Source organism: Gordionus sp. m RMFG-2023, chromosome 2 (assembly GCF_954871325.1).
Source record: "Gordionus sp. m RMFG-2023 chromosome 2, tfGorSpeb1-WG-v2, whole genome shotgun sequence".
Lineage (NCBI taxonomy): Eukaryota > Metazoa > Nematomorpha > Gordioida > Chordodea > Parachordodidae > Gordionus > Gordionus sp. m RMFG-2023.
Window position 1 is genome coordinate 8,304,718 of NC_088776.1, and position 144,179 is coordinate 8,448,896.

General features: G+C 26.9%; 6 protein-coding genes across 10 annotated transcripts; 3 read left to right on the plus strand and 3 right to left on the minus strand.

Moving 5' to 3' along the window:
• The first annotated feature begins 7,203 nt into the window (after positions 1–7,203).
• LOC135924049 (uncharacterized protein PF3D7_1120600-like) lies at positions 7,204–12,807 on the plus strand. The gene is made up of 4 exons (XM_065459097.1): positions 7,204–7,357; positions 7,747–7,859; positions 9,338–9,914; positions 10,313–12,807. The coding sequence occupies exons 1-4, from the start codon at positions 7,204–7,206 to the stop codon at positions 12,805–12,807; spliced, it is 3,339 nt and encodes a 1,112-aa protein (XP_065315169.1).
• A 13,235-nt stretch (positions 12,808–26,042) lies between these two features.
• Positions 26,043–34,504, plus strand: LOC135925015 (protein transport protein Sec61 subunit alpha). Its single transcript, XM_065460150.1, has 13 exons — positions 26,043–26,098; positions 26,187–26,254; positions 26,302–26,367; positions 26,408–26,486; positions 26,585–26,716; positions 26,759–26,868; positions 27,028–27,181; positions 28,478–28,638; positions 29,891–30,031; positions 30,861–30,917; positions 32,428–32,619; positions 33,035–33,182; positions 34,023–34,504. Exons 1-13 carry the CDS (start codon positions 26,092–26,094, stop codon positions 34,136–34,138), a joined length of 1,431 nt encoding a protein of 476 aa, XP_065316222.1. The 5' UTR covers positions 26,043–26,091; the 3' UTR covers positions 34,139–34,504.
• A 712-nt stretch (positions 34,505–35,216) lies between these two features.
• LOC135925476 (suppressor of tumorigenicity 7 protein homolog) lies at positions 35,217–66,256 on the minus strand. 2 transcript variants are annotated; one of them, XM_065460818.1, is made up of 16 exons: positions 66,154–66,256; positions 66,029–66,111; positions 52,478–52,685; positions 50,728–50,871; positions 49,297–49,467; positions 48,614–48,692; positions 47,837–47,891; positions 47,258–47,387; positions 46,815–46,912; positions 46,442–46,556; positions 45,157–45,229; positions 44,906–45,008; positions 38,658–38,808; positions 38,292–38,384; positions 35,808–35,947; positions 35,217–35,448 (listed from the first exon to the last, which is right to left on the minus strand). In XM_065460818.1, exons 1-16 carry the CDS (start codon positions 66,185–66,187, stop codon positions 35,353–35,355), a joined length of 1,773 nt encoding a protein of 590 aa, XP_065316890.1. In that variant the 5' UTR covers positions 66,188–66,256; the 3' UTR covers positions 35,217–35,352. The 2 variants fall into 2 exon arrangements, with proteins under 2 accessions (XP_065316890.1, XP_065316889.1); XM_065460817.1 differs by having other exon boundaries at positions 52,472–52,685.
• A 10,299-nt stretch (positions 66,257–76,555) lies between these two features.
• On the plus strand, positions 76,556–82,118 carry LOC135924626 (transcription factor E2F4-like). The gene is made up of 10 exons (XM_065459716.1): positions 76,556–76,676; positions 76,717–76,851; positions 76,898–77,007; positions 77,054–77,215; positions 77,328–77,439; positions 77,878–78,197; positions 79,219–79,318; positions 80,085–80,271; positions 81,324–81,365; positions 81,532–82,118. Exons 2-10 carry the CDS (start codon positions 76,720–76,722, stop codon positions 81,642–81,644), a joined length of 1,278 nt encoding a protein of 425 aa, XP_065315788.1. The 5' UTR covers positions 76,556–76,676; positions 76,717–76,719; the 3' UTR covers positions 81,645–82,118.
• A 216-nt stretch (positions 82,119–82,334) lies between these two features.
• Positions 82,335–97,967, minus strand: LOC135923546 (probable aminopeptidase NPEPL1). 2 transcript variants are annotated; one of them, XM_065458350.1, is made up of 13 exons: positions 97,818–97,967; positions 93,448–93,653; positions 90,457–90,884; positions 89,803–90,050; positions 89,241–89,322; positions 88,746–88,888; positions 88,524–88,601; positions 87,904–88,004; positions 86,750–86,804; positions 84,747–84,868; positions 83,171–83,294; positions 82,963–83,079; positions 82,335–82,806 (listed from the first exon to the last, which is right to left on the minus strand). In XM_065458350.1, the coding sequence occupies exons 1-13, from the start codon at positions 97,965–97,967 to the stop codon at positions 82,393–82,395; spliced, it is 2,268 nt and encodes a 755-aa protein (XP_065314422.1). In that variant the 3' UTR covers positions 82,335–82,392. The 2 variants fall into 2 exon arrangements, with proteins under 2 accessions (XP_065314422.1, XP_065314423.1); XM_065458351.1 differs by having other exon boundaries at positions 82,337–82,806; positions 90,475–90,884.
• A 27,104-nt stretch (positions 97,968–125,071) lies between these two features.
• LOC135923482 (N-sulphoglucosamine sulphohydrolase-like) lies at positions 125,072–131,577 on the minus strand. 3 transcript variants are annotated; one of them, XM_065458256.1, is made up of 8 exons: positions 131,440–131,577; positions 131,270–131,402; positions 131,084–131,217; positions 130,628–130,784; positions 128,477–128,781; positions 126,515–127,130; positions 126,004–126,108; positions 125,072–125,638 (listed from the first exon to the last, which is right to left on the minus strand). In XM_065458256.1, exons 1-8 carry the CDS (start codon positions 131,504–131,506, stop codon positions 125,341–125,343), a joined length of 1,815 nt encoding a protein of 604 aa, XP_065314328.1. In that variant the 5' UTR covers positions 131,507–131,577; the 3' UTR covers positions 125,072–125,340. The 3 variants fall into 3 exon arrangements, with proteins under 3 accessions (XP_065314328.1, XP_065314330.1, XP_065314329.1); XM_065458258.1 differs by having other exon boundaries at positions 125,073–125,638; positions 131,274–131,360; positions 131,440–131,456; XM_065458257.1 differs by lacking the exon at positions 131,440–131,577 and having other exon boundaries at positions 125,073–125,638; positions 131,274–131,393.
• Positions 131,578–144,179: the final 12,602 nt, after the last annotated feature.

A 144,179-nucleotide genomic window follows, 5' to 3' on the forward strand; every position in this document is an offset into this window, starting at 1 on the left:
CCTCCCTCCTATCCAAATTGTTCATATTCTTAATTTTTTAAAGAGGTTTAATTTTACTTAAACTATATAAGGATTTAGATGTTTTTTATAGGGGTTAATTCAGCCGGAAATTAGCCCTTTCAAATGAGTGAACCAGGATTGCTTTCACTCCTATACTATTAGTTTTTTGTAGTTTTATATCATTTAGAAGGACTTTACAAGACGGGGGGTACGTCTGTAAATTTATTTAATCTATTTATATATTATTCTCTGATGGGCTTAGCCCCCATACCGCCTTATGGCCACCTTCTGGCGGCTTTTGCCCGGCAACCTGGTTTATATCTCTGATATATATTTTCATGTATAATAATTACAAAATACATACAATCGTAATTAAAATAATATCTAACATAAATTTTACTAATTTTTAGGCTCATTATTTATAAAAAAATCCTAACTAACCACAAATATCCAAAAAATGGAAAAATTTTGCTTTTTTCGAAATTAAAATGAGATTAATTTAAAAAGCATAATTATTTGTATACCTAAAAGTCAGTACAAAATAATATATTATAGTTTAACAACCCAACGTATTCTGTATATTATGTTAATTTTGATGTGTAGCATCATCTAATACAATAATATTTTATTAAATAATAGAAAGAATATATACTTTATTTTTATATAATATAATATCTTAAGATTTTGAACCATTTTGTTTTTGAAGACGAAATGAAGATAATTATAATAATAAAATTATTTTACCAAACGTAAAATAATATTTATTAAGAATACGCAATAAAATTTAGCAATTGCTATTTAATGGTTTTGGGGGCTACTTATTTAAAATTTCTTTGTTAATTTAAAAAAATAAATGCTAATCCATTTTTCAAAATTAGTGTTAATTTTTATACCACCTGGCTTATAGTAAAACAACTCACTTCTCTATCAGATCCTCTTTATATCCTAGTTATATAAAAATAGAAAAACGTAATCTCTTCCAATAATAAACAAAATGCCCATTGAAGAAATATTATTTCAATATTGGAAGTCGGTGATAGTATTGTGGAATAAAATAATTTAACACTATAGATTGTGAAAACATTATCCATTTTTTTTTATAATATTATTAGTTTCCAAGATAGAACTGGTAAAAAATAATTATTTCCACAGTTAGAGTCTGCAAAAATGAATTAAAATAATTTCTTCACGATCCATCATTGATTCACAATATACAGCATAAATATCCATTAATCCAATCCAAAAAATATTTATTCTTTATCATATGTTTCCAAATATAATTAAGAGACTAAACAGGAGACGAAAATGATGTTTTATTAAATAAATTAGTCCTTTTATCGAATGCTTAAAATAATAATCGTTGAGTATTATTAAATTGTAAAATACAATAAAATATAAATAAACTAGTTTCAGTCATTACTTTATTAAACTGCTTTTTATATTTTCCAACTTTACAGAGAAGTTCAAATAAAATATTTATCGCATTTTTCGATTTTCATTTATTCTTATTTTTAATTATGTAAAAACTATTACATTTTCTAAATTAAGGTAACATAACCTTTAACCTTTTTTGAGGTAACGAAAATAGGTAAACGTTTATATTTCTTCCTATAATAAAGTTAACCGTTAATTTTGTCAAGTAGCTTAGTCGTGGTTGTGTTTGAAGAATCTCTTAATCACATATTAACTCATTACTGTTTATCCTTTTTTATTTCATTTTCGCTTACCTTTATTACAAATTATATCATTAGTATTTTCATTTAACCCGACTATTAAATATTTGTAAATAGGCGAATAAAGAGAATGAATGTCGTAATATGTCACTGAATACATTTTCCAATTGTGAAATTTTCTTTAAGGGCTTTTCAGAAATACCTTTGATATTTATTTCTTAAATATTTCCGATAAAAATATTGTATTATAAGCTCTGTTAGTCAACTAACATACGACTAACTAATAGTTTTAGTCAAAAGAACTCGACTAATTAACAACCCCTAGATTATATGAATAAATACTTCAACAATTTAGGGGTCGATCGGATTTGTGGCATTAATCTTTGCATTTGTCGTGATGTTGGTTATTATTCATTATTTTTGGGGGATTATTAAGTTGTTAATAAATATTTTGTTTCAATCAAATATTAGTCAAATAGTTTTTTTTATGATGTAATTAATTTTTGTATTCGGAATTGAAGTTATTAAAATAGTTTTTGTTATTATATTAATAATTCGGCTAATAATGCTTTTGTATTTTATTGAATATGATTTTTTTTTAATTTGCAAACGTTCGAAGACAAGAAAAAATATTTTTATGTTATAATTTCATTTTAGTTTGATACAAATTTTGTAAAGGGAAATAATATATAAAGAGACAAAAAATTATAATCGTGATCGTTTATTTATATATATTAAATTAATAAAGTTTTTAGTCAATTATCAATTCTATTGTATCACATCTTAAGTAATTCATTCAATACTGTACTATACTACTTTCAAAAGCATTCATCCCTGTTATTTGACTTATTGTATTTTTTTTAACATTTCGTTTTCTACCCAGATGCTATTTGGCAGCTTCAAATCAGGAATATTTTTGTTTAAATTTGCAGCCATTTTTATAGCTTTTTTTTTGAATGTTTGTGATGGTTTGAAAACTTGAAATCTTTTATTCCGATCTGATACAATATCTAATTTTTTAGGTTGAGGATCTAATGAGTTTTAAAAGTTATAATATAGGATCGAATGAATTACTATCAACAATTAAGTAATTAAGTAAATAATCGAATGGATTACTTAAGATGATACAAATGAATTAATAATTGACTTATTTAATTTAATGTATATATATTTTTTAAAAAACGATCATTATTATTATTTTTTGTCTCTTTCTATTTTCCTTTACAAAATTTGCATCAAACTAAAATTAAATTATATCATAAAAATGTTTTTCCTTGTCCGCGAACGAGTGCAAATTTTAAAAATAATCATAAAATACAAAAATTCTATTAGGCGAATTATTTACATAATAACAAATATTATAATAATAATTTCAATTCCGAATGCAAAAATTAATTACATCATAAATAAAACCATTTGGCTAATATTTGAATAAAACAAAAATATTTAATAACAACATAATCTAAATTTAAAAAAAATAATAATGAATAACCAACGTCATGACAATGAGAACTGCCATATCATCTTAAAAATTTCCTAGAGTTGGTTAACGTTTTAAATTTGTACAAATTCTCAATCAAAGATTTGGCAACTGATGAGGTCCTCAAACTCAAGGTGGGGTAAGGGTAGGCATTTAAAAGGGGTAGACTGAATGGTAAAATAAAATTACGCCCTATTTGTAGATTAAAGACAATTACTGGTAAAAGGATCCTAATTTTTTAATTAATATTTAATTCCTATTCAAAAATAACACTTTGATACAAGTCTAAATTTACAATTTATACACGCTCTTGGCGCTAAGTATTTAGATTACGGTTAGAACAACTAGTTGATTATCACCAACTAATTTATATTTTTTATTCCTAACCTGAATTGTCTGAAAGAGTTTTAATAAGAATATTGTTGGGAGGTAATAAATGGTGGCTCATTGGGATTACAATGGTATCATTGGTTGACCAATATCGCGGCTAATTGGTTCTAATTTTTCTTAGGGGAGTAGGGGTAAATTTTGGAGGGGGAGGGTTTACCTCCAATAAATTCTTAATGTAGACGCTACAAACGATCCTTGTATTGTGAGGGTCTAATAATAATAAAATATATATGGATAGGTTGATAAAAATAAAGGTGAAAAAAAACTTATGCGATCCTTTTTCAATAACGTTCTAAATAATGCGTTACTTTGGTAACACATTGTATTTTAAGAAAGTAACGTACACATATTGATATTAATAACGTAAAATGCAACATCGTTACTGTTTGAGTAATGTATCCACATTATGATGGTGGATAGACAATTGATTTCCCGTTTTCTTAAAAATCAAACATTAGACAGATTCTGTGGAACATTTTTTTTAGACAATAAAAATCCTCCCATATAAATAATATGTCATAAAAGATATTAATAGGATTGGATCTTGTAATATAATTAATCATAAGTAATTTAAAAGGGTTATTATTATAATATTTTCCCTTTTGTTGGGCAAGAAATTATGGATAAAATATATGTGAACAAAACAAATTATTTAAAATAAAATAATATGAACAAGTCTGGCCGTATCGATCGTTTAAAGTATTAAGCTTTTTTTTATGATGATTTAATATATAAATAAAATACATAAAAATATATTATAAATACCAAAGCACGCGAATATATTTTAAGCTTTAATGAACATCCAAATTCATTTAAAATTATATTCTATTATATATATAAAAAACAGCATAAAAATTTGCATTTTTTATAAATATTTAAATTTTTAGTTGGTTAAGTTTTTTTTTGTAAAAGCGAAAACAAGAAAAATATATATCTTCGCTTAAAATCAAATCTTTTGCGATGTGCGTTTTATTAAGAAAAGTTCATATTTTATTTATTAAAACAGCTTAAATTAAGACAATAGCGGTATCGATACGATAAAGTTCGTCTTATCCTTATCTTTTCCATTTCTGCTTTCATTTCATTGTAAACTTAACATATATAAAAATTTTTATATGATTACAATTCCGTTCAACATAAAGGCATATCCTGAAATCCTCTAGTGTCGTTAAGGAAGGAGGGGGAGGAGGGGATCAACCCTTTGCCCCTCTACTTTCCCCTCATCCCAAAAACTAAGATGAGCACTTCCCGCTAAAATTTATTCATTTTTAGATATGGATTTCTTTGTTTCGACCAATTTTAGTTAGAAATGCGCTCCTTTTTGGTCAATTTTGGAATTATGATTTACCTCAGGTTTAAAAAAAAAGTTAAAGACGCCAAATCTTTATCATATTATTTCTAGGATGTGTATATATATTTCCTAAGAGTTTAAAATTTATCTTTGATAAAAAATAATTTTATATATATCTAACAAATTTTAATATAGAAAGTTTTTTTTTCTATTCCGAAAACCCATATTGAAATCTTCTAAAATAAAGGGGGGGGGGATAATACGCTATCGATTGTGCCTCTTTTGAAAACTAGACTGATTATAAGTCGATTTTTAGGAGTTTAAATTTATTAACTATCAATAAAATAAAAATATCATTCTAAAAATAACCAAAAAATCTCATGTTTTTTTTAGTGCTTTTGCTCTTATTTATTCAATTTATTTAGTAAAGTAACATTTCAAACTAATAAAGTTTCAAATTTAAAGTAATTTCAAACCTGGTATATTTTAAAATGGTGCTCACAAATTTTAAAATGATATTATTTTACTTTTATAAGCTAAAATGGTATATTTCTTCTATGAATATATTAAAATTTAATTAATTTTTTTTTTAAAACCTTTCTCGCTTATTTTTAGATCTTAAATTAAATTCAATATTATATTGTATAATTTTTTAACATAATATTAAATATTGATTGGATTAGATTAGATTAGATTAATTCATATATTAATGATATTTTTTGTCATGTAAATATTTTTACCTATGCGGAAAATTTTTTTTTTAACAAAAAAAAATGATAAAAATTGGAAGCTTATTTAGAAGATTTATCGATTTTCCACTGTTGGAGAAATTAAATTATCGCACGAATTTTATTTATAGGGAAAAATAGATATTTTTAACAATTTTATTTCAATAAAAAGACCGATTTTATTAAAGTGCATGACCCGACAGCGAGTATCCTTAAACTATGTATGTAATTAAAATAAATAATTTATATCATAATTTTAAGAAAAATGTGAAATTTGATATTATCAAATTTTTTTGAGTGTCACTCATAGGCATAGCAAAAGAGAGGGAGGGGGGTTCGTAAGAATGTCCCCACCCTTTCAAAAATTTAGCTGTTCTCATAAATATAATTTTGAACTTAAAAAAAATTACCACTATACATAATATAACATAAACAATAATTTGAAAGAAGAATAAGTAAATGATAATAATTTTTTAAAATATTATAATTAAAAAAAAATTTATATTATTTTTATAAAAATATAACACAGTCAAAGCAGAGACCTTCATGAGTCCTACCGGTCTATACCTGGCCCATGGGATTGGTATGACCTAATATATTTTATAGTGCACCAGGTTTTCGCAAAATTTTTTCAATGGGCTTGGGCCGAGCATGGGTTTAAAATAATATTAAAATTTTTAAGAAAAAAAAATTTTTTTTTTCTTCTAATAATTAATTTCGGTATTGAAAACTAAAAGATTGCTTAAATACACTGAAATATTGTTTATTTTCATTAAATAAAAATAAATTAAGATTTTGGATATGGGCTCGGACCGGGCTTGATATGTTATGGGCCCAGATAGGCCTTGAGAATCTTTGTAATTGATAAATATGGGCTGGGCTTTGCCTAAATCAAAAAATAAAGACTTACGAAGGTCTCCGAGCCAAAGGCAGACAATAATTGGACCTAAAAGTAGTATTATTAAATGGCACGATTCTTAAAAAGGGCCCGATTAAGATTTTAAATAAAATAATTTTATAAGCCTGGAGTTTTCGCTGGATAGATGGAAGGGTTTGTACCTCTATTTGCCAAATCTCAAGGCTTACATAATATTATTTTGCCTACTTAATCGGACCGTTTTTTGATTAGCAACACTACCTTATAAAATTTATGGGAAAAAAACTACCTATGCTTCCACCCGCCTTTACTGGCTACGTTTATTATGCTATAACAATAATAGAGAAATTTACATCAAATGGGTTGCAAATGCTAAATGTAGATCGGGGGTATTATTATATTTCAAAAAACTGAATATATAATTTAAAGAAAATTAAATTTTCATTAGATTTTCCATAATATTATAATAAAATAATAAGTATATAAAAAATTTATTGATTTATTTTAATAGTCTTTTTTTTGGACTGTATGATCATCATTTCTAGTTCTTTTTTAAAATATTATTATTAAATATAGTATTATAAGTAAAGGTATATATTTTTTTTAATATAAATTTCATTTAAAATTTAAATTCATATAAAACGAAATTTATTCAATTTTTAGTTATTATAAGTTGCATTTGAATCTTTTTCTTCTTAATCATAAATACAAAATTTTAAAAAATAAAAAAAAACCGTATAAATATAGCAATTTTTCAATATTAAATGGTAACTCAAGTTGACACCATGAGCGCTTACAAAATTTCGCATTCGATCTCAGATAATAACTTAAGTGGAAAAAGTGAAGATATTTCATTCAAATATAATTTAACAGATCATATCGACTGCCATCAACAAAATTCGCTGTCTTATAATATAAGTAATAAGTTAAATGATGCCTTGGTTAAAATTTAAGAGGTCATTTTTTTCTTGAATAAATCATCTAAAATAAGAAGGATAGCCTAATTCAAATTAATTCTCATCTAAGATAATATTATATTATTACTTTTATGTGAAAACCTGACGGCATACTTCAAAATTAAAATTTTGACTGTTTATATATAATATCTTTGTGTTTGATAATTTTCAAAAAAAACTAACTTTAAGACAAAAGATAAGTTTTAAAAAAAATTTACATCGTTTTCTCATTAATTTGAAAACATCTCTTCTCATTATTCCAGGAATTGTATTTTTTTAATATTTCTTTAATCATCATTTTCACTTACCTACAATTACTAAATATATTTATATTATTTGATAAATAAAAAGCTTTCAACAATGATGAGCGGAAGAATAAGCAATTACTTTATAAATACCAAAGTTTGGAAGATATAAGGAATGCCGATTTTTTCACCTTCCTCAGTCAAAGGATATCAAGACACGTAAATTAACATATACTATATATATGGATATGTAAGGGATATCTGGACACGTTGTGTAGAGGGGTAGGTTAATCAATTCAATTATATTGTAAGCTTAATTTATAAGAAAAGTCTAATATAGATAATTATATTATACATGATTGGTTAAAAAAGATTTACTATTTTAATACAGAAGAAAATGTGTTACAATATGCCAAAAGTAACAAATAGTAATTTTAAACTGTGTCGTTTAGAAATATAAAGGCTTATAAAATCTTAATAAATAAAATTAAGGAATGTTTAAACCCTATTTTTTAATCTGACAATTTTCAGAATCTAAAACATGAATTAATATGATTCTGAATGATATTTATAAAGTTACATGGTTGGTCATAGGATAGTTTGTCTTATTAATTATTGCATAATTTTTTATTTTGATAGAAATGAAAATAAATATTTATTTTTAATATATTTTACTTTAAATAATATTTTGTTTTAATTTTTCTTTATAAAAATTTCTTAAAATGTATAAATTCAATTTAATTTTACATATTTATTGTTTATTATGATATTATCAAATACTTTAAGGTCTCTAGTATTTTAACAATTTCAAAATGAATATGCAGCAAAAAGTAAAAATTTATAACATAAAATTTGAAAATATGAATATAAATATGTACTATTGTCTAAGCCCCGAGATTATGTTAATAGATGTTCAAACCGTTGTGCTACCTATGAGCCAAATCTTAAGGCTTGCATAATAATTTCCTAATAAAATATTGAGTTAGCCGTTTTTAAAAATCGGCTCAATCACATGGGGAAAATAATTAATACTATTTGTTATAAAAAAATCTTTTTTTTTGAATTATGGTTTAGTTCTCCCGCTTTTTCTTTGAATGAATCTGGCAAACCTGATCCTAACACCCATTCCTAGCCACCTCTACCCCAAAAATTAATAAAATTAGTTATTGCGAAGAATGATTTTTTGTTATAAAATAAATAATTAGTATAAAATTACTGAATTTATTTTTCAGGAAAAGCATTTAATAACTAAATACATTGTGTAAAATTAATATTCACTAATATTATGTAAAGGCTAGGTGGGCCCAAAGTTGATATTAGTGAACGTCTGTTCTATAACCCCTCCCCCGCCCTCCCATTCGAAATATCCTGGTTATTATGTACTATAATTACAAAGCTATGCAACCACTAGCAAAACAACTATCTATTTAATACGATTAACAAGCATGGTCAGTGAAACATGTTAAATTTTTTTTAAATGAAGGATAGTGGCTGCCTAATTATAATTAGTAATTTTATATTATTAAGAAAAATCAATATAGTTTCAATAGAAATTTCAGTTATTGAATATTATCGATTTTTGGACAAAATTGCGCAGTATATTTATAAATTATTAATTTTTTCGTCTCAAAAATGTTACTAGATAATTCATTTAATTTATATTACTCAATATAACATTGTAAATTATTGAATTCAAGGCATCTATCGAAAATAATTATCAGGATACTGGAAATAGTGCTCAAAATATGGATTATCATGGAACGCTGCGCTATCAAAGTAATAATGATTGCCAAAATGAAGAATCAAACAGATTATCTTTGACTGACTTAAATGATCAACGTATTCTCACTGATTCTTTTACAGACTCCACTTTTATGTTCAGCCCTAGCCACAGACCATTATTCCTCTCGTCCAATAACGAAAATATGAGTTCAAAATATTTTGATAACCATTTCGATCATGTGAGCGGTAACTTATTAGAACACGACGATCTATTCGACAAGGAAAGACTGCTCGTATCACCCCAAGTTTCAACGATTTACGAAGAGAGTGAATTTTCATTTAAAGATGGACAGGGTCACTCGACTCCAGTGAGTGTCGTAACATTAGGACCTGGGACCCCACTTATACACGACAATACGGCGATTGAAATTGAATCGGAATCAAAAATATCGTCGAACTATGATTTAGGGTCCGATATTATCTCCAGAGATCGATATTGTCCCTCGCAAAGCGATAATAAAACAGTGACTACTAACTCTGATTCGGAAATGGGTAATGCATCTTAGCCCGTGTCCTAGAGCGACTTAATACTTAATAGCCGATATTTAGGCGTCTTTTAATGATCGGCTAAATAGTCAAAAAAGAAAAAGAAAATTTTTTTAAAAAAAAGAGGGAAAAAAGAAGAAAGATTAAAATAAACCAAACAAAAAAACGAAAATAAAATACGAATAATCGCGATTTCATTAAATATTTAAGCCAAAATAGGGTATCCTAGATTATATGCATTTTAGCCCCTACTAAAAAGCAACTAAATATCAAAATTAAGCGGAAATAGGACACGGCCTTTGATTTTTTTTTTATAGCATCTGAAAATTTAAGGCAAAAATATTATATGCATTTATAAATTAGCTCAATTACATGCTTATACATTTTTATATATTTTTAAAAAGATGAATCCATCCACGAGAACGATTCAAATTCTCAGTCGACATCGAGGGAGAAATGGAGTGACGATGAAGCAAAATGTAAATCGGTCGATACAACGGTAACACCTGATTTTGTTAGAAACGAAATTGCAAAGGAATATAAATGCAAAGCTATAAATATATCAATGCCCAATGATGCTCACGATAAGGTGTCAATTTATCCTGAAAAGACGCAAAACTCAACTAACGACGACGTTTATGATAATAAAAATAACGAACATTTAATCACTACCGAAGTTGCTTCTATCGAATTAAATCCTGATAATGATGAAAAACCACCAGTTCCTAAAAATAACAAAGAAATCTCTCCCGAATCGAAAATATTTATAGATCCAAAAGAAATAAAAACCGAGAAACTCCTTAACAAATCAATTCAAAAACTACCAAACGAACCCAATACTATTGATATACCAAAGAATCAATCAATTAGTCCTAAAACAGAAAAGAAGGATAAGAAAAAGCCTACCATTCGCACAAAAAGTGCTAGCCGGGATTTTAAAAGTCACTCGTCACATGAAAAAAATACGTCAATTAATAATATAAATGACTCGAAGAAGAAAACAACCTTGGTACCTAAAAATGGGAAAAACGATATTTCATCAAGGACAAAGGCAAAGCCTAAGAGAGATCATGATAATATCAATAAGACCCCAAAAATCGAATTCAGGACAACATTTCAAGACGAGAAACCATTTAAATTATCAGAGAGAAGTAAAATCCGTGATAAAATTAGCACTAAACCTCTTGATAAGATTTCGCTAAAACCGCTCCAGGCTAGCAATATAACAGCTTCCCGTATTCGACCATCGAATAGTTTTCATGATTACAAGAAATACCGAGACACTAAAAGAAACCTGGATAGTAACAAAGTGCCATGGAACACTTCTAATTTAATCCGGGATGATTCTCATGTTACAACAATTTATAAACCAAATTACGATTCCAGCAATTTGAAAGAGGTGTATAATAAATATGTAAAAACTCTATCGCTGTTCGATATAAAGCAGAAAATGACGACCGATCATTTAAACTTAAATTATCTACCAGAATGTATAGCGGTAAAATTGCAGACAGATAACCCCCCGGAGATTATAAAAAGGATGAATAATGTAACGAAAGATATTAGACAAGATAAAGAGTCTAAAAAATTAGAAAATGCTAAAGAAGAGGTTTATTTGGTAAATAATAATACAAATCAGTCGGAAAACAAGAATTATACAGAGAACCAAGAAGTTGATTTGCAGGAAGATAATAAACAAGCAGATGAGATTAAGGGCGATTTGCAGGACAGTTCTATAAATTGGAAAAATTCTGATATAACTGGACAAAATAATACCAAATTTAATCAATCTTTTTCAAGGTCATACAATGAAAAAATTCTGGAAACAAATCTGGATAATGATATACAAATATCTAAAAATGTTTCAGATAACAATTTGTCCAAATTAAATGATGAAAGCATGAATGATTCCACGGAATATAAAAGATCATACAAATTGTATTCCCCATTAGAAATGTGTCATTACAAATCGTTCAAAGATAAAATTACCAAGGATCACATCATAAGCTTGTTCAGAAAAATGAGCAATAATGTGTTCAAGAAATCCCCGGAAGAAGAAAGCTTAAAACTAAACAAATCATATGTGGGAGGAGACTCAGAGTCTCCAGATAATTTGGGACATGATCATATACCCACAAAAAAAAGTAGTTTACAATCAGAAAGCAAAAATCGTCAACATCAAAGCACAATTATTCAAAACATATTTGAAACTTGTAAGGGTAGAGCAAATGTTACAAACGATAATGTTATAGATAACGTAGATAATAATGATAACTTAGACAAGAGTCAATACAAAATGGCTTATGGACAGAAGAAACCTATAAAATCATGCGTTAGCGATGATAAAAATATTTGGGCGAATTTAAAAAACAAAATAATGTTAGATCATTTAACGGACTACGGCAATAAAGGGAATATGAATGATTACACCACTGAATATTTGAGAGAATATAAACCTTCTTATGAACATAAAACATACGTAGATACCTTAAAATCTAGTAAAACAGAGGGCCAAGATGTCTCCGATAAACAGAACACCCTCAAGCAAGATACTTCGTATAAACCATCTCTAAATTGTAAGTTGATTAAAGCTAGAAATAACATGGATCATATCAATTCTAATTTTTCTAATTATAAAATTAGTGGTTACTATACTGAATATAATAGATCTTTCAGTAATCCAAGATTAAATAAATTTGAGAAAGTCCCCACCCATACCATGTTGTCATATCATCAAATCAAACAAAATTCTCTTTTGGACCATATAAAATTGATGTATTGCTGCGACGATCAGGATAAATTGAATCCTGTTACATCAAATGGAACATTGATTTCTAGTATTTCGAAATCGGAAAACAATATAAATGATTATAAAAGAAGTTGCTATTTAAGACGTTAACTTAATTCGGTTCTTATAAATTTGATAGTTTTTTTTTTTATATATTATAATCTCTTTAAAATTCTATCTGAGTCTGTTTGATTGCTTGATGATAAATAGATTCGATCCTTTCAATAGAAATAAAGTACCTTTGAATACTCAAAACTGGTTATAATTCAATTCATGATTAAAAAAAATCATTATTATTTGCCTCTTCGAACAAGTTATTAATAGTATAAAATACTTATTGAAATGTAAATTTTAAATTTTTAATAAATTTGAAATAATTATTTTTTGTGTCTTTTAATAATTAATTAAGTGCATTTATTTATGTTTCACACTAGAAAGTAGACGACGGCGATAAAGCATCAATTGCTTTTAATATAATGTGGAGTTATTTTGCAATTCTTTTATTCTTTAAATCGAGAGTTACATAATATATTTAGTTATAGCACTTGATATAGAAAATTTAGGCTTGCCAAATGACAGAAAATTAAAGCCTGTTTAAAATTTATTTATATCCTTCTAAAGAAAATTCACGGTTTTGACAGTGATATTCGTTTGATTAAAGTATAGTAACCTCATAATATTAATATAAAAATGATCCATTTGCAACCTGCTAACAAAACCTATTTATACTAATTCAATTATCTGTAAATTGACTTAAAATTAAATTAACCATTAAAATAAAGTTTAATATCTACTAATAAATTAGAATCTTTTGTCAATTATTTCTGTCTTTAATCTAAAAATATATTTATTTTTACTTCACCCTATCCCCTAGGCAACTTTTACTTCCTATCTCCATCAATAAATAAGAGGCAAATGGCTTCTATTTCCTTCTCATGTGTGGGATGCTGGGCCAGTGGATAAAATTAATGCCGTGACAAAATTTCATGACATGCCGGGCTTGATTTAGCTATTTCCAGAGATGCCACTAAATCATGGCTCTTATAAAATTAATATTTAAACATGTATATTATTTTTTTCTGCTTGTAAAAAATATAAAAGTTGAGCTAATCTTATATGATTTTATTGTCCGTAATGAAGAAATGGTTTTCGGATTTCTGTTTGTGCTTATTGCTAGTTTTGCTAAAACCCTCTATTTAGCCATTTTTGCAAAAGAGATCAATTACTATTTAGCCAAACAAATCTTATCTAAGCCTGAAACTTAACTAGATTGGAGCCAAACATTTCGCCCATATTTTGGGGACATCTCCAAAAATAGACAGCAATTGTGGTTATTGTAGCGTCACATAAGGAGGAGAGCGAAGAGGCTTGAGCCCCCTGAAAAAATTTAGAAGCGTCTTAAATTCAAGGTTTTTAACAACATTACTAGTGTTGTTAAGTAAAAAATAACTGTAACTACTGTAACTAGTTATATTTTTATCAATGTAACTTCCAAAAGTAATTAGTTACTTTTAAAAATATGTATGTATAAATCTAAATAAAGGAAGATAATGATTAAGATATTGACTACATTTCAATAGAAGATATAATGTCTTCCTCTAGGCTAACCAATTATAAAATAAATAACTTCGACTACCTTCCCAGGCATCGAAGGTGTTCCTGTCACACATAACTTAGTGGCAACACAAGATGCCAATAAAATACTTTTAAACAATGAGGATTATAGGAAAGTGTATAAGGTTGCTATATCTAAATGTCAACGTTTGGGGAATACACAAAACAAATCTGGGCCATCAGCTGAGCAAATTAAAAAGAGATTACATTCTCAGCTGACATATCCCATTGTAACAAGATGGGGTTCTTTTTATACATCTTTATCTAAAATATCATCACTTATAAATGAAATGCCTTTATATTTCGATTTATTATGTGATGAATTAGAATTGTGTAGATTTACATCACAAAATCGTGATTTTATTTAAGAATATTGCAGTGTAAATTTAAATTAATGTCTTATAAATAATTTACAATTAAAAAAATTAGATTATGCAAGCAGTGGCTAAAGCTATTGATATACTAGAAGGTAAAAAATATATGTATCTAGGTTATTTTACCCCAACAATAACACAGATACTTATCTATCTGGAAGGTGTTCAAGAATTAAAATATTGTCAACCTTTAGCTAGTATTAAAAAAAGGCAACTTAAATTGAATAATTATTTAGAAATTAATAATACAATGATATAGGTTTCATGATCTTTATGATAATGATAACATAATTGCTGCTTCATCCACTATTTAAAACTGATTGGCCTTGGATAAGGCAAGAAAAGAATAGATCAAAAAGATGGAAATTTTAAATTTAATAAATACTTTAATACCTCGTGGTGAATCTAACATAAATGGCTCAGCTCATGTTCGCAACAAACATCATTAGATGTAGTTGGATTTTTTGATTTAAAGCGTCAAAATATTATTGATAATGATAAATTTATTGGAAATTTTATTAAATCCAATAACAGCACATTATCTTTATATGACGATTTTCCAAATTTAAAAATACTCTTTATTAAATATAATGTTGTTATTACATCAAGTGCTCCTGTAGAGCGTTTATTCAGTCTAGGGAAGCTCATCTTTGGAGAGAAACGAGTGCGTCTCCTAGATAAAAACTTTGATATCCAATTGTTGTTAAAAGCAAATAAACATTTATTAAACTCAAATTTTTATGAAAAATAAATATGTTTTTTATTCAAAGCAAATATATAGGATATTTTTATTCGATGTAAATATAAATATTCTATTATCCGATATTTTTTTTCGGTTTACTTATTTCGTTATATAAATAAATTGTATATATTTTTTAAACAAATGATTATAATTTGTATATAATAATTTTTTTATATTAAATATGCGTTCAGTAAATAAATGCGTTATATAAATGATATATAAAGTAACTTATAATGTAACTAGTTACTTTTGAAAAATAACTGTAACTATAGTTACATTAAATATAACTAGTAACTGCAACTAGTTATATTTTTGCCAATGTAACTAGTTGTGATGAAATCAATTTTTATTATAAATTTAACAACTTTTTACCTTTTGTACCGCAGTATATATATATTTTACAAAACAAACAATTAATCGTCGTACACAATTAATAATATATATATTTAAAATTCATCATATATTTAATTGCCTTTGAGGCTAATTGTTTCTATTACATCTATTCTCTCCTTTTTTGGGCTCTCGATTTGAAACGGTATAAATTGTTTTCTTATCCGTTTTGGATAACGGCTGCTTGTACTTTCGTTCTCTACCACCGTTTGCTCATTACTGTCGATTTTCATCTTATCATTTATGATGGTCTCTTTGTTTATTGAGTCTTGTATTGGGTCAATGTCTTTGGTCACCAAAATTCGTGTATAGGATCAATGTCTTTAGTCATTGAGTTTTGTATGGGCTCATTTTCATTCATTTGTGGTGTAGTTTGCATCGTTTCTTCTTCTCTTCCCTCCTCTCTATTTTTTAATTCTGAGTTGTCGAACCTATGTTTTAACTGATTAATATGTCTTCTCCATACCCCTAATTTAGTTTCAACTAAAAACGTCATTGGTCCTGTTCTTTTAACGATGATACCTGGTATCCAATTATCTTTTTTAAAATCCTTTGCATATATTTTTTCATTTATATTAAAAAAACCTGGTAACTGAGGTATATATGGATGAGGATAAACTGGTTTTATTAATTGTAAAGGTCCTATGGGTTGAAATTTAAGCATAATTGAACTTGGTGATTGTTTTGTGGTTATTTGTGGCGTATTTCGAAATTAAACAAAAAATCTTGTATTTTATTATAATCATTATGTTTTTTTAAAAATTTTTTAAAAGTTTCTACTAATCGCTCCGCTTCTCCGTTGGTTCTAGGGTGGTATGGGGCACTATATACATTTTTAATTGATAATTGTTTGCAAAATAAACTAAATTCTCTACTTCGAAATGGGGGGCCATTATCCGTAACAATCGTATTGGGGTAACCGAAAATAGCAAAAAGTCTTAACAACAATTTTCTTACTTCAGTAAAATTATTCGTCGTCATTTTTTGTATTTCAGGCCATTTACTAAAACTATCTATTATTACTAGGTATATATCTCCGTTAATTGGTCCGGCAAAATCTAAATGAATTCTTCCCCATGGTTTATTTGCGGAGGGCCATTTCCCTATGATCGTTTTATTGCCAGGATTATTTTGTTGACATAATTCACAATTCTTACCGTGTAATTCGATATCTTCGTTAATATTCGGCCACCAAACGTTCTCTTGTGCCAATAATTTTGTTTTAGTATAACCCTGATGCCCCATATGTAAAAAAGACAAAATATTTACTTGTAATTTTTTTGGAATTATGGTTCTTAAGCCCCATAATATACACCCTGCCTACATCGTGAGTTCATTTCGGCGCTGGAAAAACGGTTTAAGATTTTCCTCTATCATCTTTGGCCATCCAGTTGTAAGGTAACGTGAAACCTTTGATAATACCGGGTCATTTCTTGTGTGTGCTTATATATCTAACGCTGAAATAAATTGTGGAGCATCCGATACTATTAAATTAATATCTAACTCTTCCCAAGCAGATGGTTTACCGTCAATTGGAAACCGGGAAAGCATATCCGCATTACTATTTTTTTTCGTCCCTCGAAGTTGCAATTCATAATCATAATTTGCTAGTAGTAATTAGTGTTGTTAAACGGCTCGTTTTGAGCCGATTTTTAAAAACGGCTAACTCAATATTTCACCCAGAATAATATAACTTAAGCCTGAGGATTTTGCTTGTAGAAGGAACCAAGGTTAGGACATCTATTAGAGAAATCTCAAGGCTTAGGCTATATTTTTCAGGCTAAAATATTGAGTTAGCCGTTCTTAAAAATCGGCTCAAAATGAGTCGTTTAACAACACTAGTAGTAATGACCATCTTACTAATCTTGATGACATATCTGTTATTCTTTTATGTGGATTAAGTAACGATATTAGGGGTTTATGGTCAGTAATGATAATGAAATGTCTGCCAATTAAATATTGTTAAAATTTAATTAATCCAAATATAATTGCTAAAGCCTCACGCTCTATCTGACTGTAATTTCGTTCGGCAGCATTTAATGTTCGAGACGCGTATCCAATTGGTTTTTCCTCGTTATTAATGATATGAGATATAACTGATCCTATTCCATGTTGAGACGCATCAGCAGCTAGAATTATCGGTTTTTCCGGATTATAATGTGTTAAAATTGGTGCTTCTGATATTAATTTTTAAATTTATTAATCACAATTGTTTCATTATTTGTCCATTTCCATGGCACATCTTTCCTTAAAAGCCTATATAATGGAGCGGCAATAGTCGAAAAATTGTTTATAAATTTTTGATAATAATTTATTATACCGATAAAAGCTTGTAATTCTTTGACGTTTTTTGGTAATGGTGCGTCTAAAATTGCATTGACATTCTTATTTGTTGTCGTAATTCCCTCTTCGCTAACGGTATGACCTAAGAATTCAATCTTTTCTTTAAAAAAATCACATTTTTTTAGATTTAATTTCATACCGTTTATTTCTAACGTCTGTAATACATTTATCAAATTTTTCTTATGACTCTCAATTGATTCCCCCGTAATTATTATATCGTCCAAATATACCGCTACTCCAGGTAATCCGTTTAATAATGAATCCATTGCTTGTTGAAAAATCGCTGGCGCTGAGGCTACCCCAAACTGAAGTCGTGTGAAACGATACAATCCACTAGTGATTACTAACAGCTTTTTTGCCTCCTCATCTAGCTCTATTTGAAAATACGCTTCGGATAAATCTAATACTGTATATTTACACCCATTACCTAGTGTGGCTAATAATTCATTAATTCTGGGTAAAGGATATTTATCTATCAAAATATTTGCATTAACCGTTTGTCTGAAATCACCGCAAATTCGTAAAGATCCATCTTTCTTCAATACGGGTACAATCGGAGAAGCCATATTCGAGTATTTTAGTCTTTCTAAAACTCTCATGGATTCCAGTCGTTGTAATTCCGTTTCGAGTTTTGCCTTCCACGCAAATGGTATCGGTCTACTTTTCATACATTGAAACTGTGGTTTAGATTTTACCGCTAAACTGGCCTTAAAACCTCTTAGTAAACCTAATTTTTTAGTGAATAATAAGGAAAATTTATGTACAATATTATCCTCCCAAACCTCATTAACTATATTACATTGATTTATTTTTATTAATTTTAATTTGTTTATTAGGTTCTACCTATCAAGTTAATCCCATTGTTTACAATAATAAATTCATGATATATAACTTTACTCATATAATTAACGGGTAATATACACTTACCTTTAAAATAATATCCGTTTTTGTTACTGGTATTTTTAAACGGTAAACGTCTTCTATATTCAAAATGGAGACTGCCGATCCTGTGTCAATTAAAAATTTAATATAAATTTTATCTATCAATAATTTCACCTCAAATTTTTCTCGAGACTCCTCTGGAAATTCCCAATCCTCAAAACTTTCTCGCTCATTTTCTGGAACATCTATCGTTCGAATATATTCTTTTTTTCCACGATTCCTTCTGCATACTTTTTGTAAATGTCCTTTTATCCCACAATTATGGCAGATGGCATTCAAATTAGGGCACTTAGGTTTTATGTGATCTCCTAATCCGCAACAATAGCACATAATTTTTGGTACTGGTTTGTACTTGTCATACTGTTCCCTTGTTACTGTTTTTGAGATTTTATTTATCTCCTTCCCTGCAGATAATTTTTCATACGACATCATTTCTGTAGTCTCCATTGCGGTCTGTATTGCACTTTCCCATGTCAAGTCCTGCGTGTTAATTAATTTCATTAATATTTTTCCATTATTAATTCCTGACACTAATTTGTCCCACAATACTGTATTATACATATCTTTAAATTCACACGTCTTTGCCTTTATCTTTAATTTATTAATATACTCTACGATGGTTTCATCTTTTTCTTGTTCCATTTTAAAAAAATAATATCTTTCTAATAGGAAGTTTGTCTTCTTCATATAATAATTTTTTAAAAGTTTAATTATGTCATCATATGATATTTCCTCTAATGTCTTTGGCAAACACAAATTAAATAATTTAGAATAAACCTCTAATCCAATATTCGCTAATAAAAATGATTTTTTATCTTCTATTTTTGCGATTTTAAATATGAATTCCATTTTTGATAAATAAACTTCCATATTGCATTCCTTTAAATTATATATCTCCATTTGAAACGACTGCGCCATTGTGATGAAATCAATTATTATAAATTTAACAACTTTTTACCTTTTGTACCGCAGTATATATATATTTTACAAAACAAACCATTAATCGTCGTACACAATTATTAATATATATATTTAAAATTCATCATATATTTAATTGCCTTTGAGGCTAATTGTTTCTATTACACTAGTAACTGTAACTAGTAACTGTAACTAGTTATGTTTCAAAAGTAACTTTAACAACACTAAACATTACTTATTAAAATGAAATACTTCCTGGCACATCTTGGATGATTAAAATTCTGAAATTGTTAGGCTTTCAGATATCTCTAAATAAAATAAATTCTTTTATATAAATATTTGCATTTTGGATATTCTGTAGGACAAGGTTAGGCACCTTACTCTAAGAATATAATGGTTAACGTTACGTCACCTCTATTCAAGGAAAAATTAAAATGGTTATGTTTTTCTCTTACATTAAAAAGGTTAACGGTTACGTTAGCATTATTCATGTAATTTTTTATCATTCATTTTGCTGGAAGTTATATATATTTAAAATAAAATTTATAAATTATATAAACATGCTAGTTTATTTAAAATTTTTATTAATTAATATAGTAACTGTAGGAATTGTGTTAAATCCTCGTTCATATTTTATTTTAATCATAATTACATTTTATTTTATTATAAATTATATTTTATTTTTAATCATAATTTACATTTTATTTTCAATGATAAATTACATTTTTTATCACTTTCAACAAAAACAATTTCTCTTTATATATCTTATAATTGTGTGAAATACAAATTAAAAATGTAACGTTAAAATAATATAAAAAAATGTTAATATAAAATTTTCACCTATTAAATTTAAATACAAAGTTAATAAAAAAAATGTCACATTAAAATGATATATAAAAAAATGTTAATATAAAATTTTGACAGTAAGGCATAATCTCAATTATTCAACATTCCACCCTCTAAAGAAATTCGGCTTATGATTTCCTTGGATAAGTTGAGTGGTAACGCCATTAAGGTTCATGATCGCCACTAAATACGCCACCCATGTTCATGGTGCGGTCTTCTTTTCAAACCTAACGATGGCTTGGTAAAGTAAAGGCAGCCCTTAGCTAACCTTGCGAACAGATCATTTGTGCATGGCATGGGGCATCTAGATTCCTCTCAAGGTTTATGTTGTCCTTCAACCACCCACCCAATTTCTGAGTCATCATATCAATCTTGGCACACGGAATTCTCCTTGAAGTTATGATCTTAGGCACAGCATCGGGCTTCAAGTGAACTTTCTCTTGTTTGACTATTTTGAGTTTGTAGGAGTAAGTTGATTCGACGTCTTTTTTTGTTGTCGAGATTACCTTCTCGAGGTCATTCTCTATGTTACCCACTAAGAACGTTTTTAATATGTTGTTGAAGGCGTGGAGCCACATACGCACTAGCAGGGGGATCTTGTCACAATCCACCACTATGGCCTCCAGCGTTTGTGAGTTACCTTCATACTTAACGTTCACATTGGCAAGACCTAATATCTTGATGGCGTTGCCGTCATAACCAGTGAGTTTCATATCCGTCTTACGTATCGTGGTTATGCCTAGAGTGTTAGCTGTCAACTTCGGAAGTATAGTGTACCTCTTACCGGTGTCAACTTGCATCATAGTGGGTATGTTGTTAATGCTCACCGTTACGTTGTATGCGTTATATCTGGTATCGTTAACCCCCAGATTGCACACTTCCAAATTCTACAGATTATATTCTTTAAGGTCTGTGTTTGAGTCGTCGCCATCATCGATTACTTCGATGTTAATAGCAGGGTTCGTATTCAATTGATAATCACGATCTTTTTAATCAGAAGATCTGTTGTAAGTATTGTTGTCGTTTTGTACTGGTTGGGCCTCGACGAATATTACGGGAAACCTTTAATATTTTGAGGGTTGTGACTTTGCTGACCACGACGGGAATAGTTGGTTCGGATATCACTTCTATAGCAGTCATTACGTCGATCAGAGCTTTGATGATGGTCACAATGATAGTCGTGGCGATTGCCATGGACGTTTTACCCGCTATTGTTGTATCGATCGTTGTAGTAGTTATCGTTGCGATTATCGAAACGGTTGAGGTTATAGTGACAATTATCGTAGCTTTGATCAAAACGATTGTCGTGGAAGTTGCTGTGCCGCCCTTCGAATCGTTTGTCGTGGCCGTTATCGTAGCATATCTTGTAACGTTCATCAAATCGTTTGTCGTGGCAATAGTCGCAGCGTACATAGTAACGTTCATCAAAATGCTGTCCGGGGCGATTGTCATTGATGAATTGGGTTAATTATTACCATGTGCGTGAGAGTCCTGAATGGGTTTTGTTATTACGTAACTATTTTTGACTCTGCCCATGTGATTAACCTCTTGTATTCCAGGTAATTCATTCAAATGAAATAATTACATCACGCCCTTGATGTCACTTGGCTGAGTGATGTCTTCCTCTAGACCTTGATTGTAAATATCTTCTATAGTCAAAGAGCTCCTGACCGCTTTCCTGACATCTTGGATTTCGAAGCAACTCTCACTTTCTCAATAATGCGTTGAATGCCATTGAATTTGCATTCTTTATTGAGTCGTGTTACACGTTTGAAAGCCGAGAACGTCTCCTCCATGCCTTGAGAGTCAGCATAAAATAATGACAGTTTGGCATTCTCAGTCTTAGATGGATGTTGTAGCTTGAATTTGCCAAGCAGGGCAATAGGGTCCTGTAAGTCTGCCTCAGTGCAAATCGCTCCAATGTTATTGAATTCGTCACAAGACTTCGGAGAAACAAAGCGGCCTTTTCTCCGTTGGAGATCTTGCTGGTGTCAGAGAAATTCTGCAAACTCCCTATGTAGGCGCTGTCATCGCTACTAAATTTGGGGAAATCCAGCTTGACGAATTCAGTCATATATGTGGAATTGTTCAAAGCATCCATCGTAAGAGAATTATAATCGATAAAGGCTTAAAATAGAATAGATATTCATTCCAAAAACAAGATCGAATTTTGATATAATACTTACGCAAAGTTCGGTCGTAATTTGGCCTCCATGTATGAATAGTGTTAAATCCTCGTTTATATTTTATTTAATCATAATTACATTTTATTTTAATCATAATTACATTTTATTTTATTATAAATTATATTTTATTTTTAATCATAATTTACATTTTATTTTCAATGATAATTTACATTTTATTTTCAATGATAAATTACATTTTTTATCACTTTCAACAAAAACAACTTCTCTTTAGATATCAAACAATAAAAAAATAACTAATTGTGTGAAATAGAAATTGATATTAAAAAAAATGTAAAGTTAAAATGATATAAAAAAATGTTAATATAAAATTTTCACCGATTAAATTTAAATACAAGGTGAATAAAAAAAAATGTCACATTAAAATGATATATAAAAAAATGTTAATATAAAATTTTGACCGAAAGGCATAATCTCAATCAGGGGCGTCGCTAACCTTTACAATCTCAGGTTTTATATTAATATATTATACTTTTTAAAATTAGTTAACTCTGAACAATTATTCTGATTTTCATATTATGTCATTTATTATATTATGCATACAAAATAAACTGGTATATAAAAAACCACATAATGCAATAATATTATTCTTAGCAACTTACATTGACAAAAGGTTATCAAACTAGTATAACTCTCTGTTACCATTTTAGATAATGTTTTATACAATAAGCTTATAAGGAAAAATTTTATAGGCCTCTACCAAATCAACAATTTTTGAAGAAAAGAGTATAAACGACCAATCCAAATCATAAAACTATATAGTGGTTAGAGCTTCCTTTTAGATGACATAATGGAAGCTAGATAAGTAATCGAGAAAATTATCGTGAGATATTAAATTTCTAAAAGATTATCTCCCATTTTAAATGATATATAAACGACTATACAATTGACCATTTTGTTTATCTAAAATATGAAATCATATTCTCTCAGCCGTTGTTGTAATAATCTTAAATTACATAGCAACACAAATAATATACACTGGTTAATTTGCAGTAATAGCCATGACACTCACGATTAAACTTATATCAGAATTTATTATGATGGATAAATTGATAAAATAAAAACACTAAAAATTTTGAAAGAAATAATTATGCAAATATATTGCAGCCTGGAGTTATTTACACACAGCAATGCCATATTAGAAATGAAACATTTTCTAACTATAAAATAAGGACCAGAATGATATAATGAAACAACTAAGATTTTATATATTGTCGATATTATATCTTATAATAAAAGTAGTTTGTAATAATATCAAAAATATACTTGTATTAAAAATTTAATTCAAACCTGTTTTTCGAAAAACAAAAAATAGAAAAGAGTAGAAAAGATATCAAATTTAATACATCTATTGCTAGATGAATAATAAAATGTCTAATTTTAAAATTATTTATAAAGAATAGATGGCGTTAAATACTTGAATGCATATTGTTACTATATTTATTATCAAAACCATTTATTAGTAAAATTTATTATAATATTAACTGTAATATATTATATAGTTGTCAAATACCTCTATAAAAGTGGCATTTTATCTAATATTTTATAACCAACTGTATATAATATAGGATTTAAACTATATCTCTATTTATTTACTTTTATAAAGTAATCTCTTATACTTATTTGGATCTTGAAAATATTTTTAGGAATAGGTATGATAATTAAATTTAAAAATAAATATACCGTTGATCAGTCATTTTAAACTCGGCTAATTACAATATTAAATTTGTTAATTATGAAATAATATATGATTATATTTATTTAATTAGGGTTATATAATAATTTAAATAATAAAAGTCAATTAAACTTAAACTGTTAAAGCTAAATTAATATTTAGTGAGTTATTGATATTATATTTATAATACAGAATTTGATTGCAAGCTGACATAGTGAAAATATAATTTATATGTATTAATCTAATCTAATAATTAAAATAGTATTCATTTAATAAAAATTTAAATAGTCTTATTAATTTCTAAATAATAACAAATCTATATATTACTTAATGGAATTATAAAAGAAATCTTTTAGGTAGCTATCATAAAATTCATTTTTAGTTCAAGGGGATATTAAGGAGCCATTAAAAAAAAAATTTTTGCTTCAGGGGGCTCTTCAAATTAGGGGGCTCGAGCCCCTGCGCCCTCCCCCCTAGTGACGCCACTGATCTCAATTATTCAACAGTAACAATGAAATATAATAATTTAAAGCATTTGATAAAGATCAATTTTTCAAATATAATATCATTTAATCTGCTTTTGTTTGGTTTATTAATAAAATTAGCCAAAGAAAAAGTTGCTTTACGTTACATAAGGCAACGCTATTCGTAACTTTTGATAACCCTGCTTTCCATATTAAGGAAAATAAAAATATAAATATTGCTCTGCTTTATCTGAGCCATTGATTATGCCCAAAATTTCAAAAGAGCAACCTGAGGTTATAACTATAAGTAATAAGGCTGTTTCACTTTAATTTACGAATTCTTTATTCAGAATAATCAAAAGAATTATCTATATTATCTAAAATACATATTATATATACTATTATATTAAATTATTATATAATTTATTTTAGACAACTTCTTTTATTATTATTATAATTGTATATATCGATTAAAATGGATTATTTAAACAAACATAAATTAATAATAAAAGTATATATATATATATAAATTACATGAAAAATAACTGATTAAAGCAAACTTAAATAAATAGGTCATATACAATTACGACAGTAGGATGTTAAGTTCAATTTTTTAAGCTTCTTTAAAAAATCAATATTTAAATGAGGAAAAGGTGATGATAGAGACTAAAAAATTTGAAAGAATTACTAAAGATAATCCCTATCCTTTTTATACACTTTCCATTGCAATTTCCATTACATGAGGAAAATATAAATTCGATATAAAATGGTATTTTTCTAGAGGATAATATTATTTTCCAAAATATTATTATACTTTTTTTTTTAAAAAAAAGCTTACACGTTTCGTTACATACACAAAATATATGTAATATAAAATTTCATTATGACGAGTAAGCCCAAAATTTTTTATAAATTATAATAAATACCCACTTATATATATATTTTATTATTATTAAACTTGTCTTTTTTATATTTTAGTTAAGTTTTTAGAAATAATTAAACCCTTTTGTGGGATTTTACCTGAAATTTCTAAACCAGAAAGAAAAGTATTTGATTAATTTTTCCAATTATATATATATAATTCCTTTCTTAGATACAATTTAGAGAAAAAGTGTTATGGACTGCTATAACCTTATTTATTTTTTTAGTTTGTTGCCAAGTAAATTTTTTTCTTTAAGAAAGTTATTCTTATTTATTAGATCCCTCTTTTTGGTATCATGTCGTCTGACAGTGCTGATCCTTTTTATTGGATAAGAGTAATTTTGGCTTCAAATAGGGGTAAAATTATATATATAATTTATAAAAATTTGAGAAAAAATAAATGTTCAAATTTTAGAGCATATATTCATTACTTTATTTATTTTTTTAACCATTAGGGACATTAATGGAATTAGGTATTTCACCTATTGTTACATCTGGTTTGATTATGCAGCTTTTAGCTGGAGCTAAAATTATTGAAGTAGGAGACACTCCAAAAGATCGAGCATTATTTAATGGAGCTCAAAAACGTACATTATAAATTTTTTTTAAAGTTTAATTATATTAAATAGTTTTTGGTATTATCATCACAATTGGTCAAGCTATAGTTTATGTTATGACTGGTATGTATGGTGATCCTGCTGAGATAGGTGCTGGCATATGTTTGCTCATCATAATACAAGTATTTTTTTTAAAAAAACTAAATTCATATTTGATAAAAAATTAATTTATTTCCTTATAAATACAAATAATTTATGCTGTATATTAAACTATTATATAAAACAAATTATTCGCATTTATATTCATTTTCAGTATTATTTTTTTATTTATATTTAAAAAGCTATTTGTTGCTGGGTTAATTGTCCTTCTCTTAGATGAGCTTTTACAAAAAGGATATGGTCTGGGCTCTGGTATCTCCTTATTTATTGCAACAAATATCTGTGAAACCATTGTTTGGAAGGCCTTCAGTCCTGCTACAGTTAACACAGGAAGAGGTATATATTTATTACATATGTTAGCCTCAATGTGTTTTTTCAGTCAATGTGTTTTTTCAGTCAATGTGTTATTTTTTCACCTTTAATTCATTCTGAAAGGGGGAGGGGGGTTAAATTTTGAATTGATCATGCTGGAAATGTATTCTTACAACACATAGAAATTCTACTTATGATTTTTAGAAAATTTTGCCATAAACTTTTAACCTTAATATAATTTATATTAGTTTTTCTATAGATTTATTTATTTAAATTATAAAAAAGACTATTCTGATCCATAAATTTTTCACCGATATTATATTATTAGTATAATTTTTATATTAATTTTTATTTACCATCTATATTTGAACCAATGCCATAAAAAAAATCAATATTTACTAATCAGGAGAACCAACTAACTTTAAATGTATAGTTTTTTATTCTCCAAAAATTAATGATCTAAATAATTAGGACTCTATGTAGTATTGTTAAATGGCTCAGCCAATTTTTGAAAAAAAAATCAAAATTTTTACTAAATATTAATACCCAAGCTCTAAATTTTGCTATCATTTTTTGAACAAAATTTCTAAGTTTGAATAATTTATTTTTGGCTAAAATCTTCAGTTAACTCCTTTTAATAATCTGTTAAATCAAGTTCAATAATACTACAAGAATGAGATTTGTTAGATATAAATCTCTTTTTTGTTGCAGATAATATAACAAAAAATAACATTTAATTTTCAACTTTTCTCTATTTTTTATAATAAATTTAACTCATTTTTATTATTATGAATAAAATTTCATAATTATATATTACAATAACCAAAATCTATTAAAATATTGGATCAGATATTTAATATCAGCACAGTCCTATATAAATGACTCAAAAGTTAAATGCCAAAGTTTCTGAAATTCACAGGATAAGTAATTCTAAACATACTCAAATACATTTTAATAAAATCTGATTTATGTAATTAAAAAAAAACTCACTCAAAAAATGATTTACAGTTGAAAATATAAACATATGGATACTTATATAAATATATGATTAGTTCAATTTGAGGTGATCATTATCCATGTTCTTGATATTGTTAATAAAAGAGAATTTAACTAGAATTTTTTTTAGAGATTTGTACATTTATTCAAATAAATTACATTTAATATAATTTTCAATAAGAATTGTTTTATTTAGCTTGACACATACTTTCCATATCAATTCTTTATTTTGTTAACCTTATTAATTAGAAACTCATTAAGAATATATTTTAAGGTGATTAGATGCTCTTATGTATTAATGATCCTTGATAATATATTATACAGGAACCGAATTTGAGGGAGCCCTTATAGCCTTATTTCATCTCTTAGCCACTCGTAGTGACAAGGTTAGAGCCCTGAGGGAAGCTTTTTACAGACAAAACCTACCCAACCTCATGAATTTATTAGCTACCGTTTTGGTGTTTGCCATTGTAATTTACTTTCAAGTAACAGCCTAACAATTTGGAATTTTATGGTTATTTAATTTTTAGGGCTTTTTAAAAATGGAGTCTTAAATTATATGTGGCGATTATTTCAATTATACGCATATAGCTTTAATTACTTAACATTTTTTGATATGATTAATTTAGAAAAGTTTGCCATTTACGGATGGCCCTTTTTAAAAATATTAAATTTTATCAGCTTTTCTATATTTAGGATATATAGAATTTTAATTTCTAAGCTATTTTGCTCAAAATTGAACGTAGGACAATACTATGCCAATCAACTTATGATATATCAATCAGAGATACATTTATTTAACTTTTTTGCTGATACCACCAAATAGAACTAATTCCTGGCACATAAAAAAAAATCACTGATCATTCACAATAACTTATCATATTTTATTTAAATTAATCATTCTTTTTGATATCTGCAGAGGTCAAAATAGGATTCACCTAGATTTGGAAAAAAAAAATTATTTTCAAGCCCAGCTTGTAATGTTGTCCGATATTTTTTAGTCAAAGGCGTGAGTTTATTAATAATCATTTATGGGGCCTTTACCCCTATATCACCCTCGCCCCATTTCCGGCCCTTCGGCCGGATTTATTAGTATAGTATATTCTTCTATATTATTTATTTTATATTTTATATGCATTAAGATTTTTTAGAAAATATCAGATTCAACGAATAATTTTATTGATTTAAATAATTTTAATACATTTTACGGATTGTTTTAAAAGAAAAGGCATAAATTTTACCCGCCTTTACGTTTTTTAAGTCCATCCTGGATGAGTCATGTTTCCATACCCTTTTTTGACCAAATTCTGACCAACAGATCTCTAATTTTTTACAATATATAATAAAAGAATTTATAAAAATTATAATGAATAACGTCAATGATGAAATAATTATGAATTTGAGATTTTTCTTTCTCTTTGGATTTTGATAAGATTTTTTTTTAGAAAATTTATAGCCAGGAAAATATATTAAAATTTTTCATTAACAAAAGAATTTACTTAATAAAATCATTAGAAAATAATTAAATATCAATCGGAAACGGAAGCACAAAAGGGAAAACTTTTTATTATATACTGATAAATATTATTTTTCGTGCAAAATTAGTTTAAACTAAAATAATTTGTTTGGCATCGACAAAAATTAAAAGTATCTATTGTTAATATAAGCCCCATACTCGATATAGGTATAACTTATATTAATTTCGTTGCAGATGAATCACATATTTATTTATATTAGGGATTCAGAGTCGATCTTCCCATCAAATCGGCTAGATACAGAGGCCAATACAGTTCATACCCTATCAAACTATTTTATACCTCTAACATACCCATCATTTTGCAGAGCGCCTTAGTTTCGAATCTTTACGTGATATCTCAGGTACAAATTTTAAAACGCATGCCGTAAGTTTAAAAAAAAATAATATAATTACAATATAACTCGCCCTTAATAATTCTTAAAGAGCCGAGTTTTTAAAACGTTATAAGCGGAAAACATTTGAACTATATATATTCGGACTTACTGCAGAAGCGTGTAGTGTCATTGCAATTTGAAAGTGAATTTATGGCAAAACGCTAACACTTCAATTTGTAAGCACTATAAAATTCCTGGGACCGCTAATCAAAATGCCAAAAACTGAAGTTATGAATTGGATGGAAGATTACAAATATAGTTGGGTAATCGCTTAGCCTAGGCGATTTTTTTGGCTAAGGCTAAGCCGATTTTTATAATAATTTAATATGGGTAACAAGTTTCATATTCGTCATTATAAAACTTTTCAATGTTTTTAATGGAAAAAAAGTAGGTAATAATTTTTTAAGTTTCCCTTAGTGAACAATAATAATATAATTTAAGGGTGACAATGCCATATTCGACATTAGCCAAAAAAAATCGTCTATTACCCAACTTTAGTTATAAATGAGTTATGGTTATACTTTAATCAACCTTTACGTTTATTGATATAAGAATTAGAAATTAGAGTAAATAATAGTGTTGTTAAAATGACTGAATAGATTTTAAAAAACGGCCTGATTACGATTTTAACCAAAATAGTATTATGTAAGCTTGGAGATTTTGCACTGTTTGGACTTATTTGCCAAATTTCATAGTTTACATAATATTGGCCAAAATCTTAAATCGACCTAATCGGGCTTTTTAGCAACTAGTAAATATCCCTGGATTTTTTTAATAATTTTTTTAAAACTATTAGATGCTCGCTGTCAAATTTGGGGGAAACTTTTTTATCAACTTATTGGGAGTTTGGGCTGTAAGCTATACTATATATATATATTTATATATACTATTACTAATATCAAGGTTTTAATTTTTTTATATAATATATTAATATACAATGTTTGGATGAGTTTTATTGAATCTTCTTTCAAACAGCTATAATATTAATGACAACTGTTGACTTACTCAATAAATAAAAGATTCCTTATTTAAGTCTAAAATTTGGTAAAACATTGATCGCTGATAGACTTAGAAGCAAAATTTATATAAATATTTTTAAAGCATAGCCAAGAGATTAGCATATCATTCTTTACTCTTTCATTACCCGAAAAGAAGATGGAAGCTTATATTTTATATTCATTTATTTTTATCATTCCTACTTTTACGCAAAGTTTGGCCACTAAATCATCCATTCGCGCACATTTTTAATGCCCAATATCTTGCAGGATTTTTTACGGAATTTTCAGCATTTTTTTTTATCAATATAAATTATAGAATATCAGTATTATTCAATATTTTAATCAGTAAAATTTTTTTTAATGAAATTGGCTTTTGTATCATACAGATACAGGTCGATTAAAGTATTATAAATCTGTCCCCATTATGGGACAAAAAAATTTCTATACCAGCCTCTTGGGCAAAATTATGGTAGATAAGGATAAATAACATTAATATTCGAATAAAATAAATGTCTAGGTAACAAATTATCCTGGTAAAAATTATTTATATACTATTAATTAAACTTCTATATTATTCTCTTGTACTACAAACAACATTAAAATTTAATCATTTATTTATTTTATTCTAATAATAGATGATATAATAAATCTAGTAATTATTTTAAAAATAATTAGAATAAGATAATATAATATTTGACCCTGTCTATTATTTATAAATAATATCACAAACTTATAAATTTTAAAAATTAGACATTTTACAGTAATTATGATTTTATATTTTTCAATTCAAAAATTTAGATAAAATATGAATTTATTTTACTGGTAAATTAATTTAAATACGTATTCATTTTACAGGTAATAATATAATTAAAAATATGGGGTAAAATTATTGTTTATAAATCATAAATACCTGAAAATAATTATATATACTGACAAACTTATTAAAATGAATTTTATATTGAATTCTAAGATATTGACCTATTATTTATAATGGTAAAATTAATATAATACTGACAATTTTGTTATACTGAATTTTTCTTAAAAATACTGGGAAAAAAATTATCAGACATTTTTTTAAAAATTATATGAATAACCAACGACGTGTCACCGATCAATTTTTTACCAATAAATAAGATGAAAAACGGAGTTTTCACAAAAATTAAAGGTCACATTCTTATAATTATTTTAGAAATACATTAATAAAAAATTTAATATAGAATGATCTTTTTTTCAGGTCTCAATGAATGAGGCGATCGTCTGGTCATGCCGCGTCGCTAACTTACAGTTTAAAATGTCAGAATATTGTGATTTTTTTTTTGTTTTTTAACATCATAAATATGTACATTTTTTATCACCTCTGCAAAGGATGTCGGAGGCGGTGGTCCAGCCAGATCTTACCCCGTAGGCGGTCTTTGTTACTACCTTTCCCCACCGGAAAATTTTGATCATGTTTTAACCGACCCGGTTCACGCCGTCATTTACGTGATCTTCATGCTGGGCTCTTGCGCTTTCTTCAGCAAAACTTGGATAGACGTTTCGGGGTCAAGCGCCAAAGATGTAATTTTTTAATATTTATCTATTTTATTTTATTGATGTAATTGAAATTTCTTTTTCTTACACTTTAAACCAGAATTTAAATAAATTTTTGTGAATAAATGATATTTAAATGGCTTAGAAGAAAAATTTTGTCTCACACAATTAGTGATGTTGAACGTATTTTCGATTTTTAAAAATGGCCCGATTAAGATTTTCCCCAAAACAATATCATGTTAGCTCGGAGCCCATAAATGGTAGAAAGGTTTGGACCTCTATTTGCCAAATCTCGAGGCTCACAATATTATTTTGGCTAAAATCTTAATCGGTTTAAAAAAGTGTTTAACGACATTACACACAATTTTGTAATTTCCGCATACACAATGTGGAAATATTTAAAAAAGACAATTATTTAATTCAACAATTATATTTGAATTAGGTAGCCAAACAGCTTAAGGAACAACAGATGGTTATGAGGGGTCATCGGGAAAAATCGATGATTCACGAACTAAACAGGTATATACCGACAGCCGCAGCTTTTGGCGGTCTTTGCATAGGGGCTCTTTCAGTTATGGCCGATTTTATGGGTAATATATATATACTGTTCAATACTTGTAGTAAAATTAGTTTTTTAGAGCTTGTAGATAATCTGGCATAGCATATAAGCGAATTTAATTTATGTATTCTTAGGTTTTAACATTTGATATATTAAAATTTTATGGAGACATTCGAAATTGTTTGCATAATATTAAGAGCTTTTAATGTCTCATACCATGGTTTAAAAAAATGAATCATATAAGGTTTTAACGATATATATAGAATAAATATATATCTTTATTTCATATTTTTTCCCGATATTGGACTTTAGAGAGAAATAACGGATCTGCCGATATTTTACATTACCCAGTGGATTTTTTTTAAAGCAAATTATTCACTTTTTTTTGAACTAATTTTCCCCCCTTTCTAAAAAATAGATTGTCATAATTTCCCCAAAGAAAGTGTGAAGTGAAGCGACATTTTTAAAAAAAATTTCTTTACATTTTTTTTAACGATAGAAGAAGTAAAGTATATTATAAACTAGTAAGAAATTTTTTTGTCTATATTTGTTTATTCCATTGTTTTTTATTAAGAAAGAACTTATAAGAAATAAATAAACTTGAGACTCTTTTCTTTATAGAGAAAAATATTTAATATTAATTTATTTTTACTTTTTATTCAAATAAAATTACATAATTTTTTATACCAAAATTAAGTAGGAATACCGATTTTATAATTCCATTTATCTTATATTATACATAATAATGACAATAAATAAATATAAATTGGATCGTAAGTGGGACCGTTATGGATAAATATCAGCAGCCCTAATATTTTTTCCTTATACCTTATTGAGAATAACATTTGATCTTCTTAATATTATTATATAGGCGCAATTGGTAGTGGAACTGGTATCCTTTTAGCTGTTACCATTATATATCAGTACTTTGAGATATTTGTCAAGGAACAAAGCGAAATGGGAGGCATGGGTACTCTCCTATTTTAAATCCGATAAACGAATGCAATAATCTTATTTTCTTTCACCACTCAACATGTAAAATATCATTTTTATGATGTTCTAAACGGATATTATGTTTTATTCCCCCCTATACACGCAAAAATAATATTTAAACCATTTTTGTAAATGTGTATGTTAAATGCAGAGCCCAGATCATTTCATGATTATATTTAACACAATTTTTCAGCCTTTTATGGCGGCTTATCAACTCATCCCTTTAATCAGCCATTAATATACTTTTTTTAGAATTATTTTAATTTTTATATTTCTAAAATACATAAATCCATATAAAAAAAATTACGCAGTTTTATGAATGAACTATATGTTTGATTGATTTATTATTTCTTTATTATAGGTTATAATCGGCTATTATCAGCCATATATTTTAATATTTCGTAGTCTTTGATTAATAATAAAGTAGCTTTTTATAGCCCCTAATTTGATATCTATTTTTAACATCTCTATCTGATGTATAGTGTGTTTTCTAATGATTATGCTATATAAAAATTAGTCGTCTTATCTGATATCTCAAATTTTTTTTGGTGTAATACTTTCGTAGCTTACGAGTATATAATATATCGACAATTATATTTTCATGTAGATTAAATTTTTAGATTATTTCTCATGTAACCTACTACGATATTGATAATTCCATTAATAATAATAATTATTTTTTTTTAAATTATATAAATATAATTAACAAAACTGTAAACAAACGTCTATTTAAATAAATTATGATAATTCGTAAAATTTGATATCACGATATCAATTATTAATCAAAATTGATAGTAGATCTTAAGTCCTTGAGTTGCAACTAACAGCTTTGAGATTACAAATAAATAGTTTTTAATTTGAGAAGATTGAAAGTTTTAAACTAAGTCAAAAGGAATGCTGTTTAAATTATATAGCTTTTTTTTAAAAAAAAATTAAGAAAAAAGGATCATTAGATTATTATTTCCATTTTAAAAGATAACAATAATTGGCAATTACATCATTTTTTATTATTATACTAAAATTGTTTATAATAGGATAAAGCTAAAAAAAATGAGTTCACAATAATTTAACTTCATTTTATGCTAATATTTAAAAAGTATATAATTTTTTTGTTACATGTTTTTTTTCTTTAAATTAAAACATTTTTAAAAAAAAATTAATAGCTAGGTTGACGAATAAAAATATTATTGAAATTTAATAGCGAAATATCAAATCCTGGACAGGTGATGAATAATGTTAGACGGCAAAATAACCTGAACCTTTTCCAGCACGTAGGTACAAGGGACCGATATAACGTTAACAAACTAATATATTTATTTTTCCCCAAAAAATTTTATGCCAATGAATATTAATTAATAAAAGAAGTAAAATATGAATAATTATTTTATTTAGCGAAATCTTAATCATTTTCTAAATCAAAATTCCTAATTTTGTTTACATTTAGAGAAAATAAATTTTAATCCATTTTATTAACACAATTTATCTCAAAAAGAGTATTAAACCAGAGAACATTGCATGCAAAAAAATACGGAAACCCCCCTAACCCATAGCATCTTCGAGAAAAAAGAATTTTTATTATTAATACCATTTTATAATACAAATTCGTCCAATATTCAAACAAAAAAAATTTAAATTATCATTTTTGATAACATTATTTTTATACCATTTTAGCGAACGAGCCCATGTATTCCGGGTATTGATGCGTAAGTAAAGCTAAAAGTGCAGTGAAAGAACATAAACCAGCAGTGAACAAAATGAAAAATGGCAATTCTTTTTTGGGGTACACTGATACCTCGTGAAATGCTTAATTTAAGATGCAAAAAAAATACATAAAAAAATTTCGAACTTGAAAATGCAAAGTGATTTTTTCGTGATCCGAGTCCAAATTTCAAAAAATTTTGTGTCCGAGCCTGACCTAAGCCTAAATTATTTTTTCCAGCTCCTGAGCCCAACTAAAAAAAAAAGGAATTTAGATTTTGTGTAGGCTAAATGTAGAATATAATATGTATTTTATTTAACCTGATAGAATATGATGCTGATAATAAGTGATGGAATTAATTTACCAGGAACAGATAAAGAATTGGGATATGGAATGTTGGGAGCATGAGTGGGAGAAGTGGTCGATGCACTACATATAATGCATACAAGAGACAGATGTTAAGGTAATGGCGCATGAATGATTGGCAGGACAAGTGAAAAGTATAAATTTTTCTAAGTAATGATGGTAAGGCTGGCGTTGGTGTATTGGTTGCAGAGAAATGGGTGTAATCGAAGTATGAAGTTAGATAACCAGATAATAATTATAAAGATGATTTTTGGTAGCTATGCAATATTATTTCGCCATATGTTCCTCAGTTTGGAAGAAGAGAAAGATACATTTTGGGAAAGTATTAGAGGTGACATCGAGACTAGCAAATGAAGAGGGGATTATCCTGGTTGGTGATCTGAATGGACATGTGTGAGCGAGTAGTGATGGTTATGAGGGAGTATGGAGGATTTAGTAACGGCATGAGAAATCTGGAAGGGGAGAGAACTTTAGTGATGCTATGGGTATGATTGTAATACAATGTTTAAGAAAGCATCAGAAGCTGGTGACTTACAAGATGGGTAGTGCTAAAAGTGTGGTAAATTATTTGTGTGTGAAAGTGATACCGGGGGAGAGGAATGTATTGATCAGCACCGACTAGTTATAGTAGATCTCACTTTTAAAGGCGAGAGGATCATTAAAAGAAAGTTTGTGCCAAGGCTGAAGGTTTGGAAATTAAAGGAGGAGAGTGCTGGACGTCAATTCAATATGACATTGACGATAAAAGAGGTGGAAGTGGCACAAGCATCTAGGGTAAATGACAAATGGGAAGCCATTAAGAAAACCTGGGTGAGGATAACTAAATAGGTATGTGGATAGACAAAAGGGCCGCCTAGACATAAGGAGACGGTAGAATCCGAAAGTAGCGAAATCTGTGGACAAGAAACGGAGGTGCTTTAAAGAATGGTATAATAGTAAAGAAAATAGTGATAACAATATTTACAAGGTGGTGAAAAAGGAATATCAAGAAATTAATAGCGAAAGCGCAAAAAGAACAAAGGCAGGAGTTTGCTAATGAAGTGGAATGCAGGGAAGGAATGGGAAATGTGGTCCGGATGTCAAAAAAGAGGCAGGATATGGTAGGTGATAAATGTTTGAAAAAATGGTAATTGATATTTGTGGTATTAAGAAAACCTAGAAGATCTACATGTAAGGACTTTGGAAAGAGGAGAATGAATGGGATAATGATGTTATGTGCAAAGGTAGAAGGTCCGGGTGTAAATTTGACAATGACGAAATTAAGAGAGCATTAAAAAAGATGCGGGTTTAACGATAGTGGTATCAGAAATGTTTAAAGGTTCTGATGACTTAGGGATTAAATGAATTTAGCCAATCTAATTGTCACTAAAGTAACTATTCCCGAGGATTGGCGAAGAAGTATAATTATTCCAATATACAGGGGAAAGGTGATCCTTTGGATTGTAGTCTTATAAAGCTATTAAATTCTTGGAACTTGCAATGAAAGTATTTGAAACGGTGTAAGAGAAGCGGATAAAAGAACAAACGAAAATTGATGAAATGCAGTTTGGTTTTACACCGGAGTAATAAAGTTTTAACTAGTCACCACAATAACCAGAAATTGTTAATGTGTTAGATGAAAAATGACACATGATTCTGATTGTCATTTCGATCAAACAAAAAGATTATTGAGGATATATCTATAATATTTAATTTTGGCATCAGATCAGGATGCCTCTTACAGCTAAAGATCAAAAAGTATTCTATGTCTGAGCTGGCTCTAGTCGGGCTTCGGACAGTCCTTGCAGGGTTCTAACTAATCATAACCTTATAATATGTAACATTTATATTAGGCAAAATCTAGAAAACAGATTCGAGTGAAAATTATGATTGATCATCAAACATGATTTCTATTATTAAACAAAATAAATTAGCTCCATTATAAGACAAATTTTGGGGTCTAAAACGATATCTTAATTCCTAGTTAAAATTATTTATTTCAATAAAAGGTTAATTTAAATATCTATCGCCCAATTGAAATTTCGAAATATAAAGCTTGATCAATTAATGCATAATTCATACATAAAAAAAATTAAAATTTACGAGGCAATAGCTCCTTGTCAGCGGATTCGGTACACTGAGGATAAGGGTAAAATAGATATCCCTTTTCGAGAGGATAGGGTATAAGCCGAAAAGCTTAATTTAACAAAATAATACATTTTAAATCCCTTATAATTAACAATGTGTATTAATATAAAACCTTTATATCTCCTAATTCAATATTAATAGTTAAAAGAGACTAATTATGTTGCAAATTATCAATAAAAATATTTGTAAAAAAATATTAATCAAAAAAAAGAAAGAAGTCTAAACAATTAGACATACATATCCAATATTTCATTCATTCTTCTTTCTTTTACAAAGCTAATTTAGAGATATCTAATCGATTTATCAATAAAAAAGTTTAACTTCCTTCCCAGGTGCAATGAAGTAAGTTGAGAGCTCCATCTATCCGTTTCCAGTGGTTAATGTGAAAAAAGGAATAAGCTAAAGCCTCACTATCTCCTCTTTTAAGTATATGTTCGGGCGGCAAAACCAAACTTTTCATCTCTAGCAAATACTTTTTTTTAAAATAATATTTATAACTTTTTATTATTCCATTAAAACATATAAATTTGTATGAAAACTAAACAAGAAAATACATGTACAGGGTTGGTAAAATTTTGATTTTAAGAAATTTAAAAACAAATTTTATGATTATAGGCCCCGAAAGAAAATAACCTAGAAAAAAAGTTATCAAATAAACACAATTTCATTTCATTGCAATATCCGTTTTCCTTATAAATTATTGTTGAACGATATTGAATTGACTAACTATATTTCATCATCAGAGACCTGCAAAGATATTAATTTCACGACCCGGCCTAGGTTTCTTAAAAAAATCGACTATGGTTTGTTTTTTACGAAATAATTTAATATCTAATAACTCAAAAATATCGACTATGGTTTGTTTTTTACGAAATAATTTAATATCTAATAACTCAAAAATATCTTAATTTATTCTAAAATAAAGATCATTTCGCCTTTGTTCGTTTTGGCGAAACGTATTTTTGTAATGTGCTATGTTTTGATTGACTAAAAATAAAAATTATGATTAATCTCTTAATTAATAACTATTTAATTTATCTAATATAGTAGAGAAGCACTTATTAAAGCATTCGTGACCAGAACCTTTTCGTCCAGAATGATGTTATGCCTATACCTATCTTTATAATATTTTTTAATTAAAATTTCCGATTTAAAAAAAAAAATTTTTTATATTTTCTTTTTTAAATTTATAGCTAATTTTTACATTTACATGGAAAATTTTTTTTATTTAGAAATTTATTTCACAAATTTTTATATTTGAAACACATTGTGTGTTTTTGAAAATTGAGAGAAAGAAAGAAAAAAATTAACTTTTTTGATATATTCGATATTTTTTCTTCATTTTTTTTGTAAAAAAATGATCTTATAAAAATCAAAAAAATTATGGTAGTATTTTGAATAAAAAAATATCGTTATATCATAGATTGAAGTTGTTATAAGCAAAAACTGAATTATTGACGAAAGGGAGTTCTTGTACGAATGTTTTAAGAAAGTGGTTATTTGGTCCATACAATTTTGGGAAATTGGTTATGATTTCTAAATTTGACGCGGCACGAGGGTTTCCTTATCAAACCCTGGTTTTAAGTCAGATTTACAAGTTTCCGGTCCAAGCAGATCTCCACTAACAAGTCTATAACGTGGTTTAATTAAATGAACCCATATCGTCCATTCAATTTTATGAATCGTTGAGGACCTTTCTCGGTAGATGGAATATAGTGTCAATTTCCTAAGGTATTATCTGTTTTGTGATAATCTGGACTACATGGCAGAAAATTTGATGGAGACAAACCCCTCCAAAATCTACCCATACCCACACCTAAAAAAAATCCCGCGTCCTTCGGCCGCGAAATTTACAGATCTACGATGGTATAGTGATTTTATTTAAAAAATCTTATAATAAGCCACCATTTATAACCTTACAACATAATTCTATTTACAATCTTTCAAGCCTATTTAGGGAAAAAAATTTTAAAAATTTGTAGGTGATAATCAACTTATATTTAAATGCAATCTTTTCATAATTTGGTTGATATTCACTTTATTTTCATAAAATATATATAAGTGAAACAATTAATAATTCTATAAAAAAGATCTAAAATATTGTAAAAAATATAAGACGAATAAATGTAAAGAGGTATATTTAGATTGATTCCACATATCTACATTACCTTTTAATTAATTAAAAACATGTATTGTAAATAGAGCTATTATATAAAATCTTAGAATAAAATGAATTATAGTATATTTTGCATTGAAATTATAAAATGTTAAATTAAATTTACATATTTTAAAAGCGTATATATTCGCTGTGAAAAAGATACATTACTTATTTTATTAATAATCTGGATAACTTTATAGATGTTAATGCAAATTGTGTTATAATATCATCAATTGTAAATTTTTCAAAAACATCAATTTCGCTGGATATTAACATTAAATTTTCTAAAAATGGGTCCGAAATTTTATTCCGCATTCGAGTTTTGTTAATCTTTATTTTACTCATGGCTCTTTCGGCTGAACAGGAAGTTGTAGGAAGGGTTAATAAATATTTATAAAATAAATTTAAATTAGAATAAGAATTTAATTGATTTAAAAGTCGGTATGGTAATATAAAAGAATATTTTATCCATTTTTTTTATTTTGGTCATGATTTCGCTGTTGATATTTTCTTCGGTAGTTTGAACGTTTGCAATACCTTTAATTATATACAATTACAAATAAAATATCAATAAATTACTTTCATCGATATATAACGCGTCATTCTTTTTAACTTTCAAAAGATCTTCGAAAAAAATGATTGATTGAGACTCCAAATATAAAGAGCGAAAATCATTATATTCATCAACAATGTTTTGGACATCCAATTGATAAGTATGACAAATTTCGGATATTTGCCATCCTTCTATTTTTTCATTATCCATAATTCCAGCGGGAGTAAAAATGGATATTTGTGATAAAAAATTTAAACAATCATAATTAAATCGATCATTTACGTTGTTAAATATTGCATTTAGCACAGGGAAAAATATTTCCATTCTATATCTATAACAATAAATAATAATTTAAAATTTTTTAATTTATTCAACTTGTTGTTTTTTTGTTCAACATAATTATTGAATTCTGTTTGATCCAATTTGAATATTGATTTCATATTATACAAATCAGTTATTACATTATTCTTTTTCAAAAAACTATTAGATAAGGAATGGATTTTAAAAATATATTGTCTCCATTAGCTATATTTTAAAATTATTTATAGAAATAGTAACTAATATTAACCTTTTAGTCTTTGTAATTTATTGTATATTGTATTAATTTGGTTACCATAGCCAAATCATAACCAACTACCTGCATTTCAATACAAGCCTCATGTGTACATTTCAATATTTCTTTAAAAATTAATAGACTTAATATAAAATTTTCATCCTTAATTCTTGATAATAATCCATCGGCAATGGAAGAGGTGCTTGGGTCATTTGAATCTTTTAATTCAACTAATGATGCTAAAATATGTTCATAAACATCTAAAAAAATTTCTACAGATTTGGAAGATGATACCAATTTCTGAAAATATATACGTTTCATTAAAAATATTTTATTTACCTTGTTGTGTTTTTAATTCTTTTAAGAGATTTCTTGGACTTTCTCATTTGATATTTAACAAACACACCTTGACGTCTAACTCCATTCATAAAATTATATAACTCATCTAATATTCCCATTGCCTTTTCCATTTCAATTTTGCATCCACAAACATGAGCAACTACTAAATTTAGCAGATGCAACCTACAAATCTGTAGAAATCTTTTTAGATGTTTATGAACATATTTTAGCATCATTAGTTGAATTAAAAGATTCTAATGACCCAAGCACCTCTTCCATTGCCGATGGATTATTATCAAGAATTAAGGATGAAAATTTTATATTAAGTCTATTTATTTTAAAAGATATATTGAAATGTACACATGAGGCTTGTATTGAAATGCAGGCAGTTGGTAATGATTTGGCAATGGTAACCAAATTTATACAATATACAAAAAATAAATTACAAAGACTAAAAGGTTAATATTAGTTACTATTTCTATAAATAATTTTAAAATATAGCTAATGGAGACAATATATTTTTAAAATTACATTCCTTATCTAATAGTTTTTTGAAAAAGAATAATGTAATAACTGATTTGTATAATATGAAATCAATATTCAAATTGGATCAAACAGAATTCAATAATTATGTTGAACAAAAAAACAACAAGTTGAATAAATTAAAAAATTTTAAATTATTATTTATTGTTATAGATATAGAATGGAAATATTTTTCCCTGTGCTAAATGCAATAATTAACAACGTAAATGATCGATTTAATTATGATTGTTTAAATTTTTTATCACAAATATCCATTTTTACTCCCGCTGGAATTATGGATAATGAAAAAATAGAAGGATGGCAAATATCCGAAATTTGTCATACTTATCAATTGGATGTCCAAAACATTGTTGATGAATATAATGATTTTCGCTCTTTATATTTGGAGTCTCAATCAATCATTTTTTTCGAAGATCTTTTAAAAGTTAAAAAGAATGACGCGTTATATATCGATGAAAGTAATTTATTGATATTTTATTTGTAATTGTATATAATTAAAGGTATTGCAAACGTTCAAACTACCGAAGAAAATATCAACAGCGAAATCATGACCAAAATTAAAAAAATGGATAAAATATTCTTTTATATTACCATACCGACTTTTAAATCAATTAAATTCTTATTCTAATTTAAATTTATTTTATAAATATTTATTAACCCTTCCTACAACTTCCTGTTCAGCCGAAAGAGCCATGAGTAAAATAAAGATTAACAAAACTCGAATGCGGAATAAAATTTCGGACCCATTTTTAGAAAATTTAATGTTAATATCCAGCGAAATTGATGTTTTTGAAAAATTTACAATTGATGATATTATAACACAATTTGCATTAACATCTATAAAGTTATCCAGATTATTAATAAAATAAGTAATGTATCTTTTTCACAGCGAATATATACGCTTTTAAAATATGTAAATTTAATTTAACATTTTATAATTTCAATGCAAAATATACTATAATTCATTTTATTCTAATATTTTATATAATAGCTCTATTTACAATACATGTTTTTAATTAATTAAAAGGTAATATAGATATGTAGAATCAAGCTAAATATACCTCTTTAAATTTATTCGTCTTATATTTTTTACAATATTTTAGATCTTTTTTATAGAAATATTAATATGTTTCACTTATATATATTTTATGGAAACAAAGTGAATATCTACCAAATTATGAAAAGATTGCATTTAAATATAAGTTGATTATCACCTACAAATTTTTAAAAAAAATTTTCCCTAAATAGGCTGAAAGATTGTAAATAGAATTATGTTGTAAGGTTATAAATAGTGGCTTATTATAAGATTTTTTAAATAAAATCACTATACCATCGTCGTAGGTCTGTAAATTTCGCGGCCGAAGGCCGCGGGATAGTTTTTAGGTGGGTATGGGTAGATTTTGGAGGGGTTTGCCTCCACCAAATTTTCTGCCATGTAGACGCTGATCTGGAGTGACTCGTTTAACAAGCCTAATATATAAGATATTCTAACACTCATATCCGGTCAACCCGTCATAAAATGACAAGGTTTTTTTATAAGAAATGTTTGATACAAACATATTTGTAAAACAAAAACAAATAATTTTTTTTTACAAAATATCCCAATAATGATAAAATGCAGTATACAGCCTTGAGTGAAATATTAGATACTACTATTTATTACTATCACTGATGCGGTTCAAATATATATTTTTTTTTTCCAAATAAAAATTGCACTAGTTTGTTGTAATAAAATTTTAATATCAAGCCAGACTTGTGATTCATTCATTCGTAATAGTGAACTGCATCAGAGCTAATTTAAGATTGTCCAAAAAATTTTATAAAAATATTTGTTCGGCCCGGCTCGATCACCCAAACATTATTTGTCCGCCCGGCCGAATTTATTTAAATGTAGAAAAATTTAATATTCTTTAAATTCTAAAAATAAAAATATTTACAAATAAAAAAATAAGGGTGCCTTTAGTTTTTACAAAAATTTTAAAATGTATCAATTAAATTTTAAAAAATATTAGGCCCGAACCGAAATTATATTTTAAAATAGGACTTCGGACCTCGGGCCGGGATTTGCGGATAGTGCATATATTGTGGCGTCGACTAGAGCCAATGATATTGACTTCAGCTGACTTCATTCTATGTACACCTTTAATAAATGAATCGTTCAGTTTATCATAAATGTCATCGATTTACTTATTAGGGAGCCATTATATAAAATATATAGCGACTATTAAGAAACATGGAGTAGGCAAAAGAGATGTAATACATTATTAGTTACCTACCCTTACATTTTAAACCCGAAATCATTTAAAGATTCGAACAGTTGTGAATAAATTATTTATAAACTTTCGCTCACTCATATCTATCAAATTTATAACAAGAATTTTTAAAAAAAATATTTTGATAGCTTTAAAATATAAAATATTAACCTTGGGAACGTGGGGATTAAATTCTACAGCACGATGAATAGCCTCAACGGCACTCATCTCGGCATTGTTAAGACCCCTTTTAGAAGCTATTTCTGGGGAGAATCTATTTTTTTTGCAATTATGATTTATTTATATTAGTTGGATAGGGTGGTAAATTTTTGATTCTAGATTATGGGTATATAAAATATAATTAATATTTTAAATTGATTAGTTATTTTACACATGAAATTTACAATATTTCTTAAAATTACTTGTCGGAAATGACACGGGCCTTTAGCAGAGCGGCAGTGTAGCATATAGTCGCTGATTTAGGCATGCTGATATCTTTCGTAAAATGATAAATAAATAAAAGAATTATGAAGATTTAGTAATAAAATAATAAAAAAGTAATCTGTACATAACCTATACTGGCTTACACAGAGTTGTAGACTCGTTGTAGAATGTGGGAATAATTAATTCAATTTAACTCATAATTATTAGGTGCATTCTATTATTCATTGTCATTATTAATAATTATACATTTAAAAAATAATATATTGGTCATTATGAATTTTTTAAGATCAAAATCCAAAAATATGGTATTATTATAATTGAATTGTTTAGGCTAAACATATATACCATTATATATAACTTTACAATCAAGCGGGCATTGAACCACGAATAGCAGATCGGATATGCGTATAGCTATGGATATTATATATACTTCGCCGCGAATTCGTGCTAACAGTGAATGCAGAACAAGAATAAAGCATCTATTAGGATCTCCAATTTTTCATAAGATGTTACGGTAGTGGAATTTTCATATCTCCATTAGAATAATGGAGTTAGGAAGGGAATTGTTGACGGGGAAATGCATATTAGTATGTATAATCCAAAACTAATTCTCTGTCTTCCTTTAATGAAATAAGTGCTATGTCATTCTCCTGTATTCATGGTTCAGTGCCCAGTTTGACCTAAGGGACTATTTTTGTTTTCGCTTATAATTTTTATTGAATTTCGCAGATATGCTTCTTAAAATCTGAGACTATTTTTTTCGGAGCGTTTCGTATATTATTTTGAGCGTTTCATCTTTTTTTAATCTGAGCGTTTCAGTTTTATACCTGAGAAATTTGTATTTTTTTTTCTGGGCAAGTAAGCTTTTTATCCTGATAAAACAGGAGTTTTTTGTTTTCATATTAGTTGTCTTTTTTAAAAAAGAAACTTTTCGAATTAGATAACTTAACATTATTATATAATTACATTTTAAAAAAAACTTATTTAAATATTAAGTGTCCTTAGTGGGAATACAGATACTATAGACAATAAAATATACATGAAAAAAATTATAGTATATTTGCTTAATAATACAAATCGGTTATTATGTGTGCTAGGGAAAAGGGCGACAGGACAAAATGCCCTTTTTACCAAATTTTAACATAAATTAAGCTATTTTCTTTCTGTTCTTCACTTATAATATCCAATTTATTCTTTTTCTTTATATACCCCCCCCCCTCCCAATGCATATTTTATAAACATTATATATTTTTTTAAAAAAACCATCGTATTTGATGAGTAGTGCCTGCACATCGGCATAAGCTTGCATTTCTAACAAGACCTCGATCAGATTTTCGTGTATATTTAGAACGTTGATATTTGGGAATTCCTTGATTAACTTTTTTTAAAAAAAAAAAATATATAAAATTTTAATCATAAGAATACAATGTAAGAAAATGTATGTGGTATGTAAAACAAGATTAAGTTAACTGTGCAACAAATATTAGAAAATATCAAAGATGGAGTTACCTGCCTAGTGTTAATAATGATAGAAAACTTCATTTATTTTTTCTAATTTCTTTTAAACAATTTTAAAAAATACCCAGTAATTTATATATAATAGAATGTAAATATATTTTTGAGGATAAATTTATACATCTCTCATCATTTTGATGCATTCCTTATATTTGCCCAATTTTCTAAGACACATCGCCAATCTACGTCGAATGTAAACGCACAAATTCGTGTCGCGCCCTAATAAAGATATTGTTGATGTAATTTAACATTTTTAATAAATGAATGAATTTGATGATCTGTACATGTTGGAACTTAAATGGTTTTCTCTTCTGTCCTTCCTTTGCTGCTACCTAATTATTAATTTTCTTAATTGTCCCCCGCATGAATATATTCCTTATCTTTTTCCCATATATTCTTCATGAACAACAAATAAGGAGAAAATTTTTTCCTAAAAAAAGATATAGGTAGCAATCCATGTTTTCCCATTTTTACAGTTTTTAGATTTATATAGTGTCATTTGTTTAATATGTTAAATTTAGTGATCCTTTTTGAAAGAAACATCATAAGCGAAAATTATTTTACTCAAAGTGGATTCCGAAACAAGATTGTGATGACTGTGGCCGTGATGGTGTCCGTTGTTGCTTTGTTGAAGAGTAGATATCTTGTAGTTATTTTCAGCAAACTTAAGAGCCTGCCTCAGAATTTTTTCGGCCTTTGAATTATTTTTGTTTAAAAAAATAAAAAATTATATAGGGTTATTTTATAAAAAAAAAAGGAATGCAATATTGGCAGTATTTTGAATGAAACGTAGTTGAAAATTATAATTCTGGTTATTCATAAATGATCAAGGTGCAAGGTTTTTTAAAGGCCGATCAAATATATAATATTATGGGGGGGGGGGGGGGGGGTCGTTAAGGAATTAGAATAATCCAAAAAATATATATGTATAAAACAATTTTGGGGCTCCAATAGGGAAATAAAAATATATATATATATAAATTTCCATGATTCCATATTAACAATTGTAAAATAATAAATTTAAAAATTCGCGCCATTTTTTGAATAGCGGTGGGCCAATTTAAATATATGGCGTAATCTAGAGCCGATTCGGTATTAAAAATGTATATATCGTCAGTAACAACAGATATAATAAAATAAAACTTCAATAATGGTGGAGGCTTCTTCTTCGGCCAGTAAGATTAAAGCGGGAGGGCATCTATATATAATAATGGAAAAATTAAATATTTAATTTAAGGGTTAAAACGCTGGGTTCTGAACCCGAATTGGATCCATAAATTTAAAATCGTTTGGTTGGACATTTTGAGAACGCAGACCAAATATAGACCGATTTATGGGCAACCCATCAATCCGGGGTGATATGGACCCGGAGCGAGTTGGGACCTCTTTTAGAAAATGGGGTTTTGATTAAGTTACCATCATCAAAATTTCTTAAAAGCATCTATCAATACAAAAAAAAACCAGCTGATATTTAGAAATTGTGATTCACTTCTAAAAAAATTTTTTTTTATTAATTTTACAATCATTTTTATTATTAATATTGTTAAATACAAGTAACAATGTTTATTAATGGATTTTGTATTGTAGAAGACTTAAGGCTTAAAACGATATATTATATTATATTTAATATTAAATTGATGTTTTAAAAAGATATACAATGATTTTTATTTAATATTAAATTGATGTTAATTTTGTATATATACTTAAATGATCATGATTACTTTCACTTTTTTGTTTTTATTTGATCTTAGTTGAAAATAAAGAACTTAATTATCAATATCCTAATCTTCACGGTTTACACATTCTACAATTGATGATATATTGTTAACCTTCAATCTTCCGTAGTTATTCTATACAATCGCCCACAATTTATTATATATTATTTATTCTTGTTCATTAAATATATTTATTTTTTTTTACTCCGAATTTTTTTGGAGGGCGTCTTTAGCTAATTTTATCCTGGTAGCGGTATCACGTTCTCTCCAAGCTATTTGCATTACTGTTTTTTTTTAAAAAAATAATAAAACAATAAATATTTTGTCATAAATTTATGCGAAGAGATAAAACTTTATGATTTGATTTAAACGGCCTGGAAAGAACTTTACGATTGGTCATCCTTTAAATGTTTAACAAGAGAAAAGCAAAAAAAAGGGAAATTACATCGAGATTTTATCTAAAACTTCGTCCATTTAAATTTGCGTAAATATATCGCCCGCAGCACTGCGGGCCCTTCTGTTTTTTTTTAGAATTGTCCAAGTAGAGAAACAAAAACAAGAGATTTTCAGATTTTTGGTAAGGGACAGATATACTCCTAAGATAAAAGAAGGTTTGCAGTGCAGTTCGACGTTATCTAATAAATACCCTAAATAGTCAGACATGCTAATCTTCCATAATCTTATTCAAAATAAAAAAGGATCTTATTCAAGTAATAAAAGGATCTTATTCGATAATAAAAAGAATCTTGTTCGATGATAAAAAGGATCTTATTCGATGATAAAAAGGATTTTTATTCATTAAAAAGAAAATCGCTTAAGTGATATGATAGCAATGGATCTATGAATAAGAATGAAGGAGGATGATGAGTAAGTAGAATTAATAAAAACTTTCGTAATCGGATTTTCCGGCGTCGGAATCGCAAGTGAAAAAGGTTTGATGATCTTGGGCTGACAGGTTCATGTCGTAATATGTCAAGGGTTCACGTCCCGTTGCCGTATGATACCTATTATATTCGGCTCCCCTGAAAAGGTTAAGAGGGTTGCGCCATACTTTGCATTCTAAAATGATTTTTGTTTTGGAGTATTGCTAATTAATCAGTATGAAATGAAATTGAGCATTTATAAATCAAAACCTTTCTTTTTAGTCGAGTAATATTTAAAAATATAGAGATACAAATGATTTAAATTTTTTTATTTCAACAAGGATACAAAGTCTAATAAAAACAACAAATATTGTAATCCCTCTTTTCCAGAATTACTCTTGTTATCGCTAGTAACAAGCCGAAAAATATTTCCTGCAAGTAAATTCTGTGAAATATTTCTTTTTTTCTATCCAATTTTGAGAAATTTTTCGTCTTCAACATTAGTACCCACTAGGTCTAAAGGCCAATTACGTTGTTTCATTCGTATTTCACGAATACGATCATTAGATACGTATTTTAAGGAGAATATTAGTCTATGAATCGAAGAATTAGTAATGATCGAATACTAATTTCTCGGTTTTTAAATATACCAATCATTCTTTTCTCCCAATTTCGCTTATTAATAATAAATTAAATTTCATATATTTATGTTAATTGAAATTTAACACTTTAATTTATCAAAAAATAATAAATTAAGAAAAAAGGTTATTTAAATATTTATAATATAAGAATCTTATTCATTTTACACAAACGAGATCTTATAAAAATAATTAGTCAACTTAAAAACTTGGATATATTTTTTAAATTTAATTTTTTTTTTAAAAAAAAATCGATATTTGGTTTGTTTGCAAATAGAAAGAAAAAAAATAATTTTTATGACTAATTATAATTAAAAAAAAATAAATTAAATATTCATTTTTTTTTTTGATTTTGTGTATCATACTGCTGGGAAATTGTTTAATGTTCAAAGTTTTAATAACTGAATGTTTCACCTTAACAATATTGAGGTTGATGGGAAAGGAAATTTTTTAAACTACTAAAGAAATCTGATTAGATGTATTTTTTTTCTTCAAATCCGATTACTAAGTCATCACCATAATTCTAATTTGAGATACATTATCTAAAAATATCCGCTTATAAGTTGGGTTATGGATAAAAATCGGTTAAATCTAGAGTCGCGTGCGGAAAAAAAGAAAATCCGATAGGCATTGAGACTAGAGTTAAATTTATTTTCGGCTTTGATCAAAATTTAGCTTATATTTTCTAAAATAGCCGACTCAAAAATAGAGCAATTGATAAACAGGATAGATGCTATAAAGTCAATTTTAAAATAAATTAAATATCAAATTCTGCCTTTTACTATATAGCATACAACAATGTAAGTTAAATTCAGTACCATTAGTGGCTCCGCTGGACGAGGTAAAATTGCTACCACCGCCAGAGCCGGTAGTTCCCCCGCTACCACCCGTGCTAAAAGTTGTAGCGGACCCGAATATAGATATCGAATTACCATTCCCGTTGTTACTGTTCAAGCAATTACCTGTCGTATCGTATAAATCATCAATTAATTTAATTTTTTTTTCGCTCATTTAAACCCTACATCCAAATCAGCCGATTTAATTTTCGTATATATTAATGTATTAAAAGGCACCTGTCCAAAGTTTTTTTATTGGACAATTATATCTTAAAGTGGATAGTCCGTCAATGATATCCTTATTTTATAATGGATACATCAGAAATTTACCTTGATGAATTGATAGAGAAATAGTTCCTTCAATAATGAACAAATATTTGTGACATATTTGTAATTATACTAATTTTAAGTTATCGATTTCGTTAAATCTCAAAAAATGTCTTTAGGCTCTGTCCAAAACCCTTTATAAAAAAAATAAAACTTTCGCAAATTTTAAAATCGTAATGAAAATCTTAAGGTAAAATTTTTGAAATTTTCTACAATTATGTTTTGGATGTATTTTTATGTTTAAAATAACTTATTTATTTAAATTTTTCGATGCTTTGGACACAATGGCACAATGAAAAGAAATCTTTTCAAACTACAATTTTATATAATTGTATAAAATAAGGCATGCGCAAAACCGTCAAGATAAATGAAAAGAAATAATTGTTGCTATTTATCGTTATTTCAAATAATAATTAATCAAATTTCAAATCGGTGATTATCAAGAATATTTGCCCGGCCCAGTAGCTTTTCAAATTTCTGACATGGATTAAATAATTCGAAACCGAAATTCAAATATGGAACCTATGGAAAGGGGGAGGGGTTGTAATAATTTTAAATCATTTTACTGAGTGCCAACTTTGAGAAATCTGATTTGACCAAAATCATATTTCAGCCCGTATAGAGTTTACCCGCACACCTTCAGCTATTTTCGCCGTGAATTTTTAATAAACTACTTATTAATTTATACCAATTTTTTTTTAATTTTAATTTTTAAAAAATAGATAGTCAAAAGTTAATGGCAAAAATGCCCAAAATTCATATGGCATAACCCTGCATTCATAGTTAGCCCAACATTCGCGGCGTAGTATATAAAAATGAATTTTGATATTTAGCCGCGAATTCGGGCTGGTTGTTAATGTGGGGTAGGGCACTTAACAGGAATACATTTACCGTCGAATACTTTTTTTTTTCAAAAACAAAAATTGCCCTCAGTATATGATTTAAAAAAAATAAAACATGGATTCCAATAGTATTGTTAAATAGCTCAATTTAGCCAAGAAAATATTATGCAGACTTCGAGATTTCGTAATAGAACGTCCAACAAACCCTAGAGTAAAATCTCTAAGCTCGCGTAATATTTTCTTAACTAAAACCGAGCCGTTTAAACAACACTAGATTAGGTATCGTAATACGACATATTATACAGATCAAAGGATTTCAATCTTGAAAGATATTTACGACTAAAAATTACTGAAATATGTATATTTCATTTAAAATATTTGGTGTTTTTAAAGGTAAAATATCTCAAAAATCTTTCTTCCTTAATTTTTTTTTTTCGAACTCTGATATAGATATACTAGATTGTTAACGAAAAGTTAAATCAGTTTTGGACTTCTTTCCCCTTTTTTTTTCTTTTAGTGAATTAAAATTTTATTCTAATTTTTTTTTTAAAAAAAACCGTTACTGGTTCCATGCCCGTTGGGCAAATGATTGGAGTTCTGAACCGGATTATTGCTATTCGCGTTCGCGCCGGTAGAAGTCGATAAGTCTCCCTCGGTATCGTTGAATTCTCCCGCTCCGGAATTGGCCCCGAACCAGGGGGAGAGATGGTTCAGGGAAAATTGTTCGATGAATGAGGTGCCGTACTTACGGAAATACCACCATTCGAATATCTTAAATTTTAATATTTTTTTTATAAAAAAAAAAAATTATTCCAAAAACGAAAAAAAAAAAATCAACAGAAAATATGTCTTTTTTGGTTTTCTGACTCCTAACTAGTGTTGTTAAAAGGCTCGTTTTGAGCCGATTTTTAAAAACGGCTAATTCAATATTTTATTCAAAAAAATATTGCCTAAGCCTTGAGATTTCACTAATTGATGTCTAGACCTTTGTGCTATCTATGAGCAAAATCTTCAGGCTTGCGTAATATTATTCTAGATAAAATATTGAGTTAGCCGTTTTTAAAAATCGGCTCAAATCGAGCAGTTTAACAACACTACTCCTAACGATTAACGAAAGCGTTTTAAAGCAGCGTTTAAGAAGTGAACTAGGACGAGATTTAAGAGATCGAAACGGTGAACTCAATCATAATTAAATCGTTTCCATGAGTAGACATATCTCATGTTTTATATTTAATAATATAATTCGGAATAAATGCATATCTCATAATTATATTATTCATTGGACAGTATTTTTTTTAGGTTACGTTACGCTAACCAAAACTAACCAAATAAATAAACCGTTGTTCGGGAATCATAATCAAATAGTTAAACCCGAAACCGATAAAATTGGAATCGTAAAACCCGGGGCCATAACTAAACGGTTATATAGTCGAGCTGTAGTATTTTTAAATAGAGCACATCGAATATAAAACCATTTTGTTATAAATGCGTTATTCTTAATTTAAAACCATCCATTATTTTTAGAAATTGGTACATTTTACTTTTCCCGCGGTGCTATCAATAAGAGCAAAATCAGCATTTAGCTATGGTTAATAACCACCTGACCGAGGCAGACCGATTTTCAAGGCACTGAAAATGAAAAGAAAATCATCCCATTTCCTGCCCATATGTTATTAGTCGGACAGGGGCGTTTTTTGAAAATCGGCCTAGATTACAAAACCCGGATCGGGGCGAATTCAAAAAAATAATAATACATATTTATAACCGGTTAGAAAATAAAATCATATGATAGATGATTTTGCATATTTTTATTTCTCACAATTTCAATTAGCTTTTAAAATAATTTGAAAGGACGGGATTTTTTAAAACCCGACCCGTAAAATGATCAATATGTTTAAAATGGGACCGGGCAAAAAAATGCGACTTCTGTTGGGTCTCTACCAATTTCGATGGATTATAACGAAACCCTTAACCACTATGGAATATATGGGGATCGGGAAATCGATTTAGGATAGAAAGATAGCGAAGAAAATGACGTACAATATCTGATTTATTTAAATTTCTATTCGTCTATTTATAATCACATGACCTATCAAGTTTAAGAGTATTTTTGTTAAAAAACCCGATATAAGTCGGTTTTTAAAAATGGCCCTTTTCTATTAAGAAAACCCCGAAATGTGACAAATAGAGGTCCAAACCTTTCTGCCTATAAGCAAAATCGTTAGGCTTATAATAATAATATTATTTTGGCTAAAATCAGGCTTTTTAACAACACTATTCGACAGGTTCAATAATAAAAAGGAATCTAAACCCTATATTCCATATCCTCAAACCTTTGAATAACCCTAACCCTGCCTCCGCCTCGAATTCGCGTTAACTGCAACGCAGGGCAACCCATAGCTCCCTTAATTCTACTCCTTACTTCAGATACCTGTTTGATTTTAAGTATTTATTATCCCCCCAACTAAATAATTTCCTTCACTTGAACATTCCTTGAAGTTGAGCGATTATCAATAAATATATACATTTGTCGTTACAAAAAATAAATAAACATTTATTCGCAATTATTCTGTATTTTTTTTTAATCTTGATCACATTTCTTCCCACCTTCTGTTTTCGTTATACGAACTAAGTAATAAAATCAATTATCCAACGAGAGAACGTTTTATTTAATATAAAATAAATTCAATATTTTAATGTTTGGTAGGATTTCGATTGTGTTTATAAAATATAACCTTGTATAAAAAAAAATGTAACAAAGGATAGGTGGAAATGGAATTTTAATTTAGTTATTTTTGAAGGAAAAAAAAATGTTATTAGATTTTCAGTATTCTTCAAATATTCAAATATGTTACAATGCTATTTTTTTCCCCTAAAAATAATGTTTTGAAAGGTGTTGTTAAACGGCTTTTGATTTAGATCATTTTTAAATTAAGATTTTAACTAAAATATTATAACACAGTCTTCGATATTTCTTTAAGTTAGATGCCCAACCCTTTCAGCCATCTACGAGCAAAAATCTCCAGGCTCGCGTAATATTCTTTTGGCTAAAAATAATGGGTTAATCGTTTCGAGCCGTTTAACAACACTAGTTTTTGGATTTGAGAGTTATAATATTGCTCAAATTATTAATGCGCCCAAAAAGAATGGGTTAAACTTCGACAAGTATGAGTCCGGGAGGTTGTATCGTGACATGGGTAGTGGGAGGGGCACAAGAATGTTTTTTTCCTCGTTTATGTGTTTTTTTCCTCGTTTATGTGTTTTTTTCCTCGTTTATGTGTTTTTTTTTGTTTTTTTAAACCTCACTACATATAAGGTTGTGATTTTATGTAGTGAATAGGTTTGAGTTCGACATGACCTTAATCTTAAACAAGTACTCGGACATATTTTTTAGCCGGGCCTAAATTTTTGGTGAAGATCTATAATACAGAGAATCCGTACAAAAAAATATGTATAGACGTCATAAAATTTACATATTTTTTTTAAAAAAAATGTATTAATAAACCGGTAATAAAAATAATATTTTTGATCATATGATCACGTGAGAAATGAAATGCTCCGTCTGAGTATAACTGAAAAGTTGCTTACGTTGACAGAGCAAATTTTTAGGTCACATGGTATGCTTTTCATTCGTCACCTACATAAAATCATAAACGAAAACATAAAAAGTTGACAATGACACCGAGGCAAATAACCTCAAGTAAATCCCTTGACTCGCATACATGTTCTCAGAAGATCAAGAAACAAGGTGAAACGTAATATATCTGAAGAACCGGAAATAAAAACGCTAAAAGCAGGAAACATTCTACAAACGCAGGTGCCAGACGTTTATAGACGACGTTTTTGAAATGTTTTAAAATTCCTTACATAAATTTTGATCGATATTTTTTTTTAAATACAAAAAATGCCAAGGAGATGATAATTTTTGCGTTACAAAAAAAAACAAAATTAATTCGGAAAAATTAATGAGAATAAAATTGAAATTATTAATTGATTATATTTTTTGTTTAAAAATAAAATCGATATAATTTATAGGTGCGTGTATTTTTTTTTGATATGCTAGTATAGGAGTTACAAATTTTTTTTTAAAGGTTGAAAATTAATATTTTTTTTTACCTCCTCGAAATTATTAGTTAATCCTATAATTTTTAAGGATTAGACACTACCCACCCCCTCCCGCCTAAACAATATTTCATTTTTTTTTAAATTTTCTCAAAAACGCGATACAATTTTTTGATTTATAAAATCGCTAATGATTATGCCAAAAAAAAGAGGAGATTTAAAAATAAAATGCAATTGAATGAATGTAAGGATAGAAATAATGAAGAAAAAAAATTGCAAAATTATCGGAAAGGAAAGATTAGCGTGACAAAGCTCGTCGAATGTATAATAGTGAGACCAAATTTAGCGTTTTGGAAAAAAAGGCAAACTAGTTTGTGTTTTTATAAATTTTGATTAATTTGCAACGACACAATTTGAAATGCGCAAAACGCAAACGCTCAATTAGTTCGCTATAATACAAAACAAATACCAGACAGATAAACTTTCGAGATAAAAATAAGTTGGATTGACAAAATGGCCTCTATAGCCTAGGCGTAACCGTGTGGAAAATATAGCAGGAAAACACTCCCACTCCCAAATTTGCGTTTAAATAACATTTTATGTTAGTAAAAAAATTAATCCTATATTCCCCTTCCCCCCTCAAATAAAATTGTTTGTTTAAAATCATACGTGTTCGTGCAAAGCAGAGAGGGCCGGGCCGTATTTTAAATTTTTAAAATATACCCGGACCGGGCCTGAAAATTTTTTTTTTAAAATACCCGGGCAGGGCCGGGCCGGGCCGTATTTTTTTTAAAAAATTTATACAACATGAATTATTATATTCGTCAATTAGATATGGTTATAATGATTATATATAGTTATGATTAACATAATGTTTGGTGAAAGTTATCACTAGCTAACACTCATAGTATCTATTACATAATAAAATTATAGTTTTCCTGCCATGGAATAAATACGCAAAGGATTAAATACATTATTATATAATATATAATATATATGTTATATTTTTTATTAAAAATATCATTTTTATTTTTTTTATAAATACATAGTATTTGTAATATATACTAAATATCTGTTTAGAATAAAAAAAATAATATCCAGAAAAATATTATGCAAGCCTGAAAATTTTGCTCATAGAAGGAGCAAAGGTCTAGACATATAGTATCGAAATTTCGAGGCTTACTCAATATTTTTCTGGCGAAAATATTGAGTTAGCCGTTTTTAAAAATCGGCTCAAAACGAGCCGTTTAACAACATTATTATATACTTGCTTATTAAATGATAATACTCGCCGAAAAATATGACAAAATACGAAATAATGAATTTTTTGAATATACCAGATCGAATATAATTTTTAAAAATTCCTAGCCGGGCCTAAAAATATTTTTTTTAAATCTAGGCCGGGCCGGGCCCCCAAAATTTTTTTTTAAATATTCGGGCCGGGCCTAAATTTTTAAACCCGGGTCGGGCCAAGCCGTAAAAAATTTTTGAAAAAAAAATCCGGGCCGGGCCTAAAATTTTTAAACCCGGGTCGAGCCAAGCCGTAAAAAATTTTTGAAAAAAAAATCCGGGCCCGGCCTAAAATTTTTAAACCCGGGTCGGGCCAATCCGTAAAAAATTTTTGAAAAAAAAATCCGGGCCGGGCCGAAAATTTTTTAATCTGGGCCGGGCCGGGCCGTACAAATGGTACCTCTGCAGGTCTCTGATGCAAAGTTTGATTGAAAAAATAAGAATGTTTTATCAGTCGTTCTAAGATAGAGCACTTCAAAGTGGGCCCGAAGACTCCCGGGTTAATTTTTTTTTAAAATTGAATCGGCCAGGAGCTTGATTATAAAATTCCTAAACATGTTAGCGGCAATGTGTTATTTTTTCAACTTTAATCCATATTTTAATGGCGTTTTTTTTTAAATTTAAAAATCGGATTTTACCGGAAATGTATTCTATTATGTTTAGAATAACTACCCTAAGAATTTTAAAAAATCTTATCATGAAATTCTGAACTTAATATAATTTATATAAATTTATCATAGATTCTTCATATAAATTATAAATAACTCAAAATTTAACGGTAAAATTATCTACAATTCATATGATAGGTATTCAAAACATTCTGGAACATTTCGGTAAAATTATCTACAATTCATATGATAGGTATTTAAAACATTCTGGAACATTTCCGGTAAAATTATCTACAATTCATATGATAGGTATTCAAAACATTCTGGAACATTTCCGGTAAAATCAGATTTTTAAATTTAAAAAAAAACGCGCTCATTTTATGACTTAAAGTTGAAAAAATTAGACATTGCCGGATAAAACATATTGCCGCTAACATACATAGAAAAAAAACGATGTTTTCTATTCATTTATTAGAAAAAAAAGATTATTTTAAATTGCAATCAATTAATTTTTTTATTATTTCATTAAACATTCATAATGCATTTCGGACCAGGTTCTGACCTAAAAAAATTGAAGTTGCGGATATTCTGAGATGAATAACGAGAATAAGAGGATTTGTATTGAATAATATGAGTTCAAAATACTATGTAATAATAGATCTCCATGATTATTATATACTCATATGTAATATAGTAACTATATTGGTAAAATGCAAAATAAAATTTAAAAATAATTATATTTAAAATCAGCTGACAAATCAAATTACCACGCATCTTTTTACGATAATATGCTATATGTATTTTTTAGAAGAAGCTGATATTAGACGGATAAAAATTAGTATATGCTCAAAAACATGAATATTCATACGAGATATTTAGTGAATTAGCCTAAACCTATTTGGTATCTGAAAAGGTTTATTTTTAAAAAGATAAGGCCCAACAAGAATTCCGCTAAATCACGTGATTGTAAAGGGTTTTAGTTTTGATACGCTACCGATAAATAATACCTTAATTTGACCCTTATTTTTTTAAAGTTTGTCGTCGTTTGCCGAAGTTTGATAATAATTTGAAAATTATCATTCAAAATTTTTAAAGATTTAGGTTTCTTTTAAAATCTAAAAAACAAATGAAAGAAGTGAAGGAAGGAAATAAGAAATGAAAAAAACAAGGAAGTACAAGAAAAAATAACAAAATAAAACGTCTCTCAAAATAAGAATTAGTGGTAAAGGTTGGCATGGCTATGCAAACAGTGATTTTTTTTTGCCCGGCATGTAAAATAGATTTTCAGAAGTCGTCCGAGCTGATTTCTAATTAAAAGTTTTCACTTTCTTTCTTTCTTATATTCTTTCTTTCTTTCTTAATTTACTATTTTATTCGTAAACGGCATTGAATGGAAGTTGTGAGGCCGTGTTAATTCTCAGATTATTTTTGAAACTTATTTCTGTTTAGCATAGGATATTCAGATTATGAGCTCTGATGACACCTAAATAAATGTTTCTTGTTATTTATCATATTTTTTTGGTATTAAACAAAGACGTGGTAAATCAATTATAGCGTCTCTTTCTTTTTAAGGCAATTTAGAGGAAGCTAGAGGGCCAAACAGATGGTTGTTTAATCAGCGCATTGGCATGGCCTAAGGGAAAATTTATAGTAAACGCGTATGTTCAAGTGGTGCGTTATTTAATGTCGCGTTATTTAAAAAACCAAGCCTATAAATGGGCAAATATTGAGCGTTATGAAGAACGATATGAGAAAATTTGATTAACGCTATGAAGAATCATAATTTCGATGACGTTAAATAAAGCAACGCTTGAACATAACGTGTTTACCATAAATTCAGGGTAAGGGTCCTAATTTCATTATCATTAATATTTGTTTTAAAAAAAAGAATACATCTTTCCAATACAAAGTGGTAAAAACATAATAACATAAAATAATTAGATTAGTAAAAAGCATTTCAAAATTTATGCAACCAAAAATGATATGCAAAAAAAATCGTACTATTTGACTTATTCTCTGCAAAAAAAAGAACATTTTAAATATTTACTTTAATTTAATCTAAAAAGAATATATAGCTAACTCTACTCATATTTGTTTACAAAATTTGTGATCTCCAACCTCTATTTTAATTTTAAGATATAGGGCGAATTTAAAGTATTTATGTTCAGACCGTGCATTATTTAACACAGAACAAATAGGTATAATTTATAAACATGGAGCGTTATGATGATAATGATATGATAAAATTCAAAAAACATCGTTTAATACAAAAATTATTAAAGCTATAAAGAATCAGCTGTCATTTCGTTAGCGTTAAATAATGCAATTGAACATAAAGCGTTTAACATAAATTCAGCGGGCCTCATTTATAATAAACGGGTTATGTTCAAGAGGTGAGTTATTTACAAAATCAAGCCAATAAAAAGTTATAATTTATAAATATGGAGCGTAACCCTGCATTCACAGTTGGCGTGAATTGGTGAAATATATTAAATATGATATGAATATAATAACTTTATATCAATTTTTTTATACTTCGCCGCGAATTCACGCTAACTGTGAATGCACGATCCCTGCGTTTACAGTTAGCGCGAATCGTGGGGCAAATATAAGAATTTTACATTCATTTTATATATTTCGCCGCGAATTCGTGCTAACTGTGAATGCAGGGTAACCGATTAAAACGCTATGAAAATATTTGATGAACATATGTTGCGATGCGATGATAAAAAAATATTCGATAGGATTTTAAAAATAATAGCGAAATTACATTATAAATTGTATTTTTTTTAAAGTAAAAGATTATTTTTATCAAATATTTGTTATAAGGGAGAAAATATATTTTTATTAAATATTATCGCTATGAAGAATCAGCTTTGATTTCGAGAGTGTTGAATAATGCAACGCTTGAACATAATGAGCTTACTATAAATTTAGCGTTAAGCCGCATCTATAGTAAATGGGGTTTGTTCGTGTTATTACAAAATAAAGCCAATAAATAGGTAAAAATTTATAAATATGGAACGTTATAATGATAAAGCTATGATAAAATATACTAAAATGTTGAGATGCGTTGATAAAAAATATGCGATATGTTTATAACATATGATTCTTCTTAAATATCATGTAATATAATTATCTCTTTTTGCTTTATATCAAATGTGTTTTTAAAACTGTAATAACGCAACGCTTGAATATAACCCGTTTACTATAAATGCAGCATTAGGCTATGGTCATACCAAGAACGTTCTAGCTTTTTTTTAAAAAATGAGCGTTTGGTAGTCATAAATAAAAATTAATACAAATACAAATATAGTTATGACTTATAAAATTACACAGGGCAGTTTTTAATTATAATTTACTTTTAAAACATGGAAAATAATTAAGAATTTAATAAAGTCAAGTAAGCAGACGATAAAAAAAATAATTCTAAAATGTGCGCAAGTAAGCACTCGAAATATGTGAGAAGCGACATTTTGGTAAACGCTTGTCTTCATTATGCGCCTTAGCTTTTATAAAATTTTACTATGCACCCTTTTTTTTAAAAAAATAAAGGTAACATAATATTGATTAGGTAAGAGCAAGCGTTAATTTATAATATAATAATGATTATTTAATTTTTACAAAAAAAAACTTTAAAATCATAATAAAATTATCTTAAAAAAATAGATGCATCTCGCTATCTCAACATGGAAAATATTTACCTTTTCTTTCTATTTTATTTTTTAAAATACAAAATATTACATTTTAAAAAATCAAACAGTGAATAAAAAGATAAATAAATATGACAATATGATGTTCTTGTCATCTTCATCTATGATATCTATTTTAGGTTAAAATATAAGAGCGATATTGTACTTATTTTTTATTGTAGTATTTGGTAATAGGGATAGGAATGAGGAGTAAATTTCCGTAATTTTCCGAGTAAATAAGAATTATTATAATATTAACAAATAATGCAAGAATCTAGCAAATCCTATATAACTTGTGGTGTATTAAAATATATTTTAAAAAAGTGATAAGGACCTTTTTGGGGGTATATTTTTATATATTCATTAAATTTATAAAAGAGAAACAGAAACAATATATTCAAAGTTTCTTGACTTATAAATAGAATTAAAAATCTTTTGAAAAATAATACTTTAAAACACATTAATAGACTTACCTATTATAGTAGATGCCTTGAGTCAAATCAAAACTTGGATTCATTTCTATAAAGAAAATGCAACAAAAAAAGTCCAAATAGTAGAAATATTGTCATTTAAAATAAATTAAAATTTTCAAATCCAAAATAGATGTCATCACGTGTAAAAGTATATGTAAAATATTCCAGGAAGCCTGAAGTTTAGATTGAACTGATGTTAAGGAGAATAATTCAAAATATTCAAGATCAAATTACACCTAGATCCAGAGTTGTTAAAGCTCCTTTTTAAAAGTAGCTAGCTTCTGCTCCCGCTACTACATTTTTAAAAGGAGCTAGCTGCCAATCCAAGTAATGGACTGCCACTACATAACAGCTCTTTTGGTTTTCATTTTTTTTAGAAAGTACACGAAACAAAATCATATTTTTTTATCAAAAAAGTTTTATTTTTATTAAATGATATATCAAAATATTTCTAATTTTTTTATTAGCTTATAAATTTCCTAAATTTGAATCTAACAATTATCCACGCTTCTCCCCTAAAACCTGTTTAGCAATACTAAATAGGCGCTCAAAAGGAGCACTGGAGAGAAGCGGGGTATTTTATCTTATAAAAATATTTTTTAATTCAGGAAATTTATCAAAAATAGTAATTTTGATATCATTATTTAAAAAATATTTGTCCAATATAAAATCTTCCTGATGATCATTTTCATGGAATCCAAAAAAATCTTCCAAATCATTGCAGGGTTCCCATAAATTAGTAGCTGTTTTTGCATCAGGAATTTGTTTATAAAAAATTAATTAATTAGTATTTTAGTTCCATATTGTGCACATTTCCATTCCCAATTTAATTTGAATGCAGGATGGATAATAGCAGCAATAATATTTTCATCATTATAAACATTTGAAAATCTATAAGGTTATTTAAATAGATAAATTATTTTTTATTTCAATTTCTTCTTCCATGATGTCTAGATCCATAATATCAACAACTATTTTTTATCATATATCTATAAAATGAATATTATGACTTACAAGATTTTCCATTCAATGTAAAAAGAAAGAAAAACTTAATGTTTAATATTTTAACTGATTAGATGAAAAACCAATATAAAACTCGACTCAACATTTAATATTGCATAAATTTAAATAAAATAAAATTTCATTTTTATTGAATTTTAATTAATAAATAAATAGATTTATTAATATTTAAAAAATAATTTAATTTACACATTAAATTTAGAAGGGCGGTGGAGCAGTGCTCCTCCATTCCAGCCCTAAAGGGACTAATTACTGCTACCGCTCCTGATTTATAAAAGGAGAGGTGCTCCAGGTGTTTTTGAAAAAGTGTAGCGGTGCTCCTCTAGTGCCGCTCCTTAACAACTCTGCCTAGATCTAGTTGCATAGCTATATCTGAGGAAGGGACTTTACTTTAACCAAACATTAGTTCAATCACAAAATGACCTTTATAGGAAAGGATATTAGTTTTTGGAAACTTGTATTCAAATATTCAAAACAGATTTTATACAATGAAACTGATATAATATCAAATATATTTACTTTAATGTTCTCTCGATAATGTGATATAAAATGTAAAATTTTTAAAATATGTAAATAAATTACGGTGTTATGTCTTAATATTCTAATAAAAGTATGAAAAATCCTAAAATTTTCTCCAATATTGTTTATTTTTCCAGGTAAATTTATCTGATAAAATTTTATCACTTAGTTGTTGGTACAATTCAGAAAGCAAGGTTTACGTTTTAGGAGGGTGGTGGGGGTGAAATATTAAATATTGAGGGTGAGAATGCTTTATATGGATAAAAGCGTGCAGGCACATATAACATAAGCACCCAAAATATTTTAAATTTTGAAGTGTTTAATAAAAATAATGTTTTTATATCTCCTTTTCATAAACCAAGCTAATATTATTGCATTTCATAGGAAAATTGGTGCTCAAATTTAATAGAAGTGCTTATTCAAAACGAAATTAGTAAGCTCATGCCCAAGTTAGTATTAATGATTGGATTAGTAATAAAGAGAAAGACTAAGGAGCTCAAATTTAACAAGTTAAAAATGCTAATGGACTGAATTGTTGACAAAAATATTGTTAACTCAATAAAAAATCTGTTAATTTGTTTAATGGATTATTAATTTTGTTGCATTATAAAATGTTATAATATTAATATAATGGATAAATTATTTTAATATTTTTGTGTTGTTTTTAATAAAAAAAATTTAATTTAAAAAAAACAGATGCCTTGAAATTAGTGATGTTAAAATAACTAGTTACCTAACTAGTTACATTTTGGCTAAAAAATAACTGTAACTAGTTATATTTTTAAAATTGTAACTAGTAACTGTAACTAGTTAAAATTTTGAAATGTAACTGCCAAAAGTAACTAGTTACTTTTAAAGATATATCCAAATAATTAATTTTCTTTTTAATATGTTGTGATAAATTAATTTTAAATTAAATTTATTTTTTAAATAAAATTTATTAATTTAAAATTTTGTGAAAATGTCTGATTGTTCCCAACAATAACACAAATACTTATATGTATGGCAGATGTGCAGGGATTATAATATTGTCAACCTCTAAAGGATACTATATTAGCTAGTATTGAAAAAAGGTAACTAAAATCAAATAATTATTTATAAATTAATAATATCATGTTATAGGTTTAATAATCTTTATGATAATGACAACATCATTGCTGCAATTCTTCACCCTTTATTTAAAACTGACTGGCCTTGGATTAGGCAAGAAAGGAATAAAGCAAAAAAGGAGGAAATTTTAAATTTAATAAATACCTTAATACCTCAAAGTGAATCCCAGACGAATGAATCATGCTCAAAACCAACATCACTTGATGTAGTTGGATTTTTTGACCTAAAGCGCCAAAATATTCTGAATAATGAACTTATAGAAAACTTTAACAAATCTAATAACAACACTTTTTTTTATATAACAATTTCCCAAAGTTAAAATTACTCTTTATTAAATATAATGTTGTTCTAACATCAAGTGCTCCCGTAGAGCGCTTATTCAGTCTAGGTAAGCTCATTTTTGGAGATAAACGAGCACGTCTCCTAGATAATAACTTAGAAATTAATTTGTTGTTAAAAGCAAATAAACATTTATTAGATTCTAATTTTTATGAAAAATAAATATTTTTTTTTCAATGCAAATATATATTTTTATATTCGATGTAAATATTCAATTTTGCGATATTTTTTTATATAAATAAATTATATATTATTTTAAATAACTGATTATACTTTGTTTATCCTAATTTTTTTTATATCAAATAAATGCAGTCAATAAATAAATAGTGCATATATGAAGGATGTATAAAGTAAGTAACTAGTTACTTTTGAAAATAACTGTAACTAATAACTAGTTACTTTTAATTTAACTAGTAACTGTAACTAGTTATGTTTCAAAAGTAACTTTTAACATCACTACTTGAAATTGATTTCAAATTTTGAATGAGATGTAAAGTTCTGATAAATTTTGTGATTATATAAATCATTTATTATAAAGGGTTTGATTTAAATTTGAATAAGATATATGTTAGAAAAACTATTATTTATACAAAAATATTTATTGCAGTGATATTGAATGAGCAGAAATATTGATTAATATTTTAAAATCTATAAATTTCAAATTTGAAATCTTAACTTGTAATTAGTAGGATTTATAGTTAAAAAATAAGGCTTGTAAATGTATTACTATCAACAACAACATAGATTTATTTTATTTTTTCTAAATAAAAAACTTATCTTTAAATGCAACCCTTTGAATTTCCATATTTAAGTATTTAAAAAAAAAAATTATACTAAAATATATAAAATAATATATGTATTTAAAAGTTATGTATATTATAAGTACATTTTGTTTTAAAATATTTATTTATATTATATAAATTTATGAATAGAATTAGAATAATTATCCTTTATAGAAACACTGATTTTTTAAATTAAAAAATTAGGAAATATTCATTTACCAATATTAGTCCTGATATTAAAGATGACGTTCCTGTCAATGCAACATAGAATTTGGGCGTTAGAGTATTCAAAAACATAGAGGCTATTATTTTTATTCATTATTAATTTATTTTAACTATCATACCTATATGAGCCGCGTGAATCTCTTCTTCGGTCATTAGTTATGCAACGAAATTTTTAACATATGTTTTATTGTCGATATTTGATGGAAAGATGTAATATATAACTAACTATGTTAGAAATTATTAAAAATATTGTTTGTTACCACTAGTGTTGTTAAACGGCTCAATTTGAGACGATTTTTAAAAACGGCTAGCTCAATATTTGTATCCATACAATTATTATGCAAGCCTAAAGAATGCTCTTAGAGGGCATATAGGATTGAACATCTATTGGCAATCTCGACGCTTATGCAATATTTTTCTGGCTATAATGTTGAGTTAGATTTTAAAAATGGGGTCAAATCGAGTCGTTTAACAATACTAGTTGCCATCTATATTTTTGGCTGAGTTTAATATTTGCTCAAAATTAAAAAAATCTTCACAGATCTTGGCTCTTTTTAGGATTAAAAATGCGAAGACTTTTTTGTAATAAAAAAATTTTGAGCATGCTATAAGAGGATATTTTGAGAAAATCTTTTGGGATTTTTACAAAATAAAATCTTTTTTGATGATGTAAAACATTTTTGATCTAAAAATTTTTTGAGCAAACATTTTGTGATTTATTTAAAAATAAAATTTTGAGGTAATATCTTTTATTTTAATTTTAAATCTTAAAATAATATTTTTTGAACAATTATAAGTTGGAAATGTGAGAAATGTCATAACACCCATTGTATATTTCTTAATATTTGAATAAGTAATAACGATTATTTAAAAAAAATGTTTTGTCATAATTTTAATGTTTAATATTTAATATAAACTATATTATTATCAATATCATAATACTAATCAAAACTTTTAAAAGTAATTTCAAGTTAAAAAACGCTAGAATAAATAATTTGAATATGTTTCGGGGTGGTTTCGCTGACATATTTGTAATATTACTCATTTCCAGAGTTGTTAAAAGATACTTTTTAAATGGATCTAGATACAGATACAGCGTCTTAAAAGTTATCTTGATACAGATACAATTTAAAATATATCTAGGTACAGATACATTTTTTATTATACTCTTTTGGATTCTATTGTGAAAATTCATGAAATGATCTAAAAAATTTATTGACTCAATATCACATTTATCAAAATATAACTAAAATAATGATTTTTAGATATTAATATAATATATGATTAATTTAAATAATTATTACATATCATTAATAAAATAATATAATATAGGATTAAATGATTATAAATAATTATTAGATTTCAGTAACCAAATATTTTCAAAATTTTGGTCATTAAGACATCCTCGTTTATCTGTAAAGACATTTTTATCTATACTAAAAAGTCTTTCAACAGGGGCGCTGGAAGGGATTGTGGTTTTATATTTAATAAATAACATTTTTATATCAGGATATTGTTAAAAAATACTAAAATCTCGGCATTCATTTTTGAAAAAAACTATTTAAAATTTGATTATCAGAATTTAAATCATTAACAATCATATCTCCTGATGTTGTAGGATACTGAAAAAAATCGGATATTATATTATTGGTTTTTTTCACAGGTTTATGATTCTGATATTCCAAAATCCTGAGCAGTAGTATAAAGATCTGATATTGATATTGGTGCAACTGTTTCTTCATCTTCCAGATCATCAATGGATTCAGTGATATTTTCAATTGGCTTGAAATCTCTATCATAAATAAATAATATAATGTTTATATTTATAATAAAATAAACCTAAAAGACTTAATAAAGTTTTTGACATTATTAGTAATGGTCTTTGAAATTTTATTTTGTATGCAATAATCCTGTGCTATTTCTTGTAATTTTTTTGCTGTTTTATCATATATATGACTACCAGTCATGCTTTTACAAGCCAACGCTACATATTTTATTTCCAAACTTGTTGGATCTATATAGTGTGCAGTGACTCCTATGTATGAACTAAAAATTAACATTTCTTAAAACTGCTCAAATAATTTGTTTGCAATTAAATTATTATACAAATTTAAATGTTAGCTATACAGGCGATAGGCACTCCAACAATCTGCTGTTGTACATATTAACGATGGTTCTATTAGACTTTTAATGATTTCTTTCTTTTTATTCTCCCATCTTTGGGAGATTATAGCAACTACTGTCTGTAGGCAAATTATATTTTTTTATGGAGCTAATGTTTTGATAATTTTTATAAATGAAGGATTTTCAACAATTGAAAATGGCTGAATGCTCATATAATAAAATCAGTTATTAAATCATCTAAAGTGGTTTGGGTTTAAGTCTGAGGTCTCTTGGAAAAAAAATCAATGGACGATGAGCTTAGTCCATAATTTTCTTTAATAGATTTTTTCTCCTTTCTTTATATTTGGTTTAAGAGTATTTGATGTTTTCTCTTAAAATTTAAAATTTTAAACATTTATTTAGTATCTATACCCTTAAAATTTTTACAATGTTGCAAGTTGAGGTAATGCTAACTGAAATTTGCATATTTTTTGGTAGACATGGCAAACATTTTACTAACAGAGATTTGTTTTCCTTATTTTGAGATATTATTTTAAAATATGGTCTATAAATTGGCCATAGAAGAATGTCGTCATTTTCGTCATCAATATTAATCTTAAAAAGTTAATATAATATAATAAAATAAAATACCAATTCCATTGCAATTAAAAATAACAAATTCCTTGAGATGGACTGTAATATCAGAATTTGCTTGTTATTGATAACTCGGACATAATATTTAATTAATATTTATATATTCTTTTTTATATATAAGTTTTAATATTTTACTTATATATATAATTTTTTAATATATATATTAATATTAAGTTATATGCTCATATGAAATAAAATAAATTTTACATTCAAGTATTTTTATTTATAATATAAAAAGCGTTAAATAGAAGTATATCAAAATGTATCTTAAAAAGATACAGATACCTCTAAAATAACATCTAGATACAGATACTTTAATCGAAAATCTATCTAGATACAGATACCACATTTTTATATCTAGATACAGTATCTAAATACTTGTATCTAGATACTTCAACAACTCTGCTCATTTAACATATTTGTTAACTAAAAATAGGCAAAGATGATTATTTTATTTTTTCACATAATTTAAATGTATTGATATTTAATATAAGCTATAAAATTGATAATTGTCATAATACTCATCTCAAAACCTTTAAAGATAATTTTAGTTAAAATAGGCTAGAATAAATATTTTGAACATGTTTCGAGATGATTTCGTTTCTATAATTATAAACCATATAAAGTAAATATGAAAATTGTCATAATAATAATCATCTCATTAAATATAATTTTAGTAAAATAAAAATATTTTCAACATGTTTCATATAATTTCAATGATAATATATAGAAATAGAGGTGACAATTGTCATAATGCTTATTTCACATATTTTTTAATTAAAAATAAATAAAAATAATTATCTTTAACATTTTTTGACATTAAACATGTTAATATTTAATATAACCTAGAAAAGTGACAATTAGCATAATATTCAAGGGAAAATATTTTAAAATAATTATAGTTAGAATAGTCTAGAATAAATATTTTGTATGTTTGCCGTCGGTTTCATAGATTGATATTAAAGCCTTTAAAGATAAAATTTGTCATAATATTCCCATTATTTTTAATTTTGGTAATATTATTATATTTTTGAAAACACTTAATCTTCTATAGCATCAGATAAGTTTAAATATTTAAATATAATCTGCATGGGGTTCAGCAAGAAAGATGTATCAATATCATAATAGGGGAGTTCGGGGTAGAGTGATAGAGGTTAACAATATTAACGCTAATAATTTATAAACCCTTGAGCATAAAAACATTAAATTTAGTGTAAAGATACAGTTTCATATCTAAATCTAACTTATGTTAATCTTTTTGAAAATCATTCCTAGTTTGACATATTTTGATAAAAAACCCCTTTTCCTCAAAAATTATAAAAATTACACTCTAATTTATTTTGCTTTTAGCGAAAAAATATCAAAGCTCATAATATAAGATTATTTTATGTTCTTAAAGTTGTAGCTATATATCTTTTCGGGAGTTTATAGCTATGCTAGAAGTCACGCAATAACGATTTGTATAATATATATCACCCTTGGAGTGATGGGTAAAACGGTTAAAATGTTCGGTCTGATTAAAGTTGGATAAAAATAATTTATAAATATTAACGTCTAGTAAAAGTGAACATTAATAAATTGTTCATTGGTTATTTGAAATGCAAATTTAAAAATAATGGTAAAGGGAAAGAATAATTGAAATATACAAATAATGTACCGTAAATGGGCATACTCTAATATTTTTGTTAAAATATTTTACATTCCCGTATTTTATTGATGTTATACCTAATAGCAGAGTTGCCAGGTCAAAATTTTCAAATTAATGGAGAAATTTAGTATTTTGCGGGAGAAATATGAAAATTGCGGGAGAAATATGAAAATTGCGGGAGAAATATGAAAATTGCGGTAGAAATAAAAAATTTGCTAAAAAAGGCCGGCCAGGATTTTGAATTGACTTGATTATCCGCCTATTATTTTTTATAATTAGTTTTTATAAATACAAATTCGGTAACTATTTTTCAAAATGAAATAACATCTTGATTTATTAAATATATTAATTTATAAAAAATAACCAACGATCCTTTTTAAATATAAAATAATGTGAACAAGATAAAATTTTATAAAAAACAAACGATTTTAATTTTACAATGTAAAAAATATATTTTATGCGAATGTCCCGCAAAACATCCGCAATTGGAAATCTACCTTATGTGTGTATAACATTATAGGGATAGGCGCTTAATTATCACGTATGACGTTTAAATACATACTCATTTCAATGATAATTATTTTATTTATTATTGTTCAATCACATTATTATAAGCAGTGCAAGAGAGTGTATCTACATTCATTGCAAAACAAAAATATTCTTCAAAAATAAGAAATAATACAGATGCAACTACGGTTGCAGCAATTGTAATCACTTATCTTGTAGTAAAACATTCACAGAGCTACTTATCATTACAATGTAGGTAGAATCTTTCCCCATAATATTTAACGACTCCAAGATAAATGAAAACTTTACTAGTAGAACAAAAATGAGCAAGGATATCATCAATGTTTTATAATCTGAAAGGAGGTCAATTCTTGACGATTTGAAAGATGGGCATACATATGCAATATTCAAACAGATGCATCTAATAAGAGAAATATTGAAATATTTCTTTTGATCCTTCGCTATTTCAACAAAATTAAGGACGTTACAAGAAAACTATTAAATTTTTTCCCCTTAAATAGTGAAAAATCCAAAGACATAACTAACCATATAATAATAAATATAGCAGATTCGGGATTATCAATAAATTACATGTCAACTTTCTGATCTGATAATGCCTCAGTGAATTTGAAAAAATCACAGTTTATTTACAGAATTGAGTCTGCACAATGTTGGTTGCGATATGTTCCTAATACCCGCCATCTATAGAATTTTAAAATTTTACAAACCCTTAAAAAAATACTTTTTAAATAAAGATTTTAAAAGCTGTCCTAAAATTTTGAAAAATTTTTTCAAGTATGAAATGGCATAAGCATATTTGGGATTAGTTTCACATGTTGGAAATCTACTTCATGCAGTTAATATTCAGTTGCAATCAGAATATTCTTTATTAATAAAGATTCACGAAATCAACAGCTCTGTTCATCTCTACAGTTAAAAATTGATAATAAATTGCTCATTTTTGTTCTACCACAAGTAAGGTTTGCACTTATATTGGAGTCGTTAAATATCATGGGAAAAAGATTCGACCCACATTGTGATGATATAGCTCTGTGAATGTTGAACTACATGATAGGTGTATACGATTTCCGCAACTGTATTTGCATCTGTATTATTTATTATTTTTGGAGAATATTTTTGTATTGCAAATGCAATCGATGTTGAACTCCCCTGTACTGACTTATATGAATAATGATGTTGATTTATTATTGGATAAAAATAAAACAGGATAGAAAGATATTTACAAACTAGACATGTTTTTCGAGTAAATAAAATTTATTTTAAAAATATAAAAATAATCAATTACTGTCTCTCAAAATTATTATTTATATTTTAAAAACGTTAAATAACTTTTAAAAAAAAGTGCGGGAGAAATTAAAAAATTGCGGTAGATTTTTGTGGGAGATTTTCAATTGCGATAGTTTTACGGGAGAGAGATGTCTGCGTGTAAACTAAAAAATTGCTGGAGTCTCCCGCTGATGGGGGGAGACATGGCAACCCTGCCTAATATTGATAAATGGATGTCAAAATTGTGATATTTTGTTCAATAACACAATAAATTTACATATGTTGAGTTTTATTTTAAGTACCTAACACTGTTGCTTAGCCATTTTATACTGAATATAGGGTAAAAATGGAAAAAATGGCACTATATATGTGATCATTATTCTTATAGTATTATAGTTATAAGGCTATTCTTTTATTATTTTATAGATGAGGAATTTGGCTACATTTAAATATATAATTTTTTTTAATTTTATTGCCAAAATAGCAAAATAAAAATACCAATCATTTTATCCAGGTCTCCCTTATAAAAAACCATCTTGGTATATAATTTCAAAAAATAGTTAAGTAAGTAAAAGGAGGGGCAAAAGGAAAAGAAATTGATGACTGACGCTGAGTGATTTCTCTTTCATAACCCTAACCCTAACCCATACGATAAATACATTATTTATACATTAAAATTTGGTTTTTTAAAATTATAAATAAAAAATACATTAAAAAATAACCTAAATTTATAAAAAGAGTTTTATTGACGGCTGAGACTGACTCAATAAAATAATTTTTATATTCAATTTTTTCTAACATTAATTTTTGAATTTTTTAAAAATATAACATGGAAATAAAAATTTAAATAAAACTAAAAGGAAACGGAAAAACAGAGATATAAAAATTTTATTTATATTTTATTTATATAGAATGCTTCCGATTAAAAAAAAATATTCTCAAAGATATACTAAAGGAATATTTTCTAATATATTCTTCTTTAAATTTAGCGACCATGTGTGATAAAAGGATGAAGTCGATACTATGTAAGGAAAATTATTTAATATATTTTTCTAGGAAATCCTAAAAGTAATCCTTTCCGCATCCAATAATAAAAGCAGATAATTCTTATAGTGATTAGTTCTTCAATGATAGAAATTTTCAAAAAATTAAGATCGATAAATTAAAATTAATTTAAATATTTAAATAGCTAAGTAAAGAATAATTAATTATTTTTTATGCTTTCGAATGTATAGTAGGGCTGATTGCTGTTAACAATTTACTTTAAAATAGTCAATAATTAGTGTTTCAATATTTTACTAGATCCTATATGTCATTCTCTACATATAAAAATAATAACTCGATCAGTGGTGGGATAACCGTCCAAAATTAGACTTCAAATTATGCATGAATTAAAAATAAGATAATTTCTTTCAAAATTGATACATCTGCTATATATAATAGATCAATATTAGGTATTAATGTTAGATGGTCAGATTCAAGTGCGAACATTAAGAATTTTAAAACTATCGAGATTCATATAGGCGTTAACCTAAAGAAAATCCAAACAATTTTTAAAAAATTATCACAGTGGAAAACAGGGCCAATATGTTTAAAATGGTTGACATTATGGCTAGAGATCAATTAAATAATGATAATGATTTACCTATTTCTAATAAAAACAATTTGAGCCAAATATATTTTAATACAAGTGTAAGCGATCAGGAAAATTTATGTATTGATGATGATAAAAGCATATCAGTTTAATCTTATGAAGAAATACAGAGGGGCCATTCCACGTCAAATCGATAAAGATTCAGCCGACCTCTTTTAAAATTATTAAAAATTTCTGGAATTATTTAGATAGTTAAGAAAATGAGAAAGCCGTTTATTTTAGCTCGCACCTGGTTTTTGAGATATAGGGGCTCAAAGGTGCAAAAAAGAGCCACTTTGGAATCTCTAAAATTTTTAAAATGCTTATAACTCAAAAACTATTTATAGTAAATATAATATATCAAATTGTAGGTAAATAAAATCTCTAAATAGCTATCAAAAAAAAAAATTAGCGCCAATTTGAGCCTTTAACTTTTGGTTTACTTATTTTGCTATACCTGTGTTTTTAAGCAAAAAAAGGAGTTTTTCGAAATTTTTTTTTGCTTTTTATTTAGACACCTTTGCTAAATATATATACCATATCAAAACCTTGGCGACGCTATCGACTCCAAAAAATGATGAAAAAAATAGATGGCGCTTTATGTACAGATTATGGTTAAAATAAAATTTGGCTGCTAACTTATCAATACCGGATTTTTTCACTTTTTTTACTAAAAAATTTTGAATTTCTATTAAATATACTAATTAAACAAAGGAGCAGAGTGAACATATCATTAGACACTTAATAATGTAACAAATTTCCATAAATATCTTTCATATAATTTTTTTAATTTTTGAAGTATCTAGAAATTCATCGAACTTTTTATTATTTGATGAAGATAATGTTATAATTTTACTCTAGATATTATTTTCTTCGAATATTTCTTTTCACATAAGCGTTTTCTTTTAATGAGAGATTCCCCATTTGATTGTAGGGACATATTAATGTTATCAATAGCCTCTTGATTATTTATATGAGGGGGTGAATCAATATCTACATTGTCATTTGAAGTATAAGGAATGTTTACTAATTTTTTGTCGGCATGAAGAGTATATTAACATATCTAAATTGAATGGTAAATTTTTTTGGGTCATCCAGGGTAGAATTTTTCTTAGATTCTTGCTATAATATGCATGTCTCTGTAGATTAAATGGGTTGCAACATTTTAATATTTGGTACGTCCATCTGTGATATAGAATAAAATTTTAATTGTTCTGCACCTAAAATATATGATTTTACACTCTCCAAATCCAGAATGTCATTGGTGGACTGACTATAAAATGATAAGCTACAGACGGGTTGTAATATTTAAAATTAATCTGAACGGACAAGTTAAAAATATTTCGTAGAAAAAGAGAACGTTTTAAACAGTTTATTTTGTAAAATATAATCGATAATATGCCTAATAACTCCCTTTTTTGCTTAAAAATACAGGTGAAGCAAGTTAGGTAAACCGAAAGCTAAAGACTGAAATTCGCGTCAATTTTTATTATTTTTTTAAAAGCCCTTTAGAGATTTTTTTTACCTACAATATGATATATTATACATTTTTTTACTATAAATAGTTTTTGAGATATAAGCATTTTAAAAATTTTACAGATTCCAAAGTGGCTCTTTTTCGCACGTTTGAACCCCTATATTTCGAGAACCAGGTGTGCTAGCGAGTTAAAATAAACGGCTTTCTCATTATATACCTATCTAAATAATTCCAGAAATTTTAACAATTTTAAAATGGGTCAGCCGAAAATGTGCCTTTTTTTATCGATTTGACATGGAATGGCTCAGAGGGATTATGGTGATAAGTAAAATATATTAACCGACATTAATAAAGGCTTTGATCTACATCTAAGTAGTGTTATATGTTTAGCTCATAAGATACCCCTTGCTGTAAATAGCTTTATTAAAAAATATTTAAAATTAGATTTAGATAAAGTTTGTAATATTATAAAATTACTTGTTCTAAATGCAATTAAGTACTCAATTAATCTAAACTATAAAACCAGTAAATGTATTTATTAAATTAATCAAATTACAACTTTATAACAATTTACATTCCATTTATATTATTTAATATTTGAATATCAAAATAGCAATTTATCTTTGCCTACAAAAATAATCATAACTCTACATTTGAATATAAAAACAACCTTCTTTTTTTTCAATTCAAACATAAAAATACATATTCAAATTTTACTTTTATCACTACTTCCAACATCCCTTACCCTAGATACCTCCATCTAGGGAACTTGTTGCGATACTCCTGCATTCAATAATCTGGGTGCCTCATTTTATAACTTCATCGTCTCATTGCACCGTCAAGACTTGTTATGGAAAATATCTGATCAGATGATCTCCCTCACAAGCCCAGCACCGTTGTTCTTTGCCAATCTTGACCAGTATCTTGAAATTATGGATCCATCTATTGGCCTTATTTTTATACGTATGATAGGTTTAGTTAAAGGTGACTATTCTAATTTTTAACTATACATATCCAAAATTTGATATTTATTTAAAAAAGTTTAATTATTTTATTAGAATATTACAATGCAAAATTTGTAAGCTTTACTAATATTTTTTAATTTTTCTTCTTAAATTTTTTAAATCAAAATAAGAATAAACCAAAAATTTATTTATTTCCCATCTGATTTAGTTGATTTGTTTATTATACCTCGTGGAATAAGAACAAATCCTTTTATTAATTTCAGTTACAAAAGCTAAATTCAAAATTCTGAAATTAGTTGTGTGAAAAAGTAGTCATAATTTCCCAGTGAACATAGATGAATTATATTGGATATAATATTTATTAATACGTAAATCTAAACTAAATGACATTAATTATAATTTTTACAGATTATGACTGAGCTTATTTATTCACATTTTCAAGATCCTAATTCTAGCAGATATGAAAAAAGCTTGGGATTACTTACAACTAAGTTTGTTAATTTGCTACAGGAAGCTAAAGATGGAATATTAGATTTAAAATCAGTATAATAGTAAACATTTATTGAATTTACAATATTTTTTTTATAAGGCTGCTGATATATTATCTGTTAGACAAAAAAGAAGAATATATGATATAACTAACGTCTTAGAAGGAATAGGGCTTATTGAAAAGCGTTCTAAAAACAGTATTCAATGGAAGTTAGTAAATATGTTATTATAATATAATTTTTTTTAAAAAAATCAGAGGAGGTGGTCCTGGTTCAGATAATCCTGAAGTTTTTCAAAAACTTCAAAATTTAAAAAATGAAATAATTAATATAAATATATGTGAGAACAACTTAGACAATTTGATAAAAATGGCAAAACAAAATATAACTAATATTGTTGAAGATGATGAAAACAAAAAATATCCTTTTTTTATAATTTATATCTTATGCATAATATTTAAATATATTATATCATTTTTACTAAAATAAAATTTAAATGACAGCCTTAACTCATTTTTTTTATTTTTAAACATATTTATATATAAAACCAGAAGAAATATTTAATTTTTATACAGAGGACAACATGTTAATGTTTTTAAAACACCCTATGGATGCAGTCATCCAGATTACACCTAATCAAATGGTAATTTTTTTTATATCTACATATATATATTTTCTTATTAAAATATAAAAAAATGCTTTTGAATATTTATCATTTATTTTAATGTCATTTGCTCAAATCATATATGGTACAAATTATCTCTTATCTTATATTCATTTAAAAAATAAAAATTTTTATGTGATCCAACATATAAAAAAATATTTTGATTTTTGAATAAAAAAATGAAGATTATTTTTTTTGATTTCATGTACATATTTTTTTACACATAAAATTTTTTTTTTGGAATTTTGAGCCTAATTAGTTTAAAATGGCAAATGGGTATTTTCAAAAAAAAAAATCTTGACCTTATCAAAATTTTGTGTGAAAAAATCTTTAGACCCTCAAAGAAATTTATTTTGCTAGATTTTGTTTCAAATCAACATACTAAAAATTTTATCATCATTTTTTTCTCTAATATAGGACAACTCACAATTATCCATTAAAAGTGCCTCCAAACCAATCACAGTTTTGATAGCTGATTCGAAAGCTATTAAAAGCTATAAAAATGCACATTTAACTCTCAACAATAAATGTGTTAAAAAACAAAATCCTGAACCTAATATAGAGCAAAAAGTTGGGATAGAAACATGTTATGATATTACCAATTCAGTCAAGAGAATCAAAACTCTCGATGATTGTAGTTACACTAATTCAGATGAAAAAATGCAAATCTTACAAAATACCTCACTCTCTATACCCCAAATCAATGCAAATGATGAAAATCTTAAGGAGTTACATGAGTTTAATATTTTTATTTATTTTAATCGTTTTTTTTTGAATTATCTTATGATTTAATTTACAATAATATTATATATATAATGTTATATGGATTTTGAAATCCATGGGAATGATATCTCTATTATAAGACATTTAACTGAGAGAGATTTTTAAATTTGAAAAATTTGATCCTACCCTATGGCCAGACTTACCAGGTCTCCCCCTATCAGTGGGAGATTCCCAGTCAACCTCAACATACAGAGATATCTCACAATTTTGAACATTTTAACGATTTACTTTTATATAATAAATAAAATAACTAAACTGCAAAGAAGTAGAAATAAAAACTTTAAAAATAATGATAAAATATTATAAAACGATACTATCATGTTTGATAAAATAAAAATTATAGGAATTAATGAGGGAGACCAAAACAGCCCCAAATTTTTTTTTTGCAATTTTCAAAAATTGATCTGGTAACCCTGTCGTTGACCTTCACAATTTAATAATTTTTGTTTATATGTAGTTCAAAATTTCATAGGAAAATTTTCAATAATTCACAAGGTATATATGCATGTTTGATACACAGTAAAATCAGATTTTTCAAAATTTAGAGTTCACTTAATAAATCTCTTAAAAATCATTAGAATACAAATCCCAAATCTCCATACAACACATATATATATAGGGCTTAGACTAAGCAGAAAATATAAGTTAAACAAGTGCAAAATTTAAAACCAAACCTACAAAATATGATAAATGTTTATAATTTTGGCAAATGGAGATAAGTTTGAGGTTTAAATTAATATTTTGGTTGTTCTTTATAAAATATCATTTATTTAAAAATAACATAGATATCAATAATGTTGTTCAAATTTAATTTTATAGTTTGTCATTTTTGGGACGAATATGATCTCAAAATAGGCATTAAATATTAATTTTTAAATTGAATTCACTCTACTTCTCAAACCAAGCCATGCTAAATCAAGGCACTAACTTGATATAATTTTTTTGACATGTTGTGACATTCATATTATTTATTAGATCCTCAACTACTTCTTCCTCCATTTTGGAACATAATATGGCCACAAGAAGTAAAACGGGTAAAAGTCCAGCACGATCAATATATATGAAGATTAATCCAGTAATCATTTTGTCTTCCTCATAAATATTTTATAAAATTGCCATCTTCATCTATTACTTTTCAAAAAAGGGATCATTTTATCAGAGAAAAGAAATGCTGAAATCCTTATCTAAATTTAATGTTATTAAAATTATATTGAGTTTTCAAAGTTTGGAGAAAAAAATGTTTAAATTTTAATCAAATTTTAATGTATCAAGTTAGGCTTTCATATTGTAGTATGACTAGATTTTATTAAACCATTTTTTTCGTTATAAATTATCCCTGAACACATATTTCCTAATCTTTTTAAATTTAAATTCTAACACATATCTTTACTAATATTTTAATTTCAACTAACTTTAATTCCTCTTTATCAAATTTAAAAGCCAAATCAAGCAAGTTTAATTTTTTTTATAAATAATAATTGCTTCCCTGATCACCATTTTTTTTCTATATGTACGGCAAGAAAACTGTAAAAAATTCTTATTTTATACCCAATTGTTACTTTTTTTGCAAGGAAAGGTCTTTCGAAGAATAACGAAAATGTTGGATGATAAATTAAATAGTTTTTGATAATAAATTTTTTTATGCAAGGCAAGAAATATCGTAGACAACTAATATTTTTCAAATAATGGCCATAATCTTAGATTACGAAATAATTTTATTTGCTTCGATCATATAAATGGCCTAATCTGTAACCTCACAAAAGTTTTTTAATTCTTATATAAATTTTTCGATATTATTGATTTTAATTATATATTATCCCCCCCCTTCTCGATTTGATAAGTCAAACTCGTCAACAACTACTTTCCAAACACCGACTCGCAATTCGGTTAAATCTCTTAATAGCAATCTTAAATCGAATCCCAATAACACAAATATATTTTCCCCTAAACTGAACGTCAGCTTAAATAGCAGTTTTATACTCAATGAATTAGATGAGACCCTGTTACTCTCTGGTTTATATCCCAAAAGTTTGTACACATGTTATTACCATTAAAATGCATTATAAAATGATATCTCATTTCAAAATTATAAAGTTGATATATAACAATTAAAAGTTGGAGATATAAAATAATATGGAAAAATTTGGCAACTAACAAAAACTTTACTATGCCAGCAACACTCTTGAATCACTTTTTTTTCAATATACATTTTTCTCGTCGGCTCTAGCTATAGGTAAGGAGGCCTAAGCTTGCGGATAATTGTTTTAGCTTTTCTATTGGTAAGAATAAAGATTTTTTAACTGCTTATTTTTAAAGATCCATTCATTATCTCTACGTTAATTTTTGAATTTATCAACTGAATTAAGAATAATTAGGGCATTTGAAGAAAAACTTTATTTCAAATATAAAAAGAAATAAACCTTATTTTTTCGGTATATATGTTTGAATAATTAAATCGTTGCATATCAATTTTATAATTTTGAAATAGGATTTCCTTTTGTAAATGTTTATTATACGAGAGAAATAATGAGATTAGTTAATATCCTTAATATTTTATATCAGAGATGCTGATCTGATAATTTATATGACTGATAATCGCAGTATCGGCCTTTATCTTTAATCATAAACTAACACTATCCTTAGTTGGATCTTTAACATATGTTTCATTTAAATACACCCCAACCTGCCATTTTATTTTACTCCCTTCCCAAATACTTTCAATTAAGATAAAAAGATCTAAATTCTAAATATTAATGGTGGCAATTAGTGTTGTTAAAGGGCTTGATTTGAGCCGATTTTTAGAAATAGCCAACTCAATATTTTATCTAGAAAAATATTACGCAAGTCTGAAGATTTTATTGATAGATGGCATAAATGTCAAGACATCTATTAGCGAAATCTCGAGGGTTGGACAAATTTTCTAGTTAAAATATTGAGTTAGCCATTTTAAAAAATTCAAAACGAGCCATTTTACAACACTTGGTGACATTCTCACCTTTTTCAGGAACTTAAAATGATCGATTATTATAGTTAACCTATGATATATAATTTATATTTTAAAAAAATAATATTTTCTTTAGTTGAAGAGCATTGCAATGAAGACTTATTCGCAACAGCTGACAGTAATCTTAATTATTTATGTTATTTTAAGCTCATTTCTTTTTCAACTACATGTTAAAAGAAAGAAATTTAGGATAGATTTTTTGAATTTAAAACATATAAAAGTGTTAAATTTTCGTTTTTTTGATATTTTTTAACGAATAATATTATATTTCTTAACTTATGAAGCATATTCTCCCCTCCTAAAGTTAAGCCCACCTTTAACCGAAAAGGAATATTTATTCAACTTAGATGAAACAGAAGGTGTTTGCGATTTTTTTGATATACATTTGATGACTTGAAATAAACAAATCATCGATCCTTGAAGTAGTTCGCCTCTACACATTTAAACAATTATAACCTCTTTTGATAAATTGATATATTATTTCCCTCGCGTTAAATTATTTATTGAATTCTATTTCTCCATTAAATAACTAATATAATCATCAGCTAATGAGATAATAACCGATTATCTTAATTTAGGTCTCTTTAGAAGAATATTTTTTTATATAACATATTCTTCTCAAAATCAATGATTTTTTTTAAAAATCAATATTATACTAAAGTATTATGTTTATAAATTTTCGCATAAAATAATGTAATACATGTTAAGATTTACGAGGTACTAATTTCATAATGTTATATTATTCCATTATCTTATGATTTCATTAATACCACCTATTATTATAATACTTCTCTTTTTTTAAAAGAAAAATGTCTATTTATTTTTCAATATATCAATTGCATACTTTTAAATTAATGAAGAACCTAAAAATAAACGTTATTTATATTCCCATAGAAAAATATTGATTTATGACGAGGTATATTATTTATCATATAAGAGTATTTACTATTTGGCGATTTACATTAAAATATATTTCAAAATAGCAACCTAATAATAAAAAAAATGATTGTTTTTCTTTTTATAAAGGAATTTTAATCACAGTCTTTTCAGATGATAAAATATAAAGTCATATTAACTAGTTGCATAGATAGTTTTTTTTTGGGATTAGTAAAATTAATTACAAATCGCAAAACGCGCTTTTAATTTTAATAACCACCTTTGAGAATCGGTTCGGAATCACTGAAAAATAAGCGCTTTTTTCTATTCGCACTATTAGGAGATAGGATAGATTTTCTAATTTCCATATGTTTATGAACATTTATCACTATACCGTCATCTTGCTCATAGGTATTATTTGTATGAATTTCGGGGTTATTGTCATTAGCCCTTTTTTGGTGTTCTTTCATCATTTGTTCTATCACTAAAAAAGCGTTTTCCCTCGTGGGTTCCCTGGCATCCTTAAGGACATTGATTTTATTTTTTTCTAAATTGTTGCCGATTTGGGATTTATCGGAATGGCGTTCTCTTATAGGGCAATGCGATTTTAGGTAAGGGTCGTGAGAACCGAATCCAAACAGAGTTAACAAAAGACCTACACCATAACCAGTGGCTCGTTCACCCTTTTAAAGACGCGTTTAAGTAAATTGAAATTATATTTTAACTTATCTATCACTAATCTCCCTTCAACATTAATGAAAATAAATCATCCGCCATAGTATTATTATTAAAAATTTAAAAAAAGAAAAATTAGTAAATTGGCTTAAGATGTTTATTACCGAGTGCACTGGGTAGGCCATATCAACATGCAGCCATACACCAGGAAAATCGAATCCATTTTTAAGGTGTGATGCTATGAATAAACTAGCGCAAGAAGCTTGGGCATTACTTCGGTCCTTAAAAAAATACATTTACGTTAATTTATTTTTTTTATTATAGAAGTGTGTCAAGAAAACTGATAAAAAGATCGTGAAAAACGATACTTACAGCTACAGAATTTTTCATATCGGCTAAGGAGCTCGAGAATTCTGAGAAATGCAATTCTGGACAATAAGGCAAAGGGTATACCAAATCACCGCTTGATTTACCGGCGTCAACACAATAATTTTCCCTATTCATAAATAAAATGCATTCAATTTTTAAGGAATACTTGAAAAGTAAATAATTTTGTACAGCATAATCTTATAACTATTCAATTATTAACCAAAAAATCGATTTTAAAGACTAACCTGCAATGGTTCAGTCTAAATCGGAAAACTGGACAGTTGACCTTCACTAATTAAGCTTTAAAATCGAAAATAATATTTATTGATAAATTAGCCTTCAACCAAAAATATTACCCTTATAATTTCTTGCCTATTCTTCGATTAGTATTAAACGGCTTGATTTAGTTGATTTTAGCCAAAATAATATAAGGCAAGCTTAGAGATTTCGTTTATATTGTCCAAACCTTTCTGTCATCTATGAGCAAAATCTCCAGACTTGTGTAATATTTTTTGGCTAAAATATTGGGTTAGCCAGATCGGTTCCTATCTTTTATTAGCAAATCAATTCAAGATTTATACTATATTTAAGATGATGAAATTTACTATCAGCTGCATTTTGATTATTTATAAGTAATAAAACCTTTTGAGCCCGGCAAGGGCCATATATTTATTTTATTTAAAATATACCTGGGCCTAAAAAAATTTTTTTTTAAAATACCCGGGCCAGGCCGAATATTTTAAAGGGTCATTATTATCTATAATAAAAATTGTGTATGGTAGAACAATATATCCATTCACTTGTCATTAGAAGATATTTCTAGTAAGTAAAATTTTACTAATCATTATTTTGGGTGATATTCAATGACAATACATCTTTTTAAGAGTAAAATTTATCTTAGATAAGTGTCATTTAATCTCCTTTTCTCTGTCCCAAAATCGGGCAATTACGCATGTAGCCAGGGAGGGCTATAAAGACTATATTAAATTACAAGAAGGGAATTAACATCAATCAGCCGAATTCAAAATGTAGTAATTCAAACTTATTGGTTTTATGACAAATGGGGAAATAAGATAATTAGAAAAGTGATTATATATGTATTTCATATTCGCTGAAATCGAAAAATGCCCCGCTGAAATCAAAAAATGCCCAATAGTTATGTTTTAATTTTTTTTTAAAACCAAGGCCAATAGAAAAAATTTAGACACCCTTGACCGAAATTTTTATTTTCGAGATCCAGCAGGAAATTTATTTTTTAAAAAAACCCAGGCTGGCCTGAAAATATAAAACCATGGCCTGGCCGAAATTTTTTTTTCAAATTTGAGGAGGAACGATGGTACCTCTGTAGGCTTTTGATCCATATTAACAGAAATGAGAAGGGGGAAAAATAAAACAATCTATTAAAAACATTCATTTACAAATATAGGATTTTAATGGTAAACTTTAGTATTCTCTATCGCTCATATACCTCATAGAATGTTAAATTTATTTTTTTTACTTACTTTGTTTACTTGTATCTCTCTCTAAGTAATGATTTTTTTTTATCTTCCGCTAAAAAAATGAATAAAATCAACCGTACCATGTAGAATTATTAGTGATCAATGCGGCGTGATATTTTCCTGTAGCTATCCCCTGAGCACCCGTTAAAGTGGCCATATCCAAAATAATATCACAGTTTAAATCATTACTGGCGTAGGAAACCTTTTTATTTTAATGGTAAGAAGAAAAAAAAGAAGAAATTATAGGAATAATTTTATCAAAAGGTTTAACAGTTTTATAATAGTACTGATGTGATTTTTGTTATTTGAGAACTATTTTTTGTGGGAAAGTAAAATATAAAATAAAATAATGGTGCAAAGAAAGAAATATAGCCTTACGGGAAAAAGAAGCACAAACAGCGTTAATAGAAATTGAAAGGAGTATAGGGTCTCTACCTTAGAAACAGTGTTAACTAGTTTGCGAAAAATAGGGTCTAAATTAGAAATTATGTCTATAATAGAGCGATAAATGCTAATGATCGCTTACACTGTTAATAAGCTAGGTTGTCTGAGAAAAGGCAATTGAGAGGTTATCTATAGATGAATATATACATAATTAATTAAAGGAAATGTGGAAGAATACCTAAGAATGGATGGGGTTTTACTTTTAAATTCTTATTCGTATAGGATAAGTGTTTAGGTGTAAAAATAAGAAATTAGACTAGTCCCAAACGAAGCTCTTCTGAATAAAGGAATCGTATTCAGGAAACTTAAATTGAAGAAATAATTCGTTACAAAATTCTATGATATGCCAAAAATTCCACTTAAGTGACGTGAGGAGGTCGGTATTTAATTAGTATGAAAGAAGGAACTAATACTAAGCCGGTAGATTATGGCATATGTGTAACGTTTTATCCAAAGGTTGTTGATGTACGTAACATTTTGAAGTACTGACTCGTATTAAACCTTCGAAAACAATTTTCCAAATTTGATATATTTCACTAGTTGCATCACTATAAACAACTCAGTTTATTTTTAAAAAGATATCGGATCCCAAAATTTTTGAACATGGCAGAAAATAATCCCTTGATGAGTAAATCTCCAACCGAGATTATATTTGCGTTACCACTTTTACCATAAATATCAATAGTAACACACTTACCCCAGCAGAAATAAAAAAAATAAACAAATACAAAACACCGACCAACTTGATCTTTAACCCAATAGCGACATCTACCAATGAACAATTTGTCCCTAAAATAATCAATTTTTTTTAAACTGAAAAAAAACTGGTTCATAAAATCTGACTCTACCAAACATTAGAGGTCAAAGAATTTCTATTTTTCAGGCAAAAATATACAAATCAAAATTTTTAAATATTATTTAGCCTTTTTGGGAACTCAATTATTGTTTTACTTAATTAAGCACCCCCCCCCCCTTTCCTGTTTTTTTAAAGAACAATATTTGTAATTTATTTTTTTAGGATTTTTTAAAATTTTATACTGCAGCTCTCCCCTCGTGAACTACAAACATTGCTGATTGGTTTCACAACATATTTAACAATTATCAAATAATTTAAAAATCCTATTAAAAAAAAAATTAATAAAGAATATGAAAATAAAATCAAAGGGAAGGGAAGGATTTAAATTTTATTTCATTTTAAAATAATGTTTAACATTTTAAACATAAAATCAGAGACCTGCAAAGGTACCATTTACACGGACTGGCCCAGATCTTTTAAAAAAATATTTTTTGTGGCCCGGACCGGGTTTTATATTTTCAAGTCCGGCCAGATTTTTCAAAAATATATTGCATATATTTTTAATTTTTATCGCTAATAATGGCGATTAAATATATTGGCTTTTAAAATATAAGGCCCGGTCCGGATACTTAATAAAAAAAAATTTAAGTCCAGCCCGGGTATATTTAAAAAATACAGTTCCGCTCGTGTAACCGGGCCGGGTTTAAGGAAGGGCCTGCAGGTCTCTGCATAAAATACTAGTTTTGGCCTTAAGATCAATTCAAACCACGCTGAGCCTAACATTAGATTAGATTGATTATATATCTCATTTATAATAAATATTAATTTAATCATATAAATTACCCCATCAGCCAGTACTAATCTACCTTCGGCATCTGTATTATTGATTTCGACCGTCCTAAAATAATATTCGTAAATAACAGAAAAAAAATAAATAATATAATTAATAAACTTTTTTTTAAAAATATATCAACTCATATTAGTCGGTCATCCATCCCCCCTTTCCTTTTTAATATTTTTAATAACAAACTTATAGTAGCATGCTAGATTTGATGACTTTAACTTTCGTAAGATTTAAATGCTATTTAGGATAAAATCTTGTAGATAAAAGAAAGAAATTGGGTTATTTATGTTCTTTTACATAATCATAACTCCAAAACCTGTAAAATCTCTAAATTATATATATAAATATATACTTAACTTAATCAAAGATCTACTAAATTTATATTTAAAAAAAGGAAACAAGTACCCGATTACCTTTTGTTTTATACAAACTTCAAATTTCTAACTTACAGTATTTGCAACTAATATATATTTTTTTGTTAATTAAACTTTCAAAGAGCATTTAATAAGCTACCGAAATATATCTGAATGAATATTATAGCTTATCAAATTTCAAAATTCTCCATTTTGAGAGCCCATAGGCTCCTTAGTGAATTTGAAATCTATCACATTTTTCCTATTTATTAAAGGTACTATTTCGATGCATCATCAGTAAAATAAAAGCTCGGAGCATACTTACGAAAAATATTCATGTTTTATTTTTATATTAGATAAGGTGTTTATTTCTTCATTGGGAATTCTTAACGTACATAGATATTTTACTTCCTGCTCCATTCAGTTAATTTCATAAATATTTTATAAAAATCAATAATTTTTCCCAAAAGTTATATACATATATAAATACCTAGTAAGCTCCGATATTCAAATATATTTCACAAATTAAAAGCTTTATATCACTTAAAATAGAATATAAAAAGCCTTTATTCAAATTAATTATACTTACTTTAATTAATAAAAATAATATTATAAAAAATTAAAGGAAAATATTTGAGTATTATTTTTTTTATAGTTTGAAAATTAACAATTGTAAATAATAAATTAAGAACGTACTAATTGGAGTTTGTATAATAGGCAAATCGTCGAATAAATTCGATAGTAATTTAAAAAAGTTAAAGCAAAATGTGCTATGTATTTATATTTTATTAAAAAATTACTTTCCAGAATACATAGTGTGAATATCATCAGGTCTAGTAGCATTCGGTCCGACAGAATTTTCCGCCAAGCAGAATACGGCGTGAAGCGTGTGGGAAAATCCCTGAGTGTAATTATTTTAAACGAGAATTATAATATTTAAGTAGGTAAAATATGGCAAAAATCGTTAAGTCGATATTATATGGCTGGCGGTAAAATAATTTATTTAAAATTTCAAATTGGTAAAGCATGTTATGTAATTTTTCTTTTTTGATAAATTTTTTGGTTATCTTAAACGGTTTGATTTAACCAATTTTTAATTGATTTTAGAAAAATAATATCACGCTTGAAATTTCGTTAATAGATGTACTCCAAACCTTCCATCTATGAGCAAAATCTATAGGGCTACGTAATATTTTTGGGTGGCTAACATATTGAATGGGTTAGCCATTTAACAACATTAAGATTTTATTTATTTTTAAATTGAGCCAAATTTGTTTAGAGGAATGAAGAGAGGTAAGAACTCGATAATTAATATATTCCTTATCATTAAAATATAATAATTTTTTGGTTATTGAACATTATTAGAAAAATTTAGTCACTAAGTTAAAAAAAAATTTTCAAAAAAAAAATCAATAATTACCAATTTTACGCAAGAATAAAAGGCTCCTAAAATAGCCGCCGCACCGCCGCAATCCCTCTTCATGCCAAGCATTGCCGACTGAAAATAATTATTAAATAATTTAATTATAAAAACGACGATAAATCTATCCTTATTCTATCTTCCTCTTCTCACCCCCCCCCCCCCCTCCTCCCCTCTCTCAAAGTTGTTTTTCTTTTTTTTAAAAAAAAGAAGTGATCAAACTTTTCCTTTGATAGACAAACCCCCGGTGTCGTAAACTATCCCTTTACCGACCCAAGCTATATTGAATTCGCTATTAGGTGGTTCGTGACTCAGAATAACGAGGGCGGGAGGATTTACTGCCGCTTTGCCTACACCGTATATCCCTTTCGTTTTTTTCAGAGGTAATAAGGGGGAGGGGGGATTTGTAAAAAATTTATTATAAAAAAAAAGAGTATAATCTTTATTAATTTTCTAAATCTATAAAGAATGAATGAATGATATAAAAAAACTTAAAGTATGTACATTAAATAAATAAATAATAAATATTATTTATAATTATTTCTCCACAAGGAATGCTTTACCCTTTACGTAAATCTAAATAGCCTATTTCTATCTTAGCCTTTTTAGAGGAAGCTTTATAGACGGCTAAACAGACGACTGTTTAAAAATAAGACAAATCAAGAAAGGGTCTAGAAGTTTCATATCTTTATGACCAAAATATCATTGAGTTGATACCTCCGAATCCTTCAATTTCTAAATCGGCTCCTCGGATGATTTTAGGTACTATCCCTAAATCGTCGCCTATCCTTTGTATTTCCTGCAAAAAAATTATTTTATTTATTATATAGTTAATAAATACGGACTCGGGCCGAGTCGGGAGCTGCAAATTTCTAATTTGGACCAGTTTTCGGTGAAATTATTTTTTATAAAACATTAAATCAACTTCTTTCAAACTCAAATAAAAATTATGAATAAATAAAAAATGCAATATATTAATTATTCATACTTTTTTTAATTTGTGCTAAATTATGATTAAATTAAATTTTTCAGCTCTCTTTAATTCAAATTATTTTAAACGTCAGACGAGAGGTAATAGAATAAATTTTGTAGTAGTCTTACGATATGATAGTAATTAATATCAAAATTGCGATCATATATAACATTAGCACAAGAAGTCAATGATCATTCTGATCATATTTAAATTACAATTTTTCGATAATTATAATTTCGTATGTTCCATGAGATACCAATATAAATGGACTATGTATGAGTTAGAAATATAGGTAAATATGCCAACCTGAACGAATTCGTTAGTGCTCAGTACATTGCAAGGCATATCCACTATTACGGATGTCATTCTGGTGCCGAAGGTGGCTTGGTTCAGCATATAGATATCTTGCTCGGACAGAGTCCTAAATTTGACGGGACTGGCCTTGATCACGTTATCTTTTTTTGAGATATCTTCATTCGCTGTAGGAGAGTATTCTGCGATTAGAAATTGCACTATCACTTGATTTGGTTTTGAGACGTCCTCAGATTTTTCGCCTTGTATCGAAAAAAAATTGAAAGGTAATTATATTTTAAAATATTTAAAAGGTAATTCATATCTTCCGATTCTCTCATTAACATGGCAGATCTAATAAAGTAAATTCTTCTAATTAGTTTCAACTCTAATCCCTTAACCCATTCGTTGAAACAAAAACGAGATTATTCGTGGCGCGAGTACGAGCCCAAATTTCAAACTGTTTTATCTCAGTCATTAATTTGTTATTCGTCACGTCACGATATTTAAAAATATATATTTTAAAAAACGTTCATCCTACATTAAAAGATAACGCGGGAAATATTTTTTAAATCATGTACCCCAAGAAAATATTGTGTAAAATAAGAAAGAAATTATTTTAAAGCTCTTATTATAGATAGTAAAAAATAAAATAACTAGGAATATTACAAAAGTTTATTCTTTTACCATCTCCCATATCGTTTTCTAGACCGTTATTCTGTTCCACAGGTTCGATGTTCGCCCCGCTGTTCCCTTCGGCCGAATCGAAGTTCTCGCTCATAGCATCGGTTTGATTATCGGCGTTCGAACAGTCGATTTCAGCCGTAATTTTACCGCTACTTTTAGCACTGTAAGCTGGATACGAACGGGCTATGGCCAGAGTGTAGGACAGAATATGTCGATATTCGCAAACTACGACGCAGTGAAACCTATTAAGAGTTCCCGCCTTATTAGCCTTTCTCTTGATTTTAGGGCTCGATTTCGAATCTGAAATCGTGGCTAAGTTGATAGAGCCCTTAGGAGTAATGGCGCTTTCACGATTAACCTCGAGGTTAGCGTTGAGACTAGGAGAGCTAGGTTGGGCCTTAGAGGTATATCTTGAGAAAAAATTATTTAAATTAATATTTATAGATTTTAGCCCTTTACAAATAAAAATCAATAGTGTTGTTAAATGGCTCGATGTGAGTCGATTTTTAAAAACGACTAACTCAGTATTTTGGCCAGAAAAATATTGCCTAAGCCTCTAGAATTCGCTAATAGATGTCCAAACCTATGTTTCAATCTAAGAGCAATATTTAGGCTTGAGTAATATTTTTCTGAATAAGTCATTGAGTTAGCCGTTTTTAAAAATCTGCTCAAATCGAGCCGTTTAACAACACTAAAAATCAAACATTTTTTTAAAATACACGATTTCTTTTTCTCTACTAATATGCAAATGACCATAACAAATTCCTTCTTTTTTTTAATTTGATAGACATTTCATTTTCTAAGTTTTGAATAAAGTATGATAGATTTTTTTTTTAAAAAAATATATAAATATTAAGCATTATGATTACAAAATTACTTTTTATTTCATTTATTTGGTAAATTTAATTTAATAATTTAAGGAGGGTGCGGTATAAATTGTGATAAACTTTTTCATTACTTCTCAGTTTATTCGTTTTACTTTAATATTTGTCTACCTTCTCTTTAAATAGGCCTTCAGATATGACAAAATCTCATTGACAATGACAAGGGTAGGTTTTTTTTAAAAAATAAAACGTCCTTGTCCCCCTTTTTTCAGTGTCTTAACTGCTAGCAAAACGCCGCTCTTTATAATCTTTGTCCTTGCCATAGAAACGCGTTGAACCATTCGTTGCGCTAGTGAATCGACTTAACTACTCGAAAACCAATTCACAAAATTGGTTTATCTTGTATTGTAAATTGTTTGTGCAAGGGCTGCTACAAGAATTAATAACAAGTCATTGCAATTTGCTCCTATAGCTAACATACTCTTATACCCGCTGGCAGTAATAAAATATAGACCAGTTATATATAACCTTAAAATGAAGAATAAAATTAATATGTACGGCCCGTAAAACATTAAAGGAGCTAACCAAACCTTTATAATCCGGGTTAAACAGGTTCGTATAGGTTTTTTATTTCATAAATATTAAAATATTTGTCATATTATCTTTTTAAGCATAATTACCTCTAGACGATATTTTTATTTAAAAAAAATACCCAACAATTATATATAGTTACAAATTAAATTACTAATAATTTATAATGTAAAGTTTATTTGAACTTGAATTCAGCTTCGTTAACTCTTGATAGCACAGGTTAAAAAAAAATCATACTAAAGACTAGGTGGGATCTTTTGGGCTCTAATTTAGATATGCTATATCTTAGAATCAAATTAATTTGTAGCTTTCTTAATTTTTAACATAATATATTAAATAAACTCTAATTTAGTTATTTTTTATGTTTTATTTCAAAATTTTTATGACAGATTTTGACAAGAGTGTTAAGAAACTGAAAAATTATTTTAGATGAGGTCTATAAGACCCCAAGTTCTAAAAAAAACTGTTATAACTCAACCTAAAAATATCCCTCTACTAAAAGATTCAGGCAAAAAAATATAGAAAGAATTTTTTATTAAAATGACTGATGATCTGAAAAGACCCACCTGTGACTTGAGAGGGTAAAACGGCACTTGATTGATGGAAAAACGAAATATAAATAACTATAGCACCACGGATAAAGCCAAGAAAGAAAGCACTAACTTTATTAAATTTCGTTCAGTCTTCTTTCAAAGTGGAGTTAAAAACTTAGTATAACATTTGCCAACAAGATATTCTTCTATAAAAAAGGAAGGTAAAGCAAAAAAAAATAAGGGGTTTCACTGCGTGGCTATATCTTGATCCCTGATATCATACCACTAATTATTTCAACCATGAGGACGATATTTTTATGCAAATGAGAGATAGGAAAATTAAAATAGGTCACACAATACAAAACAAGATCAATTAGTTAGATATCACTATAAAAATTTTTGGCAGCATAGAATTGATTGATAAAAATACCGATAGTCTCTCATGTTGGGAAGTAAGAAATTTACAACAATCCAAACTCTATCTGATAGCAAGCTATAGCTATCATGCATGTACTAGCTACTGAGGTACCGGTCGAAAAATTATTTTCAGAATTGAAATATATTCCATCACTATTAGAGAATAAGGATTTAATTTAGATATTTTAATCATGCATTTGCAATCATAATTTTACATAAAAAAAATATAAAAATTGACCGTTAAAATTTTGGAGGATTATTTTATATCAGGTTTTGAAATAAACATCGTAAATTATCAAAAGCCATCGCCTTTTAAATGTAATGCATATAACATTAAAATGTAGAATAAAGATAAATATTTTGAGTTGAGATTTCTTCTATATAAAAAATTCGGGCCGCAACTAGCCACGGGCCGTGATCTAAATCTATTATATAAAATAGAGTAGGCAGAGTGAATAAAAATCGAGTATTTTAATTTTTCGGCTTGGTAGCGCGCGTAATGCAAAATAGAATAGTCTTTTTAATATTTTTGTAAATTTATTAATGATTGAAAAAAGATTAGGATCATTGAAAAAAAAAGCATCGCATCAAGAAAACGATCCCAAAACCTGAGACAAAAAAAGTTTTTGGAGCCCAAAAATTTTGCCAAACTATGGGGTCGGTTTGGACAGTTGTGGTTACTTGCCGTGGGAGGCAACATCAAAATTCCTCCTTCCCGGTCCAGAAATATTGGGAAATATCGGTTGGAACTCATGAGATTATGACTATTTTGGTCTTTATCACATTTCGAAGTGTTTAGGATAGCTTGAAAGAGCTAAAATATATATATATATATTAATGTATAAAATAAAATAAAATACAAAGAATGTATTTTTATATTTTAAATCAGTTGTTTTGATTTCGGGTTCGAAATATTTTCCCGCTTTTAATTCTAATTCTCTTTGAAAAAACACGTTTAAAAACGGGTTATTTACAAGAGTTCGTAACCGAACCCAGAACCCTCATTATAAATAACCGGAACCTCCCCTCTAAAAAAAGGAACATTTAATAGCTTTTGAAATTCCAGAAACCAATTTTTTAATAAAAATAGGAGCTCAAAATTTTCCGCGATTTATGTCAAGAGGGTTTATTCCATGTTAAAATTTTACTCGGGAACGGGATCAAGAAGCGGAAATGAATAAAATCTCTTCTTTTTTTTATATATTATTTAAATTAACCCACAAATAAAAATTAGTATTTCCATTTTAATTAAATTAAAAATGGTTTCCTAACAGATCGATCAAAAAATAATTAGATTTTCTCATTTTTGAAGTGGGAGGTGAGAAGGGTGAATAATTTCTCAAGAAGCGCCGAAGGAATGATAAGCAATATTCAAAACTAGTTTTCTCCGGTAGATAGTTCGATCTGGGTCCGAATCTAATGTGATCCGATCAGAATCCGTTTCGATCCGATTGGACTAGGGAGTCGCATTTTCTCGGACTCGGACCTCGACACATAATTTTTAATTATTACATATTTCTTAATCGTTCTCGAAAGAACTAGATTCGGACCTGGATAGGACCGCACAGGACTTAATTTTTATGATATTAGCGAAATTCGGTACTTTAATATATATATAAATTGTTATTGTTTACAATGATTTTCATAAAAAAAACAAGTGCTGATCCAATTTCCGTAAAATATTTGGAGATGCATCGTCATTTACGATAAATAAATTAAGAAGCAATATGTTAAATATTTAAAATCGATATTTTATTTTTTAAAAAAAAACTTAAAATAATTTAAAATAAATTGGACAATATTTTTAGAGAAATAAACTTTATAATTTAAAAAAATAATCTACATAAACTTAAACTCGATTTTGAGCCGATTTTTAAAAACGGCTAATTCAATATTTTGCCCGAAGATTTTGGTTATAAATGCCACAAAGATTTGGACATCTTGCGAAATCTCGAGGCTTAGGCAATATTTTTCTAGCCAAAATATTGAGCTACCCGTTTTTAAAAATTGGCTCAGATCGACCATTTAACAACAGTAATTTAAAAAATTGATAAAATGACTAAATCGTTCATTAAAAATTATCATTTTGAAACCGAAATACGATTTAAAGTAAGTTATAAATTTAAGAAAAGTTTTTTAAAAAATTTTTTGATCAATTTACATAAAAAAAAGTGATAATTTAGAAAAATTAAAATTATGAATAAATATGGGGACGAAAATTTTTAAAATGTTATTTTAATATAAATAAATATATATTCAAAAATAAATTAGCCTTTAAGGGAAAAGTGAAGTGCAATTTTTTTTTAAAAAATATTAAATCATACAAAATTGGGATCGATTATATAATAATTGATGATACTTGATAATAATTAGATCAAACAAGCAGCGTGAGAAAAAAATGATGAATGGAAAATCAAAATGGGCAAAAAATTATAATCATGATGAGCAAGAAAAGGAAATGAATATCAATGCAACAAGCCATAACTTGGCGACCCCAAGAATAGTTTAACTTTGATGGCACGGGGTTGCTGCCTCACAGCTCCTCCATTTGCATGGGCCTGGATACCAAACATAAATATTAAATAAAATGGTTCATATCTTAAATAATTAAAAAATAAAAACAAAAATTGGGAAATCTCGCTTAAATCTCCTAGATTTTGAAATTTATATTAGTAGATGTTAGAGAATTAAACACTTGTATTTAAAAATTGAGTTTTTTTTAAAAAAATCGCTAAAAATGAGGGGAATATCTTTAATATTCCCAAATATTGTTCCTAATTCTGGGAATAATTATTATTTCCTCTTTTTAGAGATTTTTTTTTAAAAACTCAATTTAAACGCAGACTTTCTAATATCTATTATTATTTTCAATATTATTTTTAAAATTTTCTAGAAGATACTAAAGCGAGATTCCAAATTTTTAGCAATTTAGGACCTATCCCAACAAAATGAATAATCAAAATTACCATTTTATTTAAGAATGAAATGTAATTTTAAATAATTTTGAAAAAAGAGAAATAAGAATTTGGTTAATTAGAAAATATGCTATCCCTGATCAATGATCTGCAAAGCCATTCCCTCAGTCAATATGTAACTTCAATTTTTCAATAATGAACTTATCCAAGCCAGTATTCGACTTAATTGCTCCATCATCTATCCTCTTACTTGTTCAGGTTGTAATTCATCCGTAGACATGAAGGGGAAACATAACTTATATTGTAGTTCAATTGACCGATTCATTAGGCATACTTAATCATCTAACAAAACCTAAATACCTTCAAAATTAGAACCTCCTGATCTTTTTAGATCAGAAAGTAAACTCCCTGATGAGATTAGTCAATTTCTGGAAAAGGGGCCAATTACAAGTATAGAAGGATTCTTTTATTGATCCTTAGCCCGCTTCAACCAAGCTCTCAATATCGTGAACCATAAAAAACAAATAAGTAAAGTTACAGAAGAACCTTGTGAAGGTTTATTTCCTCCAACAAAGACTTGCCATAGCAATATTAAAAGCTAATTAAACTAGCTTTAATGGAAGTCTTTTAAAAGATTCTTATTAATTCTTATATTTGATTTTTTTTAAAGTGTTTTAATTTTTAATGGATATTGTCTTTGTAGCTTTTCAAATGTTATATTATTTTTATAAAAATTGAAATTATTTATATAAGATTAAATATATATATATTTAAATAAAGTTATTTATCTTTTATGTTAAAAGTCATTTTCAAAATTTTTGTATTCATATAAAAAATAGAATAATGATGCAATAAATATTTTTCAAATATAATTTAATTATCAGATGAATTATTTTTTTTAAAGTATACAAAAAGGTATATTAAATTCCTTGTAACTTTCAAATATAATTTAATTATCAGATGAATTATTTTTTTTAAAGTATACAAAAAGGTATATTGAATTCCTTGTAACTTTCAAAAATAATTTAATTATCAGGTGAATTATTTTTTTTGAAAGTATACAAGAAGGTATATTGAATTCCTTGTAACAAAAAAATGTTTACTTTGATATTTAGTTATAATACATGATTGATTATTTAATTATACTAAAGTGAATCAGAAAATTTGTTCTATTGATATGAATTAGGAATATACCTATATATTGATGAGATAATTCAGAAATTATTAATTTGATACAACATTAGGTTGCAAATATTTTTCTAAAATATCTTTACGAAATTTTTTTGTGATTTTTATAGCTAAAAAATCTTTCATGATGAAATGTCAATTAATATAAAAAAATTTTTGATCTTTAAAAAAAATTTTCAAAAATCTTTGACTTTTTTTCAAACTCTAGGGTTGAAATTATATTTGAATTTTGATATGAATTGAATAATATATCTACTTGATTTTGTCTTTTAGTTTCAATATTATAAATTCAAAAAAATTGGAAAATATTTTAATTTTATAACAAAATATATAAATTAATTATGGTAAGGCTCAAACAAAGCAACTATTAGATTGTGGAATGCTGGTTCAAATTTAGAAAATAATCAAAAAAAAAATTTTTATAATTAATTTTCAAAGCTAAGACTGATTTGGATCAGACTTAGGTGGGTTGAATAATCAAAAAGGACAATTGTAATTAGTCTAACCAGATCAGAAGTATGGTCAAAATCTTTAAATTTAAAAAAAAAGGAATAAAAATAAATATTTTTGTCACTTTAAATTGTAATATATTAGTTTCACAAGAAAGTTGAGATTAAATGATACCAATTTAAGCTCAAGAAAAAAATTAATATAAATGAAGTTGATATAATCTTACCAAGATGATAGAAATATATATAAAGAATACAGAGATGATCTATATAGATAAGGAGTGAATTATATAAATCAAATTTATTGTGTAAATTAATTTTAAATAAATTATTACATTATAGTATAAAAAATAATTCTGAAATATATTTTAAATTATAATAATTGACTGTAATTTATTTTATAAATTACTAAAAATAATTTATTACATCTTTAGAAACTTTTGGTTCCAATTTAATTTTAACATCATCATATTTTAATGCTGATAGATATTGTGGTTGCCCAGCTATAAGTAAGGAATCTTTATCCCAATCACTGACTAGCAATTTTGTCGAAAATCTTATATTTACGCGTTTCATTTTAAAATAGATAGACCGTACCCAAAAATCAATATCACATATGATTTAAAATATTTATGAAAAGTGGTAATAAATACTGATATATATATATAACATAATTTAAATATTAACTATACTTAATTTTAATTTCTATGCCAAATGTTTAGACAAAATTTATTTTATAAATCATAGTTTTATTTTTCTTATTATTTATTTATTAGTATTTTGGCGATTAACATGAATGTATATAGATAGATGACAGAAAAAATTGAATATTATACTTTAAGGTAGTTTATGTAAGGTCTCCAAAAAGGGGAATTATAAATCAATTGATATATTCAAATCTCAGGTGGAGCCTCCTTTTTTTTCTAGTCAACATACATAGTTTTAAGTGAGTTTGAGATTGGCATTTATATAACCCATCAAAATGTAATTAGGAACACAAAAGTATAATTATTTATTATAATTTGTATTCATTTATGTATAATGCTTTTGTTATATATCTTAATAAAGTTTGTTTTTAATATAATCATTTTGTCTGTCTGACATCAGCGGGGGGCAAGGGGAAATCCCCCTCCTTCAGAAATTTATCACTTTTTGTAAATATTATTTTTAGCTAATAAAAAATATTCCCCTAATCCTCCCTCCACTCCCTGACCTTTAAAAATGTATGCATATATCTTAAAAAATAATTTGAAAGAAAGAATGTAAAAGTTGATATTTTTTTATAAAACTATTCATCATAATTTATACATTTTTGGGAAAATAAATTTATAAATACATAAAATAAACCAAAAATATTTTTTTAATAAATGGAATATAAGCCAAAGATCTGTCTTAAGACAAAAGTGAAATGCATTATAATTATTAATAATAAATCCATAAAATTACTAAATAATATAATATATCTATTATAAATTTTTATAAAGTGAGTAATTTTAATTTTATTTATCTTAATAAGAGTAAAATTTATAAAACTATTGATAAATAATCATAAATTTAATAAAAATATTAAAGCACAATACAAACTGTGGAATATTATATGTTGTAGATTTACATTATATCTAATTTTATCAATTATCATATGGCAATCAAGTAATTTATATATATATCGAATTATATATTACAGAAATCTATAAAATATTGATAAGGGCATCAGAAAATATCTTTTAAAGACATTGTGGGATTAATAATATTTTGAAATCAAGCCCAGAGATATTAAATTTATAATTAATGAAGAGGAAATATCTGATTTACCAATTAGTTAACAGGTAAAATATATTACTTTATAAAAAGAATAACATAAGACTAACATTTAACATGGAAAAAATATCCAAGCATCCAAGACTAACATTTAACATTAAAAAATCCCAATATAGGTTCAAGAAAAAAGCATCCAAGATCTTAATATTTAAAAAGAATTTCTTTAACCCACCTTCCCTAATAATTTTGAAACCAAGCCCAGAGATATTAAATTTATAATTAATGAAGAGGAAATCTCTAATTTACCAATTATTCTACAGGTAAAATATATTACTTTATAAAAATAATAACATAATTAACATTAAAAAATCCCAATATAATTTTGAGAAATATTATACTTGATAATTAAGAGAATGTTCTATAAAAATATTTTCTATAAAAAATCAAATCAAATCAATAAAAAAATAAAAATAAGTACGTACCGTTGACATGACGTAGCGATGACATGACGTCACGATGACATGACGTCACGATGACATGACGTCACGATGACGTAGTGAGGACATCGGAAAATTATAATATAGATGAAGATTAAATTTTAATATCAATTTTTACTTAAAATAAATAGATGGCGTTAAATAATCGAATGCAAATTGTTGCTATATTTATTATCAAGAGCATTGATTAGTAAAATTTGTTAAATTATTAAGTGTAATATATTCTCTAACTGTCAAATATGTCTGTAAAAGTGGAATTTTACCTAATATTTTGTATAATAGAGGAATATCAACTATAGGTCTACTACTTATTTTTTATAAATAAATTCTTATACTTGTTTGGAATAATTTATTACCATGATTTATTAATTTATATACAAATATATTTTATCTAATCTAATAAAAATATTTGCATACATTTGAGATTTGACTATTTAACTGAACTAGAAAAAAGAAATATTTCTTATACATTAATAATGATTATAAATTATACTCGATGCTAATAAATTATATGGTTATTATTAAAATATTTAATTGCTACTAATATAAAATCATAGGATTTTATAGTTAGGATTTTATAGTTAGATAGTATAAATTAAATTGATGATTTATTTTGAATTTTGTCACGTGTAGGGGGATTGTCAAATAGTAAAATTAATAAAGAAAACAAATATAACGAGCAATCTTAAAAATTTAGGCTAAAAAATTTCACTCAAAATGAATGTGCTAAAAGATCTGCTCACGCTAAATCAAAAGAAGACATTATCAAATACAATGCAAATAAAATATATTGTATATCAAATAAACGAGCAAAGATACCATCTTTTTATAAATTAATTTTATATTTTTATTGTTATATATAACAGCCATTTTATAAATTTTATACATTCTTATTTTGCATAGATTTATGTATACATATATAATTTTACTCCTTATTTTAATTAATAAAATTATTTGAAAATGGTTGAACATAATCTCACTTTTTGCTAAACTAAAATATAAAAGATGGTAAAATGATATTTTACTAAATGAAAATCTTGCTAAATTAGATAATTGTCTTAGTTGGGCAAATATCTTGGTCCCATTATGGCTGTAAATTAAACAGGCTTGACTGTGTATAAAAAAGCGAAAACATAATTAATAACTTTTTTAAATAACTCCACATAAGCAAGCCTGTACTAGGCAGACCTAAAGTTCTTTAATAAAATTTGAGGGAAAGCAGTACTCATTGATGTTTCTACTATATCTTGCCTATACCTAAGGTCCAGGGTATAGATTTCTAAGACGAAAAGGTGAGGTTAGGGTAGGGTAGGGGGTTACGCAAGATCTTCAATGAACTGGGAGTAGGAAGAGGTTAGTTTTGTTTTTGATTTTTGCTTCTTTGTCTAAATTTATTTGATAGAAGTGGGTATAAATTTAATTTAGAGGGGTGTCAAAGCTTTTTCTTTTAAGAACTAAAGTCAATCACCGGCAACGCATACTGTGATGATAAAATCAACACCTATTTAGCATATACTCGTACTTTTAGGGTGTAAATAAACAAATTAAAATTTTAATGCCCAAAGGTGTAAAAAGTAAAAAAATTGTTTAAAAAAGAGAACATGGAAAGTGGATATAATCGTATCAGGTCAATCCAGCGTAACTTTTATCGCTAATGACGTTTAACACGGAAGAATTTTATGCCTAGGTAATATTGCGAAACCAATTCCGAGATTTTTTTTCCTCAAAAAATTATAGCGAAGGCAATATCGCGAATATATTTCCACGAAAATTTTATAGATAATACATTATAGCGAAACTTTTATATCGTGAACCCTTTAGAGCGAATTTTCTACCGCGAATTTATTTGCGCGAAGTCATTATCCCCAGCACATTACCGAGAAATACGAATTTATTTAGTTAAAGGAGAACAACATATTTAATATCAATTTGCCCACCAAAGTTCCTTATAAGGTAAACCCAAAATGTTTTAAGGATATTTTGTTACTTATAATTAAGCATGCAACCTTTATCTGATGCAGAATTGTTAAACTCTACTTTTAAAAGTAGGCGTTATTGTAATTTGTCAAAAAATGTAGCGTGTTACCGTTATGACAAACCATCAAAAAAAGTAGGGCGCTATTAACTACTATTTTTTTAAAGTAACTTTGGCTAATATTAGGTTACCATTATAAAAAAATTTAGAAATAAATTTATTTTAATTTTTGCTTATGATGTAATTGTATAGTATAAATACATGTAAATCAAAATTTATATATTTAAATATTGTTAGTTATTGATTATAAAAAATTTTACGTAAAAAGATTAAAATTAATGTAATAAAAATTACTTTTTATGGTGATATTTATTTTTTGTTGCATTTTAATAATAAAATCATTCTATACTATCATCCCCAAGTCTGCGATGATCAGAAAGTATAAGTCTCGCCTTGCTAAATAATCTATTAACACTAGCACTTGAGGGAGGCTGTATTTAATATTATATATTTTCTTTAAATATAAAAAAAATGATCAAAAATACTCATTTGAGTATATTTAGAATTAGAAAAATAGTCTAGGAAATTTTCTATCATTTTCTATTTCAAAAAAAAGTAGTGGAAGTCGTTTTTTTGGTTCTAATTAGGCATTTTTATCTACTATCTTAATCATTAGCGTCTGGCGACAAAACATTGTACCATAGGAAAGTGATAGGGTAATCAACCAATGACATTGGCTGAACTGTATCAATTATAAAGTCGACAATAACTTTATCAGCCAGTTTCTGAGAAATATTGGCATGTACGATATTAATAATCAATTTAGTTTAAATTTAATTGGTCTTCTTGGATGTAGTATCCTTTATACAAAGTTATTAAGATATCCATTTGAAACTGTTGGCATGAACCTTACAAAATAAAAATACTATTAAATGACATTTATCTTTAGGTTATTCTTAAAGTTATAGCTACTAGATATATTTGAGAATATATATTTTTTTTATATTTATAACAAATAAATTTGTAGCCACCTTTTGTTTTTACATTAATTTGAAAATTTTTCTCAAATTTTTTAAATGGGAAATTTGTATTATTGTTATCAAGAATTATTTCTTCCAGGGTACCTTCCACTTCAGTAATATTATAATTGTCTAATTCACTTACATCATTTTTGATATCCATTTGCGGATCTTTTAAATAATTTGCAGTAGATGATTTAGGTTTATAATACAAATTGAAAATAATTATTTCAATTTCAAAATTATATAATAAATCATAAAAATTATAATTAATTATGATATAATTTTTAAATTTTCATGTTCATAATTACATTATTATGTTTTTGAAACGCTACTTAGCAGAAAAATAAATAATTGGAAAAAAAGTAGCGCGCTATTAACTATAGATAGCAAAAAGATAGCGCGCTACTTTAACAACACTGATCTGATAGAAAATAAATTAACAAATTTCTTTCTGATCTCTCTCACTCATGGTAAATAAGAAGGGGGCATTTTGGTTCAAGTTTTTACCCCAATTAATCACCCTCTCCCCTCCCCACCTAACATAATTTTCAAAAAAGGTGTCTTATGACGTTAAAAGAAAATTTCAACAAATATTCTGAAATGCTTATAAATTTTTCCAATCAAGATAAAAATATCGGAAAGCTAAGAATTTTTGCTGATTTAGATTATTTTTAAAAAGCCTAGAAAATTTTTTTAAAAATTTTTTTATTAAATTTTCCGAGTAATTAAGGCGTAGAGTAATGATTAATTTTAAAACTCAGAAAACCTTCATGCACTTAAAAATAAAGGAAACAGTAAAAATTTCTCAACAATATATTATATTTATGAAATTTAGTTTTGAGAAAATTAAAATTTTTACTTAGCAAAATCATCTTTTAGAAATTCAGTAAAAATTACTTTTAGTAGTTTCAATCCTGAGTAATTAAGGGGAAAAAAATAATATATGCTGTATCACTAATCTATATGTATTTTAATTTAGCATTACATATTGGCTTAAGCATCAGAATTGGTGCTTGCCATAAACTTTATGATTAAGGCTGCGTTTTCATATTAAATTCATTAAATTTTTTGCTAATATTTTATATCTAATTAACAGAAGAGATAAAATAAAATATCTATAAAGATCGTAAATAATAAGATTAAAAGGGTTTTCAATTAGGGAAATCCCTTATACTTAGATGTAACTTATTTTTGAATTGCCATTCAAAATTCAATAAAGACAGTCAAAAAGCTTAAAACTCTATTTTTGGTTAGTGACTTCTTTCTTTCTTTAACTGATTGATGAATTTATAAATATTAAGTACCTCAGACAATAAATTTTGGTGTAACCCAGATATCAATTTCACCAATAAGAATCAAGGTTTAACTAGAACTCATTGATTAATATATTAATAAAGCCTAGATTCCTTGTGCGCGATTCCTATAAAATAAGACTTCTAAGAAAATCATAAGGTGGGGTAACAATTTTTTTTTATTCCAATGATATATTTTATAAACTAAATAATTCATTAATTATTATTTAAATTTATTAAGGCTAAAATATAATTAAAAACTCTATCATTGAATAAATCTTGTACCTATTTTTTAAAAAATAGTATTCAATTAATATGATCATAAAAATAAATGTTTAAAAACAAAATAGCCACTATTAGCAATTATAGCGATATTAACCTTGGATAAATTCGCGATATTTGTTTCGCGACTTTTCGTGAAATAGAATTCACTAATGCGTATTAGCGAAAAAAGTTTCGCTATAAGATTCATTGGCGATAAACAATATTTGCAGTTACGCTGAATTGACACAGAACCGGATATAATTGTAAATTATTGAATATTGGATTTCGGCTTAGTCAAATACCATCTCTCTTCTCATCTTAGTATGGGAAATGATTGGGCTATTTCCTATTTTGGATGAGATATATTTCGCCCAGCAGTGCTGGAATTTATTCTGTCGGGTGTTTTTGCTATATTTAATTTTATTAATTCTGGAATTGTTATTTAATTAGAATTGTAAGAAAAAGCTACATAAATGTATGTGTTTTACAGTTTTTTAATAAAGATAATTTGGTTGGTTATAAAATATGAATTATCTATTGTAGGATCAGTCGCCATTGAGGAAGATTTCCTATGTTCTTTCCTTTAATTCAAATTAACTTATGGGAAGTTATTTCTCGTTTTAAAAGACTATTTTTATAAACATACTCCTTATTGACATAATCGAAAATGACACTGACTCTTATCTTCTTAATATTCATTATATCAAAGTTTACCTATTTTTTTATACTCTTAATTCTGTTACTTGGTTTGCCGTATTCAAATAATATAGGAAAATTATTTAGAAAACATAATAAAATATGAATATAGTTTATTATTGTTATATTGCCCAAATATTTTAGTTTTGATAACAATGATATCTAATTGTGATTTCTTATTAATAATAATGAATTTCATCGTTAATTTTAGTTACTGCTGAATTAACATACATCAATTTACTAAATAACAACTATACCTAAAACGAATTATTTGTTATTCGATATTCGATTCGATTTGATTCGATTTGTATTTTACGAATACGAATAACATAATTATTCGATTCAATTCGAATCGAAGTCGAATAAGGAAAATATATTATTCGTCAATAATTTTTTATCTATTATTCGATCGAATTATTCGATTAAAATAATTTATATTAATAAATATCGAAAAATAACCATATATTATTAGTAGGAATTATTTGCAATTATTCCTATTTAATAAAATTAGTGGAATCATTTGTTAACGGCTGTTTTTATTCGAATAATTCATAATTCAAAATTAACTTCAGAAAATTGTTTTATGATGGACGAAGAAAGTATTTATTCTTATATGTAATTTATAACACGTATACTAATACTATTATAAATAACTAGTAGCTATCCCGTCAAAAATGACGGACGAACCAGATATTTCTCCCTTGTTTGATGATGGAGAAATCATAATTTTGACTTTTTGCAAAAAGTTTTTGTTTAAAAAATTTGTTGTTGGTATATTTGTCTTCTACATGATATGAATATTATATTGATTTTTCTACATTATATATAAATATACTATATATGTATATGCTTCTATATTATCTTACTAATAAAATTTATTTGTTTTTTATCCATAGTTAAATTTTACAAAATAAATTTTATATGCTATCTTTATTAATTAAAGGTTAAATAAAATTTTCGAATTGAATCGAATATTCGACGAATCGAATATTCGACGAATCGAATCACGAATAATTCCATTATTCGATTCGGAATTTCGAATCGAATATGAATAATACAATTATTCGATTCGATTCGTATTTTTGTAGGTCTATAACAACCATATTTGATAAACAACGACCATTTATTTTTTAAATGCAATAATCCCCACTCCCCTTGTAATACACATCCACCTAGAAGGTTCCAAAAAAACTCAAGCCTTTTAATGATTTTGAAACCCACTATGAGGTAGTTGTTATATGCAGTCATCGATTAGGTCATATATGGTTTTCGAAAACGTCTATTTTTTAAATACGATATTATAACCAAATATGGCAATAGCATTGGAGATCCAAGCAAATATAAAATACAGGTTTGTTTAACTATCCTTTAGCAGTAAATAACAACTACCGACTCAATTACTTTCGTTGTGTTATTACATATAAATTGCGAGCCAAATTTTTAATTTTTAAATTAAAACATTACATATTTTTCACGTAGGGGGGGGGGATAGGGGCACATCAAATTAGAACCCTGTAAATTTAATTTTTAACAACCTGAGGGTTCGTCCCGAAATTTTTATTCATTAAACCCGGCCCGACATTTTCTAAGATAATCGGTTATCTCTAAGCAAACGCTAGTCTGTTAGCTCCTCAGCGTAATGTATTTAAGTATGTTTTTGTCAATATTTATATATATTTTTTAAAATAATATTTTTAAGCATATGGAGAAGTGGCACAGTACGGTGAAATGAAATTAAAAGAAAAAAAAAGCAACATTTTTGTCAAAAATATAATACTTATTTTGATATAGTGATATAATTTTTTTTTCATACACTCAATATCATAATTATCTATATTGCATTACTGAATTTCATTCTCAAAGTATATTTTTTTTAAAGATATAAAGTGTTATGACGTGCAAAGTATCCCATTTTGCCCCGGTCTCTCTTACCTGTTTCAAGACTTGCACGATATTATTTTAGCTAAAATCTTAATCGGACCCTTTTTAAAAATCGACCCAAATCGGGATTTTTTAATAACACTACCCAGAACCCATATCAGATCTCAATCCATATTTAGTTTTGGTAAAATCTAGTAATTTAATGTTCAAATTGGACAAATACATCAAAGATAAATTATCATGATCAATATCTACTTTATTATCAGATATTTTAGGTGAAAATTGACTAATTAAACGATATCTAATACTGTATCAAATTTAAATTTTATTTGTACACTTAAACTATAATAATTTAAACGATATAATGAGTTATTTTCTCCCTCATAAGAGCAAGCAACGAAATTTTTTAAAAAATTTAGCAGCGCTTTATCTTGTTTAAAATTTTACGCACTCTACATTCGAATTTTATGTCATAATCTTCAATACCAAAGCCTTTGATAATGTCATTGTAAGGCGGATGATAAACAGGACATCTAAATAGATCTTTAATAAATAACCAAATTATTCTTAAATTTACCCCTGAATATCAAACAAATCGATCAATAGTTTACTGGAATTGGTAATCAAATAGCAATCGTAGAGAATCATTTTTTGAATATCTAAAAATATTTATGTCAAAATAAAAGGAATATAATATTTGATTTTTAGACAACTTTTATTTCAAAATTTTGAAAACCCCCTATAATAACATGTAAGTAATATCGTTAAAAAAAACAGATATCTAAAAAATGGGACAATAGATTAAAACAGTGGCGTAGACCCCCCCCCCCCCTCCATGAAAAATATAAAAAAATTTTCAATTTAATAAATTCTTAATAAACGCTTGATTTTTATGTTTTCAATTTATTATAAATAATAATAGATATACACATTTGATTATTTTTATATTTATTTTTGGTTTGCAGCTATTTCACACCACCCAAAAAAGGGGAGTTATTTATTTAAACGTATCATGATATTGACTCAAAAAATCAAACAAAAAACTAAAAAGATTTTGTCCGACCAGATTCATCGAAAGACAAGAGTCGGTGAAACTCTTTATTGAACTATATGATGTTGTCTTTGCAGCACTAGAATTTTATATATCAAGCAAGGAAAAAGATTCAGCTGCCAAAAATCTTTTGCAGGCTATTATTAAGCCACAGTTTTTAATTTCAATTCAATGTGTTTATTTTTATTTAATTATACATATGATTTTAGCAAAATGCTACAAAAAATTGATTTGGATTTAAGGGGGATTATGAATAGAGCAAAGGATATTGTTGAAATATTAACAAATTTCAGAGAGAATGTGGATGAAAAATTTCATGAAATATATGAAAAAGTAAAGGAGATTGCTAATATGTTTGGAATTGAAATTTCTAAACCTAGAGTAGTCTCTAGACAATCCAATCTATCAAATATTGATGCATCTACGATTGAGGATTTTTATAAAATAAACATTTTTATTCCCCTTATTGATACATTTTTATTTCAATTAAAAGAAAAATTTATTAGTCATAATTATATTTTAAAAAGCTTTTATTTTCTTTTGCCAGTTGAGTCTAAACTGTTGATTACACTTGAAACACGAGAGGATATTAAAAAAATCTCAGAGTTTTATGCTGATGATTTAGTAGGTTCTTATGTAAGTTACTTTGTGATGTCGAATTTGGTATAAAAATCTTGACAGAATAGGGTATTCTTTGAGACCAAAAAATGCTCTGCAGGTCCTTTCCATGTGTAATTGAATTTTAGATTCCCTATCAAAACATTATTAATTATTTTAGCTACCTTGCCAATTAGTACCTGCACTAATGAAAGGTCTTTTTCAACTTTAAAAAGGTTAAAAACTATTTAAGAAACGATGAAAAACGTTTAAATGGATTAGCCCTATTGAATATTTATAAGGAGATTATTTTAGATAAAAATTTGATTCTAAATGAATTAGCAAAATCTCAGAGAAAAGTAGATCTCTCTTTTTAAATTCAAATCAAAAAATAGCAATAAAATTTTATTAGTTTTAATATATAATCAATTTTTTTTTATAAAAAAAGTATTATTTATAAGATAATATCATCATATTTTTTTAAATACCATTATTTGCATAAGAATTACACATATTTTATATAATTGTAAAAAATTACTTTTTTTAAATAGAGTCTTTATACATTATAATTTTTAATATTAAAATCTGTTTTATATAAAATATCAACATTTTGAAATTTTTTTAATTAATAAAAATATATACATGATTAAATAAAGGAATGTAAAATATATAATAAAATACCCTAAAATTTTGTTATATGAAAATATAAAACAATTTTAACATATCCAAAAATATAAGCAATTAAGTGTTCAAAAAAATGGGAGGTTTGAAGGGCGAAGCCCCCCCAAAAAAATTATAACCCCCCCCCCCCCATTATTAAATCCTGGCTACGCCACTGGATATAACAAAATCAGAAAATGAGTAGCATTTTATATTTATAAGAAAAATAAACAATAATTATAAATAAATAAACTTTAAATTGCAATTTACTACTCAAAATTATAAAAATAAGTAGTGTTGTTAAACGGCTAACTCAGTATTTCATCCAGAAAGATATTAAGCAAGCCTGAAGATTTTGCTCATAGAAGGAACAAAGGTCTATACATATATTATCGAAATCTCCCTTAGGCTTTCTAGCTAAAATATTGAGTTAGACGTTTTAAAAAATCGGCTCAAAACAAGCCGTTTAATAACACTAAAAGCAAGATAGAGGTTATCGAGTTCCTATTCCTGTCGGAACACCGCGATTTAAGCTAATTTTATTATTTAAAAAAAATCTATGATCCCCATTATTCTATCCTAACTATTGGGATGGAATAAAAAAAAGCATTAAAAAAAGCGTTCTACTTTCTGGTCTTAATAGTTATCTTAGAACAACTTAATTTAGTTTTTTAAATATTTTAAGTTATGTTTCATTCATAATAACTATTCTGTAATTATTTTTAAAAAATCAAAATTAATAAACCTTTAACATCATAAAATCTAACATGTAAATTTGATTCGTCGTCGCTGAAAAAATCCAGAGTACCTCTTGTATTTCGAGTAGGGTTCATATTATAGTGGTCATAAACCTGCAAAGGATTGTACGACGGCACGTCATAATTTTTCGAGGCGATAAAAAAATTAGATTCGTCTACCTTCGGATGATCACCATATCTACCATTAATTGTACCATAATATTGCGGATCAAAATTGAGGCGCCCCTCTTGGAGATTATTTGGATATTCATTTTCAAGATTTCCAATTCTCATTTCTTTAAATCCATTGTCATTTTCGTACATAGGGATATTATTTTCCATAAAATATTTTCTGTTTTTAGCGTTATTGATAAAATAATGAGGAGACATATCTGTCGTAGCGTGACCCCTGCGCCGTTTTTTTTTGAGCTTTTTGCGAGCGCGATAATTTTCGTGCGAGAAATCAGCGTCAAAAAATGAATCCCCGTCAGGGAATTCGGTATAAGAGGAACGATACTTTCTATGGTTACCGTGTTTACGCCTGGAGTGCAAGATGGCTTGACTGGCCGGTGGTAAAAATCCATTATTTGGCCAACTATTAAACATTCGAGAATAGTCGAATATTTAAAAGATAAATAAAATAAGTTAGTTACGTTTAATATGACAATTTATTACTTGTTATTATTAATATTATTTAGGTTAGGAAATAAGTTGGCCATATTCGATTGTTGCTGAAAAGGATCGCCATTAATTTGAGGGAACAACATGTTGGCAAAAGAAAATGAATTTGAGATGGAGTTTCTTTGAATTTGTGTCGCGGCGGGTGGCGGAACAATTAGAGACTGAGGTACAGGTGGTAGCGTCATGGGTCCAGGTGGTACTCGTAACATGTTCATAGGAGGATCCGTTTTAATAATCCCCTTACTTGGATAATCATGACTGTTTTTTGGTGTTGTTTTTTGTTAAAATAAATAAAATGAAATTCAAATTTTTTTTTTTACTGGTGAGAAGGATATCTTTCATATTTTCCCACTTTGTTTAAATCGTGATTAATTACGCGGGCGATTTCGCATTGAACATTGATCGCCGTATTGCCAGTTCCTATGACGCCGTTTATTTTTTCGTAAATAATTATCAACAGAGTTCTGTAGAAAACGTCTCCACTCTAAATAAATCATAAGGTATACAAATGGTACTCTTTTTGGAAATCCTGAGCATAGGGTTCTACTATTATAGGTTTAAAGTTTATAGCTAATTATAATTTAAAGTATAGTTAATTTCAAAAAATTTTACCTAAGAATGCCAATTCATTTTTTAAAAAGTGTTTAATAAGTAAATCTTTTGTGAATTTTCACGCATAAGACTGTGCCCTAATGTTGTTAAACGGCTCGTTTTGAGTCGATTTTTAAAAACGGCTAACTCAATATAATATCCAGAAAAATATTACACAAGCCTCAAGATTTTTTTATAGAAAAAACATAGGTCTAGACATATATTATCAATCTCCAGGCTTAGACAATATTTTTCTGGCTAAAATATTGAGTTAGCCGTTTTTAAAAATCGGCTCAAAAAGAACCGTTTATCAACACTACTGTGCCCAAAAGCATCAAAAAAATTTAAATTCACAAACTTTCGAAACTCTAATAAAAAATATATAAATAATGCTATTTTTTTTAAAAACACTAATTCTAAAATTTTTTTTTTATAAATTTCAAAAATATATAAACACAACGATTTCATTAAAATTTTAAAAATTCGCGAAAAGTTTTGAAATTTTTAGAAATTTTTTTTTTTCGAAAATAATTTAGGACGAAAAAATAATTTCAAGATAAAATCAAATATTAAAAAACAAGTTTTATAAGGATTTTTGTTTTAAACTCTGATTTTAAAATAATAGATAATCCCGGCTTCGAACCGTTGAGTATAGCAGTTCGGTTCGTTTCTGTTTTAAGTTTGAAATTTTATAAAGGTTTTGTTTCATTTCGGTTTTTTTTGAAGAAATTATAATCGGTTCGGTTCAGTTTCAAATTTATAACGGTTCTTTTCGGTTCTTTCCGGTTTTTACAAGTTTATTTTTAGAAAAAAATTAAACATATTAAATAATTATTTTTAAAACCCGTTATGAACCGGTTTAAATTGGTTCAAAATATTTATAATTCGGTTCACTATTTTTATATGATCTATATAGCGGTTCGGTTAATTCTTGTTTCGCGATTCTGGTTGAAATTCTGGATAATTTCAATAACTCCGATTTAAAGGCTCATGGCCATTGATGTAATATGTATTTTAACTTGATAAAATTATATAGGCCATATTTATTATAGAGATATACTCAGTACATAAAAAATATAACGCTAGAAAGAAACAAATGTTCAATAATAGAAGTAGGAAATTATAGTATTTTTATGAAATATTTAGTATGACCTTTTCAATTCCACAATTCTTTAAAGAAATTTTCAGTTCAAAATCTATTTGGCCAGTGCCCCTAAATTTACAGTTTTCGGAGTTGTAGTAACCTGGAGTAAATATAGTCCCATAAAATCCGTGAGTATTACGTCCCGTAATTACCATGCTATCGTTCCCACAATAACCAATGATTCCCATACCTTTAGCTGTGAATACGATTTGTAAAAGATTTAATAAAAGTTTATTGAAAAATGCTTATATTACATCTATTACCATAAGATTCTGTGTATATAATGAAGAATATGCAGGGTTCCAACTCGAAACAATAAATCCTGGGCCGTTACGCTGGGTAAATCCTTAAAATCTTTTTTTATAATGGCTGGGCAAAAATAATTTAAAGGGGACGAATTGGGGTAAAAAAAATTTAACGTACCCACCCATGCTGATTAATATATACACTGTGTTCTAATTGAACTGATACTTTTTGTTTTTAGCAATAAATCTGTAAATTTTAAAAATATTTCAATAAAATATTATAAATTTTTTATGCAAGAATTCATTAAATAATTATGAATAAAAAAATAATTTTTTTCTATATTTTTATATATTAAAATAATCCCATCTAATTTTAATCCCTATTTTATATAAAATGGTAGGCTGGGATGACCATTTGGTAAATATTTTATGCCGGACATTTTTTGACATTTTTTTTCGAATTTCAAGCTGATATTTTGATTAATGCAATTTGAAAAAAAAAATACAATATGTTTATTTATGTTTTATTTTAAGAGTTTTTTAACCTAAATACCAAATCTATAAATAATATAGGTAAATATTCCAATAACATGCTCAAACACAAACAATGATTTATACGTTTGTTATATAAACAGAGAGCCATCCAGGAGAGAGGTAATATAAGCGCCTTAATTGGCATTGAGAAAAAATTAGATATAAAATATAGTATTGAATAGATATTAAAAATCTGATGGCCGGAAAATTTGCAGAAAATATTTGAACCCTGGCGTACTTTTAGTACATTTTTAACTATCCTGAACGGGTCTGACTTTTGGTGAATTTTAGATCGGGCTTCTGGCAATATTTTCTAGAAAATTTTAGGTCGGGCCGGACAAAAACTTATGCAAAATTTCTTATACGGCCGAAACAGGCCGGGCCTTGCAAACTTCTGACACATATATATATAATGCAAAATTACAAGTTTCGAATATTATTTTTTTATTACAAATATTTAGTTTAAAAATCAAATGTACCTGTAGTACCGGCATTTAGATTTCCAGGTATAATATTAAAACTTTTGAAAGAAGGTGGAATGTTGAAGGTTGATGAATTTGTTGAATTAAAATTTGATAGATTTATTATACCCACCGAATTTGTGGAAGTACTAAAGGGAGTCGCCGTTCTGATAAATGAATGATTATATGATGGCAGAGTATAAGATATGAATTTAAAGGGTAGAGTCTTTAAGGATTTTGATTTTGAAGGTATAGTGTTAGATTTTAATTTATCAAAAAATAACGAATAATGGGGGTAAGTATATAATTTAATGGTAGATTTTTCAGGTCTTCTATAATAGTAAGGCGTGGTTGTAAATTGCTGATGCGTATATAGGTTGTAAGGAAGGTAGTTAGAATTAAGGGTTACGTAGGAAAAAGTTCTGTTTAATTTTTTATAAGTCTTGAACAAGAACTCCTTATACATATCAGAAACCATTTTTTTGGTACCAAGGGTATAAGAGTGGGGTAGATAACTTGACACATTATGATTATACGGTATATAGTAATATGGTAAGGTAGTTGATAAAACCCATTCGGAGTTCGTATAGGTTTTAATCATTGGTTTGGTTATTTTAGCGGGAGGTGAATCAATTTTAGTCAATCGATAAATGTGCAATTTTGGAGGGTATTTGATGTAAACAGCTTTTCCTTTACTTAACTTGGAATGATACGTCTTAATTTTTGTTGGCCACGTAGTAGATTCTTCAGCCGGCATATAATAATTCTTGGTAGCTTTGGAAACTTTGAAATTTGTGGGTGGATAATAATTTCCTATTTTTTCAGTAAACTCTTTAATTTTACTGTTCGGCCTCGAAAGGTTCACATATTCCGAAGGTTTTCTAATAGTCTGGACATTTTTGATAATATTAATATTATTCAATATTTCTGTGTTCAATTTTGACTTGAGTGTTTTTTGAAAGGATGGAAGAAGGGACTCCAAGAATAACTGGATCTTCTGCTGTAAAATTCGATCATTTTTATTGTAATCATTTTTTGCTGGCAAAGTTTCAGTAGTTCTAACTCCTATTTTGGTAGTTTGATATCGTGTAATAGTTGGAAAAGTTAGCAGTATTCTAATTGTTTATTTTTGAAGCAAAAAAAAAATAAATAAAATATAACATAAAAAAAATTTTTTTTGGAAGGATTATGAACTTATACATCAGGATGTCTTGGTCTGCAAAACAGACCGGAAATTCACTCGGTCGAAATCGAATTATTTTAAATTCTGGGCCCTGGATTGGAAAGGCGGGTTGATTTTGCAGACCTCTAGTTTAGTTAAATATATATGTTTTTAAAATAATTATTGGTAAATCATGTTATCAAAATGGCGGATTCCTGAATTAAGTAAGGTAAATAAAAATTCACCAATTATATGCCTGTTATATGCATATTTATTTAAAATATTATTACATTATTAATTTTAAATGAGTGAATGAATGAATGAATGAGAGAGTGAGATCTATTCTTTTGTTGGTTTTATATATATTTTTATCCAATTACCCCGTTGTGCATCCCTTTAATTTAAAATTTCTTAAAATACGATTCTAGTCGCATAAAAAGTTAATATTTAATCAACATCACAAAATTTTTCTTTCTTTCTTTCATTCTTTCTTTTTTTTAGAGAAAATCTTTTCTCTTTAAAAATGATAAATTATGAAAATAATGTTATTTATTTCTTTTCAGTGCTAGCTAGGATCTAGGTTTTAAATACTTCTATTATCATTTTAAGGGTACTTGACAAAATGCATTGAAGAAACCCTCGCGAGGCTGGAACACAAAATTAAATAATTAGATAATGATTAGTGAACTGTGGAATAGTTAATCCACTATATTTTTTTAAATAAATAAATTAGAGAATATCTTTTTTAGTGAGAGAATCTTTGTCCAGTATCTTCTAATCCAGGGCATTTTTTGACAAGGTTATAAGTTTCCAGTTATATTTTTTTATCTTTTTTTAAAAAAAAAAAACTGTAAAATAAAATAAATTTATTACTTTATCGTGGTAAATGGTTTAACAGCGAATATTTTATCGGGGAGATTTAGAGAATCGTAATAGCAGTCTAAAGGATATTCTACCATATTCAAATCTATATTTTCAGGATTTACTTTAGAAAATATGAGATCTACATGTCTGATGCTACGATTTGTATAGGTATCGATTGACTTTATTTATGACATAAAAAAGATAATAAATATTATCAAATAGTAAAGAAATTAACTGGAGAGGCGAGGGGAGGGGGGAGGAGTATCTTATTACATTGTATAATTTTGTTAATCGAAAGGAGATGAAGATAAATATAATATACCTTTTAAAATTATCTAACATATTCCCCTACATGATAAAAATAATTTGGAGGCAAACCCTGCTCCAATATTTAAAATTTACCCTTTTACCTCCTAATTTTTTTTCGATAATAAAAAATTATTTTTATAATCCAAATCAATTGAACCACTATTTATAACTTCCATTCAACATTATCATATTCAAAATTATTTCAGGTATACATAATTTAGGATAGGAATAACAATCAACCGGTTGCTAATAGTGTTGTTAAACGGCTCGTTGTGACCCGATTTTTATAAACGGCTAACTCAAAATTTCATCCAGAAAAATATTACGCAAGCCTGAAGATTTTGGTCATACAAGGAACAAAGGTTTAGACACATATTATCAAAATCTCGAGGCTTAAGCAATATATTTTTGCCTAAAATATTGAGTTAGCCTTTTTGAAAAATCGGCTAAAAATAAGATGTTTAACAACACTAGTTGCTAATAACCGTAATTTAAAAATTAGTCCTGAGCATGTATAAAGTATAACTGTTAAAATATTGGTTTTATGAATTTAATTTTTATTAAATATTATATTTACAGTTTAATAATTTTTACTAATTGTATTTTCAAGTAAATGAATAAAGTTTAATTTAACATAAAAATCTAATTAATATCTATACTTAGTCTCATTGTCAATTATAATTTTTTTTAATACACAATTATTTTCTAAATTGATAAGAATAAATAAAAATATAATGAAAATTAAAAAAAATTTATATTCCTAGTTGATATATTATTTTTAATTATATCTAGGGATAATTATTCTAAATTTTTTTTTAAGGTCTAGATAAGCGGATGTCTTTGGAAAAAGATACCGCTCTGATAAATGGATTAAAAACATATGAAACAAAGGCATTCAAGCCTAAATCAAGCTTGTAGATATTAAGTACAATTAGTATTTCAATTTCTAGAATTTATCAAAGAAAAAAAATTTGGAGGCAACACGCCCATACCTACTATGCCAAATTGTCACTCCCTATATCTTTAAGAATATATGGAAGCAAATGAATCACCCCCCCCCCCCACCCCAGGTCAGGTAGACACTGTGATCTGTAAAATAATAAAATACATGTATACCTCAAAAGTATTAAGAGAAAAACAGTGCTACGCCAGAGGGAAATATTAGTAAAATCATAATGATTTCTGCGATTCAATTAGTACCAGCCACACAGTAATATCTATTATCATATTAATTTATATAAGCCCCCTAAAATGGATCTGTTGGAATAGACTTAGGCCTCGTTTTTATGGTAAGCGCAAAATGTTACGGTATAGTTTAAGCAATGCGTAATTGATTGCTAAACGATAGTATAGCTGTATAATTTAACATGAAGTATGTAAATTACGCATCGCTTAAGCGACATGACGGCATTTTGTTGTGACGGCTTTAGTGGTTATCTTTTTTAAGAAAAAAAATATTAAAGAAGCTATATTACTTGATGTAATTTGCATTATTTTTAAATTTTTATAACGATATTCATATAACATTTAGTGGGGATAACGATTGGGAATGTTATACCAAAGATTGGACACACCATTTATTTTGCCTTAGCATTTAATGTATAACTTATCTGGCTTTCGGAATTAATATGGCATCGATGCACAACGGTGAGCTAAGTAAGATAAGATTAGTCGAAACTTGACTAAGAAATAAAAAGGTTCAAAATATTTAAAAGTTGGCATAACTTTTTTAGGAGATAAGTACATATCATATGACATCCCTATTGGGGTGTAAGTGTTATGAGCTCAGAGGGGGGGGGCATCTAATTTTATACATAAAAATGTTTCGATACAAATTGCCATTTTAGAGATCTAGATTCCAATAACGAGATTTTGCGTAAACTACAAAAGGAATAAGTTTATCGAATAGTTAGGAAATGATAAATCTCAAAGGCAATTATAGTCTTATTTTATTTTATAAATAAAGTATAATTGTTTATTAGTATGTTATATTTATATTATTGCATCCAAGTATATTAGTTAATATATTGTCCAAAAATCTCTTTCTTTAATATTTTCATGTAGAAGTGTAAATTTGAGAGTCATCTATGGCCGCATAGCTGAAAGGAATGACTAATACAATTAAGATGCTTTATCATATGCAATTGATATATCCAGCTATTTGATCGATTGAATCAATTTAAATCTCATATCTTACCACTTAGATTTATATTTATCTTAACGAGAAACTATAAAAGATCATCAATCTTGAAGAATATCATTTAATTCTTAGATATATAATTAAATATGGAGTAGGGGAGACAGAGGAGCATACGAGCCCTAAAAGGCAAACATGGGATGAACGAGCTTTCCCATAAGGCGGTAAAGTATTGATTATTTTTAAATATAAAATTTTTTATATTATTGAAACTACTTTATTGATATAAATAAGCCATAATGGGAAATAATTATAAAAAAAATTAGTGAAATATATTGACAATTTAAAAAAATTAAGAATGGATTAAAATCTCAACAGAATCCTTGAGCCCAAATAGAGCATTGACAGCTTGGAAACAGTCCTCATTATTATGAAATTTGTAATTGTTATTTTTACATATTAAACATGTGTTTTTTATCATTATTCTTATTAATATTACTATTATTGTTCTAAGAAGCAATTCAATACCATTTCCATGGTTTTTTATAGGGAGAGGAGGTTAAAATTCATAATGATCACTTATTTTTAGTTTCCTCTCTTACTTTATTGAAAAAAAGAGAAAGAAATAGACTTAGGGAATAATTGAGGTTTGAGAATTTCAATATGCAAAAGGTAAATTTTATAATTGCTGCTCAAAAAGCTAGTATGAATCTATGAAGAAAAATAGTTTCAGTATCTTTAAAATTTATTTTATGGTAGTTCAAACATATTATTTTCTTCAAATAAAGAATAATTTTAATAATTAAAACCTTATTTTTTTTATTTTTGATAAATTGTAGCTTTTATAAAAGTTAGTTTTGAGTGTATAATTCATATATTGTGGTTATAAAAGTTTTGTATGTGAAGCGATATAGAAAAAAAGTTATAATCTCATATCCATAATGTAGTTATATATTTTTAGTTAAAAATTAGCCATTGAAGTTGAGTGCTCTAGAAGAAAATTCCAAGGCTCGAAAGAACTTCGGGATCATAATATCTCCCGTTTCCCCTATGGAGGGGCCTAGGAGGAATTTTCCTTCCCTTTAGAGATTTATCTGATCTCTTAAATATGATTTTAAACAAATAAAATTTCCACCACCAACCCCTTCCTCTTTCTTTCTTTCCTTTCTTTCCCCCAAAAATGTATGCATATCACTAAAAACAATCATTTAAACAACTAAAGGCTCTAATATATTTTTCCAAATAATTACTATAATTTTTTTAAAAAGAAGGTAATACCAAATTTATTCTTTAAAATTTTTTAGCAAAGCCAAAAAGGCGTGCAATATGATAACTTAAAAACCTCCAATAAAATTTACGAGGGGATGAATTAACCTAATCCCCACCCCCTTAGCAAAATTCTGGTTACATCAATGATACCAGGATCGTATCCTAATTTCAACAACATCCTTTTAATTTGCAAAAATCATAAAACTATTTATAGCGTATATATATTATATAGGTAATTGAGTTTACCGGAAATATTTTGCAGGCGAAATATTGAATTCTAAATGATACATGATTTTGCGATGTAACACGTCGGATGCAGTTATCATGTACGTAATTTTTATTATCATTTAAATAATTTATAGCGTTCCTCGTTATAACCTTCGCATTTCCGCTATTTATCAGATTGGAGTATGACAGCAATCCATTTATACTGTTATTGGTTATAATATCATTCATTGAATTAGTTGGTTCGATGAAAAAGTCAGTCATCGCTGGAGTGTAATCAATACTTTTTGTATATATGAATCCCGTGAAAGGAGTCTCAAAATTCGTCAAAATTTCCATGTAATCATATAAGCAGTTAACGCGAATACCTTGAGATTGAGCCAATTAGTATGCATTATTTGTCGAAGTAGTTATAAATTTAATAATATGTCATATATTTATTTTTTTTAAATGATTTTCACAGAATATAATTAGATAATTTTAAATATATATATGTTAGCGGGCAATGTGTTATTTTTTAAATTATTTTTTGAGAGCAATTTTTTAAATTTAAAAAAATATGGTTTTACAGGATATGTAATTCAGCATGTTTAGAATACCTATCTTATGAATTGTAAATAATTTTACCGTTAACATTTGCGACATATATATGAAAAATTTATGGAAAAACTATAATATAAAATATAAATGTTCAAAAGTTCATGACAAAATTATCTAAAATTCATAGGGCAGGTATTCCAAACATATATTTCCAGCAAAATATTTTAAATTTAAAATAACGCGCTCAAAAAATGATTTATAAAGTTGAAAAAATCACATTATGGCTAACGTATATATAAAAAGTGAATATTATTTTTACTCATAGATTGAGCTCAATTTATAGAAGAACTTTAATGTCATACAAAAGGATATAGATTATTTAAACCAATGATCATTGTTTAAAATATAGTTATTATCATTTTATTAAAATATTGTCTCCTTGTTATTATGATGATCCTAACTTAACCACTGTTCACCCCACAATTAAACTAAAATAATTTTTACTTCGTTCATTTCAAACTGATTCACATATGAAACTTAAAACAATCCATTTTTTTTATCACCTTATTCAACCTCAGTTATAAAATATAAAAATACTCAAAAATTAATATACTTCGGATAAAAGATGAGGTTCTGTAACACAGCGAGAACAATATCTATTAAATTATAATTAATGAAATAATAATTTGAAATAGTTTTTTGAAGGTATATTTGGAAAATTATTATTTATTATTATACCATATATATGGTAGGTATAATGACTCCAGTAAATTTTAATGCCATTTGTGTCTTTTCCTATCCGTTTATTTATTTTTTTTAAAAAAAAAATTGTAAATGAGATCTTTAAAAATAAAAATATAATAACATTTTCAGTTAGTTTGTTTTATTATGTAATTATAATAATAATGAAGACATTTCTTTAATAATCTACAAAACATCATTTTTAATCAAAATTTGAGATGGGCACTGATTATTTTCTATAATGTTTCCATTCATATGGCTCTTCCTGGAAAAATGAACGAAGTGAAATGGAAATAAAAAGGAAGCCTTATCATTCAATAAAAATGTCATCTGAATATTTTACAAAAGATAATTTAACTATTATTACTTCTTTCTTTCTTTTAGATAAGTTCAGAATATATATAAAAAGGTATTTGTACAAGTATCCATGTTACCGGTAATGTGTAATAATCGGAAAATGGGTATAATATATTTTTATATTATCGGCCAAATACATATAATTTATTATTAAATTGTCTGAAAATTATAGGATTTTACACATGCCGGAATATTTCCTAAAATGTTCTTCTAGTATGTGAAGAATACTGCTTTAAATACCTATCCTAGGGAATTTAAACCATTTGGTCATGAATTTTTGATTCATTTATAGTTAGTTGATACAGGGATTGACTAAGATATTATTTGACATGCACATTGCCATCATAAGGAGGGGAGGGACGAGCTAACTCCTGTCCCCTAAAGATGGAGAATTTCTTAAAAAAAATTCTTAGAATTTAGTTACGCTGAACTTTTTATTGCTAATTTATCCTTTTTTTTGCTCATTATATATTATAATTATTAACGTAATTTTTTTTTTAGTAATTTTAAAATTTTTAGAGAAGTAATCCCTAGTTAAAGCTAACGACACCATCGGTAACATAAATACTACTAGAAGTTAAAAAAATTTATATATGGACTTACATTAGACCACTAGGATAATGATATGATTCTTTAAAGACTAATATTATAAATATTTATCCAATGTAATTTCTTCGAGAATTCCTATTCGCGAATTTAAATTTTATGGTACACATTAATTATTTAATTATAATGGGGTAATTAATTGTATATAATATTATTTGATATAGATCTTCAATCAAAAAAAAAATATGTTACATAACGAAATTTATTATTTAAAAAAATATATATATAATAATCATTGTATCGTGCATAAAATCAATTTAAAAAAAATTGAAATGGCATAATTATGATTGAATAAACATACATATATACCGTATAATTCATATTGTATATATAAAACGGCACAATTATAATAAACAAATTAAATACCTTGTGATAAATAATTTGAGGATAAACTATTTGTATTTGCTTATATTTTTTTAATTCATTTCAACCCTGCAATTTTTCTTGAAATGTTAAAAAAAACTTTTTTTTAAATAAAAATTTTTTTAAATTATGATAATCAGTCACTTATATTTTAATTGCATACCCCTATGTAAAATATATTATAATATAAAAATGTTAACTCATATATTGCTAATAATGACTTAATAAATTTTGGTTAATAAAGGAAAGTGATTTTAATATTAAAAACATATATATATGCGTTTTATGAAACTACTGATTTTGATGAATATTATCGATAATATTCAAGAGAAAGCTTATAGGTTATGCTTTTAATATTGTTAAAATCTGAATGTAAAATAGCTGGAATGATATCGGGAGAGTCGTTGGGAGAAGAATTTGAAAAAATATTTTATACTATTTACATGTAATTAAAGTTTCAATTGTGATTAAAAATCGCTGAATATTATATAAATTTAAAAATTTTAATTTTATCATATGCTAAAGAAGATCATGGTTATCGAGTCCTAAAAAAAGGGTAAAGATTAATAAAATGACAATAATTGTTCGTCTTTAATAATGTTTCTAGTTTTAAATTTTTTTTTGGAATCTTGAGCTATATTGAGGTGCATGGAGATATTTGTTACAAATCAAAAAAATTTTTCATTTTGCACAGGTGCAGGGAAGCCAAAAAATGAAGTTGCCGGTTAAAACATTTTTCAAAAATATATGGTAATAATTCTTACTTATTAATTCATCACATTCACAGCAGAAATAAATATGTACTATGGATTAATATCAATTTCAAATTTTCATTGGCGTTATATTTTTCTACTATTTTAAAATTTTTCACCATAATCATTTCAGGCTTTTTTTTTTACTCTACATATTTTCGGTCAAATAAGATTTTCAAAATATAAATAACACCCTCTTGTAAAATGATTTAAAATACAATTACCCGTGCAATCCAAATCCCAATGCGGCTTATATATTGCTATTTAAAATATCAAATTTCCTTTACAATCGATAAAATTTAAACGATGTGGGCTTTTTAAGTTTTCATAAAAATTACAAGTATTCTTAATTTTTTCACGTAATTACATTAGTAATAAATTATGGGTTCTATCTAATAAGACGTGTTTTATATATGAATTGATATGAAATACCCATAATTACTAAGAGTTAGACCGTAAATTATTATAGAACTAGAAAATATACTTGCAATTTTTTTAAACATTCAAATAAAAATTAAGATATAAGATTTTTGACCTAAACAAGACATTAATTTATACTAAAGATTTAGATTTTAGAGTAATGACCAATCAAAATAATTTTTTATAAGTTTTCATTTGACATTTCGAGATATTATATTAGTAAAAAAATTGTATATTCCTATCTAGTGATAATTAAAAGCAGTTAAGAAATCTCTTCTCAACATACTACAAATTGTTAAAATCACTGAACACCCTAAGCACTAAATTAGTCTATAAAATAAATACTTAGAATAAATTAAAAGCAAAAAAAAAATTCTTTTTTAGTGAAAACCTAAGAAATTAAATGAGCTTAAATAATATATATTTCAGCCAATATTTTAAAGTGAGAAATTAATATTTTTAGCAGTCATTTAATCCCAATAATTTTTAAATAAAATATGACTGCCATTGCTTTTGAAGCGAGAAATTAATATTACTGTCATACGGGGCTTCGAACCGTGACCGTTATGAAAAGAATATAAAAGGAGAGTACAGAACTGTTATAAATATTTTATATGGTCATAAAGGTTTTTAAGGAATAATTATATTTGAAATTATTAACCGAAATTAGAAAATTTTCCTTGAGGCAATTTAAATTCGTTATTACTTTTCAAATTAAATTTTTTTTACAATTAAATCGCCATTATCTTCATATTAATCAATACCAAGCTTATTGTTTTTACTTTGCATACTCAATTTAAAAGAGATTAAGCAAATTATTAGTTAATTAGATGAGAATGATCTTGATGGTTAAATTAAATAATTATAAATTAAAAAGATATTTCTCATAATTTTTTTTAAAAGTCAAATTTATAAAAACCTGAACGAACCGAAAAGAACCGTTATAAATTAGAAACCGAACCGATATGAACTTCTTCAAAAAAACCGAAATAGAACAAAATCAGAAAATTGTATACTAAAAACTGAAAGGAACCCCTATACTTAAAGGTTCGAAACCCTACATATTAATCACATTTATTTTAATCCTAAAACATCAATTTTTAAATAAAAATATGGCCTCCAGTGTTTTTGAAGGAGAAATTAATATCAATAACAACAGCACCCATTTTATTCACATTTGAATATGTATTTTCATAGAAAAATGAACCTTATGGAAGCAATTGAACCCATTTAATTTAAAAAGGTTTTAATTGCCATAGATGTAAAAATGACAGTCTCTAGGTAAATCGATCTGAAGAAGAAAAAAATATTTCATTTAGAGCAGCTAAATCATTATATATATAAGATTTTATAACACGGATACCCCGGAATATAAGTTCATTTCATTATATGAAAACCAAATTGATACAAAAAAGCAATAAAGACATGAAATATATACCACCTTTGTGAGGAATTGAAAAAATTTGATTCATTATTAATGAAAAATAATGAATCATATAATATTGTAAAATATATCCATTAAAATGAATTAAAAATTTTGTATGTATCCTATTGCATTTGAGAATTTTTTTAACAATGTACCAATTTCTGTTATCTGTTAAATTAATCTCGAAAAACTTTTATAAACTACATTTTTGAAACTTATAAAATATTGTCAAAAAAATCCGATTTTGAAATTAATTTATCGGATAAGAGAGAAAATAATTTCTGGTCTTAAATTACATTGTAATAAATTTTGTTGTTACATCATTCTTTCAATCAACATATATCGTTAAATAAATCGATTATGGCTTCAACTCAAGAAATTTGCCTTTATAACCTGATTTATTATAATTTATATTCGTCAATTTGTGCACATGACCTGTCAGGTTTGACTAGTTATTAATATAAAAAGGATAAAATTTGATTAAAACCTAATCTAAACGCATATATCAATCCAACATAAACTAATGCATGTAAAAAAATTTAAATGAGTAAAAAAAAGACACCTCAATGAATATTTAATGGGATTCAAAATTCGATAATTAAGACTAGGTCTTTTACAAATAAGGCCACTATGATAAATAATGGAATTTCAAACTTTCTAATACATATTTATTTTTTAAAGTGCATTGTATTTTAATTATAAAGGGGCGCGCAGGCCCCAAATTTCTGAGTTTTATCCACCAATAAAACACCGCTAGGAGCACAAAGCCAAGGATCTTTCGTAAAAGCCTGCCACTCAAATAATTCGGCCTTGAGCTTAGAAAATATTTTGGGCGCGTCCTGTAATTCGGGATCATTGTCGCCAGATAAAATTCCTGGTTCATTTAAGACATCAATTTTTTCGACCGAATTGTAAACGATATCTTCGGCATTGTAGTTGGGCGAAGCCAGAAATTCTTTGTGAGCAGGCAACGAGCGCATTAAATTGTGCCTAAATGAATATTAATTTATAACGCCATGTGATGTTAATATGTTTAAAATTGTAAGGTTGTTTTATTACGTCTAATTAAATATTATTTTTTTTACTAATTTACCACATATATATCTATATATAAACCTACTAGTCGTATTAAATGGCTCGATTTTTAAAAACGGCTAATTGGCTAATATAATATTTTAGCCAAATCATAATACAAAAGCCTGAGATTTTGCTCATAGGTGGCAAAAAGGTTTGGATATCTATTTTAATAAAAAAACCATTTGAATGGCTAATTTCAAGGTTTTGCCAAAAAAACGTGATTTCTTAACAAAAAATTATTATTATAAGTTATTTGTATAAAAACTAATTGATCAAACCTTTCTTGGGGATCCATTTGAAGATTAAATAATTCCCATTCGTCCCGATAATAGTAAGTTTTCAGAGACCCTTTGTACCAGTCTAGCGATTGATTGTGAAGAGTACTTTGGAGAGATATGGAATAAAAGTGCATAATATAAAATCAAGATTTTGGGAATTATTTTGAACTCTTAAGAATCTTTGAGCCACATAATATAAGTGGAAGCAAAACTTTAGATGTTATTTAATGAATGAAAACAAATATAACTGTCAAGGGCCCTCTAACTTAGGGGGGGGGATACGAAAAAATCACTTCTTTGAGTGATGCCCTCTTAGTCAACATACATAGTATCCATTTTATAATTTAAGTCATCAAGGGAATATCAGCGTCATTGATTCTGGGGGGGGGGGGGGTGACACCATTAGCGTTATCTACAGATTGTTATAAAATTAACGGTATAATTAATATTATTCTTCATTATATAATAACATATAATCATCTTAAAAAAAAGTCACATTAATAAATAATACCGATTCAAAAGTTCTTGGAACATGAGAGAAGTATAAAAATCGGTGTCGATAGGAAACGATGACCGATAATTCAAGTTGTGTATCAGCTTGTAACCCTGGTCCAGGTCTATTATACATCTCATGGGGTAATATCCTGTTATTTCGTGCAAGCTTTGACTGCCATACACAAATATAGGCTCATCCCTTTTGATAACCGTATTATCTATATCTGTGTTTAACCTGAGGTGGTTTAACAAAGAACGACCTCTCAAACGCAAAGTCGAATTAAGTAAAGTATAATTGGATTCAAACCAAGCTAGAACAGTGGGCATAACATCAAAAGAAGTTGTTACTGGGACATCGACGTAATAATTGAGATCACGATGAGTAGTATTAAATTTGAGGGGCTCATTTTCGGAAGTGTTTAAAATATTTGAAAAATGTTTGGATTCGTAAACAGCCATTATAAAAGGAACCTTCATACCTGGTTGGTATAGATTAGTTCTACCGGAAGGAAATGGTGGGCCGTTATCGGATATATAAATGACCAGAGTTTGGCTAGATGTCAAACTATCGGGATTAGAGGAGTCTAAACTTTGGCAATAATTTTGAATCTCTTTTATGGCTAAACCAATACCTAAACGACATATGCGAAAAAAATAGAGAAAACCCATTAAGAATAATGATTGTAACTTAAGTAAAGAGTAAAGTTGTTAAATAACCCGATGGATCGATTTTTAAAAACAGTCCGGTCCGATTAAAATTTTAGCCAAAATAATATCATGCAAGCCCCGAGATTTTACAAATACTGGTTCAAACAGGCTTACATAATATGGCTAAAGTCTTGATCGGGTCGCTTAACAACACTAGTGAGAAGATTACGAGGGAAAATATTTTAGCAAAATTATATTTGCGAAGTATATTTTATTTATTTTTACTTTTAACCTATCAAACTGACAGGTGATTTTGATTAAGAAGGTATATATCAATCAACTGCTTGTGACAGACTTTTCTTAGTTAGAAAATTTGCTGTTCAAAAAATCGCATGTCTCATAAATAAGAAACAATATGAAAATTTCTCTGCCTTAAAAAATTGGCTTCAATATTTTAAATTTGTTAATAATTTTGATCACCTGTTCTTTATGAACAGACTAACATAATAATTTTTTCTTCTGCTCAAAATTGGAGGTGCAATAAAGGAAATTTATTTTATCAATATAATTTAGTATGAATTATTTTACAATTATTTTTTTTTTAAAAAAAAGCAAATTATTCGAAATACAACTAGAATTCTATCATTCGTAAGAATAGGAATGTAAATTATTTGATATAGCATATGAATAATGCACTATTAGGTTGGTATTTTTGTATAGGGCCTAGTGATAGCGGAGACGTGGAGAAGGGGGACGAGCGGGGCAGCCGCCCTGAGCCGCCAATATTATACAATTTTAGGGGCCGCCAAATTTTGTAAAAAATAAGAATTTTTTTTGTTTGAATTTTGAAAAAAGGTTTGGTACTAGCCATAAATATTAATAACAAAAAAAAATTAATTTTATATTTTAGTAAAAAAAAAAATTATTTATTCTTTAGTTAAGAAATTTGATTTTTTTAAATTAAATATTTCTCTTAATAATCTTTAAAAACAATAAAAGAAAAAGTAGCATAGCTCGTAACTTTGTAATAAATTTGAGCTAAAATTTTGATTTATATAAAACTCACACACAATATAATTATCACATAGTTTTATTTGTTAAGGGTGGTCCGAAAATCTTGTTTTTTATTGGTATTTGATATAAAATAACCATAAACTTTAGGTCAGACTGGGCTTACTAAAAATCAAATTTTTGGCTAAGTTCAGTCCAAAAAAATGAATTGGTAGGGCTTTAATTAAACAACATTAGTAGTATAATAGTTCTAAAAACTATAAAGTTTTAATTTAATGTGAAAATATTCATCCATCTGATTATTATTTTGAATTTTTACCCTGATCTAATCGACTAATAGCAGTATATTGAGCTGCTAACTCAGCCTTACTGACTTTAGTTTGGGGTAAATAGTAAGGTATATCTGTAATATTCCATTCAGTATATATAATTGGCTGCCAATCTGGTATAATGTTTAAATGATCTTGCTCTTGACTAATTTTGCTGGATTTGATTTTGCTACCATCCCCAAATCTTTCACAAAAAGAACCATATTTAAGGCGATCTTGTTTTGAACACCTGTGTGGATCATGAAAGGAAACTACAAGAAAAAATTGTGCCTGGACATCGGTAAGATTATTTTGCCTGTAGAAAATTGAGTATAAAAAATGTAATTTAAAAATGAAAATATTTTTATATTGATTAACAATAGTAATGATTTTAAACCCATCATGATCATAGCTCACACACTAAAACTATTCTTTTTTTTAAAACATTTAGGTTCAAAAGGTCCTTTATAGTAACAATATTCTAGAGAATTAAAGTTTTTTTAAAAATTGCTATTACCTTTTCTTATTTACATTGCAATTAATTTTTAAAATAACCTAGGCAAAATAGGTTATTATGGTCATTAATATAAAGTAGCTTGAAATGGGTGTTTGGTGACGAAAAGGATATTTGCCCCGTACGCGCCAAAAATTCATTAATTTAAATCGTAGCCATTTTGACCATTTAACAAGTAAAATAATGTTTTAATTTAATCTTGTATATTTTTAAACAATTATTTTTAGACAATGACACTAAGTCTTAATGTGAAATTCAATTCTATACACGATTTAAACGTTGCTATATCTATATATGAAAAAGAAATTTTTTTTAACATAGTTATACAAAAATTTTTTAACATGGTTATACATAAATCAGATTTATTAAAAGATACTTATAGCAGTGATTTTATTGCTAAATTATAGCCAAGTTTATTATTTATGTAAATATGGAGAAAAAAAAATTCCAGTCTAGAGGTATAAGAACTTCATCTAGTCTTCACAAAGAATGTATTTTATGTTCTCAGTCTTTCTTCAGTGTGATATACTTAATGAATATTCTTTAGATATAGTCACATTTGTAAAAGATCATAAAAACCATGATCTAGGTTAGAAATATATATTTAAATTTTAACTAACATATAATTTATATAATCAAGATATGAAAATATTTAAGATGCTTCCCAAACAAAGAAGGTTGTCTCCAGTTAAAAAACAAATTGTTGAGCAGGCTATCACTTTTAAAGCCAATAAGGTCAAAATCCAAGAATATATAATAAATTCTTGTCAGATGTTTACTTTGTGGGACATTCACAATATTTCTGAAAAGTTAAACAAGCCTTCAAATAATATATTACTTGATGTAGTAAATCAACTCAGGGAAGATAATGGTGCTGTGGTTGAAATACTTGAAAAAGATAATGAATTAATGGGCATATACTTTCAAGAAGCTAGCATGCTACATTATCTTAAATATTATCCTGAGGTGATATTCATTGATGCCACTTACAAATTAAACAATCTAGGTATGCCTCTTTTTATTTTACTTTTGATAGTTAATCAAGGCCAATCTCAGATTGTAGCTTTAAGGCTTGTCAGAGGGGAAACATATTTTTGTGTAAACTAGCATCTTGAAAGTATATGCCCATTAATTCATTATCTTTTTCAAGTATTTCAACCACAGCACCATTATCTTCCCTGAGTTGATTTACTACATCAAGTAATATATTATTTGAAGGCTTGTTTAACTTTTCAGAAATATTGTGAATGTCCCACAAAGTAAACATCTGACAAGAATTTATTATAATATTCTTGGATTTTGACCTTATTGGCTTTAAAAGTGATAGCCTGCTCAACAATTTGTTTTTTAACTGGAGACAACATTCTTTGTTTGGGAAGCACCTTAAATATTTCATATTTTGATTATATAAATTATATATACTATTTACCCCGTCTGGGGCAAATATCATCAAATGCTATTTACCCCATTGGGGGCAAATATCATCAAATGCTATTTACCCCATTGGGGGCAAATATCATCAAATGCTATTTACCCCATTGGGGGCAAATATCATCAAATGCTATTTACCCCATTGGGGGCAAATATCCTCTGCCGTTTTGTGAGCTATAGTGATTGTGATTATTCTTTAAAAAATAGTAATCATTACTTTTTATAAAGGCTGAAGGTTCTAAAATATTCACGAATTTTTAATTTGATAAATGTTATATTCCTACCAATCTGCATTATGGAGTATTGCTGCTCAGTCTTTTCAAAATCAAATTTGAACAGGTGATTGGGCCCCACATGTTTCTTTCCAATTATACCTTTTGATTCATATAATAATAAACTTGTTTTATAATATATATTTTAATTTTCTTAATTAAAAAAAAGGAATGGTTTTTTTTAATTAATGGCTAATGGAAGATTTGACGTAATATAAACTGATTGTTTGTAATAGTGCATGCATAATAAATTCATGTGATTTGTTTACATAGATTAAAAAGCAAAATATTTTTTAAAAAATAAAAAAGGGTAGATGTAGTAGGTATCCTTCAAAAATATAAACAATTTTACTAATAATTCATCATTATTTTTTAAAAAAGCAGTATAATAAAAATGGAACCTGTAAAAATCTTTTGCTTAGCTAACAGTAATGGTAAACTATTGATATAATCAAAGCAGTTGAAATGGTGGAAACTATGATGAAGCCCATACATCCCATTCTCGTGTTGTGGTAAACCACTCAAAACACTTGCCCTTATCCATTATATATATTGTAATTTATATAAATCTAAAAATCAAATATAACCTACTTGGACTGCAACTCGAAACACTAGTAAACGAATTATTAAATATAACTCCTCTTGAAGCAAACTTTTCCAGATTTAACATTTTGCTCACTTTATTATCAAATATCATTGATTCAAATCCAGCATCATCAGCTAAAATCTCATGAAGAAAATTTACAAAAATATATACCTATTAATAACAACATGTTACGAGCAGCTACATTATTCACAAATAACAAAATAATAAAGGCTATCATTTTGATTCTTTTTTTTGCCAATTAAAAATATTTCTAAAAATTATGCTATATTTTTCAAAAAAGATATTTTTATTTAAAGCAAACATATTATGCCGATATAACTAAACTGAGAATTGACAGGTAAAAACTGAGAATAGACAGGTAAACTGAGAATTGACAGTTAAAATTTATTTTTATTTTATAGCCTATCAATTTTATTTTACAAAAATTATTAAAATGTTTTTATTAAATAGAAGGAATGATTTTATATTACATAGAAACTAAAATACCCATAATATATTTTACAAATCACTAATATATTTCCGTTAGATGGCGTAAAATCGAATTGATAAACTGAGAAAAATAATGACGGAAACTTAAAAATTTTTTTATTATATGTTTATATAAGTTAGTTTACACAAAATGAATCAAATAAATGAGATATTTTTAAAAACCCAAAAATTTAAATAAATTGACTAAACTGAGAATTGACATTATAACTCAAAAAATAATGACGGAAATTTTTTTTCATTTTATGTTTATACAAGTTAGTTTATACAAAATGGGTCAAGGAAATAAAATATTTTTAAAATCCCAAAAATCTAAAAAAAATTGACTAAACTGAGAATTGCCATCATAACTCAAAAATCTATGATGGAAGCTTAAAATATTTTTCATTATATGTTTATATAAGTTTGTACCAAACAAATTAAGCCAGAGCAAAGAATTACCTATAATTCATATTATTAATTTAAAACTAAATTTCTAATATATTACGCCATCCAACGGAAATATATTTATGAAATATAATATTTATTATGGGTGTTATAATTTCTATATATTAAATCTGTTCTACACATATTATAAATTTATGGACTACTCTTCCATATTCTATTTTATTTATTTAAATCATTTTAGTTTTGGATAAATTTGATTTACATAATAAATATTTTATTTATATTTTTAAAATATAATTGATAGATCATAAATAGATTTTACATGTAAATGAGGAGTCGAAAAAGGGTAAATAGGAAAAAAACCCGGAAAAAAACTCTTTATTTTTCTAATAAAAATATGATACTTCACTTATAATTTCAAATTTTCCCTACATTTATATTATTTGGGATCTAAATTCTTCCTTATATCAAATCTTCAGTAGATTCTTTATTTTATTTTTAAAGATAGATACATACCTAAAAGTGTGTCAGGGTTAGCTGATATTATTCTAATAAAAATATGATACTTCACTTATAATTACAAATTTTTCCTACATTTATATTATTTGGGATCTAAATTCTTCCTTATATCAAATCTTCAGTAGATTCTTTATTTTATTTTTAAAGATAGATACATACCTAAAAGTGTGTCAGGGTTAGCTGATATTATTCTAATAAAAATATGATACTTCACTTATAATTTCAAATTTTTCCTACATTTATATTATTTGGGATCTAAATTCTTCCTTATATCAAATCTTCAGTAGATTCTTTATTTTATTTTAAAAGATAGATACATACCTAAAAGTGTGTCAGGGTTAGCTGATATTATTCTAATTATATTGGATCTAAATTCTTCCTTATATCAAATCTTCAGTAGATTCTTTATTTTATTTTTAAAGATAGATACACACCTAAAAGTGTGTCAGGGTTAGCTGATATTATTCTAATAAAAATATAGATCTTTCATTTATAATTTCAAATTATTCCTACTCTTATATTACTCTAATTGTTTCAAGTTTTTTAGGCAAAAATTTTTGAAATTTGGCTTTAATAATAAATTAGAATTTATAAAGTGCTCTTATATTTTTTAAAATTATATTTCAGTTAAATTAATGAAGATAAAAGAAATTAAAATTACTATAAATAATTATTTAGGGTATAATATAGGAAAAAGTGTTATATCTATTAAAAATATTATAATTTTATATAAAAATATTAATTTACCTTGATGTTTGTAATTGGCGGGGAAAAAAAAGGGGGTTGCACGCATCCTTTGCGATAAATTTGCAGGAAATTAATAATTAGATCGATCTGTGGGTGTTAGGTATTGTTAACCATCACCCAATATTATATTAATCACACCTATAATATAATATAATCTTATAACCATTAGCTCATAATGTAATAATTTTTATAAAAAATATTAAGGCCCGGCCCGGGTTTAACAATCTTATACCAGGCCCGGATATATTTTTAAAAAAAAATTTAAGGCCCGGCCCGGATATGTTAAAAAAAAAATTTTTAGGCCCGGCCCGGGTATATTTTAAAAATTTAAAATACGGCCCGGGCCGGGCTTAAGACCGGGCCTGCAGGTCTCTGATTAATATTGATAAATAATTTTATAAACGAATGCCACAATCTTTAACAGCTATTAAACTCCAAAAAAAAACACAAAATACTTACGAAAAAATATTCGAAGTAATAATGTCAAGAACGGGATTTATTTCTTGATCCATTATATATATATATATATACATGGATTTCGAAAGGTCTGCTATGAGCGCGGTTAAAACTGTCATTGGTATGATTATTAATATGTTAAATTATTTATATTTATTTTTTCAATTAGGGGACCACATCATAATCAGAGGATGCTTTTACAATTTGTGTCAAAGTATCTATAGAAACATTCAAAAGCTAGGTCTGGAAAGCTAATATAGAACCGATAAAGCCCTAAGCCTCTTTTGTGGCATGATGGACGGCTTAGCATTTGTTCCTTTATGTGATATGTGCAATGCAATGGCATTCCTTAGATCGGTTACTCCGAGCAATAGTAAGAATATTCTTGAATATTTTGATAAAAATGACATCGATGGAGTATCAAGGGAGGTCACAAGAAGCCATTCTCAATCCCAGACACGTCGAATTGGGTCTCGATTTCCTCCAGAAACTTGGAACGTGAATGAGAGCACTCTATCCGACGAAGAACGCATGTTTAATCAATGCGAAGGTTGGAATCATCGTTTTTCTAATCTGGTTGGGAATAAACACCCATCAATCTGGGTATTGATTTAAAAAAATAAAATGCGAGGTGGCTGCCGATGAAACCAAACTTGAACGATGGCGTGTAAGTAGTTGGACACCGAAAACAAAATCGCAATTACAATACCCAGAATCGGCTAAAGAAACTTTGAGAGGAATACCGTGATGGTGTGCGAAGCCATCCAGATTTTATGAGGGAGATTTCCATCATTATTCTATGTCAACCCATATAGCTATTATTCTAAATTATTAAATTTGTATATACATAATAATGATTTATCAATAATATAAACAGATCTTATTAAATTTTGTCAAATTTTGTCTAATTAATATAGTAACTAAGGATGGATATTGTATTTATAACTATAGCAAATAATTTTTACTAAAATAAGTAATACAATTTTACTGGGATATTTTTTTTTCCCAGTACCAATTTGAACATCAGCATTTTTTTATAGAGGGTATATGAATAATCTTTAAGTAATGAATTGGGGCCTAAAAAAATTTATTATTAAATTATGTATTTATAATATTTTTTCTTAAAATACTAGTCTTATACCTTATTATCCAAATAAAAATATACCGATATTATTAGATCTTAAGTAAATTCGAAAAAAAAATTCAGGGTTTTTTTCGGGTTTTTTTCCTGGGGGTTTTTTTCAGGGATTCTCGAAAAAGTTATTAGTGATCAACACGCCAAGTGGAGTGTATCGTTTCACGCGACTTCCGTTTAGGGTAGCTCCAGCTACTTTTCAGAAAGAATGGGTAAAAGAAATATTTGAACGATATGGGGATCGATAGTGCGAAACAACATACAGTAGAAAACGAAAGCACTAGTTCGCAAAAATTAGAAATCCGCTATGCAAAAAGGATAAGAAAACAATTTATAAGAGAATTGATGCAATAGAATGGAAAAGATAGTCAAATGATTTAAATATAATAAAATGATAAATTAACTTGACTAATTGTTAATATGATTAGTTGTTTTTTATTTATTTTATTAATTATTTATTTGTGAAGTTATTTATATATGGATAAAATTAATGACATATTATAAAATAAAGTTTGTATTAATTCGTTTATGGTGACATATATAATACTCATATCCATAATGACAAAAATAATTAACCATTTATTTAGGGGGTTTTTATATTTATTCGGTCTTTTAGATAATATATTCAATACAATAAGCATTTGTCTCAAAGTATATTTCATAAAATGTTTAATGCAGTTCTGTATTGAAGTATTAGGTTTATCGTTATAAAAAAAAGCCTTTTCTTTTTGCCTATAAAAGTACTAATTGATTAGTGTAATAACATCTTAAAAATGTTTACTAAAGTGAGAAAAAATATTAGAATTATTAAATTTTTAAAAAGGTGTGGAAAATAAAGTAAAATTAATGCCACAAAGAAATACTCATGAGTAAATTCAGATATTTAATTTCATAATTTTCGAATAGCGTAATTAAATGGCTCGATTTGTGCTGATTTTTAAAAATGATTAATTCAATATTTAAGCCAGAAAAATATTGCATGAGCCACGCGATTTCGTTAATAGATGTTCAAAGCATTGTGCCATCCATCAGCAAAATCTTAAGGCTTGCGTAATATTTTTTTGGATAAAGTTAATAGTTTTTAAAAATCTACGAATAATTTATTTTAACTATTATTTGTATTAGATTTAAATTTTCAAATTTAATTATAGTATATTTATATTCGTTAAATATTCCATTAATCTAATAAACAATATTTGCTCTAAATATAATTTGATTCGGTATTTGGAAATAGACTATTTGTACTTTATTCAAAATTATTTAATAGTATTTGATATTATTTAAAAATTTGAAAAATATTCAAAATTATTTGTATTTTTCGATATTATTAGAAAAATATATAAAATTAAAAATATTCGAAATTATATGTAAAATACGAGACTATTCGAAAGTATTGGAAATTATTTGTTTTTAAATCTATTTCTTATGTTTTTATTTATTATTTATTTTATTATCCCATTTTAAAAGTTAAAAACAAATTATTTCTTCTAATTTAATAATCCATTTTTAACTTTTAATAAATTTAAAAAACAAATTTTATTCTCACATCAAATTGAATAATTAACTTTATTAATCGTTTCCTATTTTTATATAAAAATATCTAAGAATTAACCTATTAATCATACGATTAACTCCCCGGAAAAATAGCGAAATTGGAAAATAGATGGGAAAATGAGAAAACAAAAAAAAATAAGATGAACATTATATTTCATTTATATATAATATATATAACACAATTTATAAACAATAGAAGTCTAAATAGAAATAAATTTATATTATTAAAATAGTAATATAATATAAAATGGTTTAAGAATTATTCCCTGAAGGAATACATACACTAAAAGATATATATCCCTTCATTGGTTTGCTCTCATTTTATTGTATTCCGAAAATATTTATCATGTAGATGTTGATTATAACAGATTTAAACCAATTTTCTCACTCTTTCATGGTGTAGTCGATTTCATATCCTTGATTGTATTTTTACAAAAGCAGACCATATTCTTTCTGAGGGTCCTGCAGAATGTTTGATTTCTACAAACTTCTATTTACAACAAAATATTTCCAACACCTTTACAAATCGCACGACATTTTTAAAAACCTTCCTTGGACCGATATTCAACTAGATTTGCCATTACTGAGTGTATATTTAGGCTTAAATAATTTTCCTAACCTATGTAGAGACATAAAGGTAGTTGAAGGATATAGTATGGAAAGAAAAATAAGAAATAGCCATATATTTATTAAAACTAAATGAAATATTTCCAGGGAAAAAAAATAATTTTCCTGAGCAAATTCCCGGATATTTACTTTCAGCTTACACCGTTATGCGTTACAAAAACGCGTAGAAAATTATTTGAAATAACTCAGATTCATTGATAGTTTTTTTAAAATTATTATATAGAAGATCTTCAGCATCTTGTTTATTATGGACATAATATAATAAATATATATTTGATTTAATCTCTCATTGATTATCTTCCTATATAAGATTATATTTTTTGGAAAGCGATACAAATATCATCTTTTATCTCAATAATTAAATTTCCTATTTTAAATTGGAATTTAATAGAAAACGCCTAAAAATAATTAAAGGAAATTAAGATTTTTTTTATAAAGGCAAATTTTAACAATTATTTTGTTAAATAAAAGAAAAATTTGTAATTTACCATTAATTTTAATTTTTATACAAAATCAATTCAAAAATTTGATTACACAATAAGTTGTGGATATTTCCCGCAAACCTTCCCAACCTGAATGATTTGATTAACTGTGAAGACAAATTTTGAAAAATCAAAACAATATTATTAATTGACGAAAAATATGATTCCTACTGAGAAGCGTCTTAAACTAATTTTTCAAATGTATCTCCAATCGTGTTGATTATGAGCCTATTTAATGGGGTTGGTTTATATGTTGTGATGGAAGACACATTTTTATATATTACAGTGAAATTGAGCAGAGCATTTTATGCAGCTAACATCGTAAATTGTTGTTTCTTTATGCTCCTCTACTCTATCTTGGATTCCATGGCCGATCCTTCAGCCAATTTTTGGTTGAATAGATTAGTTCTGTTAAAGGCTCGATTTGGGTCGATTTTTTAAAAAAACTACCCGATTAAGACTTTAGCCAAAATAATATTAAGTAAGCCTCGAAACTTGACAAATGACCTTTCATATAAAAAATATTGGCGTTTTGTTTCTTACAAGAATTTTTAAAAATATCAATTTATTCTACCAGTGATATCATACTTGAAAATTTAAAGACCCGATGCCTGAATTTTTTTATAAAATATTAGGCCCGGCCCAACTCGAACCCTAAATTACTTTTACGAGGCGAGTACTGGTCGGACCGGGATTTTAGATCACTAATAGATATTACTTATATTGTAGCGAAAAGTACTATAAAATTTTAAACCCGGTAGAAATCCCCTGAAACGTTATACAATGGGAGAGTAAATTTTTTATAGGGAAATATTTCTCATACAATATTTGGTTCAGAGGAACTTAAGCAAACTTGAAAATTCAAGTTTTCGATACTGCCTACCTTTATTATAAGTTGTCCAAGATGGTATTGGAAATAGATTTGTGGATTTTTTTTTCTATGTTGAATATAAAGAAGTATTTTTGGCATTATTATTGCATCCATACTTTATGAATTGAATTGAGGCAAATGATAAAAAAAAAATACCCTTAAAATATATTATTAGAAGTAGTCTTAAATTTATTTAGTACTACATAATCAAACTACACCACCATTAGACTTGACAGATAGCCAAGAAAAGGGGGATTATTTTTCTTTTAGCGAAACAATCAAATAACATAGAGCTACAGGGGTAAATTTTGTATAAATCGTTAGAAACACTTAATTATTATTATTCTATTAAGGAATTTTCTTTAAATATTATCAGCTCCAGTTGAAAGTTATTACGTTTTGGTATAATGATAAATAATACTCCGAAACGACAAAGGCCTGATGATAAATTATTTAAAAAATTGATTATTTAAAAAATTGATTATTTTAAAAAATAATAATTTGATTTAATAAAACAAAAATTTAATAATTAAATAGTTACATATAAATCCATTCATTCACGTTAGAAATTGCATGAAATACAATTTCATCACCTACGAAAAAGTTGAAACATGCATCTGTATATTCACTAATATTTATATCCTATACATGATGTCCGCTAGTTTTATTATATATAGTGGGATGTAAGATGTAGCTTGCTAGAATAGTATAAAAATAAAGAGTATATAATAATGGATTTATTAGTTCCGTTGCAGGCAGAATAGTAATATTTGCTGAAATATCATGTAATAGTATATAAAAATGTATCTGGAAATCCGTTTTGTATATTATGTTATTTTTCTTATATATTAATTTTTAGTGGTATGTCGATATCGTGCATAGAGAATGAAAGGTTTTGTATGTTGACGCCGTTTATCATAGTTCCAGTGATCCGGATCCAATGAATTATTATCATTCAATGCTTTACAAAATCGATATTACATGATTAGTATTGTTCCACGTTGTCATTCTTATCATCATCATTATTCATTGTCATTTATTTCTTCCAATTCATTAGTATATTACCATTATCATATTATAATTGGTTCTCACTTTATATTATTTATCATCATTATTATAATTGGCTTTTATATTCTGAGAAAAGAGAAGTCAATCTTCCATTCCAATTTGGTACATTTCTGAAAATATGTTATAGATGTTTTTAAGTGTTTTTTGTTCCCACTGAGCACCATGAACATCTTATGGCAGATTTATCAAGTTCATATCCTTTAAGCATTTTGATACCCAAAAGTATTTGGGAAATTTTCCGTCTCCTGTGATCTAGGAACTATTTAAAGGATGTGAATATCATATTATTTTGAGTGTACCTTAAGCTATGCCAAAGCAATCTTACTCTTCTCAAATGAATGAGTCGCTTGATTGGTAATGCATCTGTTCCACACAATTGAATTAATTGGTGGTGTTATATGGGTTTATCCTTCTTAAAAATGTAAAGGTAGGGCAGTTTAATATTACTTTTGTTGGCTTGCTATGTTTCTAGTCCATATGTGACGATGTAGACGATTAGAGATTGTAAAGTTTTATTTATTGATTGAGGGTATCAGAGCCTAGCTTTGTTTGTTCTCGATTTTGTATTTAACTTGGTTATGCATAGTGAGGTTTTGGTTTTCAGGTATTTAAAGTCTGTTGTTTCTATGACTTTATCATCAAAGGAGAAACTTATATTAGATGGATGCATTCAAGATAATTAATTTGGTTTTATAGTAGTTCACTTTTATTCCATATTCGTAAAATTTACTTATAAATAATGCCAGCATATTTCTTATTTTAATTTATGAATTAGCCTGGAATACATTTTTCGTCCGCATAAATAACCTAAAAATTTCAGCGAATTATGCCTATTATTTTCGTGATGATGGTCAAAATAGAGATTAAAGACATATTCCTGTTTGAAAGAATTATTTAAAACGTTACATTAAACAATATAGGTGAGAAGATGCACCCATGTTTATGCACCCATGTTTAAGGCTACTTTTAGCTTTAAATGGTTGGGATTTGATGTTTAGACGTTGAGGTATAGCATTATGATTGTCGTAGATATAGAAATTTATAAGTTTAAATGAAATACTTAGAATAACAATATTTTAATCATTTATTTTTTACCTGAATCATTATATAAAATATTAAGATAAAACATGATATATTTCAAATATTATGTGATTTGTGCTATAAAAACGGGCAGAAAATTATTTTTGAAATCAACTCAGATCTTTCAGAGTCGATAAAACATCAAATTTTAAAAATTTTGATTTCGCCTTGAAAGATTTTTTGTGAATGAAAATTACATAAGATTAACTAACAAAAGATTTTTTTATATTGAAAATTATATTTTATAAAACAATATTAAAATATGCATGTAAATTATTTAAAACAAATATTTTAAAAAACATATTATATTCATAAAGAAAATATTTAAAAAAACATATAAGGCGGGGGTGGGGGTCAATTTTGGCTGATTGTGATATTTTAAAAGAGGATCTACGATCCCCATTAATATGCGGTTTTTTTAATCTAAAATCTTAAAAAAATGATAGCCTAAGGGGCATAAGGACCTAATATAATCGGATCAATGTCTGGGATATAGGAGAACTGGGTATCACAGGTGAAATCCGAAATAAGGTGTTTTCCTCTAAACCAAGAAATATTTTAAATAAAATTTTCATTAAAAATATCTCTTCAATCAAAAATAATCTTCAAAGAAGATGTTTGCTTAATTTTTTCAAAATGTTTTTCAAACTCTATATGCCTCATTGACAGTGGCGTAGGCATGGGAAGGGGGGGGGGGTAAAATGTAAAAAAAAATTTTTTTTTAACTCTTATTATTTTTTTAAATTTTATTTAAAAAAAATTTTTTTTTTTTAAATTTTTTAATTTTAATTTAATAAATTCTTAATAAAAGCTTGATTTTTATGTTTTAAATTTATTATAAATAATAATAGATATACATATTTGATTATTTTTATATTTATTTTTGGTTTGCAGCTATTTCACACCACCCAAAAAAGGAGTTATATTCAAACGTATCATGATATTGACTCAAAAAATCAAAAAAAAAACTAAAAAGATTTTGTCCGACCAGATTCATCGAAAGACAAGAGTCGTTGAAACTCTTTATTGAACTATATGATGTTGTCTTTGCAGCACTAGAATTTTATATATCAAGCAAGGAAAAAGATTCAGCTGCCAAAAATCTTTTGCAGGCTATTATTAAGCCACAGTTTTTAATTTCAATTCAATGTGTTTATTTTTATTTAATTATACATATGATTTTAGCAAAATGCTACAAAAAATTGATTTGGATTTAAGGGGGATTATGAATAGAGCAAAGGATATTGTTGAAATATTAACAAATTTCAGAGAGAATGTGGATGAAAAATTTCATGAAATATATGAAAAAGTAAAGGAGATTGCTAATATGTTTGGAATTGAAATTTTTAAACCTAGAGTAGTCTCTAGACAATCCAATCTATCAAATATTGATGCATCTACGATTGAGGATTTTTATAAAATAAACATTTTTATTCCCCTTATTGATACATTTTTATTTCAATTAAAAGAAAAATTTATTAGTCATAATTATATTTTAAAAAGCTTTTATTTTCTTTTGCCGTTGAGTCTAAACTGTTGATTACACTTGAAACACGAGAGGATATTAAAAATATCTCAGAGTTTTATGCTGATGATTTAGTAGGTTCATATGATAAGTTACTTTGTGATGTAGAATTTTGGTAAAAAAATCTTGACAGAATAGGGTATTCTTTGAGACCAAAAAATGCTCTGCTGGCCCTTTCCATGTGTAATTGCATTTTAGATTCCCTGCCTAATATCAAAACATTATTAATTATTTTAGCTACCTTGCCAATTAGTACCTGCACTAATGAAAGGTCTTTTTCAACTTTAAAAAGATTAAAAACCTATTTAAGAAACACAACCGGTGAAAAACGTTTAAATGGATTAGCCCTATTGAATATATATATAAGGAGATTATTTTAGATAAAAATTTGATTCTAGATGAATTATCAAAATCTCAGAGAAAAATAGATCTCTCTTTTAAAATTCAAATCAAAAAATAGCAATAAAATTTTATTAGTTTTAATATATAATCAATTTTTTTTTATAAAAAAAGTATTATTTATAAGATAATATCATCATATTTTTTTAAATACCATTATTTGCATAAGAATTACACATATTTTATATAATTGTAAAAAATTACTTTTTTTTAAATAGAGTCTTTATACATTATAATTTTTAATATTAAAATCAATATTATATAAAATATCAACATTTTGAAAATATTTTAATTTATAAAAATATATACATGATTAAATAAAGGAATGTAAAATATATAATAAAATACCCTAAAATTTTGTTATATGAAAATATAAAACAATTTTAACAAATCCAAAAATATAAGCAATTAAGTGTTCAAAAAAAATGAGAGGTTTGGGGGGCTTCGCCTCCCAAAATAATTTTTAAACCCCCCCCCCCTCCATGATAAAATCCTGGCTACTCCACTGCTCATTGATCATCTTTTAAAATATTTATATGACCTTCAGTATATTGTTTATTATGGGCATAATTATAATGTATAATAAATATATATTTGGTTTAATCTCTCATTGATTATCTTCTTATTATACTTATAAGACTATATTTTTTGGAAAGCGACACCAATCTCATTGTTATCTCAATAATTAAATTTCCTATTTTAAATTAGAATTTAATTGATAATGCCTAAAAAAAATTTATAGGAAATCAAGATTTTTTATCAAGGTTAAACTATTTTGTTAAAGAAAAATTTATATTTTACCATAATTTTAATTTTATACAATATAAATATAAAACTTTGATTAAACAATATGTCGTGGAGATTTCCCGCAAACATTTCCAACTTGAATGATTTAATTAATTATGAGAACAACTTTTACTATTCGTTGAAAAATCAAAATATCAGTATAAATTGTACTATGTGGAAAAATATGACTCCTACTGATAGGCGCCTTAAACTTATTTTTCAATACGTATCTCCAATCGTGTTTATTTTAAGCCTATTTGGCAATGGGGCTGGATTATACGTTGCGATGAAAGATAAATCTTTGTACATTACAGTGCTATTGAGCAGAGCATTTTATGCAATTAACATCGTTAATTGCTTTTTTATGCTTCTCTACCCAATCTTGGATACCGTGGCAGAATACTATTTGGCTAATTTTTGGTTGAATAGACCCTGGAAAATATATCTGTCACGTTATCACTTTCCATTGGCCAAAACCTTTGTCAATCTTTCTTTCATGATATACCTTTTGTTTGCCTTAACACAAATGTTGGCCACCTTGCATCCGCATTTTTATAGACGTTATATTACTGTATTCAAAGTGAGAATATTGTTGTGCCTATGCTTCATTTATCTCATGATTTGGTTCATACCTTCAAGTTGGTGGTTTGAAATCATTAAACTTAATAATATATGTGGGTTCGAGTACAATTTTACAGTCTATGCAAGGATATTCACAACTTACTCACCCGGGGCCAAAAATAGCTGGATTACATATGGATTCTTTAG

Excerpts from the sequence above, each read along its gene's own strand:
- LOC135923546 (XM_065458350.1), bottom strand. The coding sequence starts at position 97,967 with ATGAAACGCGTAAATATAAGATTTTCGACAAAATTGCTAGTCAGTGAT. Across the intron at positions 88,005-88,523 it reads TTTATTCTTGCGTAAAATTG|GGATTTTCCCACACGCTTCA; the intron begins GTAATTATTGAT and ends AATTACACTCAG. Across the intron at positions 84,869-86,749 it reads GATTAGTACTGGCTGATGGG|GTTTCCTACGCCAGTAATGA; the intron begins GTAATTTATATG and ends TAAAATAAAAAG.
- LOC135925476 (XM_065460817.1), bottom strand. The coding sequence starts at position 66,187 with ATGACCGAAGAAGAGATTCACGCGGCTCATATAG. Across the intron at positions 50,872-52,471 it reads CGGGCATGGAACCAGTAACG|GTAATTGCTTGAACAGTAAC; the intron begins GTTTTTTTTAAA and ends ACGATACGACAG. Across the intron at positions 38,809-44,905 it reads TTAATCCCCACGTTCCCAAG|TATTTGCTAGAGATGAAAAG; the intron begins GTTAATATTTTA and ends TTTAAAAAAAAG.
- LOC135923482 (XM_065458256.1), bottom strand. The coding sequence starts at position 131,506 with ATGATAGCCTTTATTATTTTGTTATTTGTGAATAATGTAGCTGCTCGT. Across the intron at positions 130,785-131,083 it reads TAAGCAAAAGATTTTTACAG|GTATAATTGGAAAGAAACAT; the intron begins GTTCCATTTTTA and ends ATGAATCAAAAG. Across the intron at positions 125,639-126,003 it reads CAAATGGATCCCCAAGAAAG|GCACAATTTAATGCGCTCGT; the intron begins GTTTGATCAATT and ends ATATTCATTTAG.
- LOC135924049 (XM_065459097.1), top strand. The coding sequence starts at position 7,204 with ATGGTAACTCAAGTTGACACCATGAGCGCTTACAAAATTTCGCATTCG. Across the intron at positions 7,860-9,337 it reads GTCAAAGGATATCAAGACAC|GCATCTATCGAAAATAATTA; the intron begins GTAAATTAACAT and ends ATTGAATTCAAG. Across the intron at positions 9,915-10,312 it reads TAACTCTGATTCGGAAATGG|ATGAATCCATCCACGAGAAC; the intron begins GTAATGCATCTT and ends ATTTTTAAAAAG.
- LOC135925015 (XM_065460150.1), top strand. Across the intron at positions 26,255-26,301 it reads TTTCTAAACCAGAAAGAAAA|ATACAATTTAGAGAAAAAGT; the intron begins GTATTTGATTAA and ends TTCCTTTCTTAG. Across the intron at positions 30,032-30,860 it reads ATCTTTACGTGATATCTCAG|ATGCTCGCTGTCAAATTTGG; the intron begins GTACAAATTTTA and ends TAAAACTATTAG.
- LOC135924626 (XM_065459716.1), top strand. The coding sequence starts at position 76,720 with ATGACTGAGCTTATTTATTCACATTTTCAAGATCCTAATTCTAGCAGA. Across the intron at positions 77,008-77,053 it reads AAAAACAGTATTCAATGGAA|AGGAGGTGGTCCTGGTTCAG; the intron begins GTTAGTAAATAT and ends TAAAAAAATCAG. Across the intron at positions 79,319-80,084 it reads TATATATGAAGATTAATCCA|TCAAACTCGTCAACAACTAC; the intron begins GTAATCATTTTG and ends CGATTTGATAAG.